The sequence below is a fragment of the Mesocricetus auratus genome, unplaced genomic scaffold, assembly GCF_017639785.1.
Source record: "Mesocricetus auratus isolate SY011 unplaced genomic scaffold, BCM_Maur_2.0 Super-Scaffold_100014, whole genome shotgun sequence".
In the NCBI taxonomy this organism is placed as follows: Eukaryota; Metazoa; Chordata; class Mammalia; order Rodentia; family Cricetidae; genus Mesocricetus; species Mesocricetus auratus.
The window spans coordinates 3666327-3809728 of NW_024429197.1; the positions used below are offsets into that span (position 1 = coordinate 3666327).

General features: G+C 51.6%; 1 protein-coding gene across 1 annotated transcript; it reads left to right on the top strand.

The window, feature by feature from the left end:
• Nucleotides 1-4648: 4648 nt before the first annotated feature.
• On the top strand, nucleotides 4649-103873 carry Pax7 (paired box 7). Its single transcript, XM_005081070.3, is given in 10 exon segments — nucleotides 4649-4814; nucleotides 7195-7430; nucleotides 8018-8147; nucleotides 8919-9047; nucleotides 57161-57360; nucleotides 60721-60744; nucleotides 60746-60887; nucleotides 62055-62257; nucleotides 91133-91379; nucleotides 100169-103873. Coding segments are annotated over 10 exon segments (1512 nt in total). The 5' UTR covers nucleotides 4649-4729; the 3' UTR covers nucleotides 100285-103873.
• The last annotated feature ends 39529 nt before the right edge of the window (nucleotides 103874-143402 follow it).

Below are 143402 nucleotides of genomic sequence, written 5' to 3' on the forward strand. Positions count from 1 at the left end.
TTGGGGCCTCCTTCTCTTTCCCATTCCTGCCTGAGCAGGCACTTCAGTGTCAGGCCCCTCAAGAGAACGTTCCCTAAAAGAGGAGGGACAGCTGTGTCCCCAGGGATCCTCTTCCAGCAGGGCTCACCTGGGGAACCCAGAGCCTCAGGGCCCTTTGTTCCAGGCTACTCCCGTGCCTGTTCCCTCATCCACAGCCAACCTCCTGTCTCATCCAACCTCAACAGTCCAGTTAGTGTCTCCGGTCCCTCCCATCCCAGCAGAGGTGTCAGGAGCCTCAGGAAATGGCAAAGACCCCAAACCAAAAGCCCCATTTTCCAGTGTGTCCTTAGCACCCTGTAAAGAAAGATGCATTGGGTAATCACTCTCTCAAAAATGCTCACTGCATCCGAGGTGAGATAAACAGCGTCTACTCTCCAGGGCTGGGAGAGCAACCGTGGACACTTGGGGGTTAGGGGGAAGAGGGGTTGGCCGAAGCCTCACACTTCCGGTCCTGTGTAGACCTGAGCAGTCGGAGTCACCATCTCCCAGCTCCTTTCAACAGCCCATATTGGCTCCATTTCCTCCTCCCCTGCTTAATGCAGTTTGGAGGGCTCCACTGAAAACTTGAAAGGAAGACTGTCGATGCTGTTGTAACCCTTTAAACCAGAGGGAGAGTGGGTGTGTGCAGAGTCCAGACTAGGAGAGGTGGGCTTAGAAGGCAACTGCCCAAGTGGGGGACAGTGCTGGACTAGAAGTGGTTCCCGGGGGGATGAAGAGGGTGGCCTGCGCCGTTAGACCAAAGACAAGAGGGGAAGAGAAAAGATGGAGGGAAGAGGGAGGAGGGGAGCAAGATGAGGAAGAGGAAAAGAGAGGAAGGGGACAAGGAAGAATAGGAGAAAAGGAAGTAGAGGGAGGGAGGGAAAGGGGAAGAGGGAGGAGAGGAGGGAAACAGAGAGGAACAGAAGGAGAAGAGGAAGGGAGGGAGGAGGAGAAAGGAGAGAAAGAAGGAAAAGAGGAAGAGGAGGGGAGGAAAGGGGGAGGAAGGGAGAAGAGTCTCATCCCCAAAATCCAGCCCCATCTGGACCAAAGGATTCTGGTATGAGTTCCAGCCCACAGGGCAGTGGAGGCCGGTCATACTTCTGGAAACCATGGAGATGGAGAGGCGGGAGGACCAAACCACAGAGTCGGGCAGAGGAAACCCGCTGGGAGGAGTCAGAAAGGCGAGGAGGAGAGAGAGAGAGAGAGAGAGAGAGAGAGAGAGAGAGAGAGAGAGAGAGAGAGAGAGAGAGAGACCCTAAGCACAAAGCAGAGGAAAGGAGAGAGGAGACAGATGGTGGGGTGCAAAGGGAGGCTGGGACAGAAAAAGTGTGCAGAAAACTGAGGCGGGAGAGAGGGAGGGGAGGGGGAAGAGGAGAGAGGAAGGGGTGGGGGCTAGAGAGCTGAACAGGGCAAGTGCAGGGCTGTAACACACAGCTGGGGTAGCAGCCTGGGAGCCTCTGAGGCTCTAGAGATCTTGGGGGTTGATTGATGACTTTCAAGAGGGTGCATTGGGACAAGGGGCTAGCCAAGGGGACGAGCCGAGCAGGAGAGATTCTCCCCCACCCCAGCTGTAGCCACCCATCCCCAGGTGAACCCCCCTTTCCCCTGCTGGATGTGAAATCGCCATTTCACCCCGCCACACTTCTTAATTGTTGCAAAAATCATTTGTGAAATTGGTCTCCAACAGGCAAGAACGGCCACGCTCATTCTGACAGACAACCCCGGCTTCCTCCCCCTGGTGCCTGCCCTCCCAGGCTCAGGGGATCCCCAGCTGCAGGAAGGCAGTATGGCCAGCACAGGGCCTGGGTAGTGAGCCGCTGCTCTGTGTCTTCCTCCCTGGAGGGTAGAAAGTGGAAGATGCCCCCAACCACCGGTCTGAGGATCCCAGCGGCACCCGCCCTGCACAAGGTGACCAGCTGGGTGTCTGTCCCACTCCAGCCATGTACCAGTTGCAGGGCTGATAACAGAGAGACGGGACCTGACAACCCAGGTGGCAGACAACCCCCCCAGGGGAGCTAATCAAAATATAGACCACCACCCCTTCCCAGACTTTGCTTAGAGCTATGCTTAACACACATGGAATCTGCAACATTACACCTCTGTTGAGGGACCCACATTTAATTTACCCAGACTGACCCAAGACGGATATACACAGATCCCACCTGCACATAAAAACCTGAATATGTCTATGAAAGTCACTCTCGCCCACCCATGAGTACACTGGGACCAAGCCATCATACATAGGAGGCCACCTAAAACCCTGCCATGCCAGGGAGCAGATGTATGACTCAATGAGAACACACCATTGTTGTTGTGTAAGTTTAGAGAGAGATACACGGACACAGACATGTTTGTATAAAAATGAGGATCTGGGGCTGGAGAGATGGTTCAGTGCTTACCAGCAAGCAAGCACTGACTGCTCTTTCAGAGGACCTGGGTTCAATTCCCAGTACCCACATGGAGGCTCACAACTGTCTGTAATTCTAGTTCCAATGCACATAAACTAATTAGTTAAAAAATGAATATCCACTTCAAGACAAGACAGGCTGGGTTCCCGTCAGGTTTCCTTTCTCCCTGGACAAACTACAGGCTAAAAACTCTGTCTCCCAGCCTGGCTGGTGAGGAGGGCGTCTGTGGCTCAGACAACACGGTCTAAAACTAAACGGTCTCTCCTCTCTTCCCATTCAACCCCGCAAGCAAGTATTTAGCAAGCTTTTTCACATCCCTGGAGAAAGCCTGCCCCCAAAAGTCTGACCACCCCCCATGGTAGGAGAGTCAGTAGCATGCTGAGAGGGCAAAGGTCACAGGTGAGAAGGAGGGAGGACCCACTGCGGCCAGCAGAGAGCACCCCCAGGCCAACACCAGACAGTCCCTCTCCTTCACCAGAAGAAGGCGGGGAGGGGAGTTTGGGGGGGTGGGTTTATTTTATTGTATTTTACCTCCAGGGCTGGGCCAGCTAGGCGTTTTCCTGGGGTGTTGGGGGTGTGCTGGGTGGGGGGGGGACACAAAAGGTCTGTGGTCGTGGCGTCCTACCCCGCTGGGAGGGCGTTTCACCCCTAGGAATCTATGTCCTGAGGCTGAGGCTGGTTACTCTGGCTTAGGAGAGCAGAGAATTGTGGGACCTCTGACCAAACCCACAAGCACTCTGGACCATCTAATTGGGGCGCCACCACCCCACCAGTGGAGGAGCTGAGTTGGTACAAAGCTTTGCCCAGCTATCTCCTGCTTATCTCCCACCTGCCTCCCACATCCACAGCCTTGCGGGTGTGCTTTCGGGACACCCCGAATTTTTCTAGTAAGGGGTCCTAGGTGGTGGCCTAGGAGCCGGAGGAGGGAGAGCTGGAAAGAGAAGGAGGCAGAGGGGGTTTGGCAGACCCAGGTTTGCCACCACCGGGCTAGGTATGTCCTGCCGGGTTTCTCCGAGCTGCCAGACCAAAGCAGTAAAAGCCCCGACGTCGTACCAGAGAACTAAAAATGTTTCTCTGGACATCACCCCAGTATGTTCCCCCAAGGAAAGGAGTCGATGTCAAGGAAAGTTCAGAACTAGTGAGTTAAAAGGAGAAGAGGTGGGAAAGATGGGCTCTACTCCGGGAGGTGAGGGACCGCAGGAGCGGACAGGGATGCGCCCCGCACAAGGCCCGCTTTCCTAGACAGCAGGGAGACACTGAGGGCAGTCCTGAGGACCCATCCCGGCTGGAAGCACGAGACACCCCCCCCCCAGTTCATCTCTGGACCACACTTGTAAGAAGTTGTCCCCGCCCTCTCTCTGGGCACCCCCAGCCCACCCTATCCCTGGACTCTGTTCCCTCTATTTTCACCAGAGGTTCAAATTATCTCCCTCCCCTACCACCCCCGCAGAGAGAGAGAGGGGGGGGGGTCGAGTTGGCGACTAGAAAGGAAGAAAAAATATTCGTTGGCGACTTCTTTTCGTTAGCAGTCCCTCTCCCTCCCGAACTGGCCCCCTTCCCTCCTCATGAATAAAAGAAAAGTCCGAGCCTATCAGATCTCTCTGGCTGTCGCCCGCTCCCTCCCCTCCCCTATGGTTGAGCACTTTTGCACAACTTACCCAGCTGATCGCTCGCGCCCCCTCGCTTTTCCTCTTCTCATCCCCAGCCCTGTCACTCGGGTCGCCTCCTCTCTAGTCAGAAACCCGAGCAGGCGCGCGTCCTCGCTCCAGTCCTCCTGGGGACAGGGTATGAGGGCGAGCAGAAAGAGGCGTGGAGAGGAGGGATCCAGGAGAGGAGGGAGCCCGAGCCAGACCCTGAGAATAAATACATAAATAAAGACCCAAAGAAATCCACTCCGCAATCTCTCGGCTCAGGAACTTTGGCCGGGAGCGCGGGAGCGAGTGGCCCGCAAGGCGCAGCTGGGGACGAAGAGCCCGGCCTGCAGGGCCCGTAGCTGCCGTTGTCACTCGACTCAACTTCTGGCCGGGCCTGGCGGGTGCAGGCGGACTTGGGGTTGGAGTGTTTATTTGTTTGAACTTCCTTGTCGCCACCTTCCCTCCCTCCTCCGCCCCCACCTCACCCCCCCGCCAAGCTTCTGGAAGGGGCGCGTCTGCAGCCGGGGGGGGGTGCAGAAGGGAGGGGGAAGAGGCTGGGGGGCCGGGGGGAGAAGAGAGGAGCAGAGGAGGATCACAGCAGGGGTGAAAAGAAGAGACGCCGAAAGGTTTCTCCAACCGACTCTGGATTCGTCTCCGGCGTGCACAGGAATGGCGGCGCTGCCCGGCGCAGTCCCCAGGATGATGAGACCCGGCCCGGGGCAGAACTACCCGCGCACCGGCTTCCCTCTGGAAGGTAAGAGCGCTCAGGAGGCCTTCACCGGGTACCCCAGGGCCTCGGAGATGCACCCTCCCGAGGGAGCGAGCTACGGGTCTTCCCCGGCTCTGCTGGCTCGAGTCTCTGTGTGCGACCCGGGAAGTTTCTAGAGCCGACACTTGTCGGTTTCTGCGTGGGTTCCGTTGACCCGTGGCCCGGGCTTCACGGGTCACGGGCGGCGGACCTTTCCCCGCGGGGTGCGACTCCCCGGGGAGTTTGCATCTGGCCCGTTTTGCGCTCCGGTAAATTCAGTTTTTCCCACTGTTTTCTGACACTTCGCGTAGTTCCCGGGTCTCTGCACAGTGCCGCCGGCTTTCTTCCCTAGTTTTGAATCGGTCCCTCAGCCTCGGGATGGGGTTCCAACCCCTTTTATTCCGAAATAACAACAAGCAATTCTCTATTCCTACCCTACCAAACTGTCCGCTTCCTCCAAAGCAAACTTATTATTCGGCATGTCTTTTCGGCCCGGAAACAAACTCATTGAAAATAATACATAGTACCATATTCTTCCTCAAAAACAAGAACACCCAAAACACAACTTTTCCCTCGTTCTTTCCAAAGTCTGAAAACGTCCCGGAAGAGAAACTCGAGACAGAGAGAGGATACAACAATGTCCAATCCAGGGGACTGTCTTGGTGATGAAACGTATTGAGCCAAATTCTTTAGCCACTCTGGGCAGTCGAAGGGACCAGCAGGCGGTGACGGGACCGGAGAGGAGAAGGGGCCCTTTGCGTCCCCTCCCTTTTCTATTTAAACTGAGGCAAGGCTTTCAGCCAGTCATGGAAGGGTCATCCGCTTCCTCGGGTCAGGCAGACCAGGGCGGGTGTCACAGGAACGGTTAGAAACAGTTATTTTTAGCCGCCCCTCTTGTCATTGTGTGGGCCCCACTTGCGGGTGCGGGAAGATGGGGAGAAAAGGCAAGAAGGGGCGGTCTGGCAGCCTGCAGTCTGGGGAGGGAGACCCCCCTCGGGCAGCGAGAAGCCGCCGGGTCCCCGAATTAGACAGAGGCGAAGAGAGCGGGCTGCGTGATCAAGTGTGCGCGAGCGGCCACGCAGGCGGGAGAGTGCGGCAGCCGGGGATTTGCCGGAGCCCTCTCCTGGAACCAATGCAAGCAAAACAGGCGGCTGAGGACGCGCGAAGGATTAGGACAATATTTGCCCAACATGACGCAGAATACTGAGGAGAGCCGAGTGCCGGTCGCTAAAGAGGCTCTTGAATATAAAGTTGGGCGTTCGAGAGCTCTCCAGCGCTAATGGCGTATCCCGCCACGGAGACCGAGTGACTCTGGCTTGGCGACGCACGATTTCTGATTAAATCCGAGGGTGGTTTCAGATACCTACTTTTACAAAGAGAAATTGGTGGGGGGAGCAGGAAAGTAAGGAGGGGGGCGGTAGGAACAGCTCGGCCGCCTGAGCCTTTTCTAGCCTCCTCCTTTCCAATTATTCTATCTGCTTTCTCCGCTTGGGCCGCTGTGAAATCGTTGTAATCTTCCAGATCTCTGCAGCCGCGAGTCCCCAAATTGGGGGTATCGAGGCCGGATTAGTGCACCGGGTATTCCCCCAACCTTCTGTGATAAAATTGTGTAGACTTTGCATTAAGGCCTGCCTGAGTTCTCCCCTCCCCAGAACATACCAGGTAGGGCCTATCTTCCCGGTACACACACACACACACACACACACACACACACACACACACACACACACACACACACACACAGAGTGACCCATCTTCATTGCAGCAAGGACTTCTGGGACATTTATTGCATTTCTGAGACCAAGTGGGGTGTTTTGGAGCTGGTGGTAATTGTGTCATGTGCTCCCAATTTGTCCCCAAACGAAATGAGAACTTGGAGGGTGTTTGGAAGCAAAGGGAATCCAGTAAGGGATGACCTGTGCTCCCTACAGCAAATACTTAGTTGGCACAAGCCAGGCTGCTCAAGCCAGAGCTGTAAATATTGGGAGAGGAGAGGCCTTCTGATGACGGAGTCCTGACAGCCAGGGTTGTGGAACTGGCCTGTTCCAGAGGCAACAGGCCTGTGACTTCAAGCTATGGCCCAAAACCATTTGCCACTGCTACTAGGCTCTCTAGTGTCCGGCAGGCCCCACTCTCTGTCCCTTCAGTAATCCACGGAAAGGTGTATCTTCGTTTCCTGCAGTGTAGAGTGACTTTGGGAGACAAACCAGCCACAGTTCTGAAGCCAGGGCCCTCCTCCTTCTCCCTGTTGGAGCCTCCTAGGGTTTCCTGGAGACTTTGGAGATCAGCTGTTGGAAGCCTTGGGTCTCAGCTCCCCTTCTCCCACCCTAACCTTGTTCTGAGTTATTCTCGCTCATCATCTCCCTCCCTTCCCTCCCTCCTCCAGTGTCCACCCCTCTAGGCCAAGGCCGGGTCAATCAGCTTGGTGGGGTCTTCATCAACGGGCGACCCCTGCCAAACCATATCCGTCACAAGATAGTGGAAATGGCCCACCACGGCATTCGGCCCTGCGTCATCTCCCGTCAGCTCCGAGTCTCCCATGGCTGTGTCTCCAAGATCCTGTGCCGGTATCAGGAGACTGGGTCCATCCGGCCTGGGGCCATCGGTGGCAGCAAGCCCAGAGTGAGTGTCTTTGCCCCCGAGGCTGGCAGCAGACCTTCCCTAGTTTGGGGACCTTGGTTGTCACCTCACTCACTGTCTCTTGTCACCCAGCATTCCTGTCACCCAGCATTCTTGTCACCCAGCAAGCTTCCCATGGAAAAGACTGTAGGAGCTCCCCCGTAGCTCTCAAATACTTCCCCATTATATGAAAATTTGAAGGATGGGTTAGCTGAGCTCTAGATTGTCCAAGACTTTGGAGCCCATAATTTTTCACTGCAATATCCCCACATCTGCCCCCAACACAGGACATCTCCCTTCGGTGTTGCCTGAGGTGGTGGTGGTGGGGACCGCAGGATTGCGAATTAGATTTTATTTTATTTCATTACTTATCCCTGCCCCCATTAATGCCATCCTGGGAGCCAGGAACAGTTTCTTTGAAAAACCTAAAGGCCATCTTAGGAGGAAGGGCACGGTAGTCACCAGACAGTGGAAATGGCCCTTGGGAGCAGCCAGCCGGGCTGGGAGCTTTTTGGGAGGTTGATACTAAAACTGTTTCCCTCCCCCCACCCCGCCTCTCCATTCCCGCTATCCCACCTCCACTTCTGAAGCAGGTGGCGACTCCGGATGTGGAGAAAAAGATTGAGGAGTACAAGAGGGAAAACCCCGGAATGTTCAGCTGGGAAATCCGGGACCGGCTGCTGAAGGACGGCCACTGCGACCGCAGCACCGTGCCCTCAGGTGAGAAGGCCGCTGAGCTGCTGGCAGAACCGGCAGGGAGTCTGGCTGGGGATTCAGAGTGTGGGGCTGGAGAGATGGGTGGGCGGGCGGGTGGCACCTGAGAGGAAAACAGTTAAGCCCGGAAAAGAAGTAAAAGCAGGAGGACTAGAAGGAAGAGAGGGATAGAAAGTTGGAAAAGGAGAGGTTCGAAGAAGGAAGGGAGAGAGGAAGGGAGGCGAGGGTGCTGGAAAGAAGTTAACCTCGAAGGTGGGGTTCCCTTGAGATTTGGGGAAAGTGATCTAGAGAAAGAGCCACCTGCCCTAGAAGGGTTGACGTCCCTGAATGCCAGCTCCCCCACACGCCCAACTGGCACCTCTGCTTTGAAGTTCAGATCTCAGACTAGAAAAGCTACTCAATTTGTGTCTGACTGTACGATTGTGCGCGGGCATGCAGGGCTAGGACACACCTGCATAGCTGCAGCAAGGGCTGGGGTACTCTGGGTGGCACTCGGGCAGTGGGCATGTTGCCGGCGCATGTAGGGCACGAGATAGGGTCAGTCACCTGATGAGTGTACAGTCGGACATGTACTGAGAAGCACCTGATGGGTGCTCTTCGGGCTTACCTGGGCATGTACGCCCCAGGGGTGACCTGGGTTTCTTAAGCCGCTGCTGGAGCAAGCCTGAAATGCCTGGGTGCCAGGGAGCCGAGAATGGGTCTCTCTGCCTTTTGCCTCCTGGTCCTCGGCCCCAATAACTTATACTCTCTCTTTTGCCTTTAATTTCTGAGGTTTAGTGAGTTCGATTAGCCGAGTGCTCAGAATCAAGTTCGGGAAGAAAGAAGACGATGAGGAAGGGGACAAGAAAGAGGAAGATGGCGAGAAGAAAGCCAAACACAGCATCGACGGCATCCTGGGCGACAAAGGTAAGACCCGCCGCGCGACCCGCGACGTCGGCGACCATGTTTTCCCTCGCTGGCTGGCGGTGAGGACTTTGCGGATTAACAGCTGGGACAGCCGGAAAAAGTCGCAGGTTGCAGGCAGCCAGGGTTTTGAAAGCTTTACCTGCGCCGGTCTACCCCTCCCCACCAAGCCAGCTCAGGGGAGCGTGGCTGCGGGATAGCACAGGCGTGCGCCTCAGCTGTCACCACCGCGCACTGGCCCACAGCTTGAGCATCCTCCAGAGATGGCGTTTTGGCGTTGATCAATTATTTATAGAAAATTTGGGCAAGCTTGGAGGGGGCAGGGAGGAGAGCGAGGAAGGAGGAACCCGCCCGGGGCTCCCTAAATGAATTTGTTAACCAGACCCGCACACGCTTTCTAAACGGTCCCTTGAAACCCGGCCTGACAGCTGACTGACCGCTGCAATCAATAAAAATTAGCGCGGGCCGCACGCGCGGGCCGCTTCTCGGCCCCGCATGGCCAGGGAGGAGTGGGGGCATTCGAGTGCTTTCCTCTTGGCAAGCACTGTTGTGGCGGGGGCTGGAGGCCAAGCTCCCAGATGCCAAGGGTCGGTGGATTCAGAGAGAGAGTCAGGCGCCCCACATCCGCTGCCCAACCTTTGCTAGGCTTCCCTCACTCAGCTTTCTCCGGAGCAGCTAAGGCAGAAGTTTATCTTTCAAGCGCCTGCGCCCAGGCCTGTTTCTGGATGGGGAAGTCTTCCTTTGTCACTCCTGTGGAAGTTTTCTTGTCTTTGTGAAAGTGGGGCCAAAGGGTGGGGTGGGTGGGGATTGAAGACTTAAGAATCACAAAGACTGACCCGGGGTCGGAAGCTGGGGAGAAGGTGCCTGGAACACACATGCCAGGGAGGCAGAATGAACCCGAAAACCAGGTGTCTTTGGGGAAAGTGGAGAACGTCTACTAAGGACCCGTTGTTGTTCAAGAATTCTTCCAGAAGTTTCTGCAGATCCCCTTCTCGGCACCGCCAGTCTAGGTCTCTCTGGTTTTCAGGAGTGCCCCCCAACCTTGATGATGAACTTCATGGACAAAAGCCCATTTCTAAAGACAACTCCCAGAGACAGAGGCCCAATCCCACCAACTCAACCCAAGGGGGTGGGATCAGGAGGAGGCAGCCCCCTTCTTAGTGCAGTTCTTGCAAGGGAAGGGCAGGCTGCTGACACTTTTGGGGGCCCCTGGAGGAGCTGCTGTCCCTCCAGGGACAAAAGTGCCCGGGGAGAAAGGCCCAGAGTCCTGCGTGGTGCCCTGCTGTGCCCTGCCTGCCAGAGGGGCCTGGGGTCTGCCGCTAAGCTAGCTTGGCCATTCTGCCCAGAGCCCAGGGACTCCATCCTGGGGACCCAGGATTTATCTGTCTATCTTTATCAGAAAGACAAATATAACTTTTTTTTCTTTTTAAAAACCAGTCATGCTTCTGGTGGACTTTGAATCTGAATAATCTTTCCAAGGGACATGCTATGCACCAAGTGCCTCTAGGAGTTGCCCCTAGAATTGGTTGGGATATTTCAGTTTGTTTGAAGATGGCTTGCATGTGTGCATGAAGGGGAATGTGTCTAGTTCCATGTGTGATGAAATGCAAGAAGTCAGTGGCCTGGAGAAAGGGAAGAGAAAAGAAAAAAAGCTGTGTCTTGGGGGGAACCCCTAGGACTTAGAGAATTCACGGGCCTCACAAAAACAACAACAAAACAAACCGATGAACCGGAGGCTTCAGTGGAGAGAGGGTTTCCCTGCTGGAGACCCAGGATGCTTCCCATCTCCTGGGGTTTAGAAAAGAGACCTGTCCCTTCCAGATGGGGACAGCTGAGAACACAAGTGTTGGGTGTGTAGCTGCAAGAGTGAACTGGCTTTTTTTGAGGGGGGCTGGTGTCCTGACAGATCCCCAGGGTTTGAGTTGCTCTGGGGGTGTGAATTAGTGCTCTGCGGGCGCTGGATGGCTGTGGGGGTGCTTGCATCCTCTGGGTGGCTGGCTGTATACCTACTATGCGCCTTTGGATCGGGTCAGGAATGTCCTAGCAGGCAAGAGTCTGTAGCTTGATCATAGGCGACTTTGGATCGGCAGTGGTGGTTCAAGTGAGAGGCAGTTTTCATTCTAGACAGATCTGGTGTACAGTGTGAACTCTGGCCTGTTGGTTGACAGGCTTGTGAGGACTGCTCATCTCTTAGACCCTAGACATCAATTTTGCAGCTGAGTTGAAACCACTCCAGCCTGGGCATGGGTTGTAGGAGTTCGGAGAGGGCCCAGATGCCCATGTACCCCCTCCCATGGGCAGAGCAAGGGACGGGGGTACACACACACAACTTTGTTTTGGCTTCTTGCTTTTTGACAAATGCTTTCTCCCAGGGTTGCCCCTCTCATGGTGGGGAGCCACCAAAGAGGGGTTTAAGAGAGCTCCTCTTTAAGCGCTAAAGAGAGATCCCTCCCTGAGTTCGTTTCTTCCTATCGTCCGCTTGGCATTTAATAACGTTAAGACTTATTAGAGCTGGTAATGAAAACTGAGGCTGCTGAATAGGAAGCTGTGTTGGAGAGGGGTGTAATAGCTTCCAGGCATGGTAAGAAACTATTTATCCGCAATCAGTCTTCACTCTCAGAGTTTGAAGCACAAACGTTAAGTTGAAGGGTTTTAAAGCAGATTAAATTGAGCTTTTATTTCTCCGCACTTTCATCTCTGAACGGCTCACTCCTGCTTCCCTTGGGCTGATATTCATGAGACTGTGGGCTTTTCCCCCTCTCTCCCTCTTATCCTAGTTAAGACTGAGTTATTAGGATTGTTGCTTGTGAGAATTCTCAGGACTGCTGCCTATAGGGACTGCAGTCTCTCTCAACTTACCTGGGGAAGGAAGGGGACAGTTTGCACCCTTGATGGGTTGGATCCTCTCCTCTCCATTCCTTTCCCCAAGAATCAGGGGGTGGGCAGCTCCAAGAGCCAGCCTGCTAGGGATCTGAGCAGAGAAGGTAGAGAAAGAAAAAGATTTCCCCCAAGAAATTGATAAGGGTGTGCTTTTAAACAAGGGTTGGATTCTGTTGTTACTGAGAGAGGCAAGGTGGAGGGAAATACACAGTAAAGTAACAATAACTATATGACCAGCAGCCAAAGCTGCAGGCATTTGACAATGTTTAAGTTGAAGCCCCAGATGAGCACATCAGACATGGGATTGCTCTCTAGGGTACAAGACCCAGAGGGATTATAATTAACACAAAACACTCAAAAGTTACCAGGAGATGAGAAGTTGTTTGCCTATGTGGCCAGGAATACCTATGAGTATCAGGGTCCAAAGGGAGAAGAGTCTGGAGTGTGAAAGGCCATCGAAGGCTTGGGAGGAGGGTGGGGACTAGGACTTAATTTTCCCGTAGAGAGGAATGAACCGGAGTCTGGAGTCTTGCACATGCTAGGCAAGCACGCTCTCCCACTGAGCTATAGCTCAGGCCTTAGGTTTGTTTTCTTTGCATTTTCCCCTTAATTTATTTGAAGAAAGGCAAACTTACAGGTGTGGAGTGGGATATGACGGGAAGGATGGAGAGGAGGGGAGAGCCCGAAGTGTCGGGTTTAGACACTTGTAAAAGGAGGTGGGAAACAATTTAATTTGGCAGCGGCGATGGCTGCTAATGCGGTTTTCGGTCGTTTGCCGCACCGGAGGAAGCTGTTTTGATTGTGTGTACAAGGACCTGCCAAATTTAATTAGGCTCCGGGGGAGCGAATGAATAGGGGAAGGGGGGGTAGGGCTCCTCACAGCCCACACTTTTTCTTTTCTTTTTTCTTTTTCTTTTCTTTTCTCTTATCTTTTCTTTCTTTCTTTTTTTTGAGACTTCACACCTAGAAAGGTAGCTGTTTGAGGGGATAGGTGAGAAGGGGGTTGGGAAGGGCCTTGGAGAAGAGGGCTGGGCGGAGAGGGCACCTAGTCGGCCCATTTATCAGGAGGCGATCTGCATTGATTTAAACCTACAACTTCCCTCCTCTGTAAATGTGTGTTTAGAGAAAGGTAATTGACACTCCACCAAATCAAAGGATTACCCCGGGTTGGCAATCTAATCAAACACAGTCCAGGCGGGATTTGAGTCTGTTCAGAGGAGGATCAGCCTCGCATAATGGGGGCTCCGAGGAAGACAGGGGGTGTCAGGCAATTCCTCGGCTTTAGGCAGCGCTCCGCTACGGATGTGAAGGGAACAGAGCAAGCGTGGGAGGGGACCCTGAAGGCCCCACGGTCCGGTGGGGGATGGGGCGCGGGAAGGTGGGGGCGATGCTAGCGAGGGGATGAGCCCACACTGAGCTGACAAGCCTCCCCCCCCCCCATCCCTCTGAACCCAAGACAAGAGTGAGGAGGAGGGGGCTGAGACTAAACGACACTACAATGCGGCGAAAACTGTTACAAAGGCGAACACGCGCTCGCACGCTTTCAGCCCCGCATCCCGCGGTAAATAAAGTCTGCAAACTGCGCTCCAGATAAACGGGTACCTAAATCTAGTGTGACGGGCCAGGAGAGAAGAGACAGAAGGAGATAAGGTTGGGGAGGGGCGATGAAAGAGCGTAATCTAATAGAAGACATTCAGAAAACAAACTTTATAAACAAGAGAACTACCGAGTGCCGAGAGGAGCGCGAATTTCGCAGGGCCACAACCAACCGCTGGGCCTGGCTGCTGGGAATGCCTCCGGGATACCGGGGATGCCGCAGGGACCGGGATGCTGCTGGGAAGCAGGAGCACGGACAGGGCGGGCGGGTAGGGGGGAGGGGGCGTTAGGGGAAGAAGCCCCGGCACACAGAAGTTGCTGGAGTCTGGCAAGTGGGGGTTCCCCGCTGCGAGGACTCGCGGGTTCTGTGTTCACCTCCGGGCGCGCACCGCAGCGCAGCGGCCATTTCAAGGCGTCTGTACCTAAAAGATTCGTGTGCACAGAGCGGCAGTTAAAGGAATTAGATATTTACCAGTTTGAAATAAGCCTGGCTAAGAAGAAGGGAAAAGAGAGAGAGAGACACACACACACATTGAAAAGATGAGGCTGGGGGGAAGACTTCAAACGAATTCATCATTTGGAACGGTGAAGGGAGATTTACCAGACAGTATTGGGAAGTTATTTAGATATTAATAACACATTTTCCTGAGGCGCGACCACGGCAGCCGTCTGCGCTGCTCTCCAAGCTATTTGGCTGGGTAAAATATGGGCGTCTCAAATGTTGGGAGGCGATAAGGCAATCGGGCCAACCCTGGTCCTGAGTCTGCATCGCAAGAGCCTTAAACCCGGATTAACCTCCCCCGCCCGCCACCCCTCCCCTTTCACAGCTTTCCAAATTTTTGAGTGGAATTTACATGGAAGGGTTTTAAAGCGCACATAGCAGTGGCCATAAGGCAGCGAGGTGATTATTGGGACTTTTATTTTTTATTTTGGGGGCCTCTTTCTGAAAACAGTTGTTATACATTTCATTGCATATCAGCATTTCATAAAGCACAGAGAAGGGAGACCCGAGCAAACCACGATTTTTTGTAAAGTTACGATATACCGTTAGTCCTGCCATAAACAAAGTTAAGGCGGCCTCGGCGCTCAGCTCCAGGTGATGGCATCTTAGGATATAAACCCGTAAACTAACAGGCTCGGGACAATCGGCCTGTGAGAAGGGATCCTGCTTTGAAACCCCAAAGGGAAGGTTCTCTCTGGGGCCTTGAAGGCCTGACTGGGGGGGGGGTGTCGGTGTGCATTCCGGGAATTCCTGAAAAATAGCTACATGCCCTCCCACTCCACTAATGGGGTAATTAGGAAACCCAGTTGGGGACCCAAGGTAAAAGGAAGACGGAGATGCCCCCCTAAGTTTCTGTTACCCTGGGCCCTCCTTCTCTTTTTTCCTATCCCTAACTCCTGCTGAACACGGGGAGGGGGTGGAAATGGGGTCAGCACTTTCTGACCCGCTCTGTTGGGACTGGCCCCACTGGGGTCAGGCCGGGGAAGGGAGGAAACTCGCCTTCCCAAATCTAATCAAGGCAGAACGGCGACCTAAGCGGGAAGCAGCACCATTTAGTAGCTAGATCTCTCCATAACTTCAAACAAAGTGGGGCTGGGGGGAGGCGAGACCGGGAGACGAAGGGGGAAAGAGTTTAGGGAAGTGGGGGGGGGCTCAACAAGCGAAGGGGAGGGGCCTGAAGGAGGAAGAGAAGGGGTCGAGGGCAAAGGCGAGGTGGGGGCCAAATGAAGGGGGGGGTGAGGAGAGAGATGTGAAGGCGGGGTCAACAACTTAAGCCCCAGAGGAGATGGAAAACCTTCGACAGACCCGGGCAGCCTCGGGAGGGGTGCGGGGAAATTGTGTGTTGCCCAAATCCAGTTTCCAAGTGCCCCAGAGCGTGTCTGGTCCTTCAGTGCGGCAGCTCAGTTGAACTCGGGCGGATTTCCAGGAGCAGGAGGCCGCCGCAGGTCTCTGGAAGTCCACTGCGGCCGTGAATTGGCCTAGCATGCCCGAGGTCTAGGGTCAGCCCGGTAGCTAGCTCAGTTGCCAGGCCTTGGAAGTGCGGGAGGCCTAAGACCGAGTGGAGAGCGTGGGATGGAAAGATGGAGACCCGGAACGGTAGACAAGGGATGAGAAAGTCGGCAGAGAGGGTCTGCAGAAAGGGCGCGATCGTGGAGAGCCACGGAGAAGAGACGACCGGGAGTGGAGTGAGGGGACGCTAAGCGCTCCAGGGGGCGGGGGGCGCAGGGCAGCAGCTGGAAGGACAAAGGGACGCAGTCGCCGAGAGACAGCCCGGGCCCGCGAGCGCGGCGGGCTGCAGAGCAAGCGGGGCCGGGCGGCGGGTCGCAGCGCTTTTGATCCTCGGAGTTGGGTGACACCAGTACAAAGGCGGCTCATCGTATTACCGCGCGGCCCGGCGGCTTCCCGGGATCCAGCCGCTTAATTAGAGGCGAGCGCGCCGGGCTGGTGGGGCGGGGACCCGGGCGGCGCGCTGTGACCCAGCGCTGGGCCTCGGCCAGCGGCGCAGCGGTGCACGATCCCCCCTCCAGCCGTGAGCCGGGCTCTCGCCTTCCCGCTTAGCTGTCCCACTGCGACGTTCCCGGCGACAGCTTGCCAGTCGTCAGCTCTAGGTTTCGGACTCCGAGTCAGGGGGATGGGGGAGGGGGCACTGGAAGACTGCACCCTAACGCGCGCTGGAGGCTAAGTGCTGCCCCGGGTACTGTTCCACCCATCACTTATCCGCAGCTGAGTGTTCGTGGCCCTCCACCAGCCTGTGCTCCTGGCCCCAGCAGCTGCTGGTGGGCGATGCTGGAGGACAGGGAGCAGGGCGGGAGGTGGGGGTGGGGGTACAGAACGCACCAGTCCCCAGAGTAGACGAGTCTCTCTGCGCTTCGGTTTTCCATGGACAGGGATTTACACAAAGGTTCCCATCCTTTGGAGATGGGATTCTGGAGCCATCTGAGAGTCAGGTAAAAGCTAGACAAAACCAATCAACAAACTCCCAATCCTTCATAGTCGAATTTTAAATACTGTGAAAAGACTTCCCGAGGTCACAGCCTGCTCAGATCCCCACAGCCACATTTGTTGATAGCTCCATATTCTCTAAAGACACTGGCCTCCCAGAAGAATGACATTTAAATAAAGGGGGCAGAAGAGAAGTGAGAACTAGCGCTCTCTCTCTCTCTCTCTGTCTCTCTCTGTCTCTCTCTCTGTCTCTCTGTCTCTCTGTCTCTCTGTCTCTCTGTCTCTCTCTGTCTCTCTGTCTCTCTCTCTCTGTCTCTCTCTCTGTCTCTCTGTCTCTCTGTCTCTGTCTCTGTCTCTGTCTCTGTCTCTCTCTCTCTCTCTCTCTCCAAAACAGTCAAACGACTCCGACTGGAGACACAGGTAGTGTCTAAGTAGGCTGACTCCAAAACACAGGCAGCCTCTCAGCTTCACGATTGGAAAGGTCCTTTCCCAGACACTAACATTTTCATTTATTTAGTTATTGTTTGGGATTGAGTGCGCACATGTGGAGGTCAGAGGACAACTTGTGGGAGTCGGTTCTCCCCTCTCATTATGTGGGTCCCGGGATCAAATTCGGGTCATCAGGCTTGAAGGCAAGCACCTTTACCGACTGAGCCATCTCACTGGTCCCTTCACAGATAAGTGCATATGTGATGTCCCCTCCCATCCTGAGTCACTAAAGGAAAATTTTAAAAAAAGGAAGGAAGGAAGAAAAGGAAGGAGTCTCATCATTTGTTCTTCAGAACTTTTGTGTTTGAGGTACCAGGCACAGTGTTAAATGCTTAAACTATTCTCCGGATACCAGACCCCTGCCTTCAGGAAGTTCTGACCCTATAGGGAGAGCAGACAATAAGCCCCAATAAACAGACCTCTTTCACTGGGTGTGTCTGTGTTCACCTGGGTCTGTGGGATTGGTGTGTGTGTGTGTGTGTGTGTGTGTGTGTGTGTGTGTGTGTACACAGTGTGCAAGCACACTGAGAGTAGCAAGCAGCCTCCCAGCTGACCTTTGGAGTCACAGGCATCTGCTGCCAGACTTCCCAGTATTAAGGGTTCAAGGCAGTCATGGAGGGAGGACAGAGCCTCTCGCCTTCACTGAGCTCTTTGTCTGAGGGGCCAAAAGACCTGAGATCAAAGAAGTCTCGGCAGGACAGAAAAGGGGTGGGAACAAGAGAAGTAGCTTAGAAAACTCTAACCTGAACTTTTTTCTGGGGTCTCTCTGGGGGAAGCCCCAGCAAGCGGGCTGGGGCATTTCTGAGGATTCCTTTCCAAGGCCCAAAACCTCAACAGGGGTGACAGGTGATCAGCCACGCCTCCGGATGTGGGTTTAATTTCAGACAGCAGGTCTTTAGGTGACTGGAGAAAGTGGAGCCCAGCCTTCCAGAGGTGTTCTCTGTGTGTGTGTGTGTGTGTGTGTGTGTGTGTGTGTGTGTGTGTGTGTGTGTGTAAGAGGTGTTTGGAAAGTGTAGTGTGGAGATGGGGGGTGGTGTCTGGCTTCAAACTTCCTGGGGTTGTATGAACTTGGTAGACATGAAAACCAAAGCTGGAGTTCGCCTCTTAGGCAAGTTTTGAGGTTGATATGGATGGGAGGGGGAAGGGGGGGAGTTTTAATGAAACTTTTGAGCCTCTACTTCCTAATGGAAGTTTCCAGAAGTACCCCCATCTCCTGCTTGCTCGTGTGATCACAGAATCAGGAGAGTGGTATACTGAGCCCTCCACTCAGCATTAAGCTACTGGCCCCGCCCCATCCTTGTAATTTCCTTCCTCGACAGGACTTCCTGGATTTGCCCTTCCCAGGGCCCAAAATTCCTGTAGAAAACAATAAATTCCAATGGAGGAGGGAGGGCTCAGCTGGAAGGCACCGTGTGGGCTTCAGCTTTGGACCTCCCCTGACCTGGGGACCAATACCCTGTCTCTCATCTTCCTCCTGCTGTCAGAAAATGAACAGGAGTCAGAATTCCCACCCCTCTTTTGTCAGGGATGGGGTAAGAGTGAATTACTGCAGAATCCATGCACTTCACACTGAGAGGACCCTAAGAAAAGAGGTTCTGGAGCTGGAGAGATGGCTCAGTGGTTAAGAGCACTGACTGCTCTTCTAGAGGACCCGGGGTTCAATTCCCAGCACCCACATGGCAGCTCGCAGCTGTCTAAAACTCCTGTCCAGGGGACCTGACACCCTCACACAGACATACATGAAGGGAAAACACCAATCCACATAAAATAAATGAAATTTAAAAAAAGGAATGAAGCACAATATAAAAAAAAAGAAAGGAGGTTCTGGAACTCTATTAAAAAGTGGGAGACTCTCGTTGTGTTCTGAGTGGGACAGTCCCTTCCATAACCAGTTGAGGCTGCACTGAGGGCCACCAGAGAGTGTTCCTGGCCAGGTTGCAAATGGCCTTTTGCTCTGAACTTAAAAGACTCAGGGTTAGAGTTAGGGGTCAGATCCCAAAGTCCAGTCCCTGGCACGGAGCCTTGCAGCAGTAGTGACTTCCCAGCCAGCCTTGGCCTCGGTTTCCCCATCTGATCAGCGCTGTGGAGAGATGCTCCTACAGGAGAGAAGACAGGACTGATAAGAAGAAAGCTCCTTGGAGCCTGGCGGGGAATCCCAAGCTGGAGAGAAGCCCTGGCTCCTCCTCCCCTCAGTCACTGCCTGCTCTCGCCTCAATGGCCACTTTAGAAATACAAACAACTTTAGAAATAAAGTAACCAAACTCCCAAGGGGCTTTGAAGCCGGTGGATTGCCTGGTGGCTCTTTGCTGTGGTGTGGGCCCCGCCTGGGCCTAATCTCGCTTTCATTTCCACCGGTGGCTGCGGGGAAAGAGCTCCCGGCCTCCCAGCCCCTCAGGAGGCTGATTAAGCCACAAAGAGCCCCCATTATCCCCCAGAAGAAAACTGGGGGGGGGGGAGAAGAGAGGCAGAAGCCGCCTCTGAGCCAGTCTATTGACTTAGTGGATGAAGTCAAGAGTCGCAGGGCCTCGAAGGGCGGGGGCAGGCTCACAAAACACCCAACAAAACCAGAGCAGCCAGCCTCCGTACAGGGATCCCTCTGCTGAGCTGCTTAAGGGTGACTGCCCAGGCTGGCCACAGAGGGCCTAAGGACAGTGAGCTCCGCCGCAGATCTAGACCTTGGCTTGCTGGGTGAGGGGGCTGCTCTGACTCTGGAAGGCCCCTTCTTTGTGAGTTCAGGAAGCTGATTTATCCAAAAGTCATACAACCACTGAAGAGGAGGCTGTTGAAACTGAAGCCCAGGAGGGCCCAGGGAGGAAGAGGATGCTGAAAGATCCTGGTAACTCGGAGATTTTTCTGAGACCTCATGTCCTTTTTGATGGGGTTTCTCTGTGTAGCCTTGGCTGTCCTAGAACTTGCTCTGTAGATCAAACTTAGAAATTTTCCAGCCTCTGCCTTCCAAGTGCTGGGATTAAATCCAAGTACTCTTGGCAAATGGCAGGTAAGCATAGGTCGCAGGATGCTGGGAAAAGGAAAAGATGACACTGTACAAACTCAGAGCAAACTCCCAGCTCCCTAGCATCCTTCCTCTTTCAAGAATCCCTTTAAGAGACAGAGACCTTCCCCTATGACCTTGGCATATGGGCCAAAGGTGAGTGGGGTGGAGGCAGGATAGCCTACAGATGACCACATCCTTGCTGTCTACAAACGTGAGCCAGGAAACATGGTAGTCTTAGGGGGAGCTGCCCATCCAGAGGACCCAAGGAGAAAGGGCCAGTCCTTAAGTCCAATGAACAAATGCTATTAGTTGAATGCAAAGACTTTAAGAGTCTAACCATTCGCCCCTCACAGGAGACTAAGCTTGGCATGGCAGATAATGCTGGGAAGTTGCATCCCCAGGGTCCTGGTTGTTGTAGGCTCCTAAAAAGCTGAGCTCAAGACTTCAACTAGGGTTTATTCCCAGGACAGTGGGGAGACAGGGAGGGATTTCAGTTGGAGAATGATGCAGAGATGTTGTGGAAGGTGTGGGGACTGAACAGAGATGTGGTGGTAAGGTGTGAAGGTTGATGCTGTGCCCCAGAAGCTGGGAGAAATGAGAAAGGGAGTAGAGAAGCTGAGGATGTGTGGGGACCACTCTGCTGCTGAGGGAGGGGAAAGGGAGGCAGGGAGGGGGAGGGAGAGAGGGGAGGGAAGGAGGGAGGGAGGGAGAAGGCTGCTCAGTCCCTGAGTCCTCCCTGCCCTGGAGGCTCCAGGGTATGGAACCAGCAACTGCCACCTAGGGGTTCCTCTTCAAGCTGGAAGGGCACAGACTTGGATAGGCCCCTGAGCTCATCATGTCCCAATGCAAGTTCAGAAAAAAGTGACATGAGTGAGCCAGAGGAGGGACAGGCCACAGAGCATATGAGTAGAGGAGCAAGACTAACAAGCAGCCCACCAGGCGTTCATTCAGAAGGCATGCCGTGTGTGCGTGCAGTCCGCTCCTTTCTCATCTCTACAGACTCTGTGTTGAATGTGGCACATGCTCGCATACTTCACTGAGGGGGAAACTGAGGCAGAGAGGTGGTTGCCGGGGAGGAGAGCTCTCTTCTGAGACTGCTAGACACCTACAACCCTTGGTTCTTGGTGGCCTGGAGGAGACCCAGCCCTGCTCCCCTGTTTGGGCTGCACAACTGAAGACCACCACCCTCCCTCTCCTTCATGAGCCCTGGACCTTGTTCAGCCCCAGGGGAGACTGAGGCTCCAACAGGAATCCCTACTAACCACTTAGGATGTCAGCATCCCCAAGTAGCTTATGAGAGCCGAGACTAGGCAGATGTCTCAAACCTGACCTCTGACAGGTCTGTTTCATCACCCTGTGAAAAACCCAGTGAACAGGGAAATGAAGCTCAGGAGGCCAGGTGGCCGCAGGCTGGCAGGAGTTGGAGATGGACAGAATGAGCCTCTTCGAATCCAGTCTCTGGTCCTTGGGTCTCTTTGTCCGAACCATAGCAGGGCTCAGCCCAGGGGTTTTCAAGTTGTGTTGGACAGGCACGTGCGGTGCGGGGTGTGCACTGGAGGGGAAGGTGTCCAAGGCAGGCTTGCCGGAGCTGGTGGAGTGCATGAGACTGGGCTTTGTCCCAGGGAGGACAGGCTGGGCTGCTCTCCAAGGCTTTTTCTGGAGAGGGTGGAGGGGAAGCTCTGCCCCTGGGGCTGTGGTTATTGGTCTTCAGAGATAAGGTGGTGATGCTTATCTGGTGACAAGTGAATCCTCTCCCTTTCTAGTTCCCTGATTAGGGAACTTTCTCTCCTGACTGAGAGTCTTAGGCTGGGCTGCTGTGTGGACACTGGTGCCTGCCTCCCAAGTTTGCCCAGCTTGCTGTGTGGGCAGGGCAAGACCTCATGCCCCGTGCTTTATTGGTGGTGGGGGTGGGGTGCTGGCCATGTGGTACATCAGAAAGGTGCTAGATGGAGGATCAGCCCTACTAACGTGTGTGTGTGTGTGTATGTGTGATGTGTGTGTGTGTGTGTGTGTGTGTGTGTGTCCCAGGTCATTTGACGGCCACCAAGATTAAAAGTCACTGGCCTTGTGTAAAACGCTGGTGTGAAGATAAAGAAACAGAGGCCCAGAGAGGGAAAGGGACTTGGTAATCATCACAGGACGAGTCAAGAGCACCTCAACAGGGCTGCCATCTCCAGGCCACTAAGCTGAGTCCTTCGATGAGGCACTCTTCCAAAGCTACTGGGTTCCTTACGTGTCACTCGGCCCTGTTGAGGGTCTGCCTGGGCAGGGCACCACACTCTGCTCTGTCCTGCTGCCCCCAGCTCTTGCTTGGTCCATGGGGTGGTCCTTTAGGCGGTGTGTGCAGGTCTCGAGCCTGGGCTGTCCCTGAGCTGTGGCTCTCGTTCCCTCTGCCCTCTGGATTGACTTTGCCACCCGGCCAGTGAGGATAAAAGCCACACACACCGGAAGGGAGCTGAAGCAGAAGAAGAGGCACCTGGCCTTTAGGAGGGCCTGGTTAAAATGAGGGGAAAGACTGGAGGGTACTCTGTGTGCCTTGGAGCAGACACTGAGGCTGGCTAGATGAGGGATTCCCAAGCCAGGTGCACACTTTTTTTTTTTAAAGATTTATTTATTATTACATATACAGTTTTCTGTCAGAAGAGGGCACCAGATTGAATTATAGATGGTTGTGAGCCACCATGTGGTTGCTGGGAATTGAACTCAGGACCTCTGGAAGAGCAGTCAGGGCTCTTAACCTCTGAGCCACCTCTCCAGCCCCCAGGTGCACACTGTTTACCAGGGGCTTTGAAATAAACATGAACAGGGCCCCCCACGCTTGTGTGTTTAAAGATTTACTACAAAGGTGATACATGCTTGTGAAATTTTTAAATTGTATTATTATTGTTACTATTTTATTTAGTTTCTATTATTTTATTTTGGTTTCTTGAGGCAGTGTTTCTTTGTGTAAACAGCTCTGCCTGTCCTGGAACTTGCTTTGTAGACCAGGCTGGTCTTGAACCCACAGAGATCCACCTGCCTCTGCCTCCCAAGTGCTGGGATTAAAGGCATGTGCTACCACTGACCAGCCAGGCTGAAAATTTATCTGTCTGTCTGTCTGTCTATCTTAGTTTTTCCAGACAGGGTTTCTCTGTAGCTTTGAAGCCTGTCAAACTCACAGAGATCTGCCTGCCTCTGCCTCCCAAATGCTGAGATTAAAGGTGTATGCCACCACTGCTGGGCTTAGAAACTTATTAACTTACTGTTTTTGTTTGTTTGCTTGTTTGTTTTCTGTTTTTGAGACAGGGTCTCATGTATCCAAGTTAGCCGCAAACTTACTATGTAGTCAAGGATGGCCTTAAATCTCTGATCTTCCTACCTTCATCTCCCAAATGCTGAGATTACAGACTCACACCACACCATTCATTCAGTACTAGTGATTGAATCCAGGGCCTCATGTGTGTTGGTCGAGCAATATACTAACTGAGCTACATCCCCAGTCCCTGTGAATAATAAAAAGTATTAGCTCCGGTGGTGGCACACACCTTTAATACCAGCACTCAGAAGGCAGAGGAAGGCAGATCTTTGTGAGTTCGAGGCCAGCCTGATCTACATACAGAGTGAGTTCCAGGACAGCCAAAGCTACACAGAAAAGCCCTGTCTCTAAAAACATACGTATGTATGTATGTATGTATGTATGCGTGCATGCATGCATGTATGTATGTAAAATACATATGCTGAGGAGATAGCTCAATGGTTAAGGGCACTTGCTGTTCTTGCAGAGGATTCCAGTTCAGAACCCACACAGTGACTCATAACCATCTGAGACTCCAATTCTAGGGACTCTGACAGTGTCTTCTGACCTCCACAGACACCAGGTACACATGTGTCACTCACACACACAAGGCAAAACACTCATGCACATAAAGTAAAAGAAGTTAATTTGAAAAATATTTTAAAGTATAGAAATTAATGTTTAGCCGGATGGTGGTGGTGAGACAGAGGCAGGCGGTTCTCCTGTGAGTTTGAGACCAGCCTGGTCTACAGAGCAAATTCCAAGACAGTCAAGGCTACACAGAGAAACCCTGCCTCTAAAAACAAAAGCAAACAAACAAATTAATGTTTAAAGATTCACCTGCAGGGAGCTGGAGAGATGGCTCAGAGGTTAAGAGCGCTGACTGCTCTTCCAAAGGTCCTGAGTTCAATTCCCAGCAACCACATGGTGGCTTACAACCATCTACAATGAGACCTGGTGCCCTCTTTGGGCCTGCAGACATACATGCAGGCAAAATACTATATGTTAAATAAATAAATAAATCTTAAAAAAAAAAGATTCACCTGCAGACCCATGGGTAGCCAGTCTTTCAAGGTCGGGGCAGAACCAGCTGCGTGGCTGTAGTTGTGTGTATCTGAGTAACCCTTGTGGACCTGGCGCTGGATGAGGGTGTAAAGTGGACCATATCAACTCACTTTGTGACTGTAGCAGTGTGGAGGGCGTGACCATGACCACCAACCCCAGGCTGAGTCTCTGTGTGCTATTCCCCCGGGGAGAATCCTTGGGTTTGTTTCTTTGTTTGTTTTCTTCCCCCAGGGTCCTTGTGATTGATGTTCAAGCTATACTTTAGCTTGGCCAGAGCTCAGCATCCCTAACAGGTTTAGCACCCAAGTCAGAACATTTGCAGGTGTTTGTCCTCTCAGAGCCCCCCCCCCATGCCACCCCTCCCCTCCCACTCCTGCACCTGCCCCAGCTTCCGGCCTCCTCTGCTTCAAAGTAGCAGGCTGGCTTTACCTGCCAGCCTTTGAGAAAAGCAGTCAGGCCTGAAAGGGGAAGTGGCATTTTAGGAGCTTAATTAGACACAGGACAAGAATGGAGGCTGGCGCTCTGGTCCGGCCAGAAGAGACTGTTGGGATTAACACCCAGGTAAACCTATCAAGGCCTCAAGGCTGGCAGGCAGCAGGCATCGAGGGATCCTGGGCAGCAGAAAGGCTGGGCCAACTGCGCTGTCACCCCAGGAACCATACTGGCAGGGGTTAAGAGTCACAGTGGTGTGTGTTGAGAGAGCATCCCGCCCCCCATCTGTCCCTTCCTGGACTCCTTCCCCTTGAGAAGGCAGAGTTAAGAACCATCATTTTATTCTGGCTGGAGATGTGAGGAATACGGACTGTGGGCGGTGGGCCAGGGTTGAGAGCATTGGTATGAAGGGGCAGGACCCCACTTCAGGCTTATCCACTGGGGAAACTGACAATGAGGTAGTCCACAAACTAGGAGAGACTTGCAGAAGGTAGAAGTGGGATTGGGGATGGGAGACGGGATGGGGAGATGCAGGGCTGGGGATGGGGAGATGCAGGGCTGGTAGATGCTTCTGGGGGAGGACTACGGGGAAGCAGCACTTTGACCTGAGACCAGAAAGCCAGGGAGAGGCAAATTTCTACTGCAGATACCAACCCAGCAAACACAATGATAGTGCCTGTAATCCCAGACCCACCCGGCGCTGTGGAGACTGAGGCTGGAGGATCACAGGTTGGAGACCAGCCTACACTATATAAGGTCCTGACCCTGTCTTAAGAAAACAAAACAGAATCTACTACCAACTCTATCCTTCAAAGGAGTGAATTCTCCAGGCCCTCCAGACAACACCTGGAAGTAGGAATTATCACAAAGCCCTTTTTTTTTTTTCGAGGCATGGTTTCTCGGTGGCTTTGGAGGCTGTCCTGGAACTAGCTCTTGTAGACCAGGCTGGTCTCGAACTCACAGATCCGCCTGCCTCTGCCTCCGGAGTGCTGGGATTAAAGGCATGTGTCACCACTGCCTGACTCACAAAACCCATTTTTAGATAGAAAAAACTGAGACACAGTGGTCACCCTGGGGCAGAACCATCTCAATGGACATCCGTGTCCAATGGGGCCACCTTTAACTAATGTGACATATACAGTGAAGTGCATTATAAACCTCACCTCATTCAACCAGCCAGCAGCATTATCCTTGACTGGTGAAAAGAGGCTCAGAGAGGTTCATTCATTCACCTGGCATCACACCGCCAGAAAAAGGCAGAACCAATAGCTAATATAGGTCCCTCTATTGTGGCATTGGCTTTTCTGCAGGCATGCAATTTTGGAACATTCTTCAGAAGTTCACAGGGTCCTGTGTCCTTGGAGAGTGGCTTCCCACCTCCTCCTGGGAGGGGGGGTTTCTCTTTAGGGAAAACTCATGAAGAGTAGTGGCTGGCTCCTTTGTTGTTGTTGTTGTTTGTACAGGGTTTCTCTGTTTAACAGTCCTGGCACTCACAAGGCTAGCCTTGAGCTCACAAAGATCCACCTGCCTCTACCTCCACCTGGCTGGCTGTATCCTTTTTCTAATGGGGTTCCGGTTAGCAGTGTTGCCAACTTGCTGTCTGATCCTAAATCAAAAAACCTCAGTGGCCTGGAAGTGTGTTGGATTGGTAGACGGAGCAATCCCTGTTAAGGGTATTTTTTTTTCTGTTGTGCCGCTTTTGCTACCTTTGTCACTGTATACCTGGCCTTGCTGGGTTGCATCTTGGGTGTCAGGATGGTTGCACGGCGGGCATCTCTGGTTGTTGGTGTGTGTGACAGAGCCTAGGATGTGTACTGTGTTCTGTGTGCACGTAGGAGTGTGGCTGCTCTATCCACTGTCCAGCTACAGAACAAAAGAGGTGTGTGCTCAGGTGACTCTGTGGAGCCCGCTCTGCTGGGTGTGAACTTGTAGATTTGCCCACAGTCCCATTCATAGGTAGGAAACGGGATAGAGGGGCCAAGTCAGTTTTGTGAAGGCATCTAGCTGTGAGTGGCTGAGTGGGGGCAAGAAACCAAAGCTCCAAGGCTGGCTTCAGAGCCTGGCCTGTCTTCTCTGCTCCCCAGGGAAGATTTAAGTGACAACAAAAAGTTTAAAGGCACTGGCACCATGCAGTGGCCCCACTGTCATCAAGGGGTCTGGCGGACGGACGTGTGTGATCACATGCATGCCCCCTCCTCATTCTGGCCTCTCAGCTCCTGCCCACTCCTGGGCCCCCAGCCCAACCCCGTCACACGTCACACGAGGGCCTTTCTTTCTGGGGATTGCAAACGCGCCAAAGATTAACGCCTGCAGCTGGCTATAGCCCTAAACAATGGCAAGACCTAGGAAGTGAAGGAATCGCCAGGGGAACACAGAGCCCTGTCCAGTGAGGCGGGTGGGTCATGGTCTGCCCGCTTGACTCCAAGTGACCCCGACCGCTTGCCCTTCCCCCAGCTCCAGCTCCAGACTCCAGGCTGGAAGCATTAACAGTCTTGGTAGAAATTCTCACCCGTAAGACTAGACCACTTTACACAAGTAAAGCCTTCTACTAGAGATTGGGGGAGGGGTAGTTAGGGAAGAGTGGGAGCCCCCCCCCAGCCAGGGAATAATGAAGTATTGGGGAGGAGCCTGGTGTCAGAATCCCAGCTAGGGGCTTCGACCCACCCTGTTTTACAACCACAAGGTAAACAGACAATCCCAGCACGTGTAAAGCTGAGGTAGGAGAATGGCTAGCCTGGGCTACTAGCAAGGTCCTGGGAGCTAGTGGGGGTGGGTAGGGAGAGGCAAAACCAGCCCAGGCAGGTACACTGACTGCCTTTCTTCTCCCTCCCTCCCATGGCAGCTGAAATAGGCCTGGCTACTTGAAAACTTCACCCTGGGCTACTAAAGGAAGGAAACCAAAGTGGGAAAGACCAAGCAGTCATCTGCACTGATTTTCAAGGCAGCGAGCGTGAGCGCTAGGAAGGGCTGGGGCTTGTAGTTCGGTGCCCCAGCACCAGAATGAATGAGCTGGGACAAAGCACACGGTGGGCAGAGCCTGCTGGCTTGTGGCTGGAAGGAATTTCTGGGCACAAACCTACATTGGCAGATGACTTGCTGTGAGCTAGGCACAGCTTCCGTGTCAGTGGTTTCAGTGATCCCATTTCACAGATGACAGAATGTAACAGCCAAGAGATTTAGTCACTCCGCCCAGACCACTGGGCCCAAGGAAGAGACAGAGAGCCTCCTGATCCTAGCCTACCTGGCTCTGGGTTCCATACTGATATCTTGCTTGACATGATGGCACACGCCTTCAATCCCAGCACTTGGGAGGCCCATACTGATATCTTGCTTGACATGATGGCACACGCCTTCAATCCCAGCACTTGGGAGGCTGAAACAGGCATGTCTTTCTCTCTGTGAGTTTGAGGCCAGCCTGGTCTACAGAGTAAGTTCCAGGACAGCCAGGACTACACAGAGAAACCATGTCTCAAAAAACCAAAACAAAACAAAACAAAAAGATTGTTGTCGCGCTCCTGTGTGTGGTGGAGGTGGAGCTCCGTCAGAAAGAGTCCATCAGAGGTAGAGCTGTCCTTGCCTGGCTGGTGTCTACAGCGCTGTGGAGATTTTATTCCCCAGTCTGTCTTGAATTTGGGCATTATTGGTAAATTCAACTCTGTCCTCTCTCAGGGGTTGCTCAGGCACCTGCGAACACCTTTCTGGTCCTTCCCATAGCACACCAAAGAAATAAAGGCACTGTCTAGATGGAAAACAATGTGCCCCCCTCCTAGTAGCCAGATGTGGGTCTCCTTGGATCAGAAACAAGGGCTGTGGCAGGTCCCAGCCCGTGACTGCAGAGCTTAGAAATGCAGGTGGCGAGTCCCCTCCGCAGATGATGAAGCCACTTAATTACCACGCAATCAATATGCAAACAAGTGCCAAACTGGGTTTGAATCAAATTTCTCATTGGGGACTCAGTGGGGGAGGAGAGTCAGGCAGGAGGGGGGGCCCGCCAGGGTGGAGTGCAAAGGAGGGGCTGGCTGATAGAGAAAAGGATATCAGTGAGACCCAGGCACCCCAGGGCCACTCAGAGCCCCCCCAGCCCCCAGAGTCTGGCATGGGGCCCTGCTTCCCATTGAGAGGAGCTGGGGTCTGTGCCTTGAGGCTGCCTTCTTCAGGAGGGTTCTGAGGCCTGTCAGCTGAAGTCTGGCGGCCTCTGCTAATTCATTTGACTCGGAAATCTCAACTTGACCAGGTTTCCCCTCCCCTCTTTAAAACAAACTCATTAAACTTGTCAGCACTCATTAGGCCTGTAAAACATTGAACTGGAGCCACTGGGGGAACTCGGAGAGGGTATGTGTTAGCTGTGTGTGAGCATCTGGGAGCGCGCACTCCAGAGCTGAACCAGGCCCTGGGAGACTCAGCTCAGTCTTGGCCGAGGGGACCAGAAGTCACAACGGTTTGTTTTTTTTGCATCTGCCCGGTTATCAAAGGCAGAACAATGCTGGGAGCGAGGCCCCCAGGAGCTGCAGAGTTGAACTTCAATTGGAGTTTGCATTTGACTGTCTGGTCTATCCCAGCAGGATTCGGCTCACCCGGGGAAGTACTCTGTCACCAAGCTGCATCCCCAGCCTGAGCCTGATGCATTTTAGAGAGCCTGGCATCGGTAGCTGCTGATTTTGAGGAGCTGTCCCCCAACTTCAGCTTCCTGCTGCGAGTGTCTTTACAAGACAGCCTTTTTTTCTCTGAGCCTCAGTTTCTCCAAAGTAAAAAGTGCAGCAGTGAAGAAGCAGGGTTGTGGTGAGGGGTGGGTTGCCACAGGAGCAAAACCACATCAGGAAGAGAATTTCTTTGTCCCCCCACCCAGCCATCTCCTCTACCTGCTCCCCACCTTCACACCCTTGCCACAGTGTGGTATCCCCGGGGCGGGGTCTAGATCCCAGTCCTTTGGTGAGAAGCCTATGTGTTTGGAAGGGAGACCCTAATCTGAAGATGGGGAAGCAGAGGTCTGAACCCAAGCTTGGAGAGACACAGGGGTCTTAGGATGAGAAAGCATGTTTAGCAGGAGGAAAGCAGGTTGCAGGGTTGGGGGTATACTTTAGTCACAGAGCTCTTGCCTAGATACAGGAGATGATTCTCAGCTGGGAGGGCATGGAAAAGAAGACCTTAAGGGAAAGCTAACTACGGTGTATCTCCCCCCCCCCAACCCGCAATATGCGTGCCTGCTTTTAAACACTACCTGTGGCAGAGGAACCCAAACCACCCAGGTCTACAAATCTCAGCTGGAAGAAACCTGCTGCGGTGCTCAGCAGAGTCTCCTCCTGGGCCCCAGTCGGCAGAGTCCAGAGACAGCCTCCCTGCCTTCCTAGGTCTGCTCTCGGGCTGGAGAGACAGCACCCAACAGATGAATAGCCGTTTTGTCTGGGTCCCCTTTTAGGATCTATGATGTGTTCTTTTCCCCTTTAAAGTGGGGTATCTGCAGTCTCCGGCTCTTTCTCTCTCCCTTTCCCCCTTCCCCCTCTTATTGAGAATACCCCCTTTAAAAAAAGAGAGAGACGCCAGCCTTCTGCTATTTTCCCCTTTCCTTGAAAATGAGAACATCAGCCATTGAAGTGGATTGATGAACTCTTCCAAAAAGTTTATTAAGGGAGGTTAGACAAAAGCCCCCAGGCCTGCAGGCAACTGAGCAGTCAGTATATATACTGGGCCCTTTTGTCCCCCCAGGGCGGACGCTTGAATACCTCTCAATGGCCCTCTTCAGAGTGACAAGATCAAGCCAGACAACGGCTTGTTAAAAGGAGCTGCTAGCCGTTTCTCTCTGGCGGGCGCAAAGCGGCATCCCCCCACTTCGCTCCTGCATTAATGTACATCTGCACCCGCGGGAATAATCGGCTGGAATTCTGTTGGTTTTGTGTGGGTTTTTCTTTTCTCTTAAATACACCCTCCTCCTCTGCCCTGCCCCCATCTGCCCCTCCCCTAGCCTCCCCCTCCCTCTCCACAGCTGTCCTGGAGGCATATGTTACCCAGCTCTGCTGTCTGTGTCTTGGGAGTGCCCTGGATGGGCATTTCTGGAGAGGAAGGAAAGAACAGGGCTCCGGAGCCCCTGTCTCTTTGATCCACCCTCGTGGATGCTCCAGTGCCCCAGGGGGTGGGAGGTGGGAACTTAGCTACGCTATCACCCCTGAAGTTGGAGATCCTCCGTCCCACTTATGAATGGAAATCCAGGTGGATGAGTGGTAGTCTGGGATATGGCCCAGACCTGGCCATCTCAGTGTACCTAGGTGTGGAGGGTTTCCCGTGCTGGTGAGAGCAGGGAGACAGCCGGATGCCTGACCCTCGGATGTAGGGTGCGCAAGGCTGTGGAAGACCCATAGAGCGGGACAAGAGGGAAGCGGACGTTTCCTAAGGAAGAACCATGGGTGCTCACACACACACACACACACACACACACACACACACACTGCACAGAGAAGCCTAACAAGGTTCATATCTGCCCTCTTCAGCTGGGCTGGGCAATGTGTGTGTGTGTGTGTGTGTGTGTGTGTAAGTGTGTCCATGTGTGTGTAAGTGTGTATGTGTGCAACTGTGTGTCCATGTGTGTATACTATGAATCACTATACTAATGAGTTTCATTTTGCTGTCAACTGCATCTTGTTATGTCTGGATCCCCCAGCTCCAGGGTCAGGACACTGTGACAAGTGCTCAGTAAATGTCCCTTGCTTCTAGACCCTTCCTGAGATCCAGAGGGGTAGCTGCTTCTTCTAGGGACTGAAGCTCTTCCCTCCCAGCATCAGAGACAATTACTTTCCCCTTCTGAGCAGTCCTTTCCTGGCACTGCTAGGGGAATCAACTATTCTTCCCTGGAGGAGAGTGATGGCATGAGAAAGGGTTGGGGCAGCTGAGTAGCTGGCTCCCAATGGTCCTCTCTGATAGGGAACAGCTCTCTCAGTTTCCCCTTATTTCTACAATGAACCTCCCCCCCAAGTCCCTGTCTAGGCCCATGGATGGCCCAGAGGACGCAGGTGGATCTGCTCATTCTAATACCAGGGTAGCCTCAGCTCACTCCACCTTTGGCGTAGACTGGCACAGACAGGTTCAAATCCTGCTCCTGCTGCTTGCCAACCGAGTGACTGTGACCCAAGTCTTTATGGCCAGCAGAATGGAAATGCTCCAAAAAAATGTTCAGGTTGGGACAATGCTCGGGCACCCAGGCCAGCCCTGTGTCTGCTCTCATCCCAGCCCCCTTCTTGTCTTCCAGCTTAAGGATAGAATTGGGAGAAAGGAAATCCAGATGCATGTGTTTGTGTGTGTATACTTGCGCATGTGCACATGTGTGTGCGGGTGTGCACGCATGTGTACACCAGGTGGGGGGAGGTGATGGGACAGCCATTATAACTTAAGAAACTTGCCTCTCACCCCTGTCCACCCACGCCAGTGAAAGATAACTATTTCACGGATGATTCAAGCCAAACTTCCCCGGAGGAAGGGCTTTGACCCATGACCTCTGTAACCTGTATTTAGCACCTTCAAAAGCTCCTCCTAACCCCAGAGAGCTGCCCTGAGCCAGACCTAGGGAACAGGGCCATCAGCAAGCCAGGTCCTGGGCTCAGGAATCCTGAGTGAAAAGCCAGATGGGTCTGGGAGGAGCTGTCCTGGCCTGTGAGTGAGTGGACACAGGGAACCTGGGATGGTGGAGGGATGGGGGAATGGGCTCCTAGAGGGTGAGTAGGAGGAGGTAGAGAGAGTTAGGGCAGCTGCCCCCACATGAGAAGATACCTCTTCTCTCCTGCTGTGTTGGCTTACCTATAAAATGGAATGACATTGTGGAGTTTTGCAAGGATGCGTGAATGCTATGGAAGATGGCAGCTCCCATAGGCCTAGCATGTGTTGGAGGGGGACAAGGCAAAGGTCTTTGCTCAGGCAGGGCAGCAGATGGGACAGATACAGTTATGAGGGTTGCAGTTATTAGCTCAAGGGTTGGATTCATGACGTTATCTTGGCCCTTCACTAGTAATGCCAGACACTAGTAATGCAAAAGCCAAGAACTGTGTGGACTCATCCCTTTCTCCAGGGACCCCTGTTGTGATAGATAAACAGGCAAACGTGTTCCCTCCCATCCTGTATAAAATGTCTCTGGGGCTGGAGAGACGGCTCAGCAGTTAAGAGCACTGGCTGCTCTTCCCGAGGACCCGGGTTTCATCCCAGCACCCACATGACAGCTCACAGCTGTCTGTAACTCCAGGATCTAACAACCTCACACAGACCGTACAAGCAGGCAAAACAGCAATGTACATAATATAAAAATTAAAAAATAAAATGTCTCATGTTGGACAGGTGATGGGTGGGTTTCTCTGTCTCTCTGCCCCCTCCTGTGTGTGTGTATGTGTGTGTGTGTGTGTGTGTGTGTGTGTGTGTGTGTGTGTGTGTCGTTTTGACACATGGTCTCATTCTGTAGTCCAGACTAGCCTGGAACTTCCTCTGTAATCCATGCTGGCACAGAATTCATGATCTTCCTACCTCAGCTGCCCAAGTGCTGAGATGACAGGCATGAGTTACCATCTGGCTTGCTTTATCTTGGTTTTCTCAAATTGCATTTCCTGTGCATCTCTACAGTCTTTCAGATCTCTGGACTGGAGAGACAGTTCATTTGGTAAGAGCTTGCTATGCAAGCATGAGGACCTGAGTTCAAATCCCCAGTGCCCATGGCTGTGTGCACCTGTAACCCCGGTACTGTGAGGCATGCAGGGGAAGCAGGAGGATTGTTGGGGGCTTGCTGGCCACTGCTCTAACTCCAGATTCAGTGAAAGACCCTGTCTCAAGGGAATAAAGTGGAGATTGATAGAACAAGAGACCGTCATCTTCCTGTGGTCTCTGCATGGGTGTGCATACACACATACACAGAGGTAATGAAACACACACAGAGGGGGAGAGAGAGAGGGAGGGAGGGAGGGAAGAAATGAAATAGAGAGAGAGAGATTCTGATCTCTGCCCCCACCTCCTGCTTCTTGCCCCAGCCTTACCATATCTTAAACTGGAAATCACTTCTCCCTAGTCTTTCAGGTAGGAAAGTAAAGGCTGAGGGGAAGAATGGTCTGTCTCCAGTGTCCCTCCAGGACTCTTTGGAAGCTGATACTGGGCACACTCGTATCTTAGCTCAGCCCTTACTCTGCCACCCCAGGCAAGACATCATCTCTGTGGGTGGGGATGGGCTCACCATCTCATAGGGGAGGAAGCCACATGCTGAGTCCATGACCTGGCACATAGTGGGCCCTTAGAACCTAAGTGCTGATGTCCAGGAGGCCCTGGGGCCCGAATGGGCTTCCTGGCTGTGTGCAGAGCCTGGGCTCCCACAGCCTGGCCAGCCTTTGAAGGTCAGTGCAGCCCTTTATTACCACAATTAATCATCCAGGGACAATGGTGCTGTCATGCCCTCAGCCTGGCCTTCAAGGGGCAGGGGTGGGTGGAGGGCATCCGAGGGGGGTTTAAGCAGCTGCCGGTTTGTTTAGGGGTGTAGAACATTTGCTGGCTTGTGCTACAGCCCCATTTTGGAATTAAAGAGTGTTCCTAGGGAGGGGTGGTAGTCATCCTGGATCTGGAGGGAGAGTTGCTTTTTATGGAACACAACTTGGTCTCAGATTGTGCCAGAATCCTTTGAGGTCTGCTCAGGGGCTGGGTGACAGCTGTGGTTAGCCAGTGGTTAGAGATGACACCTTTCTAGGTTGGCTAAGTAATACAAGGAGCTTTGGTGTTCCCTGGCCTGAGATGAACATTCCACAGTGTGTGACTTGAGCTGGGTAGAGTCCCTCATCTTGTCTGAGCTTTGGACTCCTCTTCCACAGGTGAAAAAGTAACCAGTACCCCAGGGATGTGCTGGGGACACTTACTGGTGGCATCTAATTATAAGCCTTTGTGAAGTGTTGTGGTTTGACTTGCACCTTCCTTCTGTTCACCATTCATTCATTCATTCATTCATTCATCATCCATTCATCCGTCACCCACTCCTCCATTCAGTCTTCATCCATCCATCCATCCATTCATTCCTTCACTGCTTATTCATCATTTGTTCATTACTTATTCATTATTAGCCATTAATTGCACATAATTCAGCATTCATTCATTCACCATTCACTCTCTTACCCTGTGAAACTGCAGTTTCAGGTCAGACTTCTGCCTGGAATTTGAACAGAAGAAATCTGGTTCTTAACATCTACAGAAATTTTATTGACTTTTCTTATTGAAAGAATCTCTTGCTTATTGTAGAAGGAGATCAGTCAAAGGGGATAGAATGTTTGCCTGCCCCTGCTTCCTACTGCTAGACTTAGATGCAGGTAATTTGAGAGTCTGATATTCTAGATGTTTCTCTGTGGAGAAGGGTGCTTATCTCCACCTATGGGTCCTCTCACAATGGGACAGTGCAGTGACACTGTTGGAATCTTACCTGGATGACAGTGTGCCTAGGGCAGTGTTTGTTAGGAGCTTGGGACATGAGGTTCTTTCCTCAACACCTTTGACTGCCATTGATTTGGGCAGGAGTAGCTGAGGTGCTAGGAGTAGCTGAAGCTCCAGGATTCAAGGTTTCCCCTGGTTGCCTTTGGGCTCAGTGAGCCAGTGCCATCATTGTTTCTCGGAGGGTAAAACCTAACGCCACAGAACTATTGTGACTTTTGATCTCAAAGTCATTGGCATTGGATTGGTTTGTGTGTGTGTGTGTGTGTGTGTGTGTGTACATGCACTCCCTTGCCTGTACAGGAACCAGAGGTCAACCTTCAGTGTTATTCCTCAAGGTCCAGCCACCTTCTTTCTTTTCTTTTTTAAAAAATATTTATTTTATGTATGTGAGTGACTTGTCTTATCTTCAAGCACACCAGAAGAGAGAATCAGATCCCATTACAGATGGTTGTGAGCCACCATGTGGGTGCTGGGAATTAAACTCAGGACCTCTGGAAGAGCAGCCAGTGCTCATAACTGCTGAGTCATCTCCCCAATCCCCCTTTCTTTCGTTTTTAAAAAAGGTTTATTTTATTATGGTGTGTGTGTGTGTGTGTGTGTGTGTGTGTGTGTATGTATGTGTGTGTGTGTATGTATGTGTGTGTATGTGTGTATGTGTGTGTGTGTGTGTATGTGTGTGTGTGTGTGTGTGTGTGTCTGTGCACATCACTGCAGGTGCCAAAGAGGCCAGAGGCTCTGGAGCTGAAGCTGCATGGGGTTGTGAGCTGTCCTGTATGGATGATGGGAATTGAATCCTGGTCCTCTGCAAGAGCAACACACACTCTTAATTTCTGAGTTGTCTTCCCAGTTCCCCACCCTGTATCTTAAAACAGAGTTTTAATAGCCTTAGAATAGCCTGGAACTCACCAAGTAGGCTGGCTAGTTAGCAAGCTATAGGGATCTGCCCATCTCTGTCCCCGAGTCCTGAGATGACCATGGTCTACCTCCATGACTGCCCCACCCTATCAGTTCTGGCCATTAAATGAAGGCCCTCATGCTCAAAATAAATCACTTCTATATACCTCCAGCCTCTCAACTGAGGTCTACTGAGTCTTCAGGAATATTCTGGGATATTTAGGGAAATCATTCAAAGGGGATAGCACGTTTGCCTGCCACACTCAAAGACTCCTGCTGTCTGTAGCCTGGTATGGCTCTGTGGCAGGAAACCCCAAGCTCCAGCTTTCCCTGTAGCCCAGGAATAATTGAAGGATTTTGATACAAAGACAAGTGCCTGCAGCTCAGACAAGATGGTATGCAGAACACAAGCACCTTGGTCCTTGGCATTCCTGTGAGAACACAGAAAAGGGATGAGGCTTATCGGGCCCCACAATCTGTCCTAAGAGAGGGGCTCTTGGACTGAGTGTCCTCTCCCTTTCTGTCCTGTGGACACCGATCACTGCTCCAAGATAGGCAGCTATTTGGCTCTGAGTTTGAAGCACTGGGGGTGGAACCCAGGGCCACTCATGTGTTGGGCAAGAGAACTATCACTGAACTACAACCCTAGTCCTTATTTTTTCCACATTTATTTAGTTATTTCTGTATGTGTGTATCTGTGGATGTGCGTGGGCATACACTTGCAACAAAGTGTGTGTGTGTGTGTGTGTGTGTGTGTGTGTGTGTGTGTGTGTGTGTGTGTGTGTAGGGGTCAGAAGAAACTTGTGGGAATCAGAATCAGGATCTCTTTGCTACTATGTGGGTTCCAGGGATCAAACTCAGCTCAGCAGAGTTGTCAGCAAGTGACTTTACCCACTGAGCCATCTCAGCCTCCCCTCAGTTCTCTCTTCACTTTTTATTTTGAGACAGGTTCTCATGAAATTGCCCAGGCTAGCCTTCGACTCACTCTATGGTTCAGGCTGGCCTTAAACGTCTCATCCTCCTGCCTCAGACTTCCAAATGGCTTGGACGACAATCTTTAGCCACCAGATCCAGCCATGGCTTGGATCTGTACTGAAAAATTCCCCAGTCACCAGACCCCTCTAGTTGTTAGTTCTGGAAACATCCAGAGCCTTCCAATCTTCACAGGGAATTGCTGTGTCCTCAGGAAAGCTATCTGACTGTCCCAAGGTAATGTAGCTCATTGGTGGCATAGCGTGATAGAATATCATGTCTGGGTGACCTGCGAACTTGGGAACCACACAGTCCTTCCCCCATTTTTATGAACAAAAGTGAGATACCGAAGAGCTGAGGCAAGGAACTTCTGGCCCTGGAACCTCTTCCAGACAGAGGACAGTGAGCCCTGAGTAGGTAGAGAGGCCGTCCCTGGACCTCAGTGATTCTAAGCAAGGCAGGATTCATGGTGGCCCTTTCCAGCTTCCAACCTGAATCTGCTGTTTGTCCTTGGGAAACTGTCACTGTCTCTCTGTGCTTCCATCTTCTTGTGTGCAGTATGCATTTCTTTAAAATGTACTTTAGAGGGGAGATGACCTCTTACATGCACCCAGTCTGGTCACAGTAGGTCCTCAATGCATGTAACGACCTAAGTGCTATTGGCAGGCTGACCGGCTAGAAGGTTGGCAGCATCTCCGCTCTCAGTTTGGGGTCCCTGACAACATATCCGTGGCTTGTGTCATTCATTCGTTGATAACTGCATATGGTCAGGGTGGGAGCAGGCGGGCTCGTGCCTGAGGCTAGAGAGATGGTGTGTGTGTGGCCTTCACTATGGAAACGGTGCCATTCTGAGAAAGAGCAAGAGCTGTGTCAATCTCTCCCCAAGGCATAACAGTCAGACCAGCTTCAAGGCAATGGCTTGATTACTTCAAACTGTTCTGCAGCCAGCCCTGTGGCTCATCCCTGACATCTTAGCACCCATGAGGGGAGGCAGAAGGATGGACACATTTCAAATTGGCCTGTTCCAAATAGTATTCCAAATACTATAACCCTGCTTCACAACAAAACAGCAAAATCTAAAATAAACTAGGCCCCGTGGCACGTGTCTGTGTCACAGAACTTGGAGGTGGAGACAGAAATATCAAGAGTTCAAAACCAGTCTTGGCTACAATGAGATCCTGTTCTCAAACACCCAAAAATAAACAGATAAATAAACTCAAAACAAAAGCAGCTAGAAAGAAATTAGTTAAAAAGATAAAATAATTCTGCATTCTGGATGAAAGCCAAAACCAAAACAATGTCTGCTCACATGCCTCCCCACAAGGTTCATTTCGCTCTAAGCGGACACACTGAGCTTGTTCTGCTGGGTAGATTCCCACAGCTCCCAAAGAAGTTGTCAGGGAGGGGCGGCCCATGCTCTGCCTCGGCCCCAGAATGGCCAGTGCATGGGTGGACACACCCCCCAGGTGCCACAGCTCTCTGTAGGTGTAATGCCACGGGGACCAAGGGGTCCTGCCTGCTGTGACTCAAGCCCAGCTGGCCTGTGACTGTGGGAACGACTTGGGGTAGAAGAGCCAGTGAGGCCACTGAAGAAAGTGTCTGGCCATTTACCAAGCCGGGCACCTCCCTGGTCCCTGGCAAGGTCTTCAGGGTCCCACCTCTCACCCAGGTAGTGTGAGGCAATACTTCACCTGAAGACAGGCTTTGAAAGTCAATTATTTGAAGCAAGGCAGCCAAAGCCTGTTGGGCCTCTCAGAGAGCTTGCAGCAAACAGATTGTTGGCAAGTAAAGGGCCTAAGGAAAACAGGATTGAGTTTCTTCTCACCTCACCTGGTGAAGATCCACATTGCCTGTTAGTGAACTTAGCTGAGAGGCTTCAGGGGTGGGGGCCTTTCGTGGTTATTGAGGAAAGACCCAGAGATGCTCATCCCACCCCCCCATTCCCTCACCCCCACCCCCCCACCTGCCCCTTGACAGCTGCTTCAGGCCTTAGAACTACCAAGGCTGGCCCACTCTTCCTTTGGTGTGACTTTCCTTCAGATTAAAACAAAAGAAAAACAAAACAAGAAGCTACGCTAAGGAGACAAATCCAAGCCCTGACCCTTCCACAGATAGCTGTGAAGGGGCAAGCCTCTCTACCTTTCTGCTGTCACTCTCTGTGAAATGGAGGCGGGTGAGAACACTCGGGTTAGAAGGGATGGGTGTTGGTGGCGAACGCCTTTAATCCCAGCACTCAGGAGGCAGAGGCAGGTGGATCTCTGTGAGTTCAAGGCCAGCCTGGTCTATATAGAAAATTCTAGGACAGTCAGAGCTATATAGTGAGACCCTGCCAGGAAAAACAAAAACAACGGAAAAGTTCCTGGCCAAATGTAGTACATTACAGATATGGGGATGAGCCAGGGGGAAGGGAGTTGGGTGGGTGGGCTTCACCTGAACCCTTCCGAGAGCCTCTGGAATAGTGTCTTGCAACACACACACACACACACACACACACACGTGTGTGTGTGCTGAAACACACCCACCAGCCAGGCAGGATCTCTCATAGCCTAGTCTGGCTATGTAGCCAAGGATGACCTCGAACTTCTGATCCTCCTGTATTCATCTCCAAAGTACTAGAGCGCGACCAAACCCAGTTTAGCAGGAACTGGAGACCAAGCCCACCGTGTCCTGCCTACTGGGCAATCAGGCTATCAACTGAGCTATGGCCCATAAAGATGCCCTTTTCCCCAGAAGCCGTTCATGACTAGAGTTCAGGAGCCCAACTTCAGCAAGTGGGTCTAAGGGACACAGATGTGGGGTGTGAGGCCAGGCATGGGGATATGTGCCCTATTTCGTATCTACATTCTGCTGCAGTGGGTGGGGGAGGGAAGGTGATTTGAGGATTTGGGGAAGCACTCCAAACACAAAGGCATGGGGTACCCAGGGACTTGGGTATACTATTCCCTTCAGCTGGGGGCCCCTGTGCCCATCTGGAACTTCCTCCAGTCCTGTGGGCCTGGGTAGTTGTTATAAAGCTCCCAGAGAAGGCTGGGGATTTAGCCCAGATGGTAGAGTGTTCCCCTAGAGTGCACAGAGCCCAAAATTAGAGCCCCCAACACTGACATATAAGTATAAGACAGGGTGTATTCCACACCAGTAAACTCAACCCTCAAGAGGAGGAGGTAGGGACAGCAGAGGTTCCAGGTCATCCTTGGCTACATAGTGAGTTTGAAGCTAGCCTGGGCTACAGGAGAACTCACTCCCACCCCAACACACACACACACACAAGTATAAAAAGAGGGGCTCACAGGTGATCTCAACCCTTTCCCCCCCTAGGCTGAACAGGAACACTATGGACAGTCCAGCAGCCCCTGCTCAAGCCAAACCCTTCCAGGTATCACTCTCCTCGCCTATAAAACCCCAGCATTATCATCAGTCATCCCACAGAGGCAACAGGCAGATTAGAAGAGACACCAATTCGAGAGAGAGCTCCCCTGGCATCTAATAGATGCCCACTTACAGCTTGCTAACCATAACAGCTTCTGTTTCTGGAGCACCAATCAGGTGCACTTACATAGGCTCTTCTCTGGAGCAGGTCCCCCCGGAAAAAAACACACACACACCAGGAGGAGGGTTGCCTTTGTCCTGCTTTGGGGTGCTGGGGTGTGTCTGCAGCTGGAGCAGGCCCTGGGCTGGTGCCTGTTTGGACATATCTAGGCAACCTTCGGCAAACAGTGACTCAGTCTCTTGGCTGTAGATGAGTCTCTTCCTAGGCTAGTCCCAGCTTCCTCAGGTTTCTCCCCAACATGTCAGGGCCCAGGAGGATGCGGCAAGCTTTTGTGTCAGTTTTCCCAAGAGGCCCAGGTCGAGGCTGGGGGCTGAAAGACTGGGATTCCTTTTCTCTTTAACCCCATTTCTCCTGGCACCGGGGTGGGAGGTGTCTCTCTTTTACCCCCTTTCTGGTTTTCAGGTCCAGGACACCCTCACTAGGAGGAGGGAGGCCCTGCTTTAGAGCCAGTGATGGTGACCTTAGGACTTAGTGAAAAGTAGCAGCAGAAAGGACACTGGATTCCTTCATTGTCTGTTAGGGCATGCTGTCGTTCACCCTGATTTTCAGTGACACACTCTAAGACATCTGGGATTCTCTGGGAACAAATGGAGTGGGGGAGGGCTTGATACTAGTCCTTAGCTCCTTTGGTCAGCTGCTGTGTGACTTCCCATGAATTCCATTCCCTCTCTGGGATCAGTCCGCTCACCAGTAAGGCAATGAGATTCTTGATGCGGAACGAGGTCTCAAACAAGTAGACTGACCACTTCTGGGGACAGAAGCCCTGGGTTCAGCCCCATAGTCAGCCTGGACCTTGTCACGCAGAAGGAGGCTTTGCCTCTATGAGCTGCTTTCTCCGTAATGTAGTTGATAGTTAGACAGAAAGAGCTATTCTGCAAATGCCCCTAAAAGACCCGGGGCACAGAAGCTGCCTTCCGCATGCCCTCATGGTCACTGATGGGGTGACACTGCCATTTGGAGCCTGGGTTTCTTGCATGGATATGATGGTAATTACCTGCCGGGAGAAGCTCCAGCAAGGATTAAATGAGATACTAGGTACCCGGAGCTTGATTAGTAAATAGTCTCAATCATTGCAAAAGTCAATTATCTCCACGGGTGTGGTTGAGTCTGTTTCCCTTTGCCAAACCCTGTCTTAAGAGCAGGACAGGAGAGTTTGGGAGCCAGGGTGTGACATACAGAATGGTGTGGCTTTTGGTGACCCTGCTCAGGTACCTGGACATCCTGAGTGTCCAGGCTCTGCGTCCCACCTGTGTTTTACCCCACTCCTTTAGCCCATGGCTGTGGTTCCACCTAAGCAGAGTCTGCTTCCTCCACAAGCTCCTTCTACTACCCACTTGTATACCCTGGGTCGTAATTCTCCACTCCTAACTCCTGAAGCCCAGGGACTACTGATTGACAGCAATACCCACCCCCACCCTACCTCGCATCACCCCACCCCACCCCCACCCCTACCAGGCATCCAATTATCTGTCTATTCTCCTGTCATGAAGGAAGTCTTACTAGCCAGGCTTTGGGGACTAAAAGGTGGTGCTGACCCCGGGAGGGCCTTGGGCTGTGCAGACGGAAGCCCTGGCCCATGGGGATACTCTCTACCTGGCTCCTGAACCCATCAGGCCCCACTTAAGAGGATGTCCCTCACATGGAGGGCCCGTCCAGCTGGAGATGCCTTCAGAAATGGAAATGTGGTCCATTTGTTAGTGATTTACTCCCTGACCCTTAACGGGAACCCGATGGGACCAATAAAGGCTCCCAGCGTGCCCAGTGCCCAGCCTCAGGAAGGCTGGAGCCCATCCAGTTCTCTGGAGGCAAAAAGCATCTCTAAGTGGAGCCGACTGCTCTGCTCCCACTCCAGGCCACCCTAACCACTTGCCTCTGCTCCCTGAACTTTTGAAAGCTTCCTTGCTGTTCCCCAGATCAGCCTCAGGCTTTCCATGCTGTGGACAGGAGGCAGAGGACTCGGCTTTGGAGGGATAGAGGGAATGGGGACCACAGTGAGGCTATTCCGAACACAAGGTAGGTAGACAGGGGGCCAGGATGGAGAAGAAAATCCAGTTTTCAATTTTCCTCGAGAGAAAAGTAAGCTCGCAAGAGACAGAATAATTTTCCAGTGTGCCGGCCGTAAGTACAACCTCCTTGAGACATAGCGAGTTATTAACAAGGAGAAAGAAAAGCAATTGTGAAACCTCTTTGCCTTTAGCAGAATTGTACAAAACCACTTATTCCCAAGGGAATCTAATTAGAGGGTGGGGGCCTAGTTGGGGAGGGATAGAAGCCAAGGTTGGGCTGGGAGGCCCCAGTGACTGGTTCAGGAGGAGGGTAGTGCGGAGGAACATTTTCATTCACAGTATCATAGAAAGTTTCAGGGGACCTGGATGAGAATCCGGCAGCATAGAAAATAGTTGGGTTTGCTAGCTCATGCCTGTCACCCTAAGGCTTGGGAGTTTGGGTCGGGGATGTGGCCAAGAGTTTGAGGCCAGACTGGGCTACACAGTGAGGTACTTTGTGTTTGGATCTTGTTTTGTCGTGAATCCTAGGCTGGCTTTGAACTCCCGATCCTCCTGTTTCAGTTTGCATAGTGCTAAGGATTGAACCCAGGACCTCAGGCATGCTAGGCAAGCGTTCTATCAACTGAGCTACATCTCCAGTCCATATAGTGAGCCTCAGGACACTGTTGGTTGAGAGTGAGACCCTGCCTCAAAAAGGAAAGTCAAGAAACATTCCCAGAAGTATAAAGAACACAGGCAGACACCTGTCCTGGCTGACCCATGTCTGGCAGTGCCAGTGAGGCCGTCCCCATCGGTCCCACCCCACACAGCATCTACCACCATAAGTGCATAAGTGACCTCGTCCAGGATGCTTTATCCTTCATCACCGAATGCAGCCTCAGTCCACAGAGCTCTGGTCCTCACCTCCCCTCATAGGCAAACAGAGCATGGTTCTAGGAAGGAGAGCAGAGGCAGCGGCATCAGAGAGAGTGTTCTACAGTTTCCACGGTCTGTTCAATACCCTCAGTTCACAAAGGGTGAAGTGACTAGAGGTCTGGGTTCAAGTCCTGCTTCAGCCACTAATCGGTAATAATAGGTAATCATAGGTAAGTCCCAGCTCCTCCCTGACTCTCATCTTTAGAATGAGATTGGCCTTGGCGCCCACAGGGACGTGACAGTTATGAGTGCATAGCTTGACACCTAGTGAGGCATCTCAGATACCCAATTTCAGTTTGTCATCTCATAGTAGCCTCTAGCTCTTCAGCCCTCGGCCCTCAGCTCCTTCGGTGAAAATTTTGTCCACGTTCGCAATACCCAGAAGCAAGGATTCTGCCCTCTGAGAACCAGTGTGTCTTTGGAACTTGCCACCTCCTGGTATCTTAATGCCACTGCCCTACAATGGCTGGCTACATTTGGGGGAAACGACATTGCTTATTTTAACAAGATTCTGCTAACTGAGCTCAGAACAGTAATTGCCACAGGTTGCAAGTAACAGATTTATCTGTCTGTCTGTCTATATTATCTAAAACATATCAACCTAGAAATGGCATAGGCAACAGGGCCAGATTGGATCCTAACTCCCTCAACAGCCTGTTTCCAGAGCTGCTTGACTCTAGCAAGAGTCCAGCGGTTGTCAGAGTCCCTAGGTAGAAGAGGCTATTTAGCAGTCATGATGAAGACACTGTGTTTGCAGGGGGACGGGAGTGAACTGAACATCTGGTCACAAATGAGGGACTGGATGGAGGGTCTTCATGTTGGTTTCCAGGGCTTAGGTCCTCAGCCCTCTTGGAGCAGTCAGCAGGGACCAGACAGGCGGCTGGTGCCACATAAATCAATCTCTAATGAGATACTTGTGCAAGGAGATGCTAACAGACTGGCCAGCAATCACGCTGGCTTAAACAGCAAATTGTTGTGGGCATCTGCTGGCCCTTCCAAGTTAGGGCACCCATCTGGACATGGAGAAGAATTCATTCATTCATTCATTCGTTCACAACCATAGGTCAGCTCCCCTCCTGGGCATCAGGAATAAAGCAATGAACAAAACAGAAATGAATATATACCATCAGTCTGTGACAACATATACTCAATGTGGACCCTCCAAATCATTCAACCACAGAGTTGGTCTGGGACAGTACAGTACTGACTTAAGCTTTTTGATTGGGTGATAGTTCTCTGCCCTAGAAAATATCAGGAATGCCTCTGACTACAGCACACAGAGGGAGGGACTGGGGGTGATGAGTGGGACTTAAGTCCAAGCCTAGATGGAGAAGAGGTGTGTCCAGAAAGGGCAGTCTGTAGGCTGGGGCCTGTGGGAGATGGTTAAGAGAGCTGGGGGCTGCCAAGAGCCCTGTCATGTCAGGTGGCAGGAACAGGCTTAGGGTGGGTTTCAGGCCATCACACAGGGGAGGAGAGCTGTAGGTCTTCACGGTCCTTCCCTCTCTGCTGAGCAGTCAGCCTTGTCTTGTGGCTTGCTCTGGAGCTCTGTCCCCAAGTGGCCCTCAAAGTTGGCAGTGCCCAGCCCTCACAGGTGATACTAGGGATCTGGGCTACAAATGTGCCTGCTTAGGCACCACCCACATTCCCACCAGGCGATCCCACGTGGGAAGCTTGGGAGGCGTGTCCATGCGAGGACTGAAGATTTTAATTGCCTTATGAGCTGTTGGGACATCTCAGGTCAAAGCCATCTCCTTCTTCCCCCTCTTGTGCCCTTACGGACAGACAGAAACCACAGAAAGCAGTTGGCTGGCTGCGCAGTGGGCCCATGCTGGTCACTTTTGCAAGTCAGTTTCCCCAGCGCTGACAGTGAGTATCACCCACTCTGAGAGCACGTCTTCATTCCAAGATGTCAGCACCCAGAGGGACTGTCTAGGCTAGCCCCTTGGCAGGAAGAGGCGGGATCATTGCGTGTCCAGGTGACACCGAGTGTCAGAACCAGCTGCCCACCCCCTTCTGACTACTTCCCCTCTTGTCAGCCTGTGTGGGTCCTCACAGCCAGGTAGCTCCAAGAGAGCTCAGCCCAAGTTCCAGGTTTATCTTTGTTTCCCAAGCATGGTGGCTTTCCCAGGATGAGGTGGGAGAGGAGTGACAAGAGCCAGGGGCACAGGAAGAAGTTCTAGGCCCCCCTTGCCCTGATGGGGGCAGGAACAGCTCCCACTCTTTTGACTGCCCACCAGCACCCCAGTATCAGGACCTGGTCCCAGGCTGGCGGCTGCTCTGAACCAAGCCTTGCAGGGCAGGGGCATCTGCCTGCTGCAAGACGTAACTGTAATTAAGAAATAAGCTGCCTTGCCCAGCACCTCGGCAGTCATTTGGCTAAGTAACTAGCATGGTCCAATGCCTCAGAAATCACCATTAGAGTACGCTCCTTATGGCCATAAAATTTCTCGTTTTCTGCCTCTCGTCAGCCTCCCCGCCATCTTCGCCTTGCTTTATTTACACACTCGTCCTCAAACAATGGCAATAAACTCTTTCCCAGAGTGTTGCAAATCAGAAATTTGTCCACATTTTTCCACCACCTTCCACTGTGGACCTGCTCTGCCTGGGAACAGCCCTGCCAGGACAGCTGGAGAGGGCGGGGCAGCCTGGATTGATGGAGGGTTGTCCCCACCCCCAACCCCACCTCTGCCTTGGGAAGAGGTTGCTGGGGAGAAGTCGGGACAGATGGGGGCAGATTCAGAGGAGAGGGACCAGTGACCAGCAGGATGCAAGGGGCATCTAGGACTAGGAGACAGAGACAGAGACAGAGTCAGAGACAGAGACAGAGACAGAAAGAGGGAGGGGAAGGAGAGGAGGGAAAACCTAAGAGGGCTTAGGAGGAGGAGAAGGAAAGAAGGAAGGAGAGGAGGAAGAGGAGGAAGAGCCAGCAAGAAGAGATGACTCCAGACAGTTTGTGAGGGAAAAGCCCTTCCTGCCCCACGCTGGAAACATGATTTTAGGGATGTTCTGTGACCCACACTAACTCCCCCAAATTAGTATCCAGACAGACCCCTTCTGGAACTTCAACCCCCACTACCTATAATCTTTTTTAAGGTGACAGCCAGCTCTACTGTGTGCTGGCACACTGTTCTGGGCTGTGACCGGTGATGAATAAGCCACGTACAGCCAGGGTCTTTCTTAGGTTGATTTTAGATACCTAGGAGAACCCCTTCTTCTCAAAGATGGGGACATGGAGCTCAGAGAGGTGGCTGAGACTCTCAAAGGTCACACAGCAAGTTGGTGAAACTTCAAGGTCCTTTTCTGGAGTTACTTTTTTTTTAAAACTAACTCAAAGGCCTTCTGGTAACATTTCCATGGGTGAGGCTACAGTCGTCTTCTCTATGTGAGTTGTGGGGCTGTGGGGCTTCTGCAAAGACACACTCACACACACACACACACACACACACACACACACACACACACACACTTGAGACACAGTCTTAGGTAGCTCAGACTGGCCCCCAAGTGCTAAATTATAGGCATGTGCCAGCCCACCTGGTTTATATAGTGCTGAGGATGGAACCCGGGACTTCCTGCGTGCTAGGCAAGCGCTCTACCACCTGAGCTATGTCTCTAGCCCTAAATGCATCTTAGGTTTTTTTTTAATATGTGTGAGTTTTGTCTACATGTAAGCATGTCTACCACATGTGTTCAATGCCTATGGGAAGAAAGCATCAGATCCCCTGGAACTGGAGTCACAGACAGTTGTGAGCCACTATGTGGGTGCTGGGAATTGAGCCCAGGTCCGTTGGAAGAACAACCAGTTCTCTTAAGTGTCCAGCCACCTCTCTAGTCCCACATCTTAATTCTTTAAGGGACACATGGTAGTTGCCCATGTTTATGGGGTACAAAGGACATTGCTGTGGACACAGGGTATATAGTTTTCCTACCTACCCCCTCAGACATGTGCCATTCCTTTGTGCTAGGGACATTTACACTCCTATGTCCTGGCCATCTTAAAATATTCCGTTATTCATGGTCACTATCGTGACGCTCTGCATGCTAGAACACTGAAAGTGATTGCCTCCACCTCCCGCAGCACCTGTGACCCATTAGCCAGTGTCCACTCCCCCACCTCCCTGGAGCTCCTGGAGACGGCCCAGGGAGACCGTGATGGCCTGGGAATGCTCAGAGGGTTGTCACTTTAAGTCACTTCCAGTAGCTGGGTGTCCTAGGTAAGGCTCTCTGTATCTAGAGAGGAGCACATGGCATGTGTTAGAACAACCTGGCCGAGAGATGGAGAGATGCCTGGCTTGCAGTGCCCCGCCCCACCCCGCAGCCAGTTAAGTGTGGCCACGGCAGCGGGAAGCTGAGCCTGTACTAGAAGCCGGATGGGGACAGTTGATTTGGTCTCTGTGGGCCTGTGTAGTCTGCAGGAGGGACTCAGTGGTGCCTATGGAAATGCAGAGAACCATACACCTTCCCTGGCAACAAAATGCTAGTTCCAGAATTTTCTGCAAGGCCTCCTTAATAAAAATGAGGAGTGGTGATGGAAGGAGGTCACATGAAGGGAATGAGTTGGGAAAGGAACGCAGGTGGCAGGGTCCTGGGGAGGGAGCTGCGACTTGGGCTTGAACCAGTTCTCTCTCTCTCTCTCTCTCTCTCTCTCTCTCTCTCTCTCTCTCTCTCTCTCTCTCTCTCTCTCTCTCCTCCCTCCCTCCCTCCCTCCCTCCCTCCCTCCCTCCCTCCCTCCCTCTCTCTCTATCTCTTTGTGTGTGTGTGTGTGTGTGTGTGTGTGTGTGTGTGTGTGTGTAAGCCCATGTATATGCAAATGTGTGTAGAGACAGAGAACAACCTCAGATGTCAGTCCTCTGGTGCTGTCCACCTTTGTTTTGAGACAGGGTCTCCCAGTGGCCTAGAACGCCCCAGGTAGGCCAGGTCTGCTGGCCAGTGAACACCACACTTCCTCCTGTCTCAGTCACTCCACAACTGGGATGACAAGGCTGTGCATCATACCTGGTTCTTACATGGGTTCCAGGGATCGAACTCAGGCCCTCTTGCTTGTCCACTGAGCAGGCTCCCCAGCTTCTCTGCCAGTGCTTCCTTTTCGGATGAGTGAGGCCTGTGGCTTCTGTATTTAGCTGTGGCTGCAGACTCTTCCATTTTATTTTTGAGACAGGGTCTTATTTGGTAGCCCTGGCTGACTTTGAACTCATTATGTAGTCCCTCCTGAATGATGGGACTGTGGGCTAGCACACCTGGATTTTCTCTTTTAACCTCAGATTTCTTCGTGGTTGAACTAGGAGAGGCCTGGGCAAGCAGCAAAACCTAAGACCCAGGGCCAGTTCCCATGTTGACCCTCTCCATGACTGCTACCCTCTGTCTCTGGACTCAGCACCGAGGAGGCTGAGGAGCAGGGAGCGGGAGGGCAGATCAGACTCCATGGCGCTGAAGCCTGGCTGCCTCTTGTGTGCCGTGCTGCCCATCTGGTGGGAAGGGACAGCTGTCCTGTTTCTCCTCCACTGACTGAAGCTGCCTCTTCACTCCCCAATACCCTCCATCCTAATCCCCCATGCCCACCCAGCTTCCCCAGGACCTGCCCCCTCCTTTGGTACCTGGTTCTGTAATGTTTGTGCTCTTGTTGGCTCACTTACTTGAAGTCTTAATCCCTACCTGCTCTTCTGTGGGTGCCGTTTGTATTCTGGGACAGATTCCTGCGGGAAGAATGAGGTGGAGGTGGCTGCATGTGGCTGGATCTGTGGGAAATAAGAAGGGGGGATAAAGGAGTATTCATTTATTTGGTCATGCATGCATGCATACATACATTCATTCATTCATGTATTTACTCCTACCTTTGTGTTTTGAGTCAAACAAATCCTTGCCTCCAGGACCCAGGGTAAACCTAATTATTTTTGTCAGGGGCACTGGTGGTGACAGCAACCACAGTTATCGGGTACTTACTGTGTATTGGGTACTGTTGCTAGCCCTTGCTCTTCAACAATCCCCTCCATCATCAGGAAAGGGGACTGTAAGAGATTGGGAGCATCAGCTGAAGGAAGCTGATGGCGCCTCCCTCCCTCGACCCAGAGGGATAAAGTCACTTCCCTATGTGCTGTGGGACTGGGTGTCACTCTGTGCCTCTTGAGGGTCACTTTGGAGCTGCGCCAGCACTGTGTGGGAGAGCCACAGCAGCAGGTGTTAAGAAGTGGGAAATCCCGAAAGTACGGGTAACACACTCGGGGCTAGAGCCTGAGGCTCCAGTCTTCTGGGGTGGTGGCTCCCTGTCACCTTGAAACTCTGTCACACACAGATCCGGGAGCTTAGCCTGGGATTCCATTCCATCAGAGTGGTCTCCTCTCTGCCTAGCTTCCCCCTACACTGTCATCGGTGACTCTTTTAGCAACGACAAGCCCAGCAGCATCTGTGGCTGGGAAGAGGCAGACAGATCCCCAGGGGAACCACCAGCTGTTTCCTCCCATTTCTCTGACATCTTTGTCAGCTTTGGTTACTTTGACCACTCTCTTCTAGAACTAAGAAGGCAAGAAATGGTGCCCTGGGCTCTACTCTGCCCAGTACTGGTCGTTGATCTCTTTGATTGACATTAATAGGTGGCTTAAGTCAACCAGTTATTGGAATAACCGGAAGAAAGGCTAGGGGGATGCTCAGTTGGGAGAGCACTTGCCTTGCAAGTGGGAGGACTTGGGTTTGATCCCCTGAAACCACTTAGAAAGCCAGGCATGGGGACACACGCTTGTCATCCCAGTGCTGGGGAGGCTGAGACAGGCGTTTCTCTGGAAGCTCTCTGGTCAGCCAGCCTGGACTACTTGTTGAGTTCCAGACCAATCAAAAACCCTGTCTCAAACGAAAAGTGCCTGAGGAATGACACCCAAGGCTGTCCTCCATCTGCCATGTTTCATCATGCCCACCCCACCCAGCACCAAGCGTTTGCATCACCACGAGTGAGGCATACACAGAGAGAACTAGAGGAAAAATAGAGGAAAAACCGTGTTCTTAAAGCCAGTTACAGTGGAAAGTTTTGGAGCTCAGCTCCAGGTAGGGTGGGTTTGCTCCCGTCTCCAAGGCACTCAGATTACCCCATACATCTGCCACCCCTCCCCACACACCACATTAGCCACACAGGCCCCCAGGACCCTTGACCTTCTGTCTTCAGACAGATAAACTCTAGTTTTGAACTTTGCACCCTGACTCATTGTCCAGAGGTGTTTCCCACACAGGACACCTGACTTCCACACATGACAGATGCTTGGTTCCCAGTTCAATGCAGGAGAAAGAACACTAGATCTGCCCAGGAAAGTGTGACTGAATTCTGATCACACAGTGCTGTTCCAAGTGGTACTACTTCCTTCTTCCTGGATCCGCCCCTTCCTGTCAGGAATGTTTAGACAGCGCCCTCTAATGCCTAAGAACAGTACTGTGCTTTTAGCACACGATCATGTTCAAACGGCTCCACATAGACCCCATATTTTCTGATACAAATGGTCTCTCTAAGGCTCAGAATTTGAAAGTAGAACCCCAAGGAGTTAGATGAGGAATTCCTAGCTGGGGAGGGGTGTTGTCATGTTGTGAGTAGATGTGATTTCAACTCCAGCATTCCCAGAGATGCTACCTCTTTTCTCTTGTTGGTTTGGGAGATTAAAACATCGACAGACTGGGGGTCCAGGGATCCTGCCCAGTGGCCTCACCGCAGGAGGAGCCTCTAATGAAGCAAGGGTTCTGACAGCCTGTGTCTGGTTCTGGTTCACAGGGGTCCTTCAGACCTGGGGGTGGGTGGGTATTTTACTCTCTGACAGACCAGAGTGCCCTTGAGAAGTCAGAGCTAGCCCAGCTGGATTGGTACAGTTCGCCTACCTCCCTAGATATGGGGCAGATATGGCAGAGCTCCTGAGCTAGGCTGGGCTCAGGCGATGGAAAACCCCAGAGTAGACTGACCACCCCACGTCCACCACCACTGCTATTGCCTTCTTGACTGTGGCTATGGGCACATCCCTGAGACTCTGGCCTCCGCACAGACTCTCAGCTCTGCCATGTAGTCTTGGCCCAGGAGCTGGAGTTAATGGAGTTCCTGTAGCCCCAGGACATTTGGGCTCCACCATATCCCCCACATAGATTGAGGGAGAGAAGGCAGCAGGGTCTGGGGATTGATGGAGACCCTTCTCTGCACAGAAGACTCTTCAGCTGCTTTTGAGCCCAGCTCCCTCCCTTCTCCCCAAACTGGTGGGTGTACAGCCTGCATAGGGCAGGGTGCATGGCTGGGTCCTTGTTACCAAGACCAAGAAAGATGTGTATCATGGAAGGAAGAGCAGTCAAGCGTGGCCAGAAGTGAGAACAGAGTTCGGGGCCAGCATTTGCTCTCCTAGGGCAGGACTGCTTTTTGAGCCCCAGGTGATGAGGATAGGGAGGGTATCTGGGATGCTCTTATGATGAATCGAGGCTGGACCATTCTGCTCTTCACCAGCAATGCACACACAGCATCCCTCCGACTCAGACAGAGCAGGGTGCCCTTGAGAAGAGTGGCATGTCCCCAGCATCCATCTCTGTCTTGAGACACAAACCCATTTCATCCTTTGTTCACTTATGCCCAGCACCAGAGCTTCAGCTACCAAAAAAATGCTGGACAAGGGAGAACTCTGTCTTCTCACTGCTGGCAGTGGTGCGTTTGTGTAGGGGGTGTTTGGGACATTGTAAAATGAGTCCTTCACCTTCCCATTGGTCAGACGCGTCATGGGAAGGTCGGGTCCCCAGTATGAGATGATTTCACACAGGAGTCTGAAGAATCCTGTGGGGGTCAGCAGCCAGCATCTGGCTGTTTTGCCCACTCCCAACCTTCCTGGGCCTGGCTAGCTAGTCACGGGCTTCATGAGTGAGCCGGGCCAGGGGGCATGATGAGGCAGAGGGCACAGTCCAGGATGGGATAGAAAGGGCAGACTTGAGCAGGGCAGAGGGCTAAGGCCTGAAGCTGAGTTACTTGGTGCTGGGTTGAGTGCCAAAGAGGAATATGGGTAGAAGAGGCAGACAGTGGTGGGGTGCTGGGGTAGGAGAGGTGAGCAGGAGTGGAGTGCTGGGGTAGGAGAGGTGGGCAGGAGTGGGGTGCTGGGGTAGGAGAGGTGGGCAGGAGTGGGGCGTTGGGGTAGGAGAGGTGGGCAGGAGTGGAGTGTTGGGGTAGGAGAGGTGGGCAGGAGTGGGGTGCTGGGGTAGGAGAGGTGGGCAGGAGTGGGGTGCTGGGGTAGGAGAGGTGGGCAGGAGTGGGTGCTGGGGTAGGAGAGGTGGGCAGGAGTGGAGTGTTGGGGTAGGAGAGGTGGGCAGGAGTGGGGTGCTGGGGTAGGAGAGGTGGGCAGGAGTGGAGTGTTGGGGTAGGAGAGGTGGGCAGGAGTGGGGTGCTGGGGTAGGAGAGGTGGGCAGGAGTGGGGTGTTGGGGTAGGAGAGGTGGGCAGGAGTGGGGTGCTGGGGTAGGAGAGGTGGGCAGGAGTGGGGTGCTGGGGTAGGAGAGGTGGGCAGGAGTGGGGTGCTGGGGTAGGAGAGGTGGGCAGGAGTGGGGTGCTGGGGTAGGAGAGGTGGGCAGGAGTGGGGTGCTGGGGTAGGAGAGGTGGGCAGGAGTGCAGTGCTTCATCTCCTGGCAGAGTCCCCGTGTCTCTGTGAATCAATGTAAGGCCAGTTCCTGCAAACAAGCCTGTCCTACGCACACCTGGTGAGCCAGTTACAGCTGAGCACTTTGCACAGAGGGGACAAAAGGACAGGCCACCACTAGGCTGGCGGCCCCCAGCTGAGCCGTAAATGACTTTTCCATTTGCCGAGGCCTGCGCCCAGGCCTGCTTGGTATTCAGGGACACCGGGTCCACACTCGCCAGCTCTCGGCTCTGCCCGAATTACTTGATTAAAACGCATATCAACTATTATGTGATTCGTTTCTCCTCCACAGCTCCACACCAGGGCCTATGTTAAACTGTAATAACGGGGCTGGGAGGAGGAGGGAGAGGGGTGCAGGGAACGGGGCCGGGAGGGCCTCTGTGAAGGCGCAGAGTAGAGCCCCTTGTGTCTCTGGGCTAGTGCTGGCTTCCGCTGCCTGGAGGTGAGGAGGCCTTGGGAGGTGTGTGGCTTCAGAAACCAGCACCATCTGCAGGACTCGTCCAGCCAGAAAGAGGAGGGAAAGGCCGGGGAGGGCAGAGCAGCCACCGAGATTTTAAAATCACAGCGGGCTCCTCAACGAAGCCGCCATGGCAGGTGTCCACCGCCGTGGAGGCAGGGTTCTCGGCTTTTTGTTCAAGCCTCACTGCTCCAGGGCTCCACGGGCACCTGTAAAATGGGTCTGCCCTGTCTTCTGGCTTTCCAACTGATAACAATTGTTTCGTGTTAGCAGTGTGGAGGGTCTGCAGCCCTGTGCATGGAGACGGGTCCTGCAGGATGCCAGATTCAAAAGGCGCTTGGCATTGCTCTGCTGGGCTGTGAGCATTGGTGCTGCTGTCCTGAGCACCTGCTGCGTGCCAGGCACCATCCGTATCACAGTCCAGAATCTGCTGGCTTAGCAAGACCAGGAGACCCGCCCACAGACATGGCCACTGTCTCCAGAGACTTAAGACATGACTCTGTGTATGTGTGTTTTGGAGGATGGGATGTGCGTAGGGACCAGAGGCCAATCTTGGGCGTCGTTCCCCCAGGAGCGGTTTATTGGGATGGGGTGGGTATCTCACTAGGACTTAGGGCTTGCCAGATGAGCTGGGATAGTGGGCCAGTGACACCTCCTCCCCAGGGATTTGTGTCTGCCTCTCCTGTGCTGAGGTTACAGGTGCACTCCTCCACTGGCTCTTTATGTGGTAGCTGGGGCTTGAACTCAGATCCTCATGCTTGTGAAGTGAGCACTTGGCACGGAGCCATCTCCCAGCCCTTCATCTCTGTTTTCTGATGGTTGAGACTTAAGAGCACCCCCGCAGTGCTGCTGAAATCTGCCTGGTCTGGCTCCTTGCTGGAAGGTCACCCATTGTGAGGGGTTGTATGGATAAGCAGGTTCCATCCCACAGCAGCGACATGGCTAAAGGTAGAGACGGAGGCGGCCCTACATATTCATATAGGAAGCGGTAAGCTTAATTGGGAGCCTGGTATGTGGGAGTATAGAGTCTGGATACACAAAGGGCAGATGGTTAGTAGCCTCACTGGTTTACTGAGACTTCTTGGCTTAGTCCAGCACTCGATGGCAGCTTCCTGTGATGGAGTGAGCTCTAGAAAAAAGACCCTGAGGAAGGCAGAAGCAGTGTGGCTGGGAGAGGTTATGGTAGCCACTCCCAGGGACTTCCCATTCTCCGTTTGTCCCCCACTGGCAGCATGGACTGTGCTATGCTGGGCTGTGCTATCCTGGTCTAGTCTATCCTGGGCTAGGTTGTCCTGAGCTTTAACAAACCTGGCATCTCTGGTCCCTGAACTGTTCTCAGGTTTCCCTGACTTTTGTGGGTCATGTGGCAGTCTTGATGTCTGATGTCTGTCCATGCACCCATTTGCTGGATACAGTGCTTCCTACCTTGGACTAGGATGTCCCAGCACAGGAATGATACCTCTTCCATCAGACTGGAATCTTCCTAAGACAAACTGTTTCTCCCCATAAGATTGGGTGCCCCCAGTTAGAGACGTTCTTCCTTGCTTGGCATGGGCCTCCTGTTCCTCTAAGCAGAAACAGGATTGAGGGCAGACTCCTTACTGTCCCTTCTCTTTTGAGTTGCTGCTTGGGACCTGCATCCCCAGCTGCAGAGGAGGAAGGCATGGGCCACAGCTGGCCAGGAGCTGCTCCCTCCTGCCCACCCCGAATCTGCCAATTATTTAATGAATACTTTTCCATGTCTGCATCCCCACAATCCTCTCCCCAGGCCTGGTGCCCAGGCCCCAATGATCCACCAGCTTCCCCCCACCCAGAGGACTCAACCATAGCCTGCAGGGCCACCAACACACTTAGTCTTGATTAATTTAACTCAGAAGGTGAAGGGTTCCCAGGGGTAAAGAAGAGGTGCTGAGAAAGTAAGGCACAAGGAACTTCATCAAGGGCGCTGAGAGGCGGCTTGGAGTCTCAGGGTTCTCTGTCCCCCCCCCCCCCCCCCGCCATTTTTCTATCATCTTTACTGTCATCACTAATAATAACAATCCTTCCTGTGCACTTCCGTCCCAAATCACTCCCTGTCCACTTTATTCCATTTCCAAAGTCACCAGGGTGGGGGAGGTGCACAAATAGACTTCATCCTCTCTCTCCAGTTGGGGGAAACCAAGAGAGGGAGTGGCTCCTTCAAAGACACATGAAAGCAAATGACAGACACCTGGATGCAGTTCCCAGCTGGACCACAGTTGTTCCTGGAGTCCTCAAACACCCACGCTATCTCCCAACGACGTCCCTGAGTATGCACTGGTGGGTCGTTCAGAGAGGAGAGTGCGGACTGACTGCAGTGTAGACACTTACCCAGAGACTTTGTACGCCCAGCCTGCCTTTCTGTGACTGTCTCTCCATAGGCAGTGCGTGCAGGCAGCTTCTGAGTCTCTCTAGCTTGCACTAGACTGAGCGCTCTGGGCAGAGTCTAGGTCCCACCTTGTCCTCTGGGTGCTGGACCTATGCAGGAACATGGTAGGTGCTGGGTAAATGACCTGTGAATGAATGGGTGAGTGAATGAACGAACACACGAATGAACAAAGAGGCAAAGGGGGAGGGAAAGAAAGGAGGGTAAGAAGAGGGAGAGACAGAGGAAGGGACAGGACGGCTCAGTTGTCTCTCTTCTGTTCCACCAGACCAGAGAAGGGCAAGAGATTCAGGGACACTGGTGGGGATGTGAAGCCAGCTCTGTTCCCTAGGTCGTAGCCCCAAGGACTGGGACAACTAATCAAGCCACTTCTTTTTCTTTTCTTTTTTTTTTTTTTTGAGACAGGGTTTCTCTGTGTAGCCTTGGTTGTCCTGGAACTCATTCTGTAGACCAGGCTGTCCTGGAACTCACAGAAATCCGCCTGCCTCTGACTCCCAAGTGCTGGGATTAGCAGTGTGTGCCACCACCACCCAGCTGATCAAGCCATTTCTGCCACCCCCCTCCCCAGCTGGACTCAGAGCTCAGCCTGTCACCCTTTTCCTGAACAAGCCTGACTCCAGTCTCCTGCATGGGAGACCAAAGCCTTTACCTTGAAGGCTTTCCCCTAAGGTGGAGTCGCTCCTTGCTTACTGGTTTATGTTTTCCTGCATTTCTTAAAGACAAGCTTTACTGACATGGAGTAAAACCGCAACCACTCTCCTGCCTCAGAGCTGATCATCCTTTGAGGATTTTTCAAAATTTATTTTGCATTTATTCCGGAGGAGGGGTACATATCACAGCATGCGTGTACTTGCGGGAGTGGGTTCTCTCCCTCCAACATGTGGTTTCCAGGGACTTAAACTCAGGTCGGCAGGGTTGTGCAGCCTTTACCCCCAGAGGTACCTCGATGGCACCTATCCTTTGAGTTTTGAGAGATTTAAGTTCAGGGGCATCCATGTCGATGTAGATACTCTAAATGCCTAGCTGGAGGGAACTAGCTTTAAAAGCAATGGACTACTTGGGCAGAAAATGTTTACCCAGTCTCCTCGGCTGGGCATGGAGGTTATCTCCCATCCTTCATTGCTAAGCCATGATGTGACAGTGTTCAGAGAAAGACACAGGCGTGACCTGGGCTCACTGTGTCACCCACTGCAGGGAACCGTCTGGACGAGGGCTCAGATGTGGAATCAGAACCTGACCTCCCACTGAAGCGCAAGCAACGTCGCAGTCGGACCACATTCACTGCCGAGCAGCTGGAGGAGCTGGAAAAGGCCTTCGAGAGGACCCACTACCCAGACATCTACACCCGAGAGGAGCTGGCACAGAGGACCAAGCTCACGGAGGCGCGTGTCCAGGTAGGGAGATCTGGGTGCTCGCTGGAGTCAGGGGCTGGGGTGGAGGAGGTAATGGGACAGCTCCTGAGTGTGGTGGCACTCGCTTGCTCCAGAAGTTTCCCATGGGTGACCCTGGGATCACGTACATAGTATACACCCAGCAGTGCACGTTGGCTGATTGATTTACCGATTAACAGAGAGGCTGAGAGCCCAAAGCGGAGGGGGGGACGCAGGGAGAGATGAGAAGAAAGAAGAGAGGGCTGATGGGAAAGAGAAGCTGGAGAGTAGGCAGTAGTCGGTCAGAGAAGAGGGCAGGCACACAGAATCTCTAAACCTCCCATGAGGAGGGAAATTTCCCAGCAGCCCTGTCTTTCTCAGGCAGGTAATGACTTTCCCATTGCTAGAAGAATGCAAGATGTGTTCTGGGTAGGTTCACCCAAGGCCCCAAACGCCTGAAGTACACAGTCCCTAATCAATGGGGCTGGTGACAGGGGAAAGAGCCCAGGCTGAGGTTCAGGTCTCCAGGGGGATGCGTAGGGGGGAGGGGCAGCCCATCTCATCTGCCCCAGGCTGAGCCCTGGGGACCCCCTTTCCTGTAGAGCACAGACTACACTCATCTCTGCACCTGCCTGGAGAGGGCTAAGGCTGTGGGGGAGATTGGGGGAGGGCAGGGTGACTTGATGTGTGACTTGCACGGGACCTTTGTCCTGGACTGTTAGGCTCATGTACAGAGGAAGTGGTTCTGCAGAGGGGCTGCCTCAAACCATGCCATCCCGAGAAGTGGCTCTTCTCAGCAACCCCATGGCTGCCAGCCATGATGTTGAAGGAGATGGCGTCTCATCAGGTTGGGATGGCCACTCCCCAAACCCAAGTCACGATAGAGTCTGGAGCTCAGAGAAGTGGCCTGCGGGACACAGAACTAGACTGTGGCAGCTTGGCCTGGCTGACACTGAAGCCTACCTTCTTCCTGTACCCAAGAGGAGGAAGCTGACTCCAAAGCTGGAATTAGAGAGCAGTAAGGAAAGTCCTAGAAGAAACTGACCTTAAACCCTCCAGGAGTCAGCGAACCCCATTCCACTATTCCACTGCCAAGGGGAAGAGGGCAGCCCCTCCCCTCCCCTCCCCTCCTGCTGACACTGGAGCTGCAGACTGCCTTCCTTCTCTCCTTGATCCTCGCAGCTGTTGTCCTGGGAGCATTCCTCCGAGCTTTCTCATTGCCTAGTCTGGCAGCCTCATGGCTTCCCACCACCCGGAGCCTGGCAGCTTCCTAGAAAAGTCCTGGGTCATCGGGGCAGTGCTTTCATTGGCCCAGGGGACAGGGAAACAGGTGTTACTCGAGGTTCAGGGAGGGAGGTCTGGGAATGGAGGAAGCCAAGCCATAGTGAACCACAGCAAGGCTACCAGCCATTGATTATCTGGGTTCCTCCCCTCTCGTGGCCTGGTAGCTCCCTGGGTAGGATAGAGCAGAGAGGAAGAAACAAAAACAAAACTATAGTGAGGCTGGCCCAAAATCTTAAGACTTGGTGCTAAGGGAGGAGTCTGGAAGCACCTAGACACTTAGAGGCCCTGAAGGAAGGACAAGAACTGGCAGGACATCCACTCAAGTCCAACAGAGAAGTCTGCAGGAAGAGGCTCCAGTCGGAAGCCCTCCATCCCTGCCACTGAGTCCTCCCCTTTAGCAGCTTAGCCTCCTCTCCCAAAATGAAGTTTATACCAGGAGCTCGGGGTCGGAGCTCCGTGGTCGCCAAGACTCTTTTGGGTTCTGAGATCCCACTGGCATAGTGGATGCCCAGTGAGGGGATGAGACCCCTGGATGGAAATGTTCAAACAAAACACAGTGTTCGTGGATTGGGAGCTCTGATGAGGGGTTCCTGTGTGGGGAGTGGGCCAAGGACTCAAGGCCCTGGGTGTTATTGTGATCCCCCAACTCTGTGTGTCTCGCCACTTAGCCTCCGTTTCAAAGAATCTGTGTTTCTGGGGTCTCACAACCCTGGGACATCTCATCTCAGTGTGTGGGCAGGCAGAGTGCTTGACATGGGCGTGGAGGTGGAATCTGCACCCACATATCCTCCCTGCACCAGTGTCCTTCTATGCAAAACGGAGACCGTGACAGCAGGGTCTGCTCGCTTCTGGGGTTGCATGACTAAATGCAAAGCAACAAGGTGTTAGGGACTATGGTGAGCTTGTAGCTCAGTGGGCAGAGTGCTTACCTAGCATGCACAAGGCCCAGCACTGCATAAACTGGTTGGTACACACCTGTAACCTCAGTACTTGGGAGTGGAGGGAGGAAGATCAGAAGTTTAATGTCATCCTTGGCTACCTTTCAAGTTCAAAGCCAGCCTAGACTATAGGAGGCCGTATCTTTAAAAAAATCCAGATGGTGGCACACACATTTAATCCTAGCACTCAGGAGGCAGAAGCAGGGGGATCTCTATGAATTTAAGATCAGCCTGGTCTACAGAGAGAGTTCCAGGAGAGTTGCATAGAGAGACCTTGTTCTTTTCTTCATTCAATTAGTATTCATTTATTGAGCACCTATGGAATGCTCACCCTGCAGGGCATAAGGAATGCAGGGCCTCTGCCCTGGATTTCCTGAACCTGAAGAGAGGCTGAGAACTAGGAACAGATAAATAGAATGATGGTTGATGTGAGCAGGACCTCCCTTGAAGGGGCAGGGGGCTCACTTGCCCCATCTTAGATGCAGCCATGAAAGTGTTGGTGTAGGAGGGCTTTCTATCTGAAAGCCAAAGAGCCCGACGTAGAAACAACCTCTGGTAAGAGGGAGCAGTGTGTGTAAAGTCAGGAAGTGGAAAGGAGTCCCCTGAAGCAAGTGTGTGTGTGTGTGTGTGTGTGTGTGTGTGTGTGTGTGTTTGGTGTGCATGCATGTATGTATGCACCTGTGCATGTCCTGTTCTAGAAGTTCCTAGGCTATGTGAGCAGGGCAGGGTCTCAGCCTCCAGTTGGCACAGCTGGGTGCCAAGGACATCCTTACTCAGGACATTCTGCATGTGTGGTGTCCTCTTAGAGGGCTTACTGGAAGAACTGCAGGTTTGGAGCAAGGATACCTTGGGCTGGAGCACTGCTCTGGGAAGAACACTTGACAGACTTCTCCAGGCCTCCTGTCACCCTGTCCTGTGGCTGTCACCTACTCCCTCTAAGTCCCTCACTGGTAAAACAGGGGTCATTCTAAAAGACCTCCCTGGGTAGTGGTGAGGGGAGCTGGTCTTTGAAGTTCTCTGCAGACCATCCTGGGCTGCACAACAGTGGGCTCTACTTCTTGAAAGAAGACACTGGCCATCTGGGAGATGCCTGCTGGGGTACCACCCCACCCATGCCTCAGCTCTCAGCAGGGACCCAGGCTCAGCATCTTTTCCCCTTCAGGTCTGGTTCAGTAACCGCCGTGCCCCGCTGGCGCAAGCAGGCAGGAGCTAACCAGTTGGCTGCCTTCAATCACCTTCTGCCTGGAGGTTTCCCACCCACTGGCATGCCCACCTTGCCACCCTACCAGCTGCCGGACTCTACTTATCCCACCACCACCATCTCCCAAGGTGAGTGTCTTCAGTTAGAAAATGAACAGTTCTGGCCTTGAAACCCCTCTTCACTCAAGGCTGAAGAATCAAGCCCTCCTGCCCCTCCATCCCTTCCCCTCCCCCCCCCCCCCGGGGCTGCACTGGGCCACTGAGACCTCTTAAGGAAGGAAGATCCTTTGGGCACAATTCTTCCAGTAGCTTCTAAGTTGCCGCACAGCCCCAGGAAGGGGAATGCTTGGGGGGGAAGGTGGTAGGGAGAGAGCTCACAATACCCAAAAGCCTTAGGAAATAAAGGTTTCCTTCCCCAGTGTCTTAGATGCTCCCCTGAATCTTGTTCCCACCCCAGCACACATAAGAAACCTCTTGATGGCCGGGCATTGGTGACGCCTTTAATCCCAGCACTCGGGAGGCAGAGGCAGATGGATCTCTGTGAGTTCGAGGCCAGTCTGGTCTACAGCATGAGTTCTAGGACAGCCTCCAAAGCAATACAGAGAAACTCTGTCCTGAAAAACCAAAAGAAAGAAAGAAAAGAAAAAAGAAACCTCTTGATGTCTGAGGCACAGGGCTGCCTCCTGAAGGGCCTGGAGGCTGGCATTCTGGAGGCTAAGGAGCCAGAGAGCCCTGTCCATGATTCTCAAGCCAGTGCTGAGGACATCAGGGTCCCAGCCTGAAACTTTGTACAGAGGTTCCCTACTGAGCAAAATAGCATAGTGGCCTGGAACAGAAGCAAGCTGAATTCAGTTATTTCAAGTGTAGTTCATTCATTGGCTTTGAGTCTAGCCCAACCTGACTGAGCCTAAACACCCCGGTCCCTTGCCCCCATAAGCTAGGACTCACTCTAGCTTTGTACCCTTCTCCAGCATGCGGGAAGGCACCTGTGGGTCAACAGTACCCACAAAATGCTAATAGGGCAAGTCTCATCAGGTACAACCTACAGTCCATTTATTGAGCACCTGCTGTATGCCTAACACAAAGCACCAGGACCTACCTGTGTGCAAGTTGCCTTGAGGTCTTCTAGATGTCAGCAGGGTGCCAGCCAAGCCCAGGCCAGTCTGTAGGGCTGCCTGGGAACCGGTCCAAGTCACCTGAGAAGCTGGTCCCTCCCCTCCAGAGGGCGTGTCTGGGTGGAAGAGCCCCCAGGCTGCTTTTGTCACTTGTTGATGACCTCTCTGGGTCTCTCCTCAGATGGGGGCAGCACAGTGCACAGGCCCCAGCCCCTTCCACCATCAACCATGCATCAGGGTGGACTGGCAGCAGCCGCTGCAGCAGCCGACACCAGCTCTGCCTATGGAGCCCGCCACAGCTTCTCCAGCTACTCGGACAGCTTCATGAACCCGGGGGCCCCCTCCAACCACATGAACCCCGTCAGCAATGGCCTGTCTCCTCAGGTAGGTGGCCTCTTTGCCCCATTCAGGGGTCCCATTGCCAGACTCCTCTTGGCCCTACTACCAAAGGGGCTCAGGGTAACCCAGGCTGACTCTCTCCCACAAGGGAAAAGTGTCAATCGTAACTCCGTGGTCTTGGGAACCCTCTGGATGCTAGAGACCCTGAGAGAATTTGAATGGAAAAACACATGTTCCTTTTTCCTTCCCTTGCCTGCATTGGTGATCATGGTTCTGGGCTGACCTTCCTCTTGCCGCCAAGCTAGAGATTGGGAACAGGTTGTAACTTTCCCCAAATAAGCAGGGACTGATTACTGGACCTGCTCTTGGCCCAGCATCCATTCTGAGCTTGATAACTGACCTATGGTGTTGTCATGTGCACCAGACACTTTCCTAAGTAAGCAGGGGAAAGCTGGTGCCGGGTTTGAATCCAAAACCAAGAGTTCTTTCTAGTCAGCACTTCCTGCCTGGCTTGTTGTCAGGCACAACCAACCATTGATTGGGAGGAAGGGATCTCTTCTAATGGTGGAGAGAATTGCTGCCGAGGTTCTGGGCCGGAAACACTGCTCTCAATTGGAGCTTAGAAACTCAGGTTCCCTCGTGTGCAATTGGTTGCTGGCTCAGTCACTCGTGGCCCAGTGAAGTTGTGACTTTGGAGAAAGGTGGAGCAATAATGAAGACCTTGGCGTGGTTATTGGTGGGTTTGTTGAACAGACCTGATATTTGGAGTCTGAGTGATTTTTGAGGAGCCAATGTGTTTGCTTCTGTAGCTACAACGGCTCCCGAGTCCCCCAAGTCTCTTCTGCCTCCCACCTGATTCACCCCTTTTCCAACTGTCTGCAGGAGCCAGGTTTGACAAGGGAAACAAACCGATCTGTAGCTATCTGTGTTGTATGGGAGAAGGTGCAGGCTTTGGGGAAGACAGAAAGCCTCCTTCTACTGCTCTGGGGCCGGTGTGCATCTGGGTGCTTTGCCCTGCTTACAGGGTCTGTTCTTAACACCCAGCCAGAAATACATCTGCGCTACGTGCACAGTTGTGTGTGTGTGTTTATCCTTCCACTGAGGGTGGCACATGGTCCTTCTCAACAGCAAGGGTTGAATGGAGTTTGGATGTAAGTCAAAAGTCTCACTCTCATCTTGATGGCCCTGGGGTCTTGGAAGGGATCTGTTGGCGGTAGGGAAGGAAGGCAATTTATGTTACAAGTTGACCTCCTTTGTTCTTTGGTCTCTGTCCCCAAATGGAAAGTCGCCCATGGTTCATCTAGGCCGCCATCGGAGGCTAAAGCTTTGATTTTTCTTTTTTTAGAGATGGGACCAGCCTGCATATCTTGCTGGTGGTCTGTGGCTGCCTGTGGGAAAACAGACCTCTTCCTATGTTTTGACTAGGATCTCTCATCCCCATCCAGTCTTGAAAACGGGTGGCTCTGAGCATCAGGGACTCTCTGGAGAGACCCAGCAGGATTTTGTAAGAAATCCCTTTATTCCTGGAAGTTCTACAAGGTTACCATTCTGGAGGTGACACCCCAGAGATCCACTGTACCTAGTGTGAGCAATACATCAGGAGGTGTCCCTGCTTTTGGGAGAAATCAGTAAAAACAAATGGGGAGAGCCTGACTTGGGGGGCCACCAGAGCAGCCAAGTCCGTAGTGACTCGATGGCAAGAGGACTGAGCTTTCTGCAGTCCTTGGGCAGACACTGTTCTGGTTGCTATTCATATTTCAACCTGTGTATGAGTCATGATTCAAACCCACATCTCACGAGTCCCAAGTCCTAACTTCTCTGCTGGATGGAGGAGAGGGGTTCTTCAATCTATGTTGTGAGTTAAAAAAACAAAAACAAAAACAAGGTCCAGGGTTGGAGAGATTGAGTTAGAGGTTAAGAGCACTGACTGCTCTTCCAGAGGTCCTGAGTTCAATTCCCAGCATCCACATGGTGGCTCACAGCCACCTGTATGTAATGAGATCAGGTGTCCTCTTCTGGTATGTAGTCATACACGCTGGCAAAACACTGTATGAATAATACATAAATAAATCTTTTTTAAAAATCGAGGTATGAGCACCTCAGATTGGAGGCTACTGGCAGAGTAGAGTCAGTCTGAAGCCTTCCTTGAGGCTCGGAACCTCTAATACCCCCACCCACAAACCCCCAACTTATAGCCCCAGTCATTAAGTACCCCATAAGGGACCTCCTGATTGTGCCCTGAGACGTTCTGATGAGGTACAGGGAAAGAGAAACCTGTCCAGGGACCTCAGTTCTGATGGCCTCTCTGGTTAAGACTTCACTCCTGTCTGAGGGTCAGCTACTTGGAGAATAACTTAGAACATAGCTCCTGAGAAACCGGGCATGGTGATGCACACCTGTAATCCTATCCAACACTTGGGAGCTAGGAGCAAGAGGATCAGAAATTCAAGGTCATCCTTAGCTACATAATGAGCTCAAGGTCAGTCTGGGCTACAAGAGACACTATCTGGGGGGAGGGAGGAAGGCAGGCAAGCAGACAGCTTTTGCAAGGTGAGTCCCTCGGGTCCTCAGCACTGCAGGTGGATAAGATGGGCAGTTGCTTCCAGTCCTTTTCCAGAAACGGTATGACAGACCCACAGGAAAAAGAAGATATCAGTCTGATGGAGGGGTCCCAATCCGATGGCAAAGCCAGACCCCTGACCTTAGGAGAAGCACGGCAGGGACACATTTCTTGTCTTGGTGCCCTGGTGTGATGGCTTCCCTTGTTGAGCTCCCAGTGGGTTTTAGAGACAGACGTCAAGAGGCTCTGATGAGCAGCCAAACTTAGCCACCTAGAACCCAACCACAGAGTCAGGAGGGGTCCTCAGGCTGCAGGCAGGGAACCTCTGGGGCCTCTTCAGGAGCAGACTTGTGGGACCTGGGGTCCCTTCTCACCCACCGTTAGTGGATGGACTTGGAAGTGGAAACTGAGGTCTAGGGAGGGCCTGGTGCACCATGATTCTTGCAGAGTCACACTCCAGACCTTGAGTCAAGGGCTCTTGCTGTTGTGTCACAGAAGATGACATGGCCGCAGCTCACACTCACTCTTCACACCCTCACTCGCCATCATCTTCTTTGTCCCTCTCCATATTTACAGTTCTCTACAAAATCGTCTGTAAAAGGCCATTAGTCACATGCCTGTGATCTCAGCAAATTAAGCCCCTTTGTCTTTTCCTCCTCTTGTCTGCTGGTTCCTTTTTCCTCCTGTGTCTAGAGTAGTTATACAGTACCCTGATAGGTTGGGGTAGGGAGTGTGGCTCAGAGGTAAAGTGTTGCTGACCCTGGACTAGGCCCTGAACTTAACCCCTAGCAGTATAAATGTAAATAAATGAATAAATTAATAATAATTAGAGTGACCATCAACACAAAGTTAATGCTGAATACAGACCAGGCATAGAAGCAGCAAACTGTGGTACCTCTTTCTATTCCTAGAATCATGGCAGTTGTCTTATGACCTCCATTCTAAAGGTGAGAAGATTATGTCATCCAGGGCCATCCATCCATCCATCCATCCATCCATCCATCCATCCATCCATCCATCCATCCTCTCTCAATCGCATTTATTCATTCATCCTATCCATCTATCCAACCAGCCACATATCTATCCATTCTCTCATTTATCTGTTATTCATCCATTCACCCACCTACTAAGTCATCCATCTATTCATTCATTTATTTACCAACCAATTCATCCTTCTATCAATCTACTCATACATATATCCACATATCTATACATCTACCCACCCACCCATTTATCCTCTCATTCATTCATTCATCCTCCTACCCACCCACCTGCCCACTAATCTCCTATCTATCCACCCAACCAATCCACAATCCATCCATCCTACAGTTTATTCATATATCCATCTATCTACCTATCCACCCATTCACCCTCCTGTTCTCCCTCCCTCTCATTTATCCATTTGTCATCCCATCCCATTCTATCCCATCCATCCATCAATCCATCCATCTATCCACCCATCCACATATCTATACATCCCCGTATTTATTCGTATGCCCATTCAACTATTAATTCACTCAATATACCTTTCCACCTATCTTTCCATCTATCCATTCATTCATCCATACGTTTACCCATCTACTCATCATCCATCCATCCATCCATCCATCCATCCATCCATCCATCCATCCATCCAATATGCTGTGCCAGTCTCTCCCAGGTTCTAGAAAGCATCAGAGCTAAGATTGGAACAGCCTGCCTGCAGAGTCTACCTCGCTGTTGTGTTGTATCTGCCCCATGAGGTTGGTGTGACAGTCCACATAGGAGAAGCTCTGTGTGGTGGTCCAAACAAGGAAGTTGATGTGCAAGGCCACAGGGTCAGCTGAGGGAAGCTCAGGGTTCAGAGTCTGTATTCCCTTCCTCCTGAGACAGAGCTTTAGATCTACGTGGTCATTGACAAATGTCATCTCCAAAGTGTTTCTCAATGACAGGTGCCCAGTTCTGCCCTCCATCACAGTCCAGGGCCTCCAGAGGAGACAGATCAGCAAGGTCAGACACTTGGCACCAGAGCCCATGTAAACATCTAGTTATTGAGGTCATTTGAGCCCCACAACACCCCTCCTCTTGGGGAGGCATTCTTCAAGAGGTTAAGAAATTCACAGAAGGCCTCAGAGCTATTGAGCAGTGGAGCTGAGGTTCTAACTGAGATCTGCTTGACCTCTGAAACCCACCACCCATGACCCCCAATAGGACAAGAGCAAGGCAGTCAGCGGACTCTTGGGACTGGATTTCACCTGCACAGGAGACTTCCAGCCTCTTTCTCCTCTCACTCCTCTTTGTCCCCACCCCTTTATTGGTGACATTGTGTTTCTAATAAGCATTTAAAATGAGTCTTGCTGGACCAGAGATGAGGAAGGAGGAGGGAATGAGACACATGTAGGCAGGAAGATGGGGCGGTGTGGGGGGGATCATGGGGTGTTAAATAGCCCAGAATTTTTAAAAACCTGATGCAAATCATTGGTAGGAGAGAAAATTACGTGCAATTATGCCCTGATACTGGAAGGTTTTGCCTAGCCCAGGCAACAAGATCTCATTAACAAGCAGAAAATAAGATTGAAATGGTGTGTAAAAGAGCTGAAAAATGAATTTGAATGCTGCGTTTGTCCACAATTACCCCCTCCTTCACACATATTTTATTGCAATTTTTTTATTATTCTTAATCCCTCCATTCCTCAAAGCAGATTGGGGACATCCTGGCATTACCGGGGCATTGGGAGGAGGTGTGGAGGATCTTCCGCTCCCCTGAAACGAGACCCTTTCTCTACAACATCTTCCAAGGTTGGGATTTGGAGGGATTGGAATTCATTTCTCAGGCTTAGTAGGTTGTAGGGACACAGGGCTTTAACCCCAGCCAGAGTCTCCTCTGCACCCCTCCCGCCCAGCACTTCCTTTGCCTCCCTTCTTAGGTGACTTCCTGTCATTGGCTTCCTTCCTTCTGCTTCTGCAGAAGGGGTCTCTATGCTCTCCTTTTCTCAGGGAGCCTCCCACTCAGGCCCCACCAGTGGAATGTGCTCTGGGTCAGAAGAAACCTCAAGGCAGACACTAAGTTCTGATTCTGCCATTTATTATGACGCTGTGTAACCCCAGGGCAGCTTACTTAGCCTTTCTGGGCTTCATTTGCCTCGCCTGGAAGGAGGGACATTCTCCTTGCTTCTCAGAGGCACCGTGAGGACTAAATAGAGATTTGAGCAAAGTGCCCGGCTCACAGTAGGCGCTTGGTAAATGTGCATTGTCAGCACCCTCTCTTCTATGCCTCAGCCTCCAAACTGCATCCTTCACTCCTTCCCCCTTCCTTGGCCTCTCTCATCCCTTGTGGTTGACTGGGGAATGGCTGTGTTGGTTTCTTCCTTGGAACAGTGTGGTGTGCTTGACTGACCCCCATGGAGAGAGCAGGGCTGGGGTGTAGACAGCACCCCTCGGCAGGAAACACAGGAAGCTGCCCACTGTGCACCTCAGAAGGTGAGCTGAGAGGGGGAGACTGGGGATGACTCAGATTCCGCATGGCTTCCCAGGGTCAGGAGACAGTCGATGGAGTCATTCCCACCCTCCCTTCCCTGCCCCGTTTCCCATCATGACTATCAGAGCCAGCCCAGCGTAGGGTCAGGAGTCAGTTTTCAGACAGGACCAGGAGTCCGTGGCTAGATTTTCTTAGACCTAAAGCCCAGTACCATTTTTTTTCCAGCATCCGCCCTCCTCAACTGACTTTCCCCATACCCAGTAATAGCCCATCTCTAAGAGATGCAAGTCACACCTGCCAGCCCTAGTTAAAGCCAGCTGGGGCAGCAGCTGGGGGACTTGTCACCATCACTCTTCTCTCTAGTGGTCCTCACACTCCAAGCTTCCCCCCTCCCCACCAGCATTCTTGGCCTGGCCAGCTCTGGCAAGGAATTAGCTACTGCAGAGGTATGAGCCCATGGTCTTGGTGGCCAGCTTTAGTCCTGACCTGGAGATGCTGAGCCTTCCTCCCTGGGGGTCCAGACCCTGCCAGTGCCTGCTATCCAGCCATTCTGCCTTTGTCCAAGGTCAGCCAACTCCGTGGAAAAGCTGAGTTATTTCCCACTGGCTGCTGCTCTTGACACAGCCTAGCACCTGCTTTCGTCCGTCAGAGGCAACAGCTCTAGTCCCCGGGGAGAGACTGGGCAGCCGCCTCTCATGAAAACAGAGCCCTGTTTATGTCTCTGTTTTTGCCCTTTATCCTGGGTGGAGAGAACAGGGTGGGGGTGGTGGCGAGGGTGGGAACAGCCTCTCTAAAACAGATTGGGAAACCTCTGGGTAGCTAGCTGAGGAGTGGTACCATGCCTGTGGTGATCAGGGTGAATGGCTTGTGGCCTGGCTTTCAGGGTGACACTGGGGACTTCCTAATGATTGAAAGGACAAGGACTGGTCCTTTTTCAGAATGAGACCCTGAGAGCTGCAGCTTAGCCCACTATAGAAATAACTACATCTCTCTAAGTGCCCCATCTATGCCTGGAAAAATGTGGCCAGAGCCACCTTCTGGTCCCGTGTGGGGCCAAGGGCACCAGGAGGGACAAGAGTTTATGTGGGGTTCCACATCTCCAGGGGCTGAGGGAGCCCCATGTCACTCAGCACACTGTTTTCTGGGTAATGCACATCATTCTCGGCATCTGGAACATAGTAGGTCACCAGTAATTGTTGGTCAACCCCAGGCCTGCAAGCTTTGGTGAGGCATAGCTGAGATTGGCTCCCCCAGGAGGGTTGGTAGACTGGGGAGGCTGTTAGGAGCAGCTGCTCATCTGGTCTGCACTTGAATTTTTCACAATGCTGGTCAAGTTCACTGGGAACAGTACACAGGCAGGTTTGGAAAGAAGGGATGCGAGGTCCCTTGTGCTCCAGCAAGAGGCACTTTGGGGAGGACAATACCTCCTACACACACACACACACACACACACACACACACACACGTGCACGCATGCGCCATTGGAGAGTTGATTGTGGACAACTCTAAGGGGTTTCTGGTTCAGCAGGAAGGATGGAGGAGATATACAAGACAGAGGGATTACAACATAGCAAAGATTATGACAATCAAAACAGATACAGTGTGGCATGGTCTGCAGGTGAGAGTTTCCATTCCAGCTTCTCCCTTTACTTACATGACCACAAACAACCTTCATGAGCTTCCTGGGCCTCCGCCTCCTCATTCACACCACTCATCTGTAGCCTTAGAATTAAGTAAGGGGCTGAGAGCATAGATCAGTAGGCAGGGTGCTTTCCTCGCTTACAGGAAGCTGGGATCCATTCCCAGCACCATAGAAACAGGGCATGGCAGTGCACACTTGTAATCCCAGTACTCAGGAGGTGGGGGTAGTAGAAGCAGAGATTCAAGTTCAGCTTAGGCTACATGTCAAATTCAAGGCCAGCCCAGGAGACATGAGACCCTATCTAAAGAGAGACAGAAAGAAAGAAACAAGGCAGTTCATGGAAATGTGCCCTTGCCACACCTTGTACAAGGCAGGAACTTAATAACCAAGCTCTTTCTGCTTCTCCTACTCTGAGCAGCTCCTACTGTAGAGAAGTCCTGCTAGGCCCAGCCCACCACAGGCCCCGGAAGCCACTGGTTGGAAAAACTAAGGTATCTGAGCTCTTCCCCAGCTCTCTCTCAGTCTCACTATGTGGTCTGATGAGTTGAGTTCCTGCTGTGGGCCTCAGTTCCCCACCTCATGCCATGAAAGACGTGGCCAACTGCTACCAAGGCATCTTCCTGTTTCTTTCCCAGGACCCCAGCTTGGGCTGCTGGGCTTCCCAGAAGGCCAAGGGTTTAACTTTCCAGAGCTGGTGGGAAAGAATGCAAATGGCTGATTTCTCCTCCCTTCTGAGTAAGGCAGGGCTCAGGGAGAGACAGGCCAGGGCAGACACGGGGGACAGAAAATGAGGGAGATTAATAATTCATATCACAGGCAGGCTGGGAGCCTTGAGACCTGTCCCCTGGGCTTCCTGGAGGAAGCAGGGACTGCCTGGAAGCCACAAGGACCCCCACGGAGGAAAGGCGGGGTCACACTGAAGGTCTCCAAAGGGCCACACTCTTCCTGCTTCCTGGCCCTGCACCTGCTGCCCCGGTGTTATAGGACCCCTCCCCCACCGCCCCACCATCCCTTGGAACCCAGCCCCATTTACTATTTTTGCCTTCTCCTCCTGGAAAGTGTTCCTTTGCCCCCACCTACCGAGCTAGTCGTACTTCCTCAGGCTTTTATCAATTTTTATCAGAATATGGAAAGTGCCTGCATTGTTAGACAAGTGCTTTTAAACAGTAATAATGATGATTACATTTTTTTTCAATGCTCACCTCAGGCCAGATGTGTGCTGAGCCCAGTATGTGGGTCACTTTATCCTGTCTTAAAACCATCCCCTTGAAGGAGGCCCTGGAATCATTTCCGCATCCCAAGTGGAGGCAGGTAGAGGCATGGAGCAGTTTAAGCAATTGATCAAAAAAGTTAACACAGGGCAAAGCCTGGACTAGAATCCAGCCAGCCTGGCCCTGGACACACAGCTCTTTCCCAGGGCATGTCATAAAGATGGGTGAGACCTTTAAATACATACATATACATATATATATATATATATATATTTGTTTGTTTATTGTAAGCTTATGTACATGCATTTGTGCTGTGTGCACCACAGGGCACACATACATATGGAGGACAGAGGACAATTTGAGGGAGTCAGTTTTCTGGGCCCTAGAGATCAAACTCAGGCTGTCAGGCCCTTTACCCTCCCAGCCACCTCTCTGGCCCTTTGGTAGGATCTTGTAAAGACCCCAGTGGGACTCTTTGATCTTAGTTGATCACAAACACCTCTAGGGAGGAATAATAGGGGTCAAAGACAGGAAAACAGAGGCAGAGGGCAGAAAAGTGCCTGGGTTGGGAGGGGTATCTGCAGTCACTCCACACCTGTGTAATCCCAGGTAGCCTTTCTCCTGCCCCAATAGAGTGTAAGGAATAATGGGTTTGCAGATGCATGTCCAAGTTGCACCTGCATAGCCTGTATGAATAGCTGCAGAAGGAGCTGTGTGCCTTGTTAGGGACCACAGTGGGCCCAAGGTCACAAAGAGACAGTGTAGGTCTAGGCTAAACCTGGTGCTTCCAAATCCCTTCCTCCCCCGAACCTCCCAGAAGCTCTTGGTCTCCATCTTGTTCCCTTTGCTCCAGGCTCCTCTCCAACCAAGAGTCCCCCCTAACCACTCTGGTTCTCTCCCCAGCTGGGACACTTCCTTTACCACCCTTTTCATTTGGGACAGGTATTTGACCACCCACAGAGTTCTGCTGAAGGGAAGGCAAGAGGCATGGGAGACTCTTGCTTGGTGTGAGGCTTCAGGGAATAGCTAGGTCTGGGCTGCTTTCCCAGGGTGTGGTCGGAGACCCTAGGAAGGGCAAGCCTGACTGTGATCTCATTCATGTGTGCTTTGGCTGTGGGTCGCTCACCCCAGGGATCCTCTGTGTCTGCACTTTCCAGGGAGCATGGAGAGCCTTTCCCTTCCCCTACCTCCCTCACCTGAGGTCCCAGCCCTGCGTTCTCTGGCACACAGCTACTAGGAAGTGCGTCTTTGGTTTCTGCTCATTTCTCTCCTTTTCCCCATCCTTTCCTTGTCTCCAGCCCCACTGTCTCTTGATCCGTTGCCCCCCACATACTCTTGGACCCCATCTTACCCTTCTGCATACCAGCACACAGATGCAAGCCCATGTCCTCCAGGGCAGCCCTTGGTTCCGACCCTCTTCCTTTCTCCCTCTCTCTTTGCTGCAGTTTCAGTCCCCACCCCATTGTCCTCCCCTAATCACTCTCATTTTTCTCCACACCTCTCCTTTCCCTGGCTCCACAGAGGGCCTCTTCTTCCTCATCTTCATTCCCTCCTCCCCCCACCCCCTACCCATCTCTCTGGTCAGCTCATCCACCCTATAGTGTGTTGAGGCTGGGCTGGGTGCAGGGTCCCCAGGCCTTGTGTGGGGGTGGGGAGCAGGGGGACTGGGATGGGGACAGGGACGGACGGGAGCGGGGCGGGCAGCTGACACCCCTCCCTCTCTGCTGCTGCTTCGGCTGCCGAGCGCCTTTGATCCATGGCCTGAGGCCGCCTGACAGTGGAAAATGCGGGGAGACAAAACCACTCAGTCAAAGTGATTCCCAACAACTGTCTCCCCGAGATAAGGACTCACTGGGCTCCGCAGCCCTGCTTAATTCCTGCTGCCCAGCCTGGGATCCCGTGCAGCAGCAAGCTGGCTGCCAGTAGAAAGTAGCTCTGAGAACCAGCCTGGTCCCGGGACACAGGATGGGGTGCAGGCTGGGTACCAGCATCAGTGGGGGAATCTGGGACGAGGGGCCATGTGCCTGGTGATCCGACAAGCTAGGCCTCCTTCTCCTGGCAATTTCAGGGAATCCTCCTTGTTCCATCTCCATCAAGGCTCTTGCCTCCTTCCCTGGACCATTCTCTTCCTCCAGCAAAGGTCCTCAGCAATTCCACCCTCCACTTCCCCCAGCCCCTCCGATGCTTGAAGCATTAGCTTTGCGCTCCAACCTTCCAGATAGTTCTCGCTCCCTCTGTAGAGCAAAGTCCAGGCTGTCTTGTGGCCAGTGTCCCCGGCACAAAGCTTTAGACATAGGGGGGACCTTATAAATAATTAGTGGTAGGGACAGAAAGTTAACCAGCCTTGCCTGGGCCCTGCCTCCTAGAACCAGCAAGAAGCCAGCACTGACAATGCAGAAAGCTCCAGGGAGGGAGGCATGCCTGGGATAAAGTAGGGCGTGGTCTGTGGGTCCTAGACACCTCCACCCAGGGGCATACTTCTTGGTGTGACAGACAGGTCTCTAGGGGGCTGAGCTGGTCTGGGCTTTCTGTCCTTGGCAACAGGGTCCAGCATGGAGACCAGGAGATTAGATTCTATATGGTAAGATCTAGAGGACTCCCATGTTCAGGAACCCCCTTGACTGACCTCTTCCCACCATGGTGTTTGGCACAGAGAACTTTTGTGTGTGCATGCTGGCAGAAACAGGAGTCAAAGGAGCTGGATTTAGCTCAGGAGTCCCAACAGCTGGAAGGGGGAGTCATGAGAATTAGTGAGCCCCCATGGGTGCTGGGGTGGCACAGGTGGAGTAGGTCCTTCACAGGCAAGAGAAATGAGTAGCAGGGTTTTCCAGATCCGGGCATTACAAGGTTCTGGGGTGTCTGTTAAAACTAAGCTCCCAGATTGGTCCATGACAGCCATAACAGGTCTGCAGTGGGCCTGAGGAACCTGGTTTTAAAGATGGCACCAACCATCTAAGACAGCCCATTGGTAGCCTGGCACCCCAGAGCACTGATTAACATTGGCAATCTTGCCCAGTGTGGCCAGAGACCCTGCCAAAGGCCTCCCCGGTTTCAGTATGCTTGAGTTCCCTGTGCACCTCAACAACATGAGCCTGTCAAACCCCTTTTCTTTACAACATGACTCTGAAACAAAGTATGGTGGTGCATGCCAGCAGTCCCATTGCGGGGGAGCAGAGTCAGGGGAACTGTCATGAGTCTCAGGCAAGCCTGGGCTGCAGAGCAAGACTCTTCCCCAGTGGAGCAGGTCCTTCACAGTCAAGAGAGATAATAAGTAAAGCATCTTAGTGCACAGAGCATGAGGACCCAAGTTCAGTCCCCAGCACTCATGCATGACCCCGAGCAGGGAAGCAGACAGAGAAAGACCCCTCAGTCTCTCTCATCAGCTGGTCCAGCCAAAACAGCAAGCACAGGTTCAGTGAGAAAACTTGTCTCAAAACATAAGCTGAAAAGTGATTAAAGAAAACGCTTGGCCAGGCGTTGGTGGCACTCGGGGAGGCAGAGGCAGGCAGATCTCTGTGAGTTCGAGGCCAGCCTGGTCTACAAAGCGAGTTCCAGAAGAGCCTCCAAAACAATACAGAGAAACCCTGTCTCGAGAAACCAAAAAAAAAAAAGAAAACTCTTGAGGGGGCCAGTGGCTGAGTGATTCGAGAACCACAAAGATTGTGTGTGTGTGTGTGTGTGTGTGTGTGTGTGTGTGTGTGTGTGTGTGTGTGTGTATTTGGCAGAATGAATTCCCACAACAGTTAAGAGAATTGACTGCTTTTCCAGAGGACCAGAGTTCAATTCCCAACAGACACATGACAGCTTATAACTATCTCTAACTCCAGGATCGTATGCTCTCTGTCCTCTGTGGGCACTACAGACATACAGACACATAAAATAAAATGAATAAGTATTTCTTTAAATAAAAGACACTTGATATCCACTTATCTACCTCTGGTTTTCACATTACATCCAGGCATGTGAACTCAGACACACACACACACACACACACACACACACACACACACACACACACACACCCCACTCCCTCCAAAAAGAAAAAACAAAATCGCCTGTTGGGAGGGTCTGTTGGAAATTGCACTGGTACTTTGTACCCAGACATTTCAGAGCTGGATGACACCCCAGAATAGCCTCTGTCTTGCATGGCACCTAAAGGGGCCCCAAACCTTGGCTGCCAGAGGGCCCTGTTGTTAGGCTACTCTGAGCAGCTGTCTGTTTCTACTGCCGAGCCATACAGAGTCTGGTATGTAATATGCCCAAAACAGCAGCAGAGGCAGCCTCGTGGGTGAGATGACAATGGCCAAGGGGACAGGAGACCCACCCCTGCCCTCTCTCTGTTCTTCCATCCTGCTGTGGCTCAGACCTCAGCTCCCCAGGCTGTCAAGGAGCTGGCCCGAGGCCAAATGAACAAGACCCTCTCATCAGACCAGGGCTGTCTGACCGGAGGCATCGGAGGATTAAGGTCCCATGAGGGCCCTGGCAAGTGTCTTATCATAAAGGGGACATGTCCAGGCTGAAATTGAGACATGGTGCTTAGGGGCAGAAGTCCCTGATCCTTACCCAAAGGGCTCCCTTTCCCTTCCAGCCACAAACATGCCCTCTCTGCCTGAAATCCTCCAGCATCCTTCCCTGAGCTCCCTGGAGGCTCCCCCTACTCCAGGCCAACTTCATTCTCTCTTAAGGTCTCTGGGGTGAAGTAGCTGCTGCCATTGGGGTTTTGCTATGCTTTGAACCGCTGAGAAGTGGGTCTGATCTGATTACTGTATATAGTGGCTGAAGTCATGGTTCTTTTTTGTCTTCACTATCCTGGGCATGGAACTCAGAGCCTTGTAGATAAGTGCTGGGTAAGTGTGCTACTGCTGGGCAACATCCCAAGCCTTGGGTTTTTGTTTGTTTGTTTTTTAGAGACAACCTTTGACCATGTAGCCTAGGCTGGAAAACACTTGCCAAAAGGGCAGGACTATGTAGATCAGGTTAGCCTCAAAATGTCTGGATGTTATAGGTATGTGACTTCACACGCACCCTACTGGCGGTCTGATGGTGACTCGGCACAGAGGACCTGTAGTTCACCTGTCCATTTTGCTGACTCAGATGTGAACTCCAAGATCAAGATCAGCATGCCGGGACCATGTCAGAATCCAAAACCCAGATCTGCTCTGGGGCATATGTTCTCCCCTCTGGTGGGCCACCTCAGTAGAAGGGACAGGCTTGTTGTCATCTTTGCAGCTGACATCTAGGCTGTTCTTTAGAGGATTCCCCAGGGATACTGTTCCCTGAAGGTGTGAGCAGTGCTGGCCAGGTGGCCTCTCCAACCTTCCTCTCCATCAGCTGGGCCAGGCTTGACCAGGAAGCATATTGGGGGGTGGGGTGGGCAGAGGGGAACAAAGAAGGGGAAGTACACACGTATGGACAAATGGACCAGAGAGGTGCACTATGAGACCCTGGGGAGAGAAGGAAGGTGTGTCTGAAGTGACATACAGAGTCATGGAAAGGGGGGGGGAGGAGAAGACAGAAGACTAAGAGCAGAGGAACAAATTGGGGCTCAGTGACCGGTAGAGGTAGGGAAAGAATCAGAGGGGAGGCAAGGGTGCTGTGGCAAAGGCTGATGGAGGGTCAGAGTCCTCCCTCACCGAGGCGGAGATCAGGGGTCTGGACAAAAGGGCCAAGAGCACGGGGAGAGGGGGCAAGTGTGGAGAGGAGTCAGAGGGCTCCTTGAAGCGGGGACCCAGCATTGCTCTGTCACCAGCTGAGCACAAATTGGAATTTCAGCCCCACCAGCACCCAGCTGTGCAGCCTTGGCCACCCCATCCATCAGCAGCAACGCAGGCCCATTTTGTAGCCCAGGGGGGTGACCCGTTAGAGCTAACATTGGCACATTCTCTCTGGAGCACTGCTCCCCCACACACATTACACATCAGGTCAGGGACCCTTTTCAGAGTTGCCAGACCTGAACCTCAGAACTCTTGGCTTCCCAGGATGGCCGTGGTGGTCCCCAAACTCCCAGAGCCTAAGGTGAGAAGTCCTGGCTTCCCAGGATGGCCATGGTGGTCCCCAAACTCCTAGAGCCTGTAGTAAGAAGTCCTGGCTTCCCAGGATGGCCGTGGTGGTCCCCAAACTCCCAGAGCCTGAGGTGAGAAGTCCTGCCCTTTTGGCAAGTGTTTTCCTTTAGTTCCAGATACCGTCCTGACAGGTGCTTCCTGTGATTAATGTCACCATGCCCTAGCCCTGGGACTAGCTTCTCTTCCCCAAGCCATGGCTGGCTGTGGGTGGGCAGTACAGGATCCTGCCTGGCCTTTTAGAATCCTCTCCTGGCCTCTCCCTCCCCCAGAAACCCCAATGGACACGGGGTACAGACCAGCTTGGACTCCGTCAGTGATATGGGAGGAAACCTGAGTTTTCAGATCATACCCAGAACCTTGAAACCTTATAGTCTCTACACAGATTGTCAGTAGAGAGGACCCTGCATAGCTGAAGTACAGCCATGGTTGGGGGGTCTTGGCCAGTTTAGAAGGTTACTGTCAGATTTGGGGACCACAGTTAGAGTTCAAACTGATCATGTCAAATCAGAGTGCATCTTTCGAATGAGAAGCAGCACTTCCCAGCTGTGTGATCTTAAGCAGCTGGCTTGATCTCTCTGTGCTGCCAATGTCCTAGATAGTCTGTGGATTCTATGGGCACCCGGTCTGGGTGGGCGGTCAGAAGGCAATAACTTCAATAAGTATGGCTATATTTAGAAGTGCAGCCAACTCCAGAGTTATGGAGTGGGGGCTCAGATTGGAGCTGGGGATATTAGTATAGCATTCTGGTTTCACCCCATGTCTCCCCCCCTTTCCTCCCTTTCCTGTATAACTATATAAACTGAGCCATCAGCACCCCATCCCAGCCAGTGAGCCTCTATCTATAGCCGCATCTCTCCCGCCCCAGGAGGGGAACAGACAACATCTCAGCGCCGTCCCCAGCCTCTTGTTTGTTTGCTATGGAGTCCTCCATGCCGTGGGCACGATTTTTGCTAATTTTGTAGCTGCCTTTATCAAACGAGGATTCACAGGCGCCTTAGCCTTGATAAGTGGATTAGTCTCTGTGCTAAACAAGGAGGTGCGGGGCGTGGGGGCTGCGCCACAGAGGATGTTTGTCTCTGGAAGAATGGAGACTGCGTTCTCTGCCCTGTGCAGGGTGTCTGAGGCGCTGGAAGGGCCATCTGCGTGCCTTGTCTCCGTTTAGAACTTGCTGCAGAGCAACCAGGGAGCCAAGGGGAGGGGCTGGGAGTCGGGGTGTGGGGAGGGGACTCTGGATTCCTTCCAGTCACATGATCTACCTGGACTTGTCATACTGAGCATGGGAGCACCTGCCTGGGCTGCAATACTCCCTTGGCTGTCCCCTCCTTCCCTCCCCTCCAGCCTCTACTTTTCTCTCTGTCTTCTCAGCCCTTCCATTGTGACTTGGCTGGGGATTCAGACTCAGCTCTTGCAGACTTCCATAATCCAGTTGAACAAAGCACAGCAGCAAATTTGCAGGCCCTGGAACTCTGAAAGCAAGAAACGGGTCTGCTCAGAGGCTGTAGAATGGTCGCTGGAACTTCCTTAGCATTGGTGAGCTCTGAGGAATGCCCATCTGGGACCCAAGGGGCATCTTCCAGTCACACCAGGTTGTAGTTGAGAGTGCTTCTCCTTGAGTCCCTGAGTGTTACCTGTAAAATGTGTGTCAGCTCTTCACTGCTGGAGTCATGAGACCTTAGCATCATGCCAAGTTGACCCTTGGTCTCCAGGAAGTTCCACCACGTTTAGTTGGTGGCTTTGTTTGGCTCATGATGGCCTACTAGGTGTTGAGTCTGAGAGAAGAACAAAGATGTATGGATGACCACAGCAAGTCATGGACATAAACAGGGAATCTGGGGGAAGGTTCTGGACCAGGCACACAGCTCATTAGAAGTCAGGGCAGGAGACAGCCAGATAGGTGGCCTGGGCAGAGGTCAGAGGAGTCCCTGCAGAAGCCTGGAGATGAAGTAAGATACAGGAAGGAAAAAGGTAGAAGGATGCTTGCTCAGATAAACCATGAGGGCTAGTTGAGAAAGTGGGGTGGGGGTCCCCAATGGTTCCTTTACCCTGGCCCTTCTTAGTGATAGTGTAAGTGGTTGGGGGTGTTCAGCTCCCTAGTCTGTGAAGGCTGAGGGGCACAGGGAGCAGAGGTGCTGAGGGAGAAACAAACAGGACGGAGTGGAGCAGAGCGCCACAGGCCCTCAGCTGGTCCTTAGCTGCTCAGTCTCCCAAGCTGCCTCCAGCTGAGTGTGATTTTGCTATTTATTTACATGTAATTATTGCTATGAGGTGCAGATATTAACGCTGTCAAGAGCAATTTGCTCTGACATTTTTCACTCCCTCAGTGCCCCCGCCACTCTTGATGGTGCCCAGGGCTCTCCCTGCTTAGCCACTGCGCGCTCGGTGGCCCGGCCCAGAGCCACCCAGCCGGCAAGGAGCTGCGTCAGAGAGTTCACCGGCTCTTCTGCAAGCCCATTAAGCTTTGAAATTGAATTTGGTCTGGGAGAGGGTGGTTGCTCCCCACCCTGCTGCAGTTCCACAAGCCAGGCTGGCTCAGGCATTCCTTGCTCTGCCTTCCACATACAAAACTGCCCGGCAAGGGCAAGCTTACTGAGGGCGTGGGCCAAGGGTTAGAGGATGGCAGAAGGCAACAGAGAGGACGATACAAACCTTAAGGGCCATTGTCAGAGAGGCAGGATGCACGTGGCTGTGGCCTCACCGATGCAACCTAAGACAGATGTGGCCACTCACTGTCTACCCCGCCATCTGGTCAGTTACCAAGAATGGGTGAGGACTGGGACAGTGGGGAAGATGTAAGGCATTAGGGGGAAATGAACTGATCTGAGTTTGACCCTCAGAACCTATATAAAAAGCCTGGTATGGTGGTGAGCACCTGTAATCTAAGTGTCAGGTGGTAGAGACAGCAGTACCAGGTTAGCTCTAGGTCAGGAGAGACCGTGCCTCAAAAACCACAGTGGAGGGCCACAGAAGAGGAACACATAAGGTTGTCATCTGGCCTCCACACCCATGTGTATCGGTACATATGTGCACCCACAGACAGAAAACACACAAAGTGGTTCTGGGGACAGATAGGTGCCTACACCCACATCATAAAGAGAATTTGCTCGGTAGCCACTGAGGCATCTTAGTCACTGTGGAGCAGGAACAGGACCTGGGGTGGCACCACAGTGAACCCCTCCAGTAGATGTCAGGAATGGAACTGGCTTTCAGTTTACACATGAGGTATAGACTGAGTTCCAATCCCAGCCCCAAAAGTGACTGAGCATTTTGATCTAGATAAACTACTTTACTTCCTGGGGTTTTCTTATCTTCAAAATGAATCTTCTCTTGTGTTTTCTTTTTCTTAAAAAAAAAAGAGAGTTATTCTGTGTGTGTAAATGCAGGTGTGTGTGTGTGTGTGTGTGTGTGTGTGTGTGTGTGTGTGTATAGACACCGAGGAAACCAGAAGAGGGCACCAGATCCCCTGGAGTTAGATTTGGAGGCAGTTCTGAGCCACCTGGTGTAGGTGCTAGGAACTGAACAACAAGAGCTCTTAACTGCTGAGCTATTGCTCCAACCCCTTAAACAGCTGATTTTCATTTAGGGCCAGGGCCACACTTGACCGAGTCAGGGTCATGGGATGGATGCTGGCTCACCTTTGAGCTGACCAGGATGTGTCCAGACAAGGTTTTATGCAGCCTCCTAACAGCCTGCTCATTTGAAGACATCTGATGGGTAGAGGGGCAGCCCCTTTCGGAAAGATTGTGTCCCCGAGCCAGTGTCTTTCTGATTGGTGGGAAAGTGACTGCCCAATACAGTAGGTGAGAAAGAGTGGCTTCCTGCACACAGTAGGTATATAGCAATGTGGGCCTGTCAGTTTCAGGGGACAAATGGAAGAGGAAACAGAGACCCATGGGTCCTTTTAGCCTGCTGTGGGGAATTGGCACTCTGGGCGAGCAGCAGGCCTGAGCCATCATGGCTGTGGGTCCCTAACACACTGTGATGCATGCCAGCTTGTCTGTCCAGATACTAATGAGGCCTCACTGCCACCACTCAGTCCCTGCCACCGCCAATCTACATCCTTCTCTCTGACAATTATGAAGGGGACCCCCACACACACCAGGGGGAGCGGAGGCCCCCTCCTGCTTTCCTCCCCTTCACCCCTCTGCCTCCTCCTCCCCCTCAGCTTGGCCAATTAGGCCCCTGACACCTGGAGCCGCTGACAAACTGTTTCTGTCACTTGCTCTCTGTCTTTCATTAGGGCAGCAGAGGAGGGGGAGCGGGAAAGGGAGGGGAGAGAGATGGGATCTTTCATGCTTAGTAAGGCCGGCTACATTAATTACAAAACGGCCATTTGCTGCGTGAAACTCTGCTAATTAAATTTATGCAATCATTATCTTTAAATAGTCATATCTTTCCCAGCGATCGGCTGGTCCCTTCCTTCCCAACCCCTCTGCCACTGCTCCGAGCGAGCAGTCGCTCTAATCCCCTGGCCGTGTTTATCCAGCTATCAGAGATGTTCTTCCATCTCATCCCCCCCCCCGCCCACCCCCACCCCACATGGACACCTCCAGCCTTGGCCAGCCTAAGGATCGGCCCAGGGAGGGATGGCTAAAACCTCCACCATGTTTCTAGATATCTGGAGAGTGGCACTTTGTCAACCAAATACCGGATGTGTATATATGTTCTTGACCTCCAGCAAGAGGTCATTCTGTCCACACCTCCTGTCCTGCCTCCCTGGCTCTGTGAGCTGGGGAGGGATCTTCTGAGAATCTTCAGGATTGGGGGGGGGGGCATAAGCATGCCAGTAGACCAGCCCCTTTTGATTTTCATTTAAGCAAGCCAGGCATGTGCCAGGCCTGGGCTAGAGAGAAAAAGATCCTCTCACTCAGCAAATGCTTGTAGGACACCTACTGTGTGCCAGGCATCCAGTGTGTCCCCAGGCAGCTCCTGCCCATCCAGCACTGCTGTACATGGCCACAACAGATGTGCGAGTGTTGAGGAGGTTCTTGGGGATCTGTGGGTGTGCCGGCGATTTGGCCCGTGCAAAGCAGCACGCAGGATCAGCATCAGCCTGAGCCTGAGGAGAGTTTGGGGCTGCAAGGAAGCTGAGGGCTGTCTCTGTGAGGTGCGGCTCCAGCCAATGAGGCTCCAGTGTCTCCCTGCCGAGCCTTCTTCAGGTCCCTCCAAATCTCCTGGATCCCTTCGGATGCTAGTTCCCAGAGGGCCCCTCCCCCTTCCTCTTCACTCCAGGGGAACTAGCCTGCAACCCTTACCTTGCACACAAATACCAAGGCACCCACAAGTGAGCACAAACAATGTATCCATGCACACACGGATAAATAGTACCATGTACACAGATGTACACAAACACAAAAAGATTCTCCTAGGAATGTGTAATGCTCCACTGTGCACACACCGTCCTGAACACAATAGCCCTTCGCGCGTGTGCACACACATGCACACCCGGTGCTCATGCATGCACACAGTTAACAGCTATGCAAACATGCACTCAGTACCTCCACACACGTGTACTTGCACACATAGCCCTCTCACACACGATATTCACACCCATGTCCTCCTGTGGACAAAATCCTATGTATGATAATCCCATGTGTACACACATACACACAGTATTCATGCACCTGACAGCCACGTGCACTCAGTGACCCGTACACATGGAGTACACACCATACTGCTGAGCCATCTGGTAGAGCCTACCTCAGCACAGGGACAGACCAGAGCATAGCGCTGCAAGCCAGGCTCAGGGTCTCACTTTATTTGTCCCTTAGTTGACTCCGGGCAAGCCCCTGAGCCTCAGCTTCCTCACCTGCAGAGGAGGGTGACTGCCTCAGAGTAGACTGTGGGCTTGAAGGGGACTGGCTCTGGGAACTGGAGGGTGCTGCGCCCCAGCAAATGAAGAGGAACCTCACTGGGGGGCTTCCTTGTGAAGTGGGGGATGGGGTGCAGCCGTCACAGAGCGATCGCTGGTGAAGGGGTGGGGCTGGGGAAACCTGGGAGAAATCTTGTTTGGAAGTTCCGAGTCAGCACCCGAAGCCCATTACTGCTGTCCACAGGGGGCGGGGAGGGGGGCATAGATCCTCTTAGCAGAGAATTGAGAGGCGGGAGAGGGAGAGGGAGCAGTGATAGCTGGCTGCCTGGGTGGGGGATTTCTTGCTTGCGCTAATCCCAGCTGGAGACAGGCAGGGGACCAGCAGGGGAGGAATGCTTGTGTGTGTGTGTGTGTGTGTGTGTGTGTGTGTGTGTGTGTTGGGATTGGAGGAGGATGATATAGATGCATCGATCTGCACAGGGTGAGAGGCTGTGGTGTGTAGGAATAAGTGTGGGTCAGTTTCCCTCTGTGGGGTATGTTGATTTGTGGCCTAACATGTATGCACATGTGTATGTGTGTGTGTGCATATATATACATATATGTATATATATGCATGTGTATGCATGTCTGTATGTCTGTGTGCATTTGTGTCTGTGGTGTGTGTGTGTGTGTGTGTGTATATGTGGGGGGGTGAGTGTGGGTATATGTGTTGTGTGTACCTCATGTCTTTGCCCAAGTGGCTCTGGCTATGTTTTGAGGCTACCTGTGCAGCAACTGCAGTGATGACATTTGATATCTATTGAACTATTGACGTCTTCTGGGGACATTAAAAATATTCCCAGGATCCAGGCAGATGACACCAGTGAACAGCTAAGTGGAAGGAACGAAGACTGGACAGTAGTTCTGCTCCCTTTCCTGTTCAGTCCACCCTGATGGGGTGCACCTGGACCCAGGGCTACCCCAGTTAGTCCCAGTCTGGGTCAGTCCCTGGTCCTCGAGACATTTTTGCACAGCTCCAACAAACCCTGCCTTCCATTCCTGGCAGTGGAACAGGCTGTCACCAGTATGTCCCTGTTCTGGCCTGGCCACATTCAGAAGTCACAGTGATGTGTTTTAGCAAGGAGGTAAGCCAAGGATGGAGCTGGACCCGAGGCTGGAGGAACAGTATTTTGTGTGCCACATCAGAGAGTCCTTTGTGACCAAACAGTCTGCGGATAGTAGGGGTGGATGGGAGACAGTAAGTCCTTTCCCTAAATGTGTGTGCAGAGGGAAAAGAGCATTCTTGATGGAAAAGGAAGAAAAGCTGTTTGGGGACCAGACGAGGGTTGCCCCATCTGTGTGACTGTGTGTGCCTGTACCAAAGTGTGAGTTTTCCAGCAGCCCAAGACTGGGAAACCTCATAGACTTGCCCCAGATCCTCCCCTCCAGTGATGAGTACCACACGCCTGAGGGGATATGGCTTGCTGAAGTGTCTTGCACCTGCTCCCCTTTGGAGACTGCAGCCAACTCCTAGGTAGGATGGACCCATCCCAGAGCAAAGCCAAGCTTCCTTCAGAGGTTGGGGAACAGAGCCAAAAAGGACACATTCACCCAGGTGGCTGGAGAAGAGTTCCCTATGTCTACTCTCTTAGGTTCATTTCCATCTCAGGGTTCCCAGGGTCCCTCCTTTTAACCCAGAAACTGGGTTTCGGCAGAGACCAGCAGGGAGGGAGGACAGGCAGGCTGGACGCTAGGCATGTTCTCATTGCACTAACCCTCGAGGCAGTTTCAGTGTTATTCCCACCACAGAGATGAGAAGACCAAGGCCCAGTAGGTTAAAGAACTTGCAGCAGGGGTAGTGGTGGGAGAAGGTGTAAGGGTTGGGGGGCGGGCATAGTGGTGTCAGAGACTTGGTCTTGAGCACCTAAACTAAAGGAACTGTTCCCAATATCAGATGTGGGGATGCCTGCTTGGAACCCCAGTGCTCTTCCTGTCAAGGCAATCAAGCTTTTTTTTTAGCTACACAAGGAGCTCCGGGGCAGCCTTGGACTATACGAGACCGGATCTGATATGATAGTCAAGTGTTTGAGGCCCAGCCTGGGCTACAATGAGACACTATCTCATGAAACCAACACCTCCCAGGCTCCAGGAGGATCCCCAGCTTCCCTGCCTCCAGCTGGTCTAGGGCCCTTGGGGAAAGTGCTGTAGCTCTCAGAGGCTCAGAGAAGAAATAATGTCCAGCTTGCAGCTGGCCACAGGGGTCTTTGACCTAACGGTAACCCCCCCCATTGCCTTCTGAGTCCCAGGCCCCTCTCCTCCCTCTTCCCACCACCCAGCCCTGGTTTAGCTATGACACCTCTAATTTCAGCTCCGCTCCCCAAGCCATGCTGGGTTATCACAGAGGGTGCAGAGCTCCAAGCTCAGGCTCTTCAGTCCCAGGCCCTCAGGCCAGCTCAGGAACGGAGGGAATTAATTACATTCTACCATCCCCTTTTAAAGTAGGGGAGTGTGTCGGGGCGTCCACAGAGGAGGGACTGCAGAGCAGAGGCTGTGGAAGGGGGCCCCCACCCCTGAAAGCAGCAGCCCTCTCCCCAGGGGCAGAAGGGGGGTGGGTGAGGCTGGCCCCTTATTGATTTAGCCAGGTCTGGGCTGGTACTGATTTGGGGAAGGGGGTGGGGGTGGAGCATGGGGTTGGGGGCTGGTGAGGGGGGAAGAAAGGAAGAGAGAGGAAGGTAAGGCTGTCAGTCAGCCTGACGGACAGCCCCGAGATTTGCCTTCAGATAAAACCTTACAGATGTGGAGGTCAGTATTGATTTTGAGTTAGTAACGGTACCTTACCAAGAAGTAATACATTAGTGAAAGCAAGGTCACTGGGATAAAGCAAGCCCCACCCGAGAGAGGCCTCAGCATTCCTGAGGGGGGTGTACATTACCGCATCAGACCAGTACTTCCTCAAGTTCAAAAGTGTGCAGGCCCAGACCTCTGCAGGGCCCCGCTGTGGGCAAGAAGCTTCCTGCTTCTGTGGCAGAGGGACTTCCCGCAGAGGTCCCCAGGGCCCTGTGCCACCAGTAGTGGGAAGACCCCAAAGCCTAGTGGGCACACCACCTGAGAGATCTGAGACCCAGGACAGACCCTGGAGTGGCCACTAACCAGTGATATCCAATGGGCCTTTCATTCCCAGTGCCTCAGTTTCCCCACTTACAGATTAGGGGTAGAAAACCCACTTGCTTGAGAATACACCAGAGTTACCTGGTACAACCCTGGCTGAAGTCCCCCCTCCATGGTAGTTCTCTTAGGTTGTGCCCTGTCTGTTTGCTGGGAAGCAGCTCTCATAGAAGATGAAATGGAAACCCTTTGATCCCAGGCCTCCAGGGACTGGGAGCCACCATTCACACCTACCCCAGATGTGCATTTGATTTGATGTTCCAGGCCAAATCCCATTGAGCAAATCCCATTATGGGAAAAGCTCCCTGGGCCGAGCTGTCTGGTAACCGGCAGGGCCCAAGGCCGTCAGAGCCACTGGGCACCCTTTCAACAAAGGCTGTGGGAGGCCTCTCAGGTCTCCTTCCTGTGCAGCCCCAGCTAGTCTGGAACTCAGGCTGTAGACCAGGCTGGCCTCGAACTCACGGAGCTCCACATACCTCTGCCACCCAAGTGCTGAGCATCCAGAATCATGCTCAGTTTAAAACGTGTTTTAAAACGGAGTTTGTTACTTTCCACTTTATGTGTGTATGTGTGCCTGCGTGAGACTATGTACAACATGTGTATGCAGGTGCCCAAGGAATCCAGAAGAGGGTGTCACACCCCCTGGAGCAGTTCCAGGGGACTGTGAGCTGCCTCATGTGGGATCTGGGAATCAAACTTGAGAGTCCTCTTCAAGAGTTGTCAGCCGTCTCCCCAACCTCCTCAATGTTGACCTTCTGGCTCTTTCTTACATCTGCTGGGTGTGCTCCCACCAAAGGGCCTTGGCGCTTTCCCCTGCCTGGAAAGCCCTCTGCCGAACACGTCTTGCCATGGCTTGTTTTTCTGGACTTGATGGACATGAACACTCTGGGCAGGCCTTCCCCTCCCCCACCCCCACTCCCACCTCCTTGCTCTGCCACCCAGTGCCCTTCAGTGTTTCATCCGCAGTGGTCTCCAGGAGTAGAAATCGCGCCTTTTATCTGCCCACTTGTTTTGTTGACTGCTTCCTTCATTAGGCTGATAGCTCCAAGAGGGAGTCAGGGTTATTCTTTGGTTTGTCCTAGTGACTGGCTGAGGGTCAGGTGCATAATAAATGCTCGATAAATCTTACGGGAGCCCCGTGCGTGGATTCAGCGAGCCCTCTGAGCTCATTGTGGGCACAGACACACAGCACACGCTGGAGCCGCAAGGCATTGGGAACACTTACTTGGTGCCCATAGCAGTGTTCCGTGATACCGAGTAATAAAGGAATGCATGGGCGCCGTCTGCTTCACGGAATGCAAAATGGCCCGGTCACAGAGGGGCCCGGGAAACTGGACTGGCAGGGAAAGGTGTGATCACAAGAAGCCCTTGCTGGAGCCCTTGATACATCTTGAGTCAGGTCTGGCCACCATGTGTGTGGGAATCTGTCATAGAGAATGTGCAGGAATGGGGTCTGCCGAGTACCAGCCCCTCCCGCTTCCCTTCCTACCTTCCCCATATCTTCTGAGCTGACCATCTCAGTAAAGGGCAGGACTAGACTCAATCTGGGTCTAAACCTCCTCTGGGATCCTCCCACCCTGATGTGTATTCTGAAGGAAGGGAATGGGCCGCTGAGTCTATTCCTGGGGCCCTGGCTTCCTATAAGGGAGAGTGAACTCTGTTTGTGGGAGACAGAATGACACAGGATGAGTGACAAGCTTCATCGCTTAGGTGGGAAAATTGAGTCTTGATTAGGAATCAAACACAGCTGGAAATAGAGTGGAGTCTCCCAGACCTTGGTCAGTTTTAAAGTCCTGAGTTCACCCTGGAGTACATCACCCCCACCCCCACCCCCGCCACTGCCAGCAGGTTTCCAGGCTTGGGGACACCCATATTGAAGGTCTGAATGCCACAGGCCCAGCTCAGGGTTTGGCTGTTGTCACATCCCCAAACCCCAGCACCCTGCTATTGATTCTGCCCTGACAGAGATGCCAGAGGCAGGGTGAGTCTGAGTTTTACAGACAACTCAAAAGTGGTCCAGATGCATTCCACACAGCCTCAAACCTCCCCTTCACCCCTCCCCAAAGACACATAACATCTCTGCCATCTTTAAGGGGTCCACAGGGTTCCATCCAGCCTAAAAACATCCCACCAGCAAAGCCTGCAGGCAATCTGCCATCCTCTGCCCTTGGCTCTGGTTAGAGTCAGGTACCTGGTTCACAAAATCCAGGCACTGAGGGAGGTGGTCCCTTCTTCTGCTGGCTCCCCAAGAAACAGATGACTACATAACCCTGGGGTGATACCCTCCAAAGGGCTTGGATGGGTCAACTTGGTCCTTGGGATTCCGTGCCAGGTGATCTGGGCCAGGAACCAGGCCCTAACCTGCTGACTCCCTGAGAAGTTTCAAGGTCTGGTGGAGGTATAGTTCTCAGTGACCCTCACTGTTTCTGCCTGAGAAATGGGTTCTTATCTCTGCCCCCACATGTCTCCATAGTAACAGGATTAGGGATGTCATATAGATGAATGGCTAAGAAGAGGTGTGCGAGGAGGGGCAGCTGAGGAGGCCTGTGAGAACAGGAACCTATTGCTCCGACTCAGCCAAGCTCAAGGGAGAGCATGTCCCAGGCAGAGAGAGCTCCCTTCATCCTCCCAGCCACCCTCTGACTCAGCCACCTTCACAATCCCTTTCTGTGGAACTTCAGGAGTCATGGAATTTCCGGGCTGTTGACGCCCCCTCAGTCACACAGCTGCTAAATATGCGAGCTCTGCCTCCATCCATGATTTGAGGAACCTGTGTGTCTGCCCTTGACCTGTTCTCCTGCCTCAGGTCCTATGCAGAACAAGTCATGGGGAGACAGATGTCCTCAGAGGGGTCTGGCTTCACCTTTTCTTGTGCTGGCAGCTAGTCTTATCCCTAGAGACAAGCAAAGAAGTCATGGTACAGTTACAGGGTCAGCAGGAGTTGCCCCATGTTCTGCCCAAAGCTAAGCAAACAGGGCCAGCTGTGTTCTCCTGGCCCAGGGCCTCTTTCCCATAGGGTGGCATCCCCGGAAGCTTGCCAGAGCCCTGGGCCCTGCTTGCAGATATGAGAGGCTTTGCTTATCTCCACATTTGGCCCCTTCGGACCACTGTGCCCACTGACTCTGTAGGGTTACCCACCTACACCGCCTATCCCTACTGCCCCTGGAGTGCTCCATGCTAGGTCCCACCTTCTCCAGAAGTTTCTGTGAACCTCTGAGAAGTTCGGGAGCCTCCATGTCTCTCATAGCCAAAGCTATCGCTTCCAAACCCCTCAATGCTCTATGCTATGAGGGTCTTTGCTCATTGCCCAGACCCTTTGCTTCTGTTCTCCTGCTGCAGTGGGCAGGGGCCAGGACTCTGAAGTTCCATGGTCTTCAGCCTGGGGCATGAGACTAGACTTGTTACCAATACCTATTGAATGCCCGAGTGAGCACCCCAGTACCCCATATCCATTCACCCTTGGTCTGAGTTCTTAGAGATCAGTCTGGGGGTCCTACTGCTGAATCAGGCCAAGCAGGTTCATGGTGAAGGAGAGAGAGCAGAGCTGCTGGTGAGATGGGTCGGTGGGTAAAAGGTGCTGGCTTCCAAGCCTGATGACCTGAGTTTGATCCCCAGGACCCATATAGTGAAGAGAGAGAACTGATTCCCTTGGGTTGCCTTCTGATCTCCACATGCATGCTAACACACACACACAACACACACGCATACACACACACACATGCACACACATACACCTGTAAATACATAAAATATCAAAAGTTCAGGCTTTATGCTTTGGTGCAGTAGAGGCAGGAGCTCAAAGTTCAGAGAGGCTGAGAATGATACAGTCTTAACCCAACAAAGGTGTGGGGGTCATGAAGCCAGGAAGGTCTGCTTCCCTTCAGTGTGTATGAAGACTGGCATCCCAGTCTGATGGGAGAGGCACAGCTAACTAACTAATGGGGGGAAGCTCCCTGAGTGGTCAGAGAGACAAGACACTGTCATCAAGTTAGGACACTTAGGAATGCACGCATTAATACATACACAATTCATCCATTCAGTCATCCCTTCAGCTGATAGGCCTAGGGTGTCCATTATCTAGTGAGTGCATTTGTTTATTCATTCATTCATTCATTCATTCATTCATCCCTTCAGCTGATAGCCCCATGATGCCCTTCATCTAGCTGGTAAATTTATCTCTCATGCATGTGTGCATTCATTCATTCATCCAGTCAGTACGTCAAACATCTAGCTGATAGACCCAGAGTGTCCTTCATCTACTTAGTGCCCATTCACTCACCCACTCATTCATGCATTCGACTGATAGACAGACTTTGTGTAGTTAGAGCATTTGTTAGTTCATGTGTATATACACCCATTCATTTATGCATCCATTCATTTTTTCCCCTACGCAGTTGATAGGTTCAGGGTGCCCTTTGTGAATTAGTTCATTTACTCATGCATGCATCTATTGGTTCATTCATCCATTCAGTGATAAGCTGGTAAGTTCATTGTGCCTAACTAATGTACTATCTAGTTAATGTACTCATTTATTCAGTCATTCAGCTGATAGGTCCAGGGCACCCTTTATCTAGTTATTAAATCATTCATGCGTGTGTACATTCATTCAGTCATTCATCCATCCGGCTGATAGGTTCAGGATCTCCCTTCATGGCATTAGTTCACATTTATTTATGCACTCACCTAACCATCATTCATTCACCCATTCAGCCAATAGACCCAGGATACCCCACATCCAGTTAGTGAATTTACTCATGCATGCAATCATTCATTCATTCAGCAGAACGCAGAGGGTAACCCCTCAAACTATGCCATAGGGGACAAAGAAGTGACAAAGGGCCTGCCTTGCTCCTGGAGCTCTTGATGGGGGACAGCCCTTTGGGCCCACATTTGGGCAGGGAAGACTCTGGAGACCAGCGCCTGTTTCTTGCGCAAGGCTGTGACACTGCTGAGGTCTGCCCTGGGCCTCCAGGCGCAGGCCCTTTGTGATGGCGCCATGGGGTCCAGCCTCTGGCACTGCCCGTCTCTTCTGCAGGTGATGAGCATTCTCAGCAACCCGAGCGCGGTGCCTCCGCAGCCCCAGGCCGACTTCTCCATCTCCCCGCTGCATGGAGGCCTGGACTCTGCTTCCTCAATCTCAGCCAGCTGCAGCCAGCGGGCCGACTCCATCAAGCCAGGAGACAGCTTGCCCACATCCCAGTCCTACTGCCCACCCACCTACAGCACCACCGGCTACAGCGTGGACCCCGTGGCTGGCTACCAGTATGGCCAGTACGGCCAAAGTGAGTGTCCCCTCATTGCCCATCTCCAGTGGGCTGGCTTATTCCTGGACAAGGTGGTGGCTAGGGTGGAGGGTGTCTCTTTAACTATCTTACTGTTTTATATGTGTGAGGGTTTCATCTGTGTGTGTGTGTGTGTGTGTGTGTGTGTGTGTATCATGTGCATGCAGTTACCCATGGAGGCCATAAGAGGGCATCAATCCCCTGGAACTGGAGTTATAGATATTTGTAAGCCATTTATGGGTGCTGGGAGCTGAGCCCAGGACCTTGGCAAGAGCAGCTAGTGCTCTTAACCACTGAGCCATCTCTCCAACACTCTTTTAAAATTTAAAATAAGCCAGGAAGTGGTGGCGCACTCCTTTAATCCCAGCACTTGGTGGGCAGAGGCAGGTGGCTCTCTCTAAGCTTAAGACCAATCTGGTCTACAAAGTGAGTTTCAGGACAGCCAGGGCTGTTACACAAAGAAACCCTGTCTTAAAAAACAAACAACAACAACAAAACAATTTTTTAAATAGTGTGTGTGTGTGTGTGTGTGTGTGTGTGTGTGTGTGTGTGTGTGTGTGCATGATGTATTTAGTGGAGGCATGGAATTGCCCAGAGTACAAATTTGGGGGATTGTTTCTCTCTTTCTGCCTTTACATGGGCTCTGGGAATCAAACTCAAGGTTGTGTTTCTACCCTTTGAGTCATTGCACAGGCAGCCCAGATGCCCCTCTCACAGGTGGGAAAGCAGATCCTTAAAGGAAACAGAGGTGGCCTAAGATGTTCTAAGCTGCCAGTCCAGCCCAGCTCCCCTCTTAGTGAGATCCCCCTTCCATTCTAGGAGCCACAAATGCTCCTGAATTTTTTTAAAACTTTTTTTGAGAAAAAAATTTAAAGATTTATTTATTTATTACATATACAGTGTTCTGCCTGTATGCCAGAAGAGGACACCAGATTGAATTGTAGATGGTTGTGAGCCACCTTGTGGTTGCTGGGAATTGAACTTAGGACCTCTGGAAGAACAGTCAGTGCTCTTAACCTCTGAGCCATCTCTCCAGCCCACAAACACTCCTGAATCTTTTAAAGGCCAAACTTGAAAATGTAAGAACGGGACAGGGTCATTTTAGTAACATATTTTATTTAACCCGATATGCTCAGAGCGGCCACTGCTTCACACAGTCCACACGTGATTACCTAGGAAACGTTTACATTCTTTGGTTCAGACTCTGTCTTTGAACCCAGTGCTTTTGTTGCTATCCTTTGGTGATAGTGGGGATCGAGCCTAGCACCTTGCCCAAGCTAGAGAAGAAGGCTCCCACTGAGCTACACCCCAAGTCCTCTGTTTTACTTCTCACTTTGAGACAAGTTCCCACTGAGATGTCCACACTGACCTGAACTCACTCTGTAGCCCAGATGGGACTTGAATTTGTTGTCCTTCATCAGCACTTAAAGCTCATGAAGGTGCTGTTGGGGACACAGCGCTGCATACCCAAGTCCTTCTGAAGAGACTTGTAAGTTTTTCAACCGTGAAACAATGAAATTAAAGGTCATCTTTTAAATTCAACATAAAGCTAACATCTGAGAGCCTGCTCCCATTGCACTCGGTACTGGTCAAGTGCAGAACAGCTAACTGCATGTGGCCAGTAGCGGGAAGTGGGAACAGCACAATGGGGATCTGCGCCCCTCTTCCCTCTCCGCGTGGGGCATGGCTGTGTGCGGAGCTCTGCTTTCTGCATGACTTTCCCTCCGCAGCCTCTAGGGTTTCACTTACCCACTCGAGCCATTGTCTCCTTGGCATCTTGCCTTGATGCAGGGACAGCAGACCCTCAGGCCAACAGCTGGGCAAGATGGGCTTGGCCACAACCTCTGGTCACCACCTGATGGGGCCAGCAGCAGGGCAGGCCCAGACAGGCTAGGGGAGCCAAAGGTCACAAGGCTGCCCTCCTGCCACCTCCCAGCAAAAGCCTCACCTGCTGGTGTCAAACTAATCAGGAGGGCGTGTGGAGAGAGTGAGGCCTCCAGCCCGGGGGCATCCTCTCTTCCAGCTGCCGCCTGGCCTTGCCACACTGACCTCTGCTTCCTGAGGCCCCCAGCCCACTCCAACCGTATGGCCTTGGCCTCCACGGTTAAATGAGGGCCAGCTGTGTGAGCCTCTACCTCCCATGTGCATACGTGCATGCTTGCATGTGTGTACGCATCACAGGTAGGCTGCAGTCCAAGTGTCTGTGCACATAGTATGTACAAGTGATGTGGCTTGAATGATTCCGCAGCCGCGGCATGGCCACAGATTTCGCAGATAAATAGATTGCCTGCATGTGTATAAATATGCGATGAACATTTGTGCGTACGTTTACCTGTTTACCTATAACTATATGCAAGTACACACAAGTGACCATTCTGTGTACACACTGGTACGTGTATATGGCTTTGCATGTTTGAGCACACACAGGCACACATAATATGACAGTTTGCGGTGGCAATATGCATACATTTAAATTTTCATAGGTAGGTTCTCATGGTCTGGCGGGCCTATCTATATGTGTGCGTGTGCATTGACATGCATGTGTGTCCTTCGTGCACAGTGAGTATGCAGATAAGTGTGGTTGTGTCCACATGTGTACTTTGGTGTGTGCATGTGCTTAAAGGCATCTGCGATTAGGCACGCTTCGGTGCTCTGCATGCTTATGATGTGTGTGCCTGGGTGTGTTCATATGCTGTGTCTGGGCATGATTGTGTATGCAATTACGTGTGTGACTATGAGTATGAGTGTGAGCCCGGGAAACAGCTCTACATGACCGTCTGCGATCCGGGGCACCCATGTGTACAAAGCTTTCCCAGTAGGTCCCTGGTTGACCTCCTGACCTAGCGCATGTTCCCAGCCCAACACACGACACACATGCTCTTGATAAAACATTTGAGAGCGGCAGCGGCAGCGTGGCCAGCCCCGGGCAGGCGTTAGTCACACCCGGAGCCTGGAGCCCCTGCCCTGCTCCAGGGCGCCTGCCCAATTCGGAAATAAAATTAACCCCAAAGTCAGCATGGGGGTGGTGGTGGGGGATCAAAAGAGAAGGGGCCCGGGAGAGCAGAAAGGAGAACACTTGGCCTCCCTCTCCTCCCTTGCCCCTCCCCTCCTTTCCCTGACCCTCTGTTGCTGCAGGGAGAACTCAGGGCTCCTCTTGGACCATCTTCTCCAGCCCCACGTAGTCCTAACTCACTGAGGCACCTCTGCCACCATGTGCCCCAGGACAAGACACACACCCAGCCTCAACTTTCCCACCTGCGGGATGGGGCCAGGGATCTCGACACATCATCTCGAGAGGTTTCCTGTCATGCTACAGACTTTTCTGTTGACATTCTGGAGAAGCCCAAGGGCATGTCACATTCCCATTAACTACCTGCCAATATTCCTGAGCACACAGGCCAAGTTCCCTGATATTCTTGGGAAGTCACACACATCTCACACACACTTCCCTATTTTGGTCCTGACCCACCTGTCACCTGCTGCCTCTTGTGTCACACTTGAGTTTAGCCCCTGCAGCACTGTGTGAATGTGTGCTTATTCACATAGCTTTCACAGTTCCTGGTCCTCCACTTGGCAGGCTCAGAGAGGGAGAGTAGTGTTCCCAAGGTCCCACAGCAGGGGCATTGTGTCTCAGCTTTCTAACCCCATACCACAGGTGAACCAATCTTGTGCAGGACACTTGGTATTGATTGGTGCACACTCTCACATGTGCAGACTCATGTATGTGACATGCTCTCCCATGTGCAGACTCATGTGTGTGATGCTCTCCATGTGCAGACTCATGTGTGTGATGCTCTCCATGTGCAGACTCGTGTGTGACACTCTCTCATGTGCAGACTCATGTGTGTGACATGCTCTCCCATGGGCAGACTCATGTGTGTGATGCTCTCCATGTGCAGACTCATGTGTGTGATGCTCTCCATGTGCAGACTCGTGTGTGACACTCTCTCATGTGCAGACTCATGTGTGTGACATTCTCTCCCATGGGCAGACTCATGTGTGTGATGCTCTCCATGTGCAGACTCATGTATGTGACATTCTCTCATGTGCAGACTCATGTGTGTGATGCTCTCCATGTGCAGACTCATGTGTGTGACACTCTCTCATGTGCAGACTCATGTATGTGACATTCTCTCCCATGGGCAGACTCATGTATGTGATGCTCTCCATGTGCAGACTCATGTGTGTGACATTCTCTCTCATGTGCAGACTCATGTGTGTGATGCTCTCCATGTGCAGACTCATGTATGTGACATTCTCTCATGTGCAGACTCATGTGTGTGATGCTCTCCATGTGCAGACTCATGTGTGTGATGCTCTCCATGTGCAGACTCATGTATGTGACATTCTCTCCCATGGGCAGACTCATGTATGTGAGTGCCACTGAGCATATGTAGAGCCAAGGCACAGCTATGCTAAGTGCGTGTGCATGAAGGGAGGAGAAATGATGGTTAGTTGAGAATCTACTATGGAATTGACATGTTATCGACACTGCTACACAGAGCTGTAGGCATGATTATTTGCACTGCATGCTACAGTATTGACATCTAGAGAAGTTACTTGCCTGAAGTATTGATGGGCAAGGCAGCCAGGCCTGCATCCTGGCCCTCAAACACCACTTTCAGGTGTCTTTGGAACATGTACGTGACCCAACTCCTATGCAGCAGAGTCCTTCCCCATCTCCTAGGGCCTCCTGCCTTCCCAGGGACACCTTCACACCTTCTTTTCCAGCTCTGGCCATGTCCATCCATCTGCCCATCTCTCACTGTCTCTGGAGTGGGGGGGGGCAGGAGGCCAGGGACAGGGCACATGGTAGATTAATATGGCCCCAGTGTTCCCAGAGGCCAGGGCCATACTAATGATGGGGCTGATAGAACGCAGGAGTGTGAAAAGAATTTTAATAGATCTGACAACTCTAATAAGAATTTGTGTCTAGAAGGGTCCTCCTCTGGGGCCTCTAGCTGACGAGGCATTGATGGCTGAGATTTGTTTACGGGTTGGCATTGCTGGCCCATCTCCTGCCAACTCCTGATTAATGTAATTGGAGATGTTCAGAGCCCAGGCGGGGTGTGAGGCAGGAGAAGGGAAGCACGGAGGGACAGAGGGACAGTGAGGGCTGTTGACAGAGTCCCTAATGAGGAATGTTACCTCCCTGTCTTCTCGCCAGCCCCTTGGCTCTACCCTAGGAAGAGGCAAACAGGCCCTACAGTTGGCCCTTTGGGTGCTCTGGAAGTTGCCAAGGTCAGCAGGAAAGTTTGGCTTCTGGGTGCTTCCTTGCCTACCTCAAGGAAGGACTGAGAAAGCTCCTACTGTGTGCTGGGGGAGGCTAACCAAGGAAGAGGCACAGAGTAGGTAGAGGTGCCAGAGAAACAATCCTTTATTTACCCTTTATTTGTGTGTGCATGTGTCCATGTGTGTGCATGTGTTCATATGTGTGCATGTATTAGTGTGTGAATGTATTCATGTGCATGTGTGCATGTGGAGGTCAGAGGTCAGGCTCGAGTATCATCCTTAAATTGGAGACAGCATCCCTCACTGGCCTGGAACTTACCAAGCAGGCCACCAGGCAGGCTGTCCATCAAGCCCCAGGGATCCAGCTGCCTGTCTCCCCAGCGCAAATCCCAGCGTGTCCGGCTTTTCTGCACAGGCTCTCAGGATCCAGTTTTCATGTTTGCACAGTTTTGTCCATTGAGCCGTCTCCTCAGCTCCATGGGTGTCAATTTAAGCTCCTCCAGGCCACATGTGAAATGTAACTACAGCAGGCAACTGTGCTGTGCCTCAGTTTCCACATTATGAAGTGGGAACCATCCTGAAATCAAGGCGCAGAACTTATGTTCCCCTAGAACACAGTCTAAGTGTGGACCCCGCCTTTGCTGTTGTCATTGCTCCATGACAGACCCCATAGCCCACTGCAGGAATAACTAATGAGGTAGTGTCAGAGCCCAGCCTGGCATAGACTAAGGCAAAGGTAGGCCACCACCTTCAGTGATAAAAGAAAGGTCACCTGAGGTGACGTGTGCCTTTGGTAAGTCCATGACATCGCCTGAAGGGGAAATGAGACAATGTGAGCCTGAGGGGCAAACTGCCTCAGTCTTGAGAGCCGTGTGCACACCGGGGGCATTGCCAGGGATGCTCATACTCCAGGATCATTTCTAGGGGCTGCTGATGAGCCCCAAGGCTAAGGAGCTGTCACCAGGCTGCTGGGGTTTGAAAGCATAGGAGGAAGCAGCTGATTTTAATTACAGTCCCCAAGGACCTTGGTTCTACCTTCTTTCAAACAGGGAAAAGGGACAGTCACACTACCTGGCTTGTAGAGCTGGGATGAGACCAAAACACATCCCAAGTACAGGAACGGGAGCAGAACAGCATAGGGCTACTTCTCTGCAGCTTCTGCTCCTGTCCCTTCTGTGCCTGTCACCCCTCCAAGAGGGTGACTCACTGGTCCACGCACCCTGGAACCCAAGGAGAAAGGACAGTGTGATCAGAGCTGCGGGGTCTTTCCAAAGCTAGAGCTGGGAACCCCACACTCCCCACAGCTGTCTCTGCTCTACCAGCTGGGAGCCTGGGATAGAGTGAGTGACATCACAGACCCTCAAGCCTAGGAGTTCATCACAGGACTTTCCTCCATTCACCCACCTTGAGCCTGGCTAGCTAGGCACAGATGAGACCCAAAGAGATCCCAGGGCTTTTGCACATCTTTTAAGAGTCTGGGGGGCCTTGTCCTGAGCCCTCTGTGACAATGCGTCTGATTACATTGTCACCACCCCATTTTTGCAGATGGACAAGTAGACCTAAAAGGAAAGCTAATTTGCTCAAAATCACATGACCAGGAATGTGACCTCTTCCTTGGCCACCCCTTCCTCCATACCACTGCTGAAGGTCACATTTATTCTGGGGCTGAGTTCACAAGTGCTACGCTCTAGCCTCAGAGACCACGTGTGTGGAGTCTGTTAACTTTCCCTGCAGTTCTTGCGTCCAGATGCCATATCCCATGATACAAACAAGGAAATTGAGGCTGAGGCGGTGTGCCCCAGATCACACTCAAGGCTGGCAGTCATGGAATTTAAATCCCGGTCATTTGAGCCCCCATGTGACATAGCTCATCTATTGAGATTGTCCCGGTGGCCTCCCTGGCCTAAGCATCAGGCTGTGTCCATCACCTCCTTGCTCTACCTCCCCCCACCCTGCTTTATGCAGAAGGCTCTGAGCTTGGGGAAGCACAGAGACTGTCTATGGGGAGCCCTGAAAGGCAGGTGACAGAGGGAGCCTCCTCGTGACTCTTCGTGCACAGCTTCCTATCTTCCCCTGAGCCCTCTGTGTCATGGGGGTCCTACAGGGGTGCACTGGCTACAGTCACAAGGCCCCGCCTAGAAGGGCAGCATCCTGCACCCTGGGAGGCTTGGTCACATGCCCGTTGAGTGCCTTGGTCAGGACAGGTTTCTTCTAGAGCTTCAGTCAGGACAGATTCACATGCAGGCAGGCCAGCAGTTGTAGCTGCATAGGACGGACGGACACCTGTGTCTCCCTCAGGTACACTCTTATGATCACGGGACCTGTGTGTGCATAGGTATTCCCATTTGTGCATTCGCTCACAAGAGGCTCACAGGTGTGTGTGTGTGTGTGTGTCCCAAGTGGGCATTGTTCTGTATGAGCATTCATACTATGCTCAGCATTGTCTTGTGAAGATGCTCTGGTTTCCGCTGGTCTCAGAGCACCCCCCCATCACCACTCATGCTCACACCTCATACCCACCAGTGCCAGCCTGTTTTCATTGGAGCTGATAGTCTGTGGATCTCAGCCTCCACTCGTCCTCCTGATGGCCCCCTTGGCTCACTTGCAAAGCCACTTTGGCTCACAAGGGCCCTGTTGAGTCTTGTGCGTGAGCTGCACTCAGGGTCCAGCACAGGTTGAGAACCTTCATCCTCAGTGCCATGTGGACTCACTCAGCATGGCTCACTAGCCTCCCTGTGGCCTGAATAGCCAGAGGTCTTGTGGGAAGGGAGCTTAATTCTCCACTGAACACTGGGATGTGTGTCTGTACTTGCTCGCAGAGCCAGCAAGAGAGCTGGGAAAAGCAAACATTGAGTAAATGTCTGCAGAGTTAGCTTTCTTCATTCATACACAGCTTAAGGCCCCCTGCCCAGGGAATGGTGTCACCCACAATGGACTGGGTTGATGAATAATCAGTTAGCAATCCAAGACAGTTCCCCACAGACATGCCCATAAGCCAACCTAATCTAGACAATCCTTCAGCTGATGTTCACCTCACAGGTAATTCTAGGCTGTGTCAAGTTGACAATAAAAACTGGCCAGCAGAGGATAAGCAAAAGATGGACAGATGGACAAGAGGATTAATGAATAGAAGAATGGATAGATGAATAGTGTGGACGGAAGAAAAGAAGGATAGATTGGCAGATGGGCAGATGGAAGGATGTGTGTATGGATGAGTTGGCAGAATAATGGATGGATGGAAAATGGGTGGATATTAAAATTGATGGGTAACCTCACAGGCAGAAAATAGATGGATGGACGTGAGGACAGAAGGATAGATGGTTGGAAGGAGGGATGGAATGGTGGATGGATAATAGATACATAGATGGGTAGATTGGTAAGATGGATGGGTAAATAGATGAATGGGTGGACAGAAGATGGGTAGGAGGACAGAAGGATAGATGGTTGGGAGAACGGATGGAATGGTGAATGGATGTACAGATGGACAGAAGATGAAGGTTAAATGGAAGAATACATGAAAAGAACCTCAGTTTCTAGAAGCTCCTCTCTCTTTCCAGCTGCTGTTGATTACCTGGCCAAAAACGTGAGCCTGTCCACACAGCGCCGCATGAAGCTTGGAGAACACTCTGCTGTGCTGGGACTTCTTCCTGTGGAAACAGGCCAGGCCTACTAGGGCCCCTGGGGCGACTTGCCCCAGCCAATGGCCCAGCCTAGCCCTTCCCAACCCCTGAGCCTTCCCCCCTCAGTCCCCTTATCCCCCTGGGGTCTAAGGAGGCCAGGGAAGGAACTCCTTCCCTTCCCACAGGCGGCCCTCTGGAGACAACCAGTGTCATTTACCCATGGTTAGTGACACAGAGTGGCCCTTTGGGTCTGTGCCCCCCTGCCCCATCTCCAGAGGGGTTCCTAGCCATCTTACAATGATTTCCAGCTCACGTCCATTTTACAGTGTCATGGCCTTGGTCCTGTCTGGGCACAGAGACCGAGGGTCAGCCTGAACCAAGCACCTGGTCATCAGAGGGAAAAGGTGCCAAAGACAAGGCACTGGAGTCCTTGGCCCCTGAGTCCCAGGTGCCCTGGCCACAGGTACAGGTGGGGCTCACAGGGGTGGGCCTCTGGCTTGGCACCAGAACCGCAGCCTCTTTCACTGAACACTGAGATGAGCCCCTGGGGGTTCCCAGGGGAGAAAGCAGGCAACATCTCAGTTTTATCCAGGAATCCAGAGGTCTTTGTGACCATCCCCACACACCCCTGCTGGATATCAGGAGACCAGTAAGATGTTCTACCAGGGGGCAGGGGGCGTGGAAGCAGAGAACGTTGGCCATGGGCTATCCCAGAATGCCAGGCCCCAGGCCCAGCGTCAGGAGGTGCAGGGCTCCTCGGCTGAAGTCTGATTGAGGCTTGCCCACTGCATCAGGGCCTGGGAAGCCCGCAGAACCTGTCAGTCTCCTCAACTGGTAGGAGAGGGGAAGATCTCGAGGCAACAGGAGGCACAATGCAGGCTCAGAAGGTCTGAGGACATTCAACTTTCAAGTCCACGCCACTGGAGTTCTGCGCACCATCTCGCTGGCAGCTGGCAACCTGCCTCATGCATGCTGGTCCTCTGAAAAGGGGCCTCCTTCTCCCAGCATGAAAAGCTTTTGATGTCACCGGATGCAGAGAGTCTTCTTGGACCAGGCAAAACTACTGGTCCTGCCCCACCCCTCAGAAGATGCTTCAGTCTCCTTGGCATCTCAGTGGAAGGCCATGTCCCTGTCCTTTTCAGAGTGGCATTTTCCAGTGTTGCCTGCTCTCAGTCAGGAGACTTCTGTCTCCTCACCAAGCACAGTGTCTCTGGAGCACTGTTTTTAAGCCACCACCCCTGGGCAGAGGAAGATGCCCAGAGTCCCAGCAAAGAGGACAAGGCACCTTCCTTAAGCACCCAGGGGCTTCCTTGCACTCCACCCTCTTTTAGAGTTGGGTCTTTGGGGGAATGGACTGCTCAAGTCCCCCAGTTCTCCTCCCTGGAGCTCTTCATCACCCTCTATTTATCAAAACTGTACCTGTCTTTACCCCCTCCCTCGCTATAACCTACACTGCATCCGGTGCTAGTGTGTCACAGCACCAAACCCACGAACACTGGACCTGATTCCGTGTTCCCACCTGGACATGAGGCCACCTGCTGGCCCAATCCATGCCTCCTGCCCTCAGTCAGCAGGACATTCCTAGAAAGAGGGGCTGCTACTCAGTAGCCCCAACTGATTTCCTTCTGCCTGGGGAGCTGGACTGGCAAGACTCCGAGACCCTTGTCTATATGAACATGTGCCCGATGCACATGCGTTTCTCATCTTTAGACCCAGCACCCGAAGCCTGCCCTGGGCCATGACTAGGGTGCCTTGTATCTGTGGTTTAGAGATGTCTATTAATAACTGGGACAAATGGACTCTTCAGTAGCATCGAACACCAGAAAAGTGGGCTCATCAGCTCAGTCCAGGTTTCAAGAGGGGAGACTTCTGAGGTCTTCAAGGTCTGGACAAGAGGAAAGCCACATTGCCCCTTGGAAACCCAGTTTCTCCTTTTGTAGGCCTCACAGCAGCAAGCGCCCCGCCCTGTCAGAAGACCAAAGTCTTCCTCCACATTCCTTGCTCCCTGGAGGCCTGGCTCTGGATGCCTCTGAATCTCCTTCCACCAAGTATGATTCAGAATCAGGGACCTCAAGCAGGTGACATCCACAGGGCCCAGCCCCAGCCCAGGGAACAACATTCCAATGCTTGGACCAATCACAATGATCTACCCACTAGGGTAAATGCAACCAAGACTTGCTGGGTAGAAAACAAAATGACTTCTCATTCCATTCAATGTCTCTGAATGTTCCCCAAGATGCCATCTTGGTATAAAACTGGTCTTGCGTTCCAAGGGGCCTTTGATCCCCAACAGATTTCCCTAGTATCTCATGTTTTTGTGTATCTGTCCACCTGGGTCTGTAAAACTCAGCTTGCAGCTTCACCAGAGAGGTGATGTCGGTTAGATGAGAGACACCAGGCCTCTGTCCCTTTGGGATTGAGTGCAGCCTAGGAGGCCTGACTTCCAGTTAGCCAGGCCAGACCAGAAACACCCCTCATCCCTGTATATAGTCAGTAGCAGGATAAGAGGGGCACCCTCCATGTCACCTCAAGTAGCTACTGGTTCTGTGGAGGCCCCACTGAACTCATTGTATGTTAGTTGGAAATGTGGTGTCGTGCTGTTCGTTTATAGAACATTGGCTTTTTATATATAAATCTATATACTTAAAGAAGGGAAAGGAAAGAAACCCCCCCAGTGTTGTGCTAGTGCCAAGGATCATCTGTAGGGATTTGCTCATTCTGTGTTTTGGATTATGTGATCCAGCCTTTCTTGGGTTCCTTCATCTTTTTTTTTCTCATTGTCTCCTCAATTTGGTATTTCTCGCTATGAAGATGAAAGTGATGGTGGTAAGAACCCAGCCTCTATTCTCTTGTTTTGTGCTCGGTTTACCTTTGCCCTTCTTTTGGAGGACCAAGAAGGACCAGAGGAAACAGACAGTGGGAAACAGAGAGTAGGAGAAAAGAATGAGGGAGGGGCGGAGGGGCTGGCTGGGGAGACGAGAGAAGGGCAGTTTTGCAGCAAGATGATGGCTGTGGTCCAGGACAGAGCCTGGATCGACATGCTCCACCCGAGTCCAGTATTGTTTTGTGTGGAACTGGTAGAATATTCTAGGAGGTGGAGCTGGACCTTGCTGAGGGACTCCACAGTTGCCAACTACAGAGACGTCTTATAGATCCTCTATGAGACTGGTGTTCCCCCAGACTCCTGGACACCTCTCTCCCTCTCCGACACTTTTTAGGGTACACACGCATCCTCACCTCCTGCAGGCGCACCAAGCCAAGACCAGATGGGGGGGACTCAAGCCGCCCTGTTGAAATGCTTCTAGACACCTGTGCATTGAATGTTGCTCCTGTCTACATTGACTGGGGGCTCCCCCTGCTGGGAAAATACCCATACTGCTGGAGAACATTCCTTCTTTGTAGTAACCGCCAACATTGTTGCTTCAGCGTTTGACGCAGCCATTTTCCTCCATGCGAAGTGTGTGTGTGTGTGTGTGTGTGTGTGTGTGTGTGTGTATGAGGGGTATGAGTGGGATGTGTGTGTGTGGGCGGGTGTCTAAATATAATCTCACCATAATTTATTCAGCTATATGGAGTAGTAGATTAGAAAGACAAACTGGTATTTGCTTTAACTACCTGCTGCTTGTAAGCGCTGCCTCTGTAACTCAGGCATAACTGTTATACATTAAAAGAAATTTAAAAAAAAAGTTGTGAAGGCTCTGTATCCTCAATTGACTGCCATCCTATGGCTGGGGACCAGGATGTTTGGGCGCACAATGGGTTGGTGTGGGAATGTTTTTCTTATTCTCTGTATTGGTGGGTTTGCTAGAGAAACCGAATTGATAGAACACACACACACATACACACATACACACACACACACACACACACACACACACACACGAGGATTTATTAGAATGGCTTACAACAGGTTGTGATCTAACTATTCCAACAATATATTTCTGCCATTGGAAAGTTCAAGAATGCAGTTGTGATCTAACTATTCCAACAATATATTTCTGCCATTGGAAAGTTCAAGAATGCAGTTGTTTTTCAGTCCACAAGGTTGGATGTCTCAGCTGGTCTTCAGGCTCTAGTGCCAATCAGCTTGCCAGTGAGAGTGAAGGCAAAAAGGCAAAAAGAAAACACTTCCTGCTTCCACGTCCTTTATACAGAAGGTGTGGTCCATCTTAAAGGTGGATCTTCCCAACAAAAAGATCCAGAGTTAGGGTGGGTCTTCCCACTCCAAATAAATCAAGAAAAATCCCTCAGAGGTGTATCCAGCCACCTGGGTTTTAGTTAATTCCGGATATAGTCAAGTTGTCAACCAAGGATTAGCATAAGTCCTCCCTTTGTTCACTTGACACACAATCATATCTCCTTTGGTACCAGGAGTGGGGTACATACCCCCATTGCATATGGCCCACCCCCAGTACCAAGCAGTTGTTGGCACACTATGTATGCCTTTTTGGTATTAATAAGTATCAACACAGATGGATACAGATCGACAGAGGCAGCTACTGGAGCATCTCTGTGGGCTCAGAGGATGAGCCCAGAGGCAGATAATGGAGGAACTCTGAGCAGACACTGAGCTGAGAGCCTTTGGTGGCTCTCACTCTGCCTAGGACAGAACTCAGGAGCACCCATTTCCCTAAGAGCAGCAGCAGATGTAGTGTGTGTGCTCTCTTGCTAAATGAATGGGGAGCCCATGCTACCTCAAGGTACTGACTTCCTTGGATGAAGTTCTTAACAGAAAGGAGTTGTGTGTGTTAGAAATGAGGGGGTGGCACAGGTCAGTCACTCATGTTGACCTGGACCTATCTAGCCAAGGTCAAGCTCTCCAGAGTAGGACTTGGAAGGAGATTGAGTATGTGCCAGGCCTAAGACCAGATGGAAGCTGCCTAGTACCCTCTCCACAGAGTCCTTGTGTACTGAGCCCCATACACACCCCTACTGTTATAACTGGTGCTCTCAACCACAGCCAGTGGGCACCCTTAACTCTCAGTTAAGATTTGGGGACATTCAGGGCCTCCCCAAGTTCTACCCTCAGCTCTGCATCAAACTGGCTGTAGAGCCTGAGACCATTTTCTCCCCCTTGGACTGGATCTCCATGTGTTTTAGAAAGCAAGCTAGATGACTTCTAAGGACCTCCCAGGTTACCATGGAGATCCTCTGAGCCAAAGCCTGGGCTTGAAAGCAGCCCACAGCATGCTGGTGCAGCTCAGAATTGTCCACCTTCAGGGCTGGGTAAAAGAACCAAAGTGTAAGATACCAAGACACAGACTTTGTCTTCAGGGACCCAGAAAGCACCCTGACCTCCTAGGAAATGTTCCTAGTGGTTATCTTTTTCCTGACAACCTTTGTCTATGTCCCATGGAAAACTGAATGGTCTTCAAGAGGACACACTGCCACCTGCCATAAAGTCATATTTCCATGTACAAAGAAAAAGAAGAGGTAGACATTGGACACATATTTGTATCTGTCAGCTATTTTGGTGATACTGCCGAATAAGACACAGTCTGGGTGGTCTCACTGGACACACCTTCATCCCAAGCCTTTCCCTTGGATGAAATTGATTAACAAGGGACAAGAGGTTACTTAAGACAGCAGACACATGGAACCTCTGAGGTGAGAAGGATACCCAGACAGACACTAGCCCAATCCCAACTGCTGCATATCCTGTTGTCTTAGTTAGGGTTTCTGTTGCTGTGAAGGGACAACATGACCATGGCAACTCTTATAAAAGAAAAAATATTTAATTTGGGTACCTTACATTTTCAGAGTCTTAGTCCATTATTATCATGGTATGACGTGGTGGCGTGCAGGCAGATGTTATGCCAGTGAAGGAACTCAGAGTCCTACATCTTGACCTGCAGTCAACAGGAAGTGCACTGTGTTACTGGGTGTAGCTTGAGCATAGGAGACCTCAAAGCCCACCCCCATGATGACACACTTCTTCCAACAAGACCACACCTACTCCAACAAAGTCACACCTCCTAATTGAGCCACACCCTTTGGGACCCATTTTCTTTCAGAACACCACAATGGTTTTCCTAAGAGCCTCTAGTGTCCATTCTCTCCCTCCTCATGCTACATGACTTGCTGTGAGCAGAGATTTACTTTCATAATCCCAGCCATGTGAGCAGCTGCTGCTGGGAGTAGGGCTAATTCTCTGGAGGTTTCAGGGAGTGAGTTCAAATCTCCACTACCTCTCTTTCCTCCCCTCAAATAATTGAAATATGTTCCTTTGATCAGGCATCACCCTTGGGCCCAAGTCTCTTTCCTTCAGCTGTCCCATCCTTCAAATAGAAATAAAGTCTGTCCATCTGTATCAGAACTATAGCCAACAACACCATGATTTTCTGATTTCAAACACCAACAGCTTGCAGCAGGTGTGTGGGTGCAGGTGTGGGTGTGTTCCTTGTCACTGTTTACAACCATTACATAGAATCTTAGTCCTATTTTTGTTGCTACAACAGAATACTCCAGATGGGGAATTTATAGAATTATACTCATGACGGCTTAGCAATAAAGATGATTGCTAATCACACCTGGAGACCTGAGTTTGCTCCCAGAGTCCAGGAAGGCATGAGTCAGCTTCACAAGTCTTCCTCTGATCTCCACACTTGTGCTGTGACACATATACCCACCCATACATCATGCACACATGGAACAGCAAAAAATGTAAAGAAAACATTAAAAAGAGTGGGCATTGATTTGCCCTCATGACTCTGGAGGCTGGGAACCCCAAAAGTCTGACCTATACCTGCTCAGCGCCTGGTAAGGTCTTCCTGTCTCATAACAACATGGCGAGATGGGCTGTATAGAAAAATAGTTTAAAAAGAAAAGTGGTTTGAGTGTAGAGCATTTGCCAAGCATGTGCCAAGCCCTGGGTCCAATCGCTAGCACTACAAAGATGTAGATGCTCTTCTAGTTGCACGGCATCATTCCAAAGCACCTAAGACCCAGTGTAACTGTGGGTACACTTATTTCAATTTACTTCTCATTTCTCACTCCAAGTCCCCAGATATCTCATGAACAAGGCAAGTCTCATAGCCATCCTCAAAGTCAAGGGTGGGAGATGCACTTCCCATCCATCTTGAGGCGTGGAGAGGGACGGAGTCCTAGTTTCATCCCAGAGGAGTAAAGAACTGTTATGTGTTATTCAGAAAACATAGCAAGACTGCCCCATGTCTGACCTGACCTCCTCCACTCCATAGACAAAGAGTTCATCAACGACAGTTACTTCCCAGGGCCTTGAAACCCTGGGTGCCCCTTTCCCCAACCATGCCTAACTGGCTCAGGGCAGATGTCTAGGTCTCCAAGAGAGGACATTGGAACTGTGGAGGAGTCAGGCCCAAAGGTTAGATCATCTAAGTCAGGATAAATTATTGGGTCATTAGGAACAGCATGGGACATGAGTGTGTCACCAGGAATGTCCCAGGCACAAGGCTAAGGTAAGGCTCTGGGTAGAAGAGACTGACTTCCCTGAGACCTTGTCCTGGGCCCCACCCTCCTAGGCTTTAGACCCCTCCGTTCTTTGGGAAGCTAGGCTGATACTGATGTCCCATGTTAGCCGCCTGCGCTGTGAAGACCAGCATTTTGCAGTGCTAGATTCCTTCTGCACACCATGTGCCTCAGAGAGGCACTCTAAAGTCAGTCTACATCCCAGCCTAGGGACCGATGACAATGACGACTAACCTCCTGCAATGGGTGCAGCTGCCTCTGAGGACTCCATTTCTCTCTATATATACAGCCTCATGCAATGGGTGCAGCTGCCTCTGAGGACTCCATTTCTCTCTATATATACAGCCTCATGCAATGGGTGCAGCTGCCTCTGAGGACTCCATTTCTCTCTATATATACAGCCTCATGCAATGGGTGCAGCTGCCTCTGAGGACTCCATTTCTCTCTATATATACAGCCTCATGCAATGGGTGCAGCTGCCTCTGAGGACTCCATTTCTCTCTATATATACAGCCTCATGCAATGGGTGCAGCTGCCTCTGAGGACTCCATTTCTCTCTATATATACAGCCTCATGCAATGGGTGCAGCTGCCTCTGAGGACTCCATTTCTCTCTATATATACAGCCTCATGCAATGGGTGCAGCTGCCTCTGAGGACTCCATTTCTCTCTATATATACAGCCTCATGCAATGGGTGCAGCTGTCTCTGAGGACTCCATTTCTCTCTATATATACAGCCTCATGCAATGGGTGCAGCTGCCTCTGAGGACTCCATTTCTCTCTATATATACAGCCTCATGCAATGGGTGCAGCTGCCTCTGAGGACTCCATTTCTCTCTATATATACAGCCTCATGCAATGGGTGCAGCTGCCTCTGAGGACTCCATTTCTCTCTATATATACAGCCTCATGCAATGGGTGCAGCTGTCTCTGAGGACTCCATTTCTCTCTATATATACAGCCTCATGCAATGGGTGCAGCTGCCTCTGAGGACTCCATTTCTCTCTATATATACAGCCTCATGCAATGGGTGCAGCTGCCTCTGAGGACTCCATTTCTCTCTATATATACAGCCTCATGCAATGGGTGCAGCTGCCTCTGAGGACTCCATTTCTCTCTATATATACAGCCTCATGCAATGGGTGCAGCTGCCTCTGAGGACTCCATTTCTCTCTATATATACAGCCTCATGCAATGGGTGCAGCTGCCTCTGAGGACTCCATTTCTCTCTATATATACAGCCTCATGCAATGGGTGCAGCTGCCTCTGAGGACTCCATTTCTCTCTATATATACAGCCTCATGCAATGGGTGCAGCTGCCTCTGAGGACTCCATTTCTCTCTATATATACAGCCTCATGCAATGGGTGCAGCTGCCTCTGAGGACTCCATTTCTCTCTATATATACAGCCTCATGCAATGGGTGCAGCTGCCTCTGAGGACTCCATTTCTCTCTATATATACAGCCTCATGCAATGGGTGCAGCTGCCTCTGAGGACTCCATTTCTCTCTATATATACAGCCTCATGCAATGGGTGCAGCTGCCTCTGAGGACTCCATTTCTCTCTATATATACAGCCTCATGCAATGGGTGCAGCTGCCTCTGAGGACTCCATTTCTCTCTATATATACAGCCTCATGCAATGGGTGCAGCTGCCTCTGAGGACTCCATTTCTCTCTATATATACAGCCTCATGCAATGGGTGCAGCTGCCTCTGAGGACTCCATTTCTCTCTATATATACAGCCTCATGCAATGGGTGCAGCTGCCTCTGAGGACTCCATTTCTCTCTATATATACAGCCTCATGCAATGGGTGCAGCTGCCTCTGAGGACTCCATTTCTCTCTATATATACAGCCTCATGCAATGGGTGCAGCTGCCTCTGAGGACTCCATTTCTCTCTATATATACAGCCTCATGCAATGGGTGCAGCTGCCTCTGAGGACTCCATTTCTCTCTATATATACAGCCTCATGCAATGGGTGCAGCTGTCTCTGAGGACTCCATTTCTCTCTATATATACAGCCTCATGCAATGGGTGCAGCTGCCTCTGAGGACTCCATTTCTCTCTATATATACAGCCTCATGCAATGGGTGCAGCTGCCTCTGAGGACTCCATTTCTCTCTATATATACAGCCTCATGCAATGGGTGCAGCTGCCTCTGAGGACTCCATTTCTCTCTATATATACAGCCTCATGCAATGGGTGCAGCTGCCTCTGAGGACTCCATTTCTCTCTATATATACAGCCTCATGCAATGGGTGCAGCTGCCTCTGAGGACTCCATTTCTCTCTATATATACAGCCTCATGCAATGGGTGCAGCTGCCTCTGAGGACTCCATTTCTCTCTATATATACAGCCTCATGCAATGGGTGCAGCTGCCTCTGAGGACTCCATTTCTCTCTATATATACAGCCTCATGCAATGGGTGCAGCTGCCTCTGAGGACTCCATTTCTCTCTATATATACAGCCTCATGCAATGGGTGCAGCTGCCTCTGAGGACTCCATTTCTCTCTATATATACAGCCTCATGCAATGGGTGCAGCTGCCTCTGAGGACTCCATTTCTCTCTATATATACAGCCTCATGCAATGGGTGCAGCTGCCTCTGAGGACTCCATTTCTCTCTATATATACAGCCTCATGCAATGGGTGCAGCTGCCTCTGAGGACTCCATTTCTCTCTATATATACAGCCTCATGCAATGGGTGCAGCTGCCTCTGAGGACTCCATTTCTCTCTATATATACAGCCTCATGCAATGGGTGCAGCTGCCTCTGAGGACTCCATTTCTCTCTATATATACAGCCTCATGCAATGGGTGCAGCTGCCTCTGAGGACTCCATTTCTCTCTATATATACAGCCTCATGCAATGGGTGCAGCTGTCTCTGAGGACTCCATTTCTCTCTATATATACAGCCTCATGCAATGGGTGCAGCTGCCTCTGAGGACTCCATTTCTCTCTATATATACAGCCTCATGCAATGGGTGCAGCTGTCTCTGAGGACTCCATTTCTCTCTATATATACAGCCTCATGCAATGGGTGCAGCTGTCTCTGAGGACTCCATTTCTCTCTATATATACAGCCTCATGCAATGGGTGCAGCTGCCTCTGAGGACTCCATTTCTCTCTATATATACAGCCTCATGCAATGGGTGCAGCTGCCTCTGAGGACTCCATTTCTCTCTATATATACAGCCTCATGCAATGGGTGCAGCTGTCTCTGAGGACTCCATTTCTCTCTATATATACAGCCTCATGCAATGGGTGCAGCTGCCTCTGAGGACTCCATTTCTCTCTATATATACAGCCTCATGCAATGGGTGCAGCTGCCTCTGAGGACTCCATTTCTCTCTATATATACAGCCTCATGCAATGGGTGCAGCTGTCTCTGAGGACTCCATTTCTCTCTATATATACAGCCTCATGCAATGGGTGCAGCTGTCTCTGAGGACTCCATTTCTCTCTATATATACAGCCTCATGCAATGGGTGCAGCTGCCTCTGAGGACTCCATTTCTCTCTATATATACAGCCTCATGCAATGGGTGCAGCTGCCTCTGAGGACTCCATTTCTCTCTATATATACAGCCTCATGCAATGGGTGCAGCTGCCTCTGAGGACTCCATTTCTCTCTATATATACAGCCTCATGCAATGGGTGCAGCTGCCTCTGAGGACTCCATTTCTCTCTATATATACAGCCAGCATGCCAAACTCCAAGGTGGCTGGGAGGATTCAACAAGGTCACAGAATTTCCTTATGGCTATGTCTCACAAACTTACCGGTCACATCAACTTTTACTGCAGAATCTTCACTGACTGTATGCAGATGAGCCAGGGTCTTCCCGGCCACCAACAGAAAAATCAGAGCCTTGATGAGTGATGCAAGTATTGATATCAATGGAAAGAGAAGAGACGTGGTAAGGGAAGGTCCAATATTATAATTTCTCCCCAGCGTCTTCCAAAAGAGACTGCTTGGTGATAATGAATAACAGCTCAAAAATAAACCTTTGAGGTACGTAAAGATGTGTTGTGAGGGTTTGTTCCTCATAAAGGTCTCCAGGTAGAAGGTGAGGAGAAGAGAAAACAGAACAAGTCGTAGGCACGTTCCTTAAGGGCTTCCCTTGCTTTGAGGGCCATTTAGGAATCACCTGAGATGGTAAGTAATGTCACCAAGAAAGTCACACAGAACACAAATTCATAAAAACTTGGTCAGTGGGGCTGGAGAGATGACTCGGCACTTAAGAGCATTGGCTGCTCTCGCAGAAGACCAGGGTTCAGTTCCAGCACCCACATGGCTGCTCACAGCTGTCTATACACCAGTTCCCGAAGATCCAGTGCGCTCTTCTGGCTTCTGTGGGCACTGCGTGCACATGGTGCACATACATCCATGAAGGCAAACATTCATACACACAAAAGAAAAATAAGTGACTCTTAAAAAGCTGGGTCAATATTATATAGGAAACTTTCTAGAATGTGATTAAATAGCTACTCCACAGATTTCTTATGACAGTTTTGCCAAGGTGTGACAATCTCTGCCTTAAGGTCTGTTTTCGGCCTTTTATATTTAATACAATAACTAACAGAATTGGATTTAGGTCTATCACTCTCTGTCTGTAACTTGCTGTTGTTGTATCGTTTTTTTTTTCCGAGACAGGGTTTCTCTGTATTGCTTTGGAGGTTGGTTGTCCAGGAACTCTCTCTGTAAACCAGGCTGGCCTTGAACTCACAGAGATCCGCCTGCCTCTGCCTCCCGAGTGCTGGGACTAAAGGCGTGCGCCACTACCGCCCGGCTGTTGTTGTATCTTTGCTTCCCTGTTTTGCATTGTTATGTTTTGTGAGTTGTGTGTGGCTTTTGTTTGTTTCTTTAGGGGCTGGAGGTCTAATGCAGGGCTTCATGCATACTAGGAAAAAGTCACTAAGATACAACCTAGCCCTCAAGTTATTTCAATATATTTTAGTTCATTTATTGATTTATTTTACTATTTATTTATTTATTTTTCCAAAACAGGGTTTCTCTGTGTAGCTCTGGATGTCCTGGAACTCACTCTGTAGACCAGGCTGGCTTTGAACTCACAGAGATCCACCTGCCTCTGCCTCTTATGCGCTGGGATTAAAGACTTGCACTACTACCACCCAGCAAAATATTTCTAAATTTTATTTTATTTTTTTTACCATTATCGAGGGGACATGTACTCCAGGACACACACTAGGAGATCAGAGGATAACATTGTAGACTTGGTTCTCTCCTTCCACCTTTATGTGGGTTCTGGAGATTAAACTCAGGTCTCCAGCCACACAAGTTTTTTTAACCACGAGCCATCTCACCAGAACCTTATTTTTAATATATTTTATTGTTATTACTAGGTTTTTATGAAAGTTTTAGACATGAATATCATTGTACTTTGATTAGATTCACTTGTTTCCTTTTAAAATTATTTTTTAGAAAGAGTGTAAGGGCTGGGCATGGTGCATACCTTTAATCCCAGAACTCAGGACACAAAAGCAGGCATATCTCTGTGAGTTTGAGTTCAATCTGATTTACAGAGTGAGTTCCAGGACAGATAGGTCCATTACACAGAGATACCCTCCTCCAAAAAAAAAGTTGGTCTTAATAATAAAAGCCCAGAGTCAGATATAGGGGTAAATGTTGAAAGATCAGAGAGACAAAGGAGCCAGCCACAGCCACACCTTATCTTGCCAACTTCTTAGCCAAAAGGAGATCAAGTTCCTGTCTCCTCTGAGTCTGCTTTTAAACCAAAAAAGCAAGTACCAGTCTTAAATATTTTACATTGATAAGGATTTTTGTATATTGATACAAATTTAAGATTATTTTTGTTAGAATATACTGTACATACATTTCTAATCTCACTCTAGGTATTGTACCTATACAACTCATTTAACAATATAATGCAAATTTTTAGCCCTTGTACATTATTATCAACTATCTAGGATAATAAGGAAATGCAGGTTAGCAGTTACTCAACTATTACAGTTAAACTTGTAGTTATATTAAGAATGTTTTAAAGGCCAAACAGATATATTTTAGATAGGCAGGTCATCTTCAGACACTTCATAGATCTACAGAATACAGTATTTAAGATGTTTTAATAGCATAGGTTCCTTTTGAGACATGCCTGCTCCTTCAGAGAAAATGATGGGCAATGAAGAAACTTCACATGGAGTTTGCTGTCTTTGCGGGAAAATTAACCACTGGGCAAGAAAGTGTTCTTGCCTCAATTGCTGACAGTATGCTGTCCACATTGGACAAGCAGGACACAAAAGAAAAGACTGACGAATTTTGCCAAAACAAGGTAGGACAGCCCTTCAGAATATCCTGCTTCACAGAAAAGTCTGTCAGATATGCTAGGCCTGTAGGCTGAAGATGGATGCCCCAACATTGCAGAGCAACCTTGGGCGACTGTCCAGGCAGCCAGCTGTTCCTGTCATTTCTCACAACTTTTGGAAGTCGCTTGCTTGCACTTCCTGCTTACTCAAGTAATATTATTTCCTTCTCGAGTCTGTGATGAAGTTTAAGACTTTATAGTTGTTATAGTTTTCCTTGTTACCCAAAGAAATTCACTAAAGAAATGTAAAGTATAAAATGTTGAGAGACATTAAAAATAGCTTTGACAATGCAAATTAGTATAGAAGGTAAATTAAGTACAATACTTTGGATTCACCAAGATTGGACAGACTATGGAGAATTTTCCCTGAATTTTTCAAATGCAAACAAACTAGGCATTGTTGGTGTATTTATTGCCTGTACATATTGTATATAGTTATTGCACTTATTGTATATAGTTTTTCTTATAACTATATAAAGAAGTTGTAACCTTCTTTTTGTTTTTGTTTTGGTTTGGTTTGGTTTTGGCTTTTCGAGACAAGGTTTCTCTGTATTGTTTTGGAGGCTGTCCTGGAACTCGCTCTGTAAACCAGCCTGGCCTCGAACTCACAGAGATCTGCCTGCCTCTGCCTCCCGAGTGCTAGGATTAAAGGCGTGCACCACCACCGCCTGGCTGTAACCTTCTTTTTTATTTTTGACAAAAAATGGGAAATGTGGTGATATTTTGTTTGTGCTCTAACAAATAAAGCTTGTCTGAAGATCAAAGTGAGGAACTAGCCACTAGTTAACCATAGAGGCCAGGCAGTGGTGGCCACACCTTTAATCCCAGCACCTGGGAGGAGGAAACAGGAAGTGAGATGGCTGGGGTGGGGGATAGGAGCTTGGTCTCTTTTCAGCTGAGAAATTGGTGAGGTAAGGTGTGGTGGTGGCTTGCTCCTTTTTCTCTCTGATCTTTCAGCATTTTCCCAGTTTTTATTATAAGACCATTAGAACTCATGATGCAATGTTTTGAGGGAGGTCAGGAAGGAGTTGGCTCCATCACATAGGCAGTGGGCCTGTGAGCTCATCAGCCATATCTCTAGAGATCAAGACCCATCAACCTGATGCGATTTCTCCACTGGACCAGAGTTGATCAGGTTCTTTCTGGAGACAGCTAGGTGTGGAAGGAAACCTGTTTTCAGTCAGGCACACTCTGCCTTACACTGGTCTTCTTGCAATCTGAGCCGTCAGCCTGGGAATAGGTATGGGAGACAGTTCTGGAGAACAAGGGCCCAAGAGTCTGATAGAGACGTGGCATGAGGTGTGGCGTGTCCCAGCAGGTGGATGTGCTGTGGGCCCAACCTGGAGACAAGGAAGAGGTCTGGGTTAGGGTTAGGAACAGCAAGAAGAGTGACTTTGAAACCAAGTAGGACCACTGCTCTGCCATGATTGTCTTGTTTGACACTGGATAGCCCTGCCCTGGGATTCACTCCACCCAGACCTCTGCTCATCTGTAAAAATGACTGTGCCATGACCTACATCACAGGACGCCGTGAAAGTCAGCCAACAGATACTGAGTTCAAAGGCCCCAGCAGCACAAAGGGCTCATCTAGTATCTCAGAATATCCAAGGATGGAGCTGGGTCTCAATTCTGAGACTAGACCTTTTCCTGCAAACTCACTCACTCCACCCATCAGTCACTCACTTGTGATGAAAGACTATAAGAATGGCATGGGGAGGACTGTGGATTTTACTTTAAGACTGTGGGACAGTCCCAAGGGGCCTCAGAGGTGGATGTGGTCTGATTTATGCTATAAAAATGTGATCGCCATCTGGAGACAAGCCTGCGGGAAGAGAGGAAGGGATGTGAGGGATTTAGTTAGTATTTCAAGTTTACACGAGATCATCACTATCTGTGGTGGTGTGAATGAGAATGGCTGCCATATTCGGATGCTTGGTCCTGGGTTGGTGAGACTGTTTGGGAAAGTTAAGGAGGCGTGGCCTTGTTGGAGGGGGTGTGTCACTGGGGGTGGGCTTTGTTGGAGGGGGTGTGTCACTGGGGGTGGGCTTTGTTGGAGGGGGTGTGTCACTGGGGGTGGGCTTTGTTGGAGGGGGTGTGTCACTGGGGGTGGGCTTTGTTGGAGGGGGTGTGTCACTGGGGGTGGGCTTTGTTGGAGGGGTGTGTCACTGGGGGTGGGCTTTGTTGGAGGGGGTGTGCCACTGGGGATGGGCTTTGTTGGAGGGGGTGTGTCACTGGGGGTGGGCTTTGTTGGAGGGGGTGTGTCACTGGAGGTGGGCTTTGAGGTTTCAAACACTCATACCAGGCCCAGTGTCTCTCTCTGCCTTCTGCCTGCAAATCAGATTGTAAGCTCCCGGCTACTGCCGTAGCACCATGCCACACTCCCCACCATGATGACCGTGGACTAATCCTCTCTAACTGTAAGCAAGTCCCCAACTAAATGCTTTCTTTTATAAGCAGCCTTGGTTGTGGTGTCTCTTCATAGCAACAGAACAGTGACCAAGACAGCATCTTGATCACCCCCACCATCAGCATCTCCACCATCATCATCACCAAGAACATGCTGGTCACAGTAGGACATTTTTGACCACTTCTGCTCCAAGGGACCCACTTTGCAGGTGGGAACTGAAGTCTGGCCTAGATAATCCAGAGTACCTTCTGACTCCTTGAATAAATGAATGGCGGGGATTTTTTGAGAAAATTCTGAGTAGAGTTCTTCTGGGGGGGTCTGGAATTCCTAATCCTCAAAGAAATTTTCTACACCTTTGATGAGTGATGACATCTCTGGATGAACTTTGACTTGTGGCACCGTCTACGTCACCCCACATGGTTGGCTTTCCTCCTGACATCCCAACCCTTTTACATGAAGGGCTGGTACTTGTCTAAGCCCTCTGCTTGCATTATTTCCAGGCAGGTGGTAAATATTGTAGGTTTTGTGGACTAGATCATCTTGTTGCTATTGTTCAATTTCACCATTCTAGATCAGCAGCAGCCACCAGAGACCCGGGAGCAAGCTGCATACCAGCAATACTTTCTTCTTTCTTTTTCCCTGTGTGTATGAGTGTTTTATCTGCATGTATGTGCACCACATGCATGCAATGCCTGTAGACACCAGAAGAGGGCATTGGATCCCCTGGATCTGGAGTGACAGACAGTTGTGAACCACCATATGGCTGTTTTAAAAGCAGTGCTCCCTGTCTGTAGGGCAGTGGCAGGAAGATGGGTGTATATACGTGCTATCGTCACCCCGTTTTTAAAGAAAAAGGAAGTGACTCATAAAGCAGTGAAGATGTCTGGGGAGGCAGCTCAGTCTAGATGCTGCTGGGCAAGCATGAGGATCTGAGCTCAGATCCCCAGCACCCGTGTGCAAGTGGGGTGGGCTTCAATACATCTGTGATCCCATCACTGGAGGGTGGAGTGAAAAGGATACCCAAGCTCACTAGCTAACTACTCTAACCAGATTCCTGAACCACAGATTCAGTGAGAGACCGTGTCTCCAAAAATAAATGGAAGACTGGAGAGATGGTTCAGCAGATAGAGGCTTTCGGACAGCCCTAACAACCTGATCCCACAAGGCATCCCAGATCCCACAAGGCAGCAGAAAAGGACATACACCCAAGAGTTCCACATGAGAGCATGAGCACACTTACACGCACCTATACATGAATACACATCACACACACACACACACACCTATGCATACACACACATCCCTGCTCACAAGGCTTGCATGCACACATAACTAATTAATTAAAACTTATAGTAGAGAGAGACTAAAGAAAATGACTGATGTCTACCTCTGTCTTCCACAAACATGCACACGTGCACACACACACATACATGCATTGCAGGTGTGCACATACACACACACAGTGCATACACAGACAAAAGGCATTGTTGTGATCCACAGCTAGCCAGTGGCAAGGGAAATCGGGTCGAAGCATTAGAGCTCTTTAATATATGGGCCCAGAAAAGGAAGAGGAGTACAGAAAGCTCAGAGCAGAACACACAGTGGGGTCTAGAGTCAGAGACTTGCCAGGCCCACTTACTGGGCCCAGGTACAAGGTGGGACTTTGTCACTTAGGACAACTAGTTGTCACCTCCAGATATGCAAGGTGGACATGGCGGCAGGGTGAAGGAGACAGGACCCGGAGAAGAGTGAGAGGGGCCACAGCGTGCACACACTTCCTGGTTCACACACACAGACAGGGCTTCCATTTCCCCGAGATGTCCACCTGCTTTTTATGAATATAAGTGGATTTGTGACAAGCATTGCAGCTGCAATGGCACCATTCATACATGGGGACAATTTTACTAGATAATAGACCATCATGCAGGATACAATTTAAATTAAAAAATGCAATTTTCACCTTGAAATGAACAAATGATTACAATTTCTATACAAATTAAGGCATTCAGCCTCTCTTTCAGTAGTGGCACCAGCCCATGAAATATGACATAATTACCATGAAATACATTTTCAAATATTTTGATTTTTTTGTCCGCCGCTTTTTAAAAAACATAGGCCGCCTTCTAGCTCTCCGGGTGTGTGCTGGCATTTTCCCACCTTCTGGGAAAAACACATTAAAAAGAAAAGCCGAGGTCCCCCCCCCCAAAGATGAAGTTGGCCCCCTCCATGCCCTCCCCTCCTCCTGCCACATCACCCCTCTGAGCCCCCTGCCCTCCCCTCCCCCTCCCTTGGCTCAGAGATAAAATTGAAAAAAGGCAGACAAGAGGAGAGGGACGCAGCCGACCAGTTCCAAAGCCTTAGATTTATCTAAGTTGCTACGCTTATCTGCAGGATCGCATCTGTCGGTTATCTCCAGCCAACCACTCCAAGGCGCATCCTGCTCCCCTCTGGAAACCTCCCCCCTCCCCAGGCCCCAAGCATCTCTCTCTACCCCCATCCCCACCTCCGCTCTTATTTTCTAATTATTTCCCTCGTTCAGTTGTCTTCTGCAGCTAGAGAGGAAAGGAGCACACGTTGCCTGTGACTTGATCAGTCTGATGGAACTTGAGGACTCAGAAGGCAGAGATGGGGAGAGGCAGTCAGGGGTCTTGGCTCCCTGTACCTGAGTGGAGCTCTTGTGACATTGATGAAGGTCATCCCTACCCTACCCTGCCTCACCCCTGTGTCTGTAAGGCCACCACTTTGAATATGTTCCAGCTCCTTACTCTGAGCTTGGACAAGGTTTTTTGGGCCTTATTGCTTCTTGCTTCTGAGCAAGCCCCCTACACACACACGCGCGCGCACACACACACACACACACACACACACACACACACACACTTGTGAGGGGTTTCAGGACTCCTAGCTCCCCAGTAACTGTCCTCCAGCCTTGGTTTCCTTCAGCCAGGTCTTCTTGTCAGCCTGGAGGTCTCCCCACCTTCCCTGAGAGAAGGGAACACCGTTCACCAGAGTCCGTCCACCCTGCTTGGCTTACTGGCCCTGCCTTCTGAGTGCTGTCACCTGCTTCAGTGAGAAGGCATCTTCCGAGTGTCCCACAGGAATGATGCCCCTCATGGGGGATGCATCCAGCCTTTCGCGGGGAAAGAAACAAGAATTCTAGAGAAAGGCACAGAGTTGTCGCAGCAGTCAGGTCTCCCAGAGGCTTATTTAAAAGGTGCTTTGCAGGCACTTGTGACCTAAGCCACGCTTTTCTCCTAGCCCACCCTTCTCTAGTGACACCAGGGTCACACTGCTTCAGAAAACAAAACAAGACATCTTAGTGGAACAAGAACATATTTAAAAAATCAAAGCCCCCAACTTTCAGAGTTGAGCCTGCATTGCTTTCTCTGTTTGCATTCTTGACCGAACCTCGTGGTCTCTGTGCCTCAGTTTTCCCAGCTGTAAGATGGGGTCATGATTCTTCTCCTGCACAGAGGCTGGAGAAAGGATTTCAACAAGGCCAGGCAGGTCCTCGGTGGTGTGCACAGCTCTCCTTGTTCTCTGACTCTCGGCTTGCTAAGGAATCTAGAGGTGGTTAAACAATCCAGGCCTAGCCAGATGGCTCCGCAGGTAAAAGCACTTGCGGAGTGAGCTGACTGCCAAGAATTTTCCTCTGGCCCCCATGCCTGCATTGTGGCACACTCATGCCCTTATCTGCTCCCACATCATATTCATAGACACACATACATGATAGCAATTATAAGTGTTATTTAAGAAATCAGAAATGGGGGCTGGTAACGTGCTTGTGTTCCCTAACACCTCAGCTAAAAGAAAAAAAGCAGGGTGCCGTGGTGCTCTCCTGTGATCCTAGTGCTGCAGAGGTGGAATCAAGAAGAGCCCTGTGGGCTGGGCAGTGGTAATGCACACCATTAATCCTGCACTAGGAAGGCAGAGGCAAGCACATCTCTGTGAGTTCGAGGTCAGCCTGATCTACAGAGTTCCAGGACAGCCAGAGCTTGGTAGAGAGGCTCTGTCTCAAAACGAAACAAAACACACACTGGTGCACATACCCAGGCACACACACTCACATACATACACTCACACATACCACACGCACTGGCAGGCACACACACTGACACACACCTTACACATGCACTGCACGTGCGCGTGCACACACACACATTCCTTCCAGTTCCTCAGAAGTCTTCAAGCATCCATCATTCAGAGACTGGTTCACTGGTGGAATGAGTTTGTGCCTGAAATAGACACCAGCCTTTAAAAGATGACTATGTGAGCCTCCAGGGAGGGGTAGAAGAGGAAGAGGAAGCAGGAAGCAGAGATGATGGTCACTGCAGTGTGCATCATACCTTGCTGTCCGATACAGCCACTGCACTAAGGACTTCATCTCATTTAATCCACATGACACCATTAGGAGGCTAACGTCAGCTTCACTTGACAAGTGGAAAAACAGTTATAGGGAGGTTGTGTGATCTGCTAATGGTCACACAGCCAGGAAGTAACAGAGCTGGGACTTGAATTCACACTTCCAGACTCTTAAAATACTGTTCTACTCAATTGTTCTAGGTAGACCAGATGGCTCTGCCTTCCTCACGTGATATGGTAAAATAAGATACAGCCTGGGGACCAAACGTGTTAGCAGCCAGCAGTTGAATGACATGAGTACACAGTTTCCCTCCTGATGGAACTCATTAATGCCAGGCATGGGGAGATGGGTAGTGTGCCCATGGCACTCTGGCCAAACTTGAACCCCAGCACAGCCGAGGTAGTAGAGGTAGGGAGGAGAGAACAGCATAGTCATGAGGCCAGGCTCCATCCTGCTTCTGCAAAGCCCTGGCATGGCTTGGTCATTAGTGTTGCAGGTCTACATCTCCGGTTGCAGAATTCATGGACTGACTCGATGAGATCAAAGCTCGCACCTGTTCCCATGAGTGTCACAGGGACAGGAGAGAAAGGCACTGTGGATATCGTTGCCCAAGGCACCAAAGATGGGCAAGCAATCCCCAACATTATTTAATGGTCAGTTGTTTTTGCTGCTGGGGATTAAATCCAGAGCCTTGTACATGCTAGGTGAACACTCTGCCACCACCATTCCTGTCAACATGGTCCAATTGCTTTTAAACATTTAGATTTATGTATCTATTTGCTGGGAGGTCATGCATGGGTCACAGTGTGCGTCTGGAGGCAGGAGGAAAGCACCCTCAGGTGCTGTCTCCATCCTTTCACAGTATGGGTCCAAATGATTGAACCCAGGACATCAGGTTTCATAGCAAGGGCCCTATTCACTGAGCCATCACACCAGCCCAAATAGTTAAAACATTTAATTTTAAAAAAATGCATACAGAGGCTGGGGAGGTGGCTTAGCGGGTAAAGTACTTGCCACCCAAGTATTCAGATCCCCAGAATCCACATAAATGCTAGGCTATCATGGCAGCCATCTGTGACCCAGCACCCAAGAAGCAGAGATGGGATTCCAGGGGCAAGAAGACTAGCTATGTTAGCTGAATCCATGAACTCTGGGTTCAGGGAGAGATGATCTCACATGTGGGCCTGAACATACACACATGTACCTGCACACAAACACACACACACACACACACGTGTGCATCTACACACATGAGACCATGTATACACAAAGGTTGACACACTTATACACACACACACACACAATTGCTTGTGTTTTAAATTCTGTTCCTAAACACACATGCCAAAAACCAGTGCAATTCAGCTTGTAATTGAGTCATCTGAAGTCACCACCAACCCTCAAAAACAATTTACAGTATTTTTTTCCTCTTGCTCCCCCTCCCCCTCCCACATACAGCTTCAGCAACAGGGAAGTTTCCGTCTGGTCACCCCACTGAGGCCAAGGTTTCTGTAGTATAATGTTCTAGTCATCCTTGTGACATCCATGAGGTCTCACATGGAGTTAAGTGGCATGAGACCATAACACGGTCCCCTCAAATGATGACACAGCTCTTTCACTCAGCATAGTGATGGGGCTCTCATACTTGGGTGTAGGCTCCCTCAGGCTCACTCAACTGCTCTATCCTCAATCCAAGTATCTCCAATGCCTGTCAAAGCCACAGTCAAGAAGGCATCTAGACCTTGCTGCGCCTTGTCCAGGGACCTGTGGAGCCTTTCTGTAGGAACCAGACACATCCCAACCTCTCTCCCAACTCTCTAGCCATGTGACTTAGATGCAGTTAAGTGGTTTGGGCATCCTGAAACCATGACAAAATGAGAACCACGGAAGTCCAAGGCCCTCTGATGCAACTGGACACAGTCTAATAATAATTACGGTGGCTGGTATTTGAGTCCAGGATGTAGCTGGGACAAGGCCTCACAACATCTTTACAGACTACTATCATTGTTCCCATAGTACAGACAGGAAAACTAAGCTCCTGGAAGGGTTAGTGGCTTGTCTAAGTCCCACAGTAAGTCAGTGAGAGAGACAGGATTTTAACCTTTGGCATCTGTTGAGCCTATGAGTACAGATGGGCCTGTGGGATGAAGAACATGAACCCAAATGGGACTGAGGGAGGCCACCTGAATCCTTTGTTGAAACTGTTAATCGAGTGGGCAGTGAGCACAAGCCAGCCTTCCTCTGGGGGAAGGGCTTGCCTGTTTTAAAGATAATTGCTACTCAGGCTCAAGACCTCAAAGTAAAGGATGGAACAGCAGATGGGAGGGGCTGGAATTTTCTTTCTACCATGGGTGGTACCTAGCCTCGCCAGGCAGTGTAAATGACTTGGAAGGTCACTGCCCCCACTGTGATGATCATGAATAAAAGGACATTGGGTATTGAGGTGATTTGGGAAGCACAAATGTTGAATTTGGGTCTCTTGAGTGAGAGTCACGTCTGCTACAAAACCAGAATCTGCTGAGGCACATATTAAAATATAGAAGAAGGCCAGAAAGATAGCTCAGCAGGTAAGGAAGCTTGCCACCAAGACCAAGTTCAATCCCCAGGACCCACATGGTGGAAGGAGAGAACCAACTCCTACAAGTTGTCCTGTGCCCTCCATATGTATGCTGTGGTGCACGCATGCACGTGAGCACACACACACACACACACACACACACACACACACACACACACTGAATGACCTCTAAACCAGCCAAATAGTTAGCCCATGAATGTAAAACATGCACAAAAAAAAATAAACCTGAGTGCTTACTGTGTGTGTTTGAGACATCTCTGAACTAGGCATAGTTATGTTACATTCATTATCTTAGCACTGGAGAGGACGGGGGCAGGAGGATTGTGAGTTCAAGGCCTGCTTGTGCTAAATAGTAGGCCCAGGTGTAGCGGTGCACGCCTTTAATCCCAGCACTCATGAGGCAGAAACAGATGGATCTCTGTGAGATCAAGGCCAGCCTGGTCTACATAGAGAGTTCCAGGACAACTAAGGCTACATAGAGAGACCCCATCTCAGAAAAACAAAAACAAGCAAATAATAAAAAAAAATTAAAGCTCCCGGGAAGCAACCCAGGAGCACTGACCTAGGGAGATGGATTACTGGGTGAAGCACTTGACCAGCCGGCATGAGGACATGAGTGAGGATCTTTATGAGGACCTCAGAGCCCTCACGAAGTCACCCATCTACAGTCCTGGTGCTTCTGTGGCAAGATGGCAGGTGGAGACAGGAGAACCCCTGAGGAGAATCCCGGAAGAGTGTGCACCAGCTAGCCTGCGTGGGCATCAGCAAACGGCACAGAGATTCTGCCTCCAACGGTGGGAAAGCTGAGAACAGACACCTGAGCTGTCCTCTGAGCTCCACATGCACCGTGGCACATGTGACGCCCACCCCCCTCCGCTCCATACACCATATATATGGAACAGTTGGAAGAAGAGTCTTGTGACTTACACTATGGAAGGGACAGTGAAAGATGCCCTTGGCCTTTTTGAATCATGAGCACGTATGAAATTTTACAAATGTAAAACATTTAGGGAAGACCAACAATGGACAGTCATTGAAAGTACAGCCCTGGTCTAGAGCACTGACTGCTCTTGCAGAGATCGTGGTTTGATCCCCAACACCCACGTGTTGGCTCACAACCATCCCTAAGTTCAGTTCCAGGGTAATCAGACACCCCCTTCTGACCTCCATGGGCACTAGGCAGACATGGGTGGACAGTCATACATACATACAGACAGACAGACAGACAAAACATTCAGACACATAAAATAAAAACACATTTTTAAATGCTTTTGAACTATGGCATGCCAGCTATGCAAGCAAGAGAACAGGCTCCAAGCCATCTCCCGAGGTGGTTATCAGGTATTATGGCCTCAGACGCAGGGCTCAACTCTGTCAGGGACTAAGAATGCCTGGTGTCTGCCACCAGACAGCCATTTCAGGAAGCCCAAGTTAGCAAGGAGCCTGGAGCACTGAGGGTGATTGGCAGCTGAGATTTGATTCCGGAAGCCAAGAAGACAGAGAGATGAAGGAGGGTTGGGGGGAAACTGCGGTGTAACTTAGTGATAGGTCATGCTTCGCGGCATGCAGCCCTTAGTACAGATGCAGGGGTGAGGGCAGACTAATAAAAGTAGGTTAATTTACATGTGTGAGCCAGGTAGGAACAAGCCTAAGCTAAAGGCCAAGCTTTCATAATTAACAGTCTGTCTCTGTGTCATTAATTGTGGGCTAGCCTGGGCCACTGGGCTAACCTCTCAGCTCCTCAGTCCACACATCCAGGCTCCCTTTGCCTCAGCCAATCCTGTGTACCCTGTTCAGAGGGTCCCTTCACCTGCACACTCCAACCTGTTCATTCTTCCCCTCCACACCTACCCCTGCCCCACTCCCACCCCTGCCTCCACCCCTGCCCCCACCCCACCCCCACCTCCACCCCTGCTCCCCACCCCCACCTCCACCCCTGCTCTCCAACCCTGTTCTCCACCCCTGCCCCACTCCCACCCCTGCCCCCATCCCTGCCCCCACCCCACCCCCACCTCCACCCCTGCTCTCCACCCCTGCCCCCACCCCACCCTCACCCCACCCCCACCTCCACCCCTGCTCCCCACCCCTACCCCCACCCCTGCCTCTCACTCTGCCCCATCCTTCAGCCCCAGCACTTACAAGCCCAGTCACCCACTCTCCTGAGAACATTCTGGTCTTACAGACCTCCACATCCCCACCTCCATAGCAGTGTTTCATAAATGGAACAGAAATTAAGAGTGAGTTTTCCTAAATGCATCAGAAGCCAGGCCTGGGGATGTCAGCCTGTCACCCCAGCTACTCTGGAGGCTGGATCAGTGGAGTGTCAAGCTCAAGGGTGGCCCACTCAGTGATGCAGGAATGGACCTTAGGCCTAGGGACACACCCTCAAGGAGGAAAGGGCTTCACCACCTTGTCTCGTTAGAATTACAGCCGCAGGGATGGATTGATGAGGAGCTGTGTCCGAGAACGGCTCCTTGCTCCACCTCCTGTCCTCTCCTGCGACCCTGGGCAGGGGACCATTCTCCTTCAGCTCCATGCCTACACTGTAGGTAGGGCCAGCAGCCCGAGTCCCCGACCTCCATCCATGCCTGTTGACTGTGACCCTGGCTAGGTGGCAGGCTCATTTCCAAAGGGGCTCATGAGAAGAGTCAAGGAGTGTCTCAGCCACTCGAGAGGGCTACAGGGGAGGGGACAGGGAACAGAATTTACTAAATGCCATTCAGTAAACATTTACGTAGTATTTTCTTTGTTCTGACAACTCGGGACTCAGATGGGGAAACTGAGGCGCAGATAAGGGATAGTAGATTGGGGACTAAACCTGGGTTTCTGCGCTCCACACCCCCATGGTAGTGGGGCTCTCCACCAGAGCAGGCCCCAGGAGGGGAACCCTTCCTTCCTCCCCTAAGGGTGCATGCCAGTTCTCCCCGGAGCCCTCAAGCATCGGTCTCAGTACCCACATTTACAGGTGAGCGGGCCGAGATGACCCACCCAGGCCTGTCTAATGAAGACCTACTATGTGCCCCCATGTCAAAGGAGACCTCCACGGTTAGCAAGAATTGGCAGTCTTAGCTGGTTCAGCTGGTGAGGTAAACCTACCCTCACTCTCCTGCACCTGGCCTTGGTCCCCTAGAGAGATAGGCAGTGGCTTCTTGGGCAGGACTCCTGACCCTGTGTCTCCCATCCCAGTCTGTCCCCCATCCCAGCAACCCCTGTACTTCCCCTGGCCCCTGTGCCCCCTGACTGTCACGGATTATCCAGGGGACCCCGGGGACTGGGAAAGGACATCTGGATCCAGTTATGGGGCCTAGCTGGGGGTCGGGGGGTGGAGCTGCTAAGCCAGCAGAGTAGCAGACCTAAATCAGTTTCAGAGCTTTGGCTGCTATGGCCTGATGCTGGCGGGTGAGGGGCCCGGGGCCTCAGATCCTGGCAGGCAGGAAGGTGGATAGGGCAAGCATGGGGCCTTCCTGAGCTGTTGGGCCAGGCCGGCTGAAGCAGGATTAGGAAATTAGTTCAGGTGGCCGCACTGGCAGGGGCTGGTAAAGGTGGCCCCAGGCTGTGGCCCAGGCTGGCTCAGCCTTCACCTCCCCGGGAACACTGGGCACCTCAGGTTAGCGGGAATATGGTTTGGTTTAGGGGCTGACCCCACATTACAGGACAAATCAAATTCAGCTAGACATTCCAGGCCAGTCATGCAGGCTAGGTGAAGACCAAAGACCAGGGTCTCTGCGTAGGTGGATGGGATCCGTTCAGGGCATGTGGAGCCTCACCATGGGGACATCTCAGGGCTTCACAGAGTTTAGGTCAGAATGTCCTGCAAAGTCTGGGAAGCTCACACGACCCGGCTAGACTCTGTCATTACTCTGTGAGGACACTGGGCAAGAGGAGGGGACAGTAACAGAGTTTTGGGGTTAGATCAGCCACCTGTGTTCTGAGAATATCTGCTGGCATATAGACTACACACGGTGGGCACAGAGAGCGGGGACCGGGCCCGCTGAGAGGGACTTGTTGGAGGCTGGCACATGGGTTGGAGAGAGGAGGAGGGCCGTGTTCTGAGCTGAGGACCCAGAGACACAGCGGCACCAATGAGGCAGACAGCCCATACGCTAGGTGGACACCCAGGAAGCCAAGGGTTCTCTGGGTAGTGTCTGGATTCACAAGGAATAATCTTTGAATGTCAGGATAAATGGCTCACACTTCATCTCACAGACAGCCTGAAGCCACCGGGGACGTATGAGCAGCATTGGTGTGACCAGACTGGGCGTCAGAAGACGGCCAAGGTGACACTCCCAAAGTGGGGTGGAGAAGAGATGGAGACGGTGTGGTGAGACCAGCCTGGCGGAGCCCTGGATGGGGAGGGCCGTGTGAAGGGCAGAAAAAGGGAGGCTAAGTCCCTTAATTGCAGACAGCATTTACTGCTGGAAACTTCCCCATCTGCTCCCCCGTCGTGTGTGTGTGTGTGTGTGTGTGTGTGTGTGTGTGTGTGTGTGTGTGTGTATGTGTGTGTGTGCTCACATGTACATTGCATATTCATGACTGCATGCATGTGGGGGTGTGCACCTGTGTGCTCCAGTGTCTGAGGACAGAGGACAACCTCTAGTGTCTTCCTCACCAAGCACCACCTTCTGTTTTGAGGCAAAGTCTCTCCCTGAACCTGCAGCTCACCGACTAGGCCAGCCAGCTAGCCCCAGGGTCTTCTGCCTCATCTTCCAGTCTCAGCCTCCCTGGGGCTAGGATTAACAAGCACGTGCTATCATGGCCTGGCTTTTCTATGTAAGCACTGGGGCTCCATCTCAGGTCATGATGCTTGCAAGGCACCATCTTCGAGGTCCCTCAGCCCAGTTCTGAGCATGTGCAGTATGGCACAGAAGTGCCATTATAATCCCCAAGTAATCAACAGCTTGTTTGCTTGAACCAAGGTCTCACACTGTAGCCCAGGTTGGGCTGGAACTCACTATGTAGCCCAGGCTGACCTCAGACTTGTAGCGATCCTTCCTCTTCAGCCACCTGAATGCTGGGATTGCAGCTGTGAGCTATTGCACCTGGCTAGGAAGAATGTTACTGAGATGTCTGTCTCTCTGAAAAACGGCTGGAATTCTGAACCCATGTTACACTAGACGCGTCTATAAACAAACTCTTAAAAGGACGATCAGAGGCTTTGGAGTGGGAGAGACCCAGGCTCTTCCTTAGACCTGCTGTGTGGCCTTAAGCGTATAACTTAACCTCCCTGAGACCCACTTTCTTTGTCTACGAAACGGAAATGATGTCTTCTCTGGAATACTGTGAGCACTGTAGGAAGTGATAAAGGTCTTAGTCCCAAGGCTGGCACATAGCAGGTATTTAATACATGACCCTTATGTCAGAGGCTGGAGACTGACTGGGTGACCACGTGACATCACGAGGACCCAATCAGATCTGAGTTCCGTGAGAGTACGTTCCTGTGGGCTGGGCAGGTTCTGTGAGAGTGGTGTTCCTGCAGGCTGGGCGGGTGCTGGCACACCCTCCCGAGGCAGCCGTGGGCCCTCAGGTGTGTGTGCATCTTCCCCTCACCCGATGGCTCCAGAGGCTTCAGGTCCTCATGCTTAACTGCCAAGGCCGAGACGGGCATCAAAGTGACAGTGGCAGTGCTGGAACAGTGACCAGAATGGGAGCCGTGGAGGTGGCTAGTAAGAATAGAAGATAAACTAACCTCATATGATAGGGCACACATGAAATGTGGAAACAGGAATCCAAGTCCATCCTCGGATGAATAGTAAATTCGAGGCCAGCCTGAGCTACAAGGAACTGTGACAAAAACAAAAACAAAACAGTTGAGGACAGCTTGAGTCCTCCATACCCATGTCCTGTACCGTGTGAAAAGCCCATCTCTCACACCCTGCTGTACACTGTTCTAAGTCTCAGATGAGTTGCTATTTGCTGCCGCATGCCCCTGAATGACAGACAAGGGTGACAAGGCCCATAGATACCCAGTGGCTTCATTGAGGACTCATAGCTATCAGAAGCACACCCAACTTCAGCCAACATCTACTTGGCTCCAGGTCACCTGCCTGTCTGTCACCTACAGCTACCTCCCAGGTTCCTCTGCTGATTCAGTGGTACACACCACCTTGAACCACCTGGGGTAAATTCCCTGTGGTCTGTGGATTTCTAGAAGGCATTGGGCAAAGCTTCCATAGGACACCTCTGCCTCGGGATAGTCCAGGAGACAGAGATCTGGACTCTGAGAATCTGCCTCAAAAACCCTGCAGACCGGGTTCAAAGCCCCCCTTTGTTGCTTCCTGCTGTGTGTCCCTGGGTAGGTGGCTCAGTTTCTCTGTGTATAACAGGAGTTCTAACTGGTCTTAATAATAAAAACCCACAGCCAGATATTGGGGCAAGTGCTGACAGATGAGAGAGAAAAAAGAGCAAGCTACAGCCAACTCTTACCTTGGTAACTCCTCAACCAAAAGAGACAAGTTCCTGTCTCCTCCCGCCTCATATTCCTCTCTCCACTCAGCCATATCACTTCCCGTCTGTCTGTACAGACCTCCAGACCTCTATGGTTAACTGGTAGCTAACTCTGCCCTCTGCCCTTCAGGCAAGCTTTCTGTGTTAGAGTAGAAACAAGATACCACCACGTTTTTGTATCTCTGGTTCCTTACCTGGGACAGAAGCTCATGACTGGGCTACCCCCTAGAGGGCCAAGTGTTTCACTGCCACTTAACATTTGCCGTATGCATTTGATTCGAGTGTCCCTGGCTGGCAACCTGACCTCAGAGTGGACTTTCATGCTGAGAGTCATAAGGTTCTGAAAGGTGGTAGCTCCCCACTAGGGTAGCAATGTCAGAATTCAACAACACAGGCCCCAACCAGGTCCTGTGGTCTTTCTAGGAGTTTCATGTACCCTACCAACTAGCAGCTTCGCTGCCTCAGATACTCTGTCCCAAGGCCAGGAGGCCACCAAACAGCCCAGTGAGCCCAGAAACCAGGCTGAGGGCTCACTCCAAGCTCCAGACATTAATCTGGCTTATCAGGTACCTTCTCTCCCTTGGGGTGTCTGTGATCATGTATGAGTATCCTCTGGGGGTTTGTTGAGCATCTACTGTGAATGGTCCTGGAGCTCCACGGTCCTGGAGATCCACGTGCAAAGTCTGTCTGCTCAAGGTACCTACAACCCAGGCCAGTGACAGTGACAAGGAGGGATGAGACGAGAGATGTCCCAACACAACAAGGAGACACGGTAAGGACCACAAAAAGTTCTAAAAGCTTGTAGATACTTGGTGGGGACAGTGATTGCAGGGACTATGATAAAAATGGAACACTGTGGCCTTCCAGTACACACGTACTCACAGTGCAACAGAGCTGAGCAGAGTCACAGAGGCAGAGAAGGAATTTGTGGGTTGGAAGTGTATAGAGCTGGCGGCTGGACACGTGCCACTTCCAAGACCCTTCCACAAAGGGCTGCCAGCTGGGGAGGGGCAGGTGCGTGTGCGTACATGCATGTGTAAGTGTGGGTACATGAACATGTGTGTACATACACGTGTGTGCACATGCATGTGACCAGCCCTGCCCTGCCAAGCCTCAGTTTCTTGTTGTAAAGTGGGTCCCAAATTCCTGATGGAGTGGCTGGCCAAGTTCAAGGAAATCTTTAATATAGACCCACTTGGTTGACCACCTGCTGAGTACATGGGGGGGGGGGCTGGCTGCTTGTACCTGCTGGATACAGTGTCAAGTACTATATACATTGTAAGTGACTACTGGATACATTGTGCAATACCTGCTGGATACACTGTTGTGTACCTGCTGGATACTGTGCTACTGCTGAGTGCTTACTGCATACCCCAGGGTGGGAACTGGGGACCCTGTCTTTCCCTGACTTCACCATTTCTTCACCATCCTGGGTATCAGGAGTGCCCAGACCCTGGCCAGTCCAGCAGCCTCAGGGCAGGAAAGGGCAGCGGTTCCTTTAAGGCAGGCCCCAGCTGGGCTGCCTGGATATTGGAGCGGGACCTAGATTAGGTGGCAGAGGCACAGGGCCCAGGCCAGATGCGCCTGAGCGGGGCCTCATTATGTATTCATGAGCTGTGAGGAAAAGAAATAAAAGGATTCATTATCGCCCAAACTGTTACTAATGACATGTACCTGGAGCCCTCGCACCTCTGGAAATCCAATACGACACAGTCCGAGAGAAAATGCATTCCTGCCCAGGCGCGCCACCACTGCAGAGCCCCCTCCCTGCCCTACTCATTGCCATTCACTGAGGCGACATTTACAATTCTCCTACCATTATGTCCGACCAGGGCCTCTGAGCCTCTGTCACGACCTGCACATTAGCTGAAAATTGGAAATTCTACAGCGTGGCTGTGGCCGTGGAGGGCTGGGGACAGAGTGGGGAGTGGGAACCCAGAGGTACACAAGGCGAAGGATTCAAAGGAAGTGAAGCCGGAGCGAAGGGGTGAGCATGGGGACCAGCGGAAGAGGGCTACTGCCATTCCCCAATCCACCCCTAGTTAAGTCACCTGCCTTACCAAGTCCATCCTTCCCCCTCCAGGAGCATCCTCTCTCCTGCAGAACAAGCTGGGTCCTTTGTTCCCTTCAAAGCTCCATGGGAACCCTGGCAATGGTGTGACAAACAGCACCTGCCTGTCATGGTTTTAGAGCCCCAGTGCATGCAGGTGCACATAAAAGCGCGGTGTCTACCACGATACAGGGTTGACCCAGGGGACTCCTTTTGCACAGAAGGAAAGACTCAAGATCAGAGAAACCTGCCCAAGGTCAACTGCAGAACTAGACTTGACCTAGAGCTGCAGGGATTTGAGACCTCCCTAGCTTGAGTGAGGTGAAGTCTCATTGTGTAGCTCTGGCTGTTCTTGAACTCACTATGTAGACCAGGCTAGTCTCTCACTCCTGCCTCCCAAGCATTGGGATTAAATGCATGCACCACTATACCCTGCTTTTATTTGTTTTGTTTTTGTTTGTTTGTTTGTTTGTTTGAGACAGGGTTTCTCTGTATTGCTTTGGAGCCTGTCCTAAAAACTCGCTCTGCAGACCAGGCTGGCCTCGAACTCACAGAGATCTGCCTACCTCCTGAGTGCTGTGATTAAAGGAATGTGCCACCATCTCCCAGCTTTATTTGGTTTTTTAATCAGGGTCTTATGTAGCTCAAGGTGGCCTTGAACTTACTATATAGACAAGGATGACCTTGAACCCACTCCTGCCTCTGATGCTGAGTACTGGACTGACAGGTGTGCAGAACCTCACCTAACCTTTGTAGTGCTGGGGATTGCTTCGTGCATGCCAGGCAGGTGCTCTATCAACTGAGCACATCATGCCTGCTTTCAGATGGGAAACACCTGCCGGTTTGGAGGCCGTAGGAGGGGCAGGTCCGGATTGCAGCCCGGTCTGGGGCCGCTCTCCCACTCTCTTCTGACAAGTAGGCCAGCAATGTAGTTCACAGAGCCCGTGTCAGGAGTGTTCTAGAAACTGAGGCCTCACCCAAGCAGAAGCCTGGACCTGTGGTGCCTCCCTTCCAGTGTGACAAGTCGTGAGTGGACAGCCAGATGCGGTCTCTAGCAATGATGTAGGAGACTGTGGTCGTTTGAATGTAATTGGCCCCCATAATCTCAGAGGGAGTGCCACTATTAAGAGGTGTGGCTTTGTTGGAGTGAACATGGCCTTGTTGGAGGAAGTGTGTCACTGCAGGGGTGGGCTTTGAGGTTTCCCATGCTCAGGATGCCGCCCAGTGTATCAGTCAACTTCCTGTTGTCTGCAAGATGTAGGAGTCTCAGCTTCTCCAGCACCACATCTGTCTGCATCCTGCCATGCACCTCATCCTTGGTGATAATGGACTGCACCTCTGAAACTGGAAGCCAACCATCCCAATTGAATGTGTTCCTTATAAGAGTTACCATGGCCACTGTGTCTTTTCACAGCAAAAGAAACCCTAAGCAAGACAGAGACTGAACTCCTCAGGCCTTGGTACTCACTGAGGTTACCCCATGGTCATCCCACATCCACCTGAGAAACAGCCAAAGGACAGTGTGCCCCTGGCCAGAGGCATAGGAGGCCCTGTTCCCTTCTATTAACTTCCCACCATGCCCAGGCTCACACCTCCACCAGGGTGCGAGGCTCCCTCCTGGTACGAAACTCTCCCATGCCTCTTCTGCCCCCTGAATGCAAGACGCAGCTTCTCCACAGGCTTGTTCTCACTTTCACCACCATGCAGAGGAGCCTGTCCTGTGGCACAGAAGGGAGAGAAGAAGGCAGAGACAGCAAAGACCCAGGAGGATTAACAACCCTGTGAGTAAAAACAGATGAGACTGATCTACACCTCTGACGGGGGTGGGGAGGCAGGGCAGATGCCTGGGGAGCTGAGATTCGGGCCCTGGGAGACAACTCAGTTGGTCAGCTCCCCACCTGCCCTTCTCTTTGTATCTTTAACCCAACACGGTATATGAGCATGTCCCATATGCCAAGGACCAGGGTTGCTGCACATAATAGAAGCATCCCCTGTATTTAAGCAAAGGTTACCCCATTTGCAGGACAGAGTACCCACGTCTCAACAATTGGCTTCGCCAGGCGTTTTTCAGATTCCTGGAACAGTCTATGAGATGGAAAAAAGACCCAACAGAGAGCTGTGGCTCTGAGTTCAAGTCCTGGTGCAACCACCAGCCAGCAGTGAGGCCCCGGCAGACAAATGGCTCTTACAGAGTGGAGACTAGCCTGCTGTTGTCCTTTGTTCCTCTAGGAGCATCTGGTTCAGCACAGTCAGTTCTCAAACCCGCTAAGCAGTCGAGGATGACCTTGAACTCCTGATCTTCTTGCCTCTGCCTCTGGAGTGCTGGGATCACAGGTGTGTGACACCACACCCTTCACATTTATCGTCCCTTTTCTGTGCCCCAGGGATGTCTTGAGTTAACCAATCCCTCATGGTGCAGGTGAAAAAAACTCAGACAGTGGAGGTTGAAGAACACGCCCAAGGTCACACAGCAGCAGGTGCTTCTGCTGGGCACAAAACCAGGCAGGAGCCAACTGTCACCACGCCAGCCACCAGAACCTCAGCCCAGACAATGCTGCCCCTTCACTTGCCACAGAATTCACCCAAAGCAAAGGCCACTGTGGTGGCTCCCGTCTCAGCCACCTGTTTGGGTTCCTTCATATGTTTCTGATGGATTTTGTTCGTTTGGCTTCAGGGGCGCTCGCATTTGCCGGAGTTTAGACTCAGCACCTTGAACATGCCAGACAACTGCCCGTCCACTGAGCCCCATTCTCAGTCCCAGATTTGTTTTGCTTTTGATTAAACTCTCCCTAGGTATCCCAAGCTAGCCTTGAACTCATGAACCTCCAGTCTCAGCCTCCTGAGTGCCAGGATGATAGGGTGTGAGCCAAGGTGCCTGGCTTGGGAAGTGCTGTGGATACTGGTTTGGATTTTAAGTAAGAGATCATCGCTATGCCTTCTCTGTCAGTTTTGTACAGCAAAGACCACCCTAGCAGCTGGGGGAATTCCTGAAGGGAGACCCGGGGTTCATGATGGTGTTGCACCTCTCCTGTCCTTAATCTCACCAATTTCCAGCTGTCCTTCCTAGACACCTCTTCTTCCCCAGGCACCATCTGGAGGGTGATGCTTCAATCTCCTGGAGAGGTGACGTATTGGATACTCCTTCCGAAGTTGCCATGGTCACTGGCCGGCATAGGTGCAGAAGGGACGAGTTGACTTAGCCAGCAATAGAGGCGGAAGCAGGTGCCACATCCTGCCCAAGCAGGCTCCCTGCCAGAATTCTCTCCTTCTCAGAATGGCTCCCTTCCAAAGCTTGGGGTTGCAAGCATGAGCAAGTCACGATGGCTGTGGGGACACAGAAGAAGTCACTTGGTGATGGTGACCATGACGTCTGCCTCTTGGCTCCAAGTTCAGCTCTCGCATCAGCTTCCCATCCCACCTGGAATGCCCCTCCCCATGGACTGTGTGGCTCTCTCTTTCTCATTCTTCCCTCACCGCACAGTCTCAAGTTCAAGTCTGTGCCCTCTCTAAAGCCCCCACCCCTTTCCAAACTCCTACCACCCAGAGAGACCTCTACCGCCTTACCTCCAAACCCAGGAAGCCAGGGGGTGGGGCTCTGAGCCTGATTTGCACTGCTCTAAGGCATCCATCAGCGCCTGATGTGTCTGCATCGCAACAAGTTTGGGGGAGCGGGAGGGCTGTGGCCCAGTTCATAGAGAGCTTGCCTAGCATCCAGGAAGCCCTGTGTTAGATTCCCCAGCAAAGCATAAACAAGATATGGTAGCACATGCCTGCAACCCCACCACTCTAGACTGGAAGCAGGAGGATCAGAAGTTCAGTCATCCTGGACTACATAAGTGAGTTCAACCCTGTATCAAGATAAATAAATGTAAGCCTTCAGAGAATGAGTGAGTAAGGGTCTCCAAGTGCTCCACAGCATGGAGCTCAGGCTGCTCTTGGAGCCGAGGACGGGGGCCAGGTGGACTTTTGGGCCTCTTCATCCCACAGCAGCTGTGGCTGCATCTGCCTCTGGTTTGGCCCAGATCATAGAGCCTTGCAGCTACTGAGTTCCATGGGCACAGTGGTTCTCAACCTTCCTGACGCTGCCACCCTTTAATACAGTTCCTCATGTTGTGGTGACTACCCCCCTCCCGGCCATAAAATTCTTTCTTGTTATTTCATACCTTTAACTCTGCCACTGTTATAAATCATAACATAAGTATCTGACATACAGGATATCTGATATGCAACCCCAAGCCGGGTTGTGACCCACAGGTTGAGAACCACTGCATCAGCAGCTTCACATTTTAGTGAGGAAACCAGCAGAGGCTAAGGAGGCACTAACCCAAGAGGCCAGCAGGGAGGAGGCCCACGGATCTCAGGGCCAGGACAGAGGAGACTGTCCCGCCTCTGTCACAGCGGCTGGCAGAAGCTGGACACTGGGCAGAAGCTGTCTGGAAGACTAAATCTCCCTTCTCACCTGGCTCTGCCTCTGCCATCTCCATCCTTTGTGATGCGGGGTCAGTCACTCACCTTCCTGGGCCTCCTGTCATGACCAGAAGGGAAGGGACTGAGGGTTCATCTCCATGAATGCCCAGACGGACTGCAAGCCCACCTGACTGGGCATCCCTGGGACCCTGTCTCTGGCCCAACCTCTCTGGCCCATTGTGACTGTGAAATGACTCTAATATGAATCGCTCAGTCCCTGTCCTAGTTAGGGTTTCTATTGCTGTCATAAAACACCATGACCAAAAGCAACTTGCAGAGGAAAGGGTTTATTTCTTTTGTTGTTGTTTTTTGTTTTGTTTTGTTTTTTGTTTTTGTTTTCTTTGTTTTTTGTTTTTGTTTTTGGTTTTGGTTTTTGGTTTTTGGAGACAGGGTTTCTCTGTATTGTTTTGAAGGCTGTCCTGGAACTCACTCTGTAGACCAGGCTGGCCTCGAACTCACAGAGATCCGCCTGCCTCTGCCTCCTAAGTGCTGAGATTAAAAGCATGCACCACCACCACCCTGCATGGGTTTATTTCATCTTACAGCTTGTAGTCCATCTTGAAGGGAAGTCAGGACAAGAACTCAAGGCAGGAACCTGGAGATAGGAGCTGATACAGAGACCATGGAAGAGCACTGCTTACACTGGCATGTTCAGCTTACTTTCTTATAAAATCCAAGGTCATCAGCCCAAAGCAGCACTGCCACAGTGGCCTGGGCTATCCTCCATCAATCATTAATCAAGAAAATGCCCTGCAGTCTTGCCCACAGGTCAATCCCGTGGGAGAATTTTCTCATTTGAAAATGGCTCTTCCCAAAAGACTCTAGCTTGTCTCTGGTTGACATAAAACTAGTCAGCATAGGCCCCTTTCCTCCAGCTCCTCACAGACCTTGCCACCAGCCGTGTCCCCTGTCTACCTCACAGCCTGTAGTATACATACACCTCCCACACTGGCCCCTCCCCTGCTGCTTCCTTCCTTCCCATCCCCACATCCAGGCAAGCAAATATCTCTCCCCTTTCCCTGGGGCTTTCATTGCGCTTTTTCACCACTCACAGACACTTGTCACATGACTCCTGAGTGACCCATCTATGTCTGTCTCCCCTGAGAGAGACTTTGAGCATCCCTCTGTCATAGTTAGTCATCTCTGGATCTCTGGTGTCTGGGGAACTGTGCTACTAATGTGATAATGATAATGGTAATAAGGATGATGGTGGTGCTGATTTTGGTGATGAGGATGACAGTGATAATGATGGTGATGAAGATGATGGTGGTGATGCTGCTGTTAATGGTGATGAAGGTGGTGCAGATGATGGTGATGAGGATGGTGGTGGTGATGGTGATGATAGTGGTAGTGGTGGTATTGGTGCTGGTGGTAGTTAAGGTGATAATGGTGATGATGATCATGATGGTGACAGTGGTAGTGGTGGTGATGATTAAAAGAATGTGTCGGGCTGTAGAGATGGCTCAGAGGTTAAGAGCACTGACTGCTCTTCCAGAGGTCCTGAGTTCAATTCCCAGCAACCACATGGTGGCTCACAACCATCTACAATTCAATCTGGTGCATGCCCTCTTCTGGCATGTAGGCAAACTGTATCTGTAATAAATAAATCTTTAAAAAAAAAAAGAATGTGTCAACAGAAAAAAAAGTAGAGGTAAATCTTTGTGATCCCAGATTAGGCAATGGTTTCTTAAATATAATACCAAAGGCCAGAAAGATGGCTCAGTGTATAAAGGAGCTTGTCACCAAGTCTAAGAACCTGAGTTTGGTCCCCAGGACCCACATGAGAGAAAGAGAGAACAAACTCCTGATCTCTGCATGTGTACCCTTCCCAACACTCAAATAAATAAATATAATTTAAATTATTTTAAAAAAGAATGTGTCAATATTTATCTGCTGAATTTCTCTGTGTCAAGAACACACTATTTGCTTATTTATTTTTACTGTAAGTATATGTGTTTGCCTGCATGAGTTTATATCCACCACATGAGTGTGGGAACTAGACTTATAGACTATTGTGAGCCACCATGTGGGTGCTAGGAATTGAACCCAGGTCCTCTGGAAGATCAGCCAGTACTCTTACCTGCTAAGCCATGTCTCTAACCTCACACTGCATTCGTTATAGAAATGTGTCATTGGAGCCTCACAACAGGAGCTGGCCCAACCCTCTGATGCAGAACAGCCACCCTTAGGACTCTTGTCTAGGAGAGTGATGCGGGTGAGGGTGTGGCCCAGGCCTGCAATGCTCATCATGCCACTTTTACTCACCGAGCCTTCCTGCTGGTCTCAGAACAGTTTACTCTTCCCCACCCCCATAGTGCCACTCCTTATGAGATTATGGGGACCAATGACACTCAAACTACCACACCTGGCTTCTGGGAAGCTTCTGTGTTGCACCCCAGGCAGGACATTTATCCTGGAGGCGGGATGTCCCTGCAGACACCTGTGCACAAATGTCTGTAGGAATGTCATGTGTAAGGGTCAAACATTAGGGACCACCCCCAAGAGCCTTCAAAGGATAAATGGACCAATATCCAGAGGCCCATCCACACCATGAAATCCCCTTCTCAACAGCCACGAAAGAAAAATATGGTCAAACAAGTGACAGCCTGGGTGGACAGCAAGAGGAATGTGTCAACGGAAAGAAAAGAGACAAATGCAGAAATCCCACACATCAACTTCCTATATGTGCACGCAATGTGCACTTGTAACCCCGGTGCTTATGGAGGGACAAGTGGAGACAGGCGGATCCCGGGAGCTCACTGGCCAGCCTGTCTAACTGAAAGAGCAAACTTCAGGGTCAGTGAGAGACCCTGCCTCAAACAATAAAGCAGGAAAAAAAAATCAGGGAAGACACTTGATGCTGACAGCTGACCTACACACACATACACTCACACACTCCCTCGAGAACGTGCACGCATGCACACGCGCGCATGCGCGCACACATACACACATGCACACACACACACACACACACACACACAATGGGGACTTGGTTTTGGCAGGAGCATGTCTATGACATTCTGAACTACATCCCAAGCATTGATGGGGCATCCTCAGTGTCTGTCCAATTCATCTTTAGTGTTTGTCATCTGGGAAGAGAGAGGGACCTCAAGTGAGAAAATATTTCCATCAGAATGACCTTTAGGCAAGGCCATAGGGCATCTTCTTGATTGATGAGTGATGAGGAAAGGTCCAGCCCATGGTAGGAGGGGCCACCCCTGGGCAGATGTTCCTGGATTGTATTAAGGAAACAGGCTGAGCAAGCCACCAGGAGCAAGCCAGTAAGCAGTGTTCCTCCAAGACCTCTGCATCAGTTCCTGCCTGGAATTCCTGCCCTGACTTCTCTCAACAATGGACCATGTGGCCTGGGACATGTACATCAAATAAATCCTTCTTCCCAGTTACCTTTAGTCGTGTGTTTATCACCGCAGCGGGAAGCACGCTGAGACAATGTCTCTGGCCCTGATTCTTGGTGGAGGGATGGAAGCAAAATCTTGAGACCCTGGTGGATCCCGGTGGAATCAGAGGCATGCCTCTCTGGGAAAGGCAGCTGCAGAGGACCCACGGGAACGCACTGTAGCTCGTGAGTTCAAAAGATCCCAAAAGACCCTGCCCAGCCCACCAGCTTTCCACGGAGAGAATCGATTTTCAAGGATGTTTCCCAGAAGCAGACTGTTACTCATCCTGCCCTGGCCGCAAGCCACCTCCTCTCCCAAGCTTGGTACCTCCCACCGCTTGCAGCTGGGTCCTACCACAACTGTGCAGGGGGAAGGGGGGATGAGGCTGGGGCAAGCAGGGATTTCCAGCAACTGTGAGTGTTGATACAGCACCTCTGCACCAGCTGAAGCCCTTGGCAATGCTGCGACAGGGGAGTGCCACACTGGGGCCAAAGGAACCTTTCCCAGGCTTGGGCTTAGAGGAGCGGCATCCCAGCCAAGCGGTCAGATCTGGGAGCGACTTCCTGTCCCCACGGTATAAGGTTGCTGCCAGTTTCCCATGCCATCCCACTGCCCGCAGACCCAGGAAGCACACTGAACATGGCAGGGAGTAGACTATGGGCAGGAGGCAGAAATGTGCCCATGGGAAATGAGAGAGGTCACAGGGAACAGCGCCCTAAGCAGGGGACACCCTGGGCTGCCTCTGTCACTGATGTGCTGTGTGACCCTGGGACAGTCACATCCCTTGTTTACCTGATAGTTACCACAGCACCATCCGAGTCATCTTCTCATTGTCCCCCGGGCTGATGTCTGTGGGTGGCAGAGAGAGACAGCTCCCGTAGGGAATGGGTCAAAGCTGAGATGGAGCCTGAGGAGAGCCAGGGGCTCAAGGACAAAGCAGGGCCTCTGTGAGAGGCTCCCCTGGAGAGCATCTGAGAGAAGCAGAAGGGACCCAGGAAACAGTTACATGGAACCCAGAGGGGGAGTCCACTGACCAAGGGTCACAGACCTAGGCGCAGCAGGGCCCCCAGATCACCTCCTGAGCCATGGTAAGCCAGCATTTGGATCTTCAACAGCAGTGGAAGCCACGGAGAGTGAAGCCAGGACGACTTCTAGACCATGAAGTTTCTACCAGTGCAGACACCACCAGGACCGTGTAGCCAGACTGAGGCCCCCAGTCTCCTGCCCATACCAGCTGCCTGGGCAGACCATGAAGGACCCAGTTTGAGAACTGCCAGGGAGAATGCCTTCTAAGGGTCCTTTTAGGTTCCATGAGAATTCTAGAACTCCTCCAAGCAGCATGGCTGGCACTGGCTTCCTCACACCTCACACACACCCTCAGGAGGCAGTGAGGCAGAGCCTCTGCCCACAGGCACCTCATGACCTGCAACAACTCCCACAGAAGAGAGATTGGAGCGTGGGGACCTGCCCAGCCCCCCATCCTATCAACGGACTGTGCCTTTGACCTCTAGCTAGCCTAAGAGCAGCAGAATCGGCTGTACCAACAGCCACCGACTCCCCGTGTGTCCTTTGTCACACCAGACTGAGGCCCTATCACCTTCTCTCGGTACAGCCCTGCGGTTATTACAGCTGTGACTTAGCATTTAAGAAAGCAGGGGCCCGTGGGCAGTGGTGAATGCTTTTGGGCCAGCACTAGGATGGGAAGACAGAGGCAGGAGGATCTCTGTGAGTTCTAAGCCAGACTGATCTACAGAGACAGTTCCAGGACAGCCAGGGCTGCCTCAAAGGAAAAGAAAGCAGGAACCCGGGGCTGATCACGGGAGAACCTGTGGCGGTCTGGCTGTGTGGGGGTTCCCGGTCTAGTACCTCTCTCGGCCTCCTTCCCCTCCCGTTGCCTGAGCCACCTCAAGCTGAGCCCTCTTCATACTACGGGTACACTAAATGCTTCCATTCACACGTGGCAGACAGTTCACAGAGTCAGCATATCTGCCACCAAACAAGGAAGGCACAAGGGATGCACATCTGTCATTGTCACCAGGCCAGGCAGGAAGAGTGTCCTCCGTTGAAAGTCCAGGGCCCAGATCACGGGCTCAAATGGTGTTGGTAGCAATGGGCAGAACCCCGTCAGCTAAGGCACACCACATAAGTGTACACCCTGCCCTGTAGCTCCAAAGCGTGGCATGTGGGGAAACTGAGGTTCTAGAATGCTCTAATGAGCTTGAGAAGTCAGGCTCTACCTATGCTGTTTGTCTGTCTGTGAAGCCTCCGGTAGCCCAGGCTCACCTCTGAGCTGGGATCACAGGCAGGCGCCACCATTCATAGCATCCTGGATACATGCTTCGTCATTAGTCTGCACCTCCTTCAGAGACACGACTAGCCTCTATTGAGCACCTACTGTGTGCAGGCACTTCTCAGAACTTTCTCTCTAACCTCCACACCGACCTTACAGAGCAGGTAACACGGGCCTTGAAGCTGATTTGAACTTGCCTTCTCCCAGACTCCAAAGTAGGGCTACCCCCACCTCGTGTGCCATAGACCCCCACCTCCCTGTCTCCTGGGTGCTGGAACCATCCAGGAGAACCATCAGTACGCTGGAGCAGTATCCTCGGGCTCCCACCCAGGTTAGAGGGTGGCTGAAGCTAAGCAGGGCCCTCCTCCCTCTCGGAGCCCCAAATGCCGCCCGCCCCAACCCTCGCTGCCCCAGGGACCAGGCTGCTTGGTGTTTTGGTACCACCACCAACAGCTGCCCTGGCAGCACGGTTTCATCTTTCCAGGCTGGATGGGAGAACTCTGCCCCCCTCCTAAGTTTTTGTTCCCAGCAAAAGACCTTGGCAGGACCCCCGATCCTCTGCCTTCCCTGGGACGGATGGCTTCCAGCTGCCCACACCCAGCCTGGGAAAATTCCTCAGAGCTCTGCAGGTCCTTGGATCCTGAAACCTGAGTGGCTCCCTCCATCTGCGTGGCCAACGAAGGCTCACTCATCCCGCAGCACCAAGCCTGCCAGATAGATCCCTGAAAGAGGGCAGCGGAAACAAGGGAGGGCTCCAGACAAACAGCCTCCGTCCCTGGCCAGTGTGTGCCGGGTCCTGGGCTACACACACTAGGTGAACTGGGATCTCCAACAGCCTGGGGAGTTTGGCACTTTACATGCAAGGGAAACCGAGTCTCAGAGACATTCCTGCCATTACTTAAGAACAGAGCTGCACAGTAAGGCATGATGCTGTGAAATGAACCACATTTTATCCCTCTATAGCTTACAAAGGCAGGGAAACTGAGGCCCAGAGAGGGAAGATGTCTTTGCAAAGGGCACCACCCGGAATATCAAGGCTGGGTAAACCTGGGAGGGTCCAACCTTGCCTCTGACCCCCAGAATGCAATCCATCTGCCCCAATGCCTCCTTCCCCTGAGACAGATGCTCTTCATAATCTGACCCTGTCCCTCTGTAGCAATAACTGTCCATTGCTGTTCCCATGCAAGTCTCCATCTCAGTGATGCAGCCCCAAAGCATCCCTCTGCCCTGCAGCCTACAAGTTTTCCCAAGCAGACACTGTCCCGCCAAGCCTCTGAATCTTCAGCCTTCATCCATGTTTTTCCTCAGGTGCCTCGCTCTTCCCCTCGCTGCTGGGGGTACAGTCTGCACTGTTACTGATGTATCCATGTGCCTTTAGGAT